General features: G+C 37.5%; 1 pseudogene; it reads left to right on the top strand.

The window, feature by feature from the left end:
- The first annotated feature begins 61,314 nt into the window (after positions 1 to 61,314).
- On the top strand, positions 61,315 to 137,495 carry LOC145632906 (epoxide hydrolase 3-like; annotated as a pseudogene).
- The last annotated feature ends 6,684 nt before the right edge of the window (positions 137,496 to 144,179 follow it).

The raw sequence follows: 144,179 nt of genomic DNA, 5'->3' as shown, positions 1-144,179 counted from the left end.
GGAAGAAAGGCATGAACGAGGTTTATGAGTGTTCCTAAAACTCATTGGCGACTCCTACTTGTTTCTTACAAAAAAGCGTGATGAGAGTATCATTTCTAATTCAAGGTCTCCCAAATAGTCAGGAATTCAAATCCTAATACACCTTAACAAGTGTAAAGTCCTAGGCTTTTAAGTGGCCATGGGCAGCTAAGGAAGGACCCCCTACGATAGGATCACCCTCCTCATAGATTTATATTTTTTTTATTGAAGTTACTAACAATTTATTCGTGACGTAGCAATTTAAAGGAACGTGTAGAGTGTGAGTAATTAATTAGTTTAATAACTCTTATTTTATTTTAATATTGCTAGTATCATTATTAGGTTAATTTATATTTGATTTGACTAACGCTATTATTGTTGAATTGCTTCTAATATTAATGGTTATTCTATTATTTATTATGATAACTATATTGCATGTTAAAGGGAATATGTAATTGAAAATCACGCCTAATAAGATAATTTGGACAACCGGTTTAGGTTCCTATTTAATCTTGTTGTTTAATTCAAGTGATCACAAATATTTAAGAATTATGTGTTGCATTAATATTCAACCAATTTAGCATAATAATAGTTTGGAGCAAATCGAATATTTTGTTTGTATGCCTTTGAGATCGCAGGAATACTTTTCACTGTAAGAATCAAGTAGAGGCCAATACGGGCGAATGTGACTCCATGACTCACTTCATACCTTCATTCCCGATCCTCCTTTCGTGGTTCCGAACCATACGAATTTAGTAATCTCATGGATTATGAATGGGGTGTAACCTTCATGGGTCAATCGTTGTTGCCTATCGTTGTCCCTTATTCGTGGTTGCCTTTTATGATCCGTGAATGGTTTACAAGTTTCTTTAAATTTTGTTGGCGGCTCCCTACTTTGCTTTGTCCCTAAATCGTTTTCCCTAATCGTATATGTCAATTCCCATTTCCTATGAGTGCCAAGCATATTCACACATGCTTTAATGTGGGCACACTTCAAATGACGCTTACAATTTGGCGACTCCACTGGGGAGGATTCTTAGTTATTTATCGATTTGAGTGATCGGTATTTTATTAAGATGAGTGATGAGACATGAAAGATTCTTAAAAATATTCCTGTGATTAAATTAGCATTTTTACATATGCATAAACGTTTTAACTTCGTATTTCAGATCTATCCCGTAGGAAAAATTGGATAACCTGGTCGTGAACGAAGAAAATAGGGGCACCAGTCAGATTTCCTGATTGTCATGCCACGACAGAGCTTGCCGTGTCACGGTGTAGGGCACCGTGACGTGGTGTCCAGCACAGTGACATAATGGATTCTTCCGTGTCGCGGCAGTCCTGAAATCTTTCCAATGGCTTTATTTCTCTTCTCACAGTTAGCTTCCTTCGATTTTTCTGAAAAAACATGTGTGTTCTATATACGTCTTAGCCCTGGGGGATTTAAGCTCTATCAACCTAAAAACTCTCATGGCAATAAGGGTTCATACGAGTTTTTAAATCCACCCAAACTATGGAGTCAAGTTCGATTTCATCAAGAACTCGCGGAGCCGCCCGTTGGCATACACCCTCAAGGGAGGCTGCCTTGCTAACGCGTCCAAACTCTTAACCATGGTACCCTTTTGACACAAAATAAAACCTGACCATAGTGGAACATAGAACTATACCTTAGGTTGCGAACTATTCTTTGCATCATTGTGCCTGTGTGTATATTTGGTCGTTTTGATCCTAACCTTAACGATCTTTCTTTGTCTATGGTGGATTTTTTTATGACTAACAATTGCCAATGGATCGTACTCACTTAGTAATTAGCACAAACTCTAAAATAAAAAATAAATTAAAAAAAAAAACTGGAACTGTTTATCGTGACAAGGCAAAAAACGCCGCATCACGGCAATCAGTACCTTGTCACGGCGGCCTGTACCGCGCCACGGTGCAGGTTTTCCATGACACGACAGTTGCACCGCGACACGGTGCCCAAGTTTAAGTCCAGTTAGCCCCTATTTTGGTCTTCCGTGCTAATTTAGTCCACGTGTCAGTCATTTTGGTTACTGTTCACATGTCTAGCCATACGATCATACCACGAGTCTTATAACATCACTTAATCACTCACGAGTCGAGTATAGTCCACACACTTTATTTATGTTCCAACTTGAGTCGTGCGCCATGTTGTTTATGATCGTGTACTAGGTTGATGCACCTTTTTTTTTTGTCATAATAAGAAAATGAGTGGAGTTTATTCTCACCTGTTTTCAAATGTCTATTTTTTCCTTCCTTTGCAATCTTGACCAATTACTACAAGAAAATAACCTTTTCATAGCGATTATTTTAACCTTTAGTATCGATTGTAATTGCAACAAAAAGCTTCCCCAACGAATGGTCATTCGATACAATATCCCCCGTTGCCTTAGCCTTTAGTAGTGGTTTTCAATATCGCTGGGGTTGGCCTCAATAATCGATACGAAAAACTACATCCAATCGTGTTGATTATTGTAGCGATTACAATCGCTATAAATGTTCAATTCATTTTCTTCAAAAAAAAAAACATGCGTATGATCTTTACAAGATTCGAACATGCAACCTCAAACTCTTATATTAAATGTTTCACAAATAAGCTATGAAATATTTTATGTATTCTTTGTCAAACAATATTTATATATCTAATGTTGAAAAGGATTTTCGTATCGATTTTTAGGATTTAGTGACGATTGTAAATAATACGATTTCTCAAAATTATATAAATGTGTAAAAATAGTGTGGATATGTATTATTATGCTTTCCGTATCGATTTTTTATGGGAAAACCATGACGATTGTAAAAATGGTACAACATCCTTAATTATTTCACAAACATATATACTTGCATATTGTAGCGAATGAACAATCGCTACGAAATAATCGCTTCGAAAAGTGATTTTTCTTGTAGTGAATGAGTTAAACAATTAAGTAAATTATTTTATTTCACAGTACTTGGTCAAGGATCAGGGGTAGATTAATACGGTTTGTCATTACCGCAACAATCTCTTAAATCCAAGAGGCGTAAAAAGAGAACTTTGCCATCTCCACATTAATTATCACCTTTCAATGGCCACTAAGGAAGATATTAAGAACATCAACAAATCCATCAAGATAGTGTCTGCCATGATGGAAACCCTTACCACTAGGGTCATTACCATGGAACAACACAAGGTCATTGTTTCTACCCTTGAAAAATTGAAGGAACAAATGAGTAAGATTTCTAAGGATTTTACTTATGTGGAACAGCCTCCCACTCCTTTGGATGTGAAAGACAGGCTCCCTAAAAAGTTCTCCACTGCTGATATTCCAAAGTTCAAGCATACTGACAATCCAATATTCCATTTAAAGGCGTTCTCTGCAACCATGGCTCTTAAGGGATTGGACGTAACAATCTTCCCTACGGTGTTCCCTCTCTCCTTAGAGCATGCTTGCCAACAATGGTTTTATTCCCTAGATGCCAAGCGTACTACGATTTGGCAAGATGTCACCGACAATTTCACAAATCATTACAAGTGTAACATTCAAACTAAAACTTTTGAACGTGAACTCTCAATTCTTAAACAGAAAGAGAGTGAAGGCTTCACCGCTTATCTGAACAGATGGAGGGAAACGACTTTACTCTTGGTAGATAGTCCCATATAAAGAGAGATGGTTCGCCTCTTCATTCAAAATATGACTCACAAATATAGGGAACATCTTAAATTTCTTCCACTGAACACTTTCGAAGCTGTATATGACATCGACATCAATATCGAGGATGAGCTAATAAAGGCTGCTGGTAGTAATAATAATAACACTTGGAAAAACAAGAAGAAATACCATCCTTCTTCTTTGTCTTCTAAGCACGAAAATACTACCAACAATATAAGCCAAGTTGATCTCAATGAAGTGTTAGCTCTTGATGCTCCATTGCCTAAGAAGAAAAGAACTTACACTCCTTTAGGAATGACTTATGATGCGGCCTTTGATTGCCTTTACGGTCAAGTCTTGATCACACCTATTGGGCCATTTCCAAAGCCAAAACCTGAAGAAAGGAGCGCCAAATGGAATCCTAATGCCCATTGCAACTACCATCAAGGAAGGGGCCACACTACGGAGCAATGTTAGAATTTGAAGGACGTCATTCAGAACTTGGTGGATGCAAACAAACTTCCTGTCCCTCCAGGCGGCAAGAAGTAAAGAACACAAGGCGCACAACAAATCTTTTGTGCAAGATTTCATGATTTCTTTTTTTCTTTATCATTCATCTCCATTCCCCCATTCATGTCTAGCATAGGTTTTCCATTTCGAATTTTTATATGTTTTATGTGTTTCGTTCACCTTTTCTGTTAATAAAATGAGCAAATTTCCTATATATCTCGATCATGACTTTCTTATGCCAAAAAAAAAGAAAAAAGAAAAATCAATTGCCGAACTAAAAACAAGGTACACCAATGATTTGAGGCACCTTTGCAACCATGTCATTCCCCTTAAACCATTTTCAATCACATATCCATTTCTTCATCAACCACTTTGAGCCTTGTCTAATGGTTGGCCTTATTTATTCAACTCACATTCACCTAACCTTGGGATGGAAAGGTGTGCAAATTGTGTAACATTCAGAAAGCAAGTTCAACTAAAAAAAAAACAAGAATGAATGAATAAAAAAAAGTCTAAAGGCAAGTGTTCCAATGTCTCTGATATGAACATGTCTCAAATTTTGTCTCTCATCGAGTACTTTGTACCATACCTGAGAAACATGAATGCTAAGGGAGTGATGGACCACATGATCCGAGATTGCCTACATTGATTCAAAAGAATGAAAGAAAAAAGAATGAAAAAAAGAAAATAAATTCAAAACAAAAAAATATATGAAAAATAAAACTTGCAAAGTCCAATACATAAATATATATCTTGGGGGCTTTTCTCGGGTCTTGAGCCTTTTACCCCTTTATTCCTTAAACCATCAGCTTAACCACATTATAACCCTTGAAATACCTCTTTGAATTGTACATACACTTATGCAAAATTCGATTAGAGCTACGTTCGGCCTGATTCCTAACGGATACGTAGGCAACCTCACATTGTGGTGCGGCCACATTCATAAGCATGATTAAATTGATGAATATCCAATGCTTACCCCTATGACCTTATCCATCTAGAGCTAGACTTGGAGGCTTGAACCCACATCATTTAGCCTTCCAAGCCTAAAAGGTCACCATTTCAACTCTTGTTACATCTCCTTCCATCACCATAGCCTTTGCAGCCTAACCTTAGTATACTTTCACACACTTCTTTAACACATACATATCCATATCATCTTTCCCTTAGGAACCCTTTATCGTGAAATCTTGTTTCAACACTGTGCATGTTTCATTGTCTTTCAGAAACATTGTGTACTTGCTTAGCTTCCTGACTTGAGCAATGTTCATTGTTTCACGCATCGCGGAGCAACATTTGTATATCAATGATATTTAATCATACAAAGCATATCGTGCTTAGCTCCTTTACCTAAGCAATGATCATTATGCAATAATCACTTCATCTATATACGTGCTTAGCTTCCAGACCTAAGTGACGTTCAAGATCGTTTCTTTACACCATATATGATGCTTAGCTCCATGACTTAAGTTCAATCGTCTATCGTGTCACATGATGTAATTGTCCTTAGCCTCATGGCCTAAGAACATGCATCATGCATACGATTCATTTTGTCTTGCCTAACGAGGAAATTCAAAACTCCTTCCCGTTTTCATATTTTTTTCTTTTGGGGAAATTCAAAAACTTTTTCAAAATTTGCTCATCGAGGGAAGTTTGAAAACAAAACTATTTTTTCACGTCTTTCTTTTTCGGGAGAAAATTTGTACCCCCCACTCGTCTCACAAAAAAATGATGGCCCTCCACTCATCACATGATAAAAATGACGGAAAATTTTTGCTTTTACATTTTCGGTTGCTTGTGTCTGCACACACACCATGTACACACACAACCATAAGTCATATACATGTCATGTTGTGTCAAGTCAAACTTGGTCAAGTCAGTTGGTCAAGTCAATCATTACGAGTCCCTTGGCAAATTTATTTAGCAGGTCTTATTTACAGCCCACATCCGGGGACAAGAAGACCATCTATAGCCCACTTCTTGGGACAAGCGGACCATCTACATCCCACGTCTGGGGACAAGCGGACCATCTACAGCCCACGTTCAGAGACAAGCGAACCATCTACAGCCCACGTCCAGGGACAAGCGGGCCATCTACAGCCCACGTTCCAGGACAAGCGAACCATTTATAGCCCATGTTCGGGGACAATCGAACCTGCCAAAATCAGACAAGTCTTTCCTCAAGCATGGAAATTGTCATCTGTTGGATTTCTTCAAGCATAGAAAGCCGCCAAATTCATATGTCGACTTTCCTCAAGCATTGAAGGTATTATATGGTGGACTTCTTCAAGCATAGAAAGCCGCTAAATTCATATGTCGACTTTCCTCAAGCATGGAAAGTATTTCAACAATCATCATTTGGTGGATTCCTTCAAGCATAGGAAGTTACCAAACTCATTTGTCACCGATACATTAGTGTCAGATACGTATTCTATCCCTTTAATCTTTTATCTGTGGAACTAACATTTTTCTACAAGTATCGGTGTATACAGAGTGATTTAGGATCGCAGAACGTCTTAAATCATTCTCCGTCCCTATCAACTAATTTGACTATCCTTTTCGAAACTGACATTTCTACAAACTCAGTCAAAGTGGGGGCTTCTGTAGACACTTAAAAATGTCTCCCCAAAACCAAACCCGATGATAAACAACCTTTCACCGCCATTACCGGTAGGGTTGAGTATTTAATCTTTGGATTGTTTAAATCCATGTTCTATCAAATACATTTCATAAACCAATCCATTTCCTAGCTCATTTCCCTAAACCATTACTTGTTTTCCACTTTTTGTGTCCACATCGCAAAACCGAGAGAAATTGATTTTTTGGTCTTATATTTTTGATCCAATTATTATTTGGTTGGATAGGCCTTGAAATAAGCTTTCCAAAAATATATCATAAGCCTAATTCAAAACACTAAAATCAGCCAAAAATCGCCACCCTTCTACTAAACGGTCATATCATAAAATCTATAAATTATTTTGACTTGATTTTAATTGTTTTGGAAAGTATACTTGATAATATTTCCAATGATATATTATATGCCTTCGAGTAACTGATCAAAAGTTATCACACTTTTTGAAATGCTTAAAAAAACTGGAATTACCGCAGAGTAGTTAAAACTGTCGCGACGTTGGGCTTGCTAATGTGGCACGCGGCCAGGTACCGTGACACGGGATTCTTCACCGTGTCACGGTGCTTTCCCGTGTTTTTTCCGCGTTTCTTTCCCCAGGCGCCTGAGAATCAGGATACAAAACTTCCCCGCGTCACGGGAAACTGTGTCGCAACACGGGGAGTACTGCCATGTCATGGTGGGTTGCTGACGTGTCACGATGCCCACAAAACTTCCTTGTGTCATGGGAAACTATGCCGCGACACGGGGAGAACTTCCGTGTCACGGTAGGAATTCTCGTGTCACGGTGCCCGTTCCTGTGACACGGGGCAGGTTCGTGTCTTTTCTGCGTGCACCCTTCACGCATTTTCACTCCCCGTAGGTCTAATATGCCCCGTGTTACACAACAATCCCCTGTGTCACACAATATTCCCCCGTGTCACGGTAGAATCTGTCGTGACGCGGAAGAATCTGCCATGTCGCGGTAGCCTTTTTTAGGGTTTATATCTTTTTACTGTTCCGTGTGTTCCCTCTACTCATTTTCCCTATAAATACCCTCCTCATTCCTGCAGTTTGGGGCATCAAATCCTTCTCTATTCCTCTCTTTTACACCAAAAATCATTCTTCTCTCTCTCTCATATTATAAGCCTTAAACCTATATTCCTAATTACATCATTCTTCCCCGGCCCTAAGCACTCCAAGGAGTCCATACTTAACCCGAGGTTCCGTCCCTAAACTAAGGCGTGAAAGGTACAAATAACTGAGGGTTTGGACCAAATCAACTCTACTTTTTTATTTAATTTAATTTAATTTTTATTTGATTAATATTTTTTATTGAAGTTACTTACAATTTATTCGTGACGTAGAAATTTAAAGGAACGCGCGGAATGTGAGTAATTAATTAATTTAATTACTCTTATTATTTTATTTTAATATTGCTAGTATCATGATTAGGTAATTTATATTTGATTTGACTAAAGGTATTATTGTTGAATTGCTTCCAATATTATTTTTGATTCTATTATTTATTATGATAACTATATTGCATGTTAAAGGGAATATGTAATTGAAAATCACGCCTAATAAGATAATTTGGACAACCGGTTTAGGTTCCTTTTTAATCTTGTTGATTAATTCAAGTGATCAAAAATATTTTAGAATTATGTGTTGCATTAATATTCAACCAATTTAGCATAATAATAGTTTGGAGCGAATCGGATATTTTGCTTGTATGCCTTTGAGATCACAGGAATACTTTTCACTGTAAGAATCAAGCAGAGGCCAATACGGGAGAATGTGACTCCATGAATCACTTCATACCATCATCCCCGATCCTCCTTTCGTGGTTCCGAACCATATGGAGTTAGTAATCTCATGGATTATTAATGGGGTGTAACCTTCACGAGTCAATCGTTGTTGCCTATCGTTGTCCCTTATTCGTGGTCGCCTTTTATGATCCGTGAACGGTTTACAAGTTACTTAAAAGCTTGTTGGGGGCTCCCTACTTTGCTTTGTCCGTAATCGTTGTCCCTAATCGTATATGTCAATTCCCACTTCCTATGAGTGCCAAGCATATTCACACATGCTTTAACGTGAAGCGCACTTCAAACAACGCCTACATATCCTAAGGTAAGCATTGCCTTGCTAATGGCTCCAATCCATTCTTTGTTAGATAATCGTTGCATCCAATGCATCTTGACGATATATCTCTTTTGCCACAGTATGTGAGGACTCCTCACTCATACCGATGAGTTCAACTAAAACCAACATGCACACCCGGTGTGCCTTACATTCCTTGGAGTAGTGATGGTACCTCGCTTTGGCGTAACCCACCATCACCCTCTTTCGGTTGGTAAGTGTTGTTTTGGAAAGGCAAGTTTTACTCAATATTATTAGGGACCTAGGGTTTCTATGTTGGTTGATTTAAGTGAACTTAACTAATCATCACAACATTTTGAAAACCTAAACATGCATCTAACATCTCATTCATATATAAGCACAAGCATAAATATATAAAGCTTAAGTATAAGATGCATATTGTCAACTAGCATGACCCCTTGAATTCTTCAAGTCTTCAAAAGGTCTTCTCTTGCATCTTCATGGCTTTGTCTTCAAAGAACCTCCGTCTTCAAGACTTAACCAAATTATGCAACTACTAGTATCTACAATTAGGATTAATCTAAATATTAAGGTACAAAAATACTCAACGGTACGTAGACCGTATTTGGATTTACAAAAACACATCACGGCACGTAGTCCGTATTTTCTATCCTAATCGGGTCCCACTAGTTGCCATTTCATAAAACCTGAGAGAGAATATACATTCCATTCATCCATTCACTATTTGTGAATGGCCCATGCATTTTACAACGATAAACAAGTAACAATACATAAATTTCACGCGCGTACTAGTAACTAATCTAGGTGGTTAATCCGATTAACAGCCTAATTAAAACTAGTCAAGGCTGTTTAACCGATTATGTAATTGACGTAATTAATAATTGAATCTCCCACTAAATTCCGCATCCATCTTAATTAATCCAATTAATTAAGTAGGTAGAACCGAAAATTTGCCAAAATAAAATTTTGCCAATGCCGCTCAAAACCGAGGCCTAGCCTCCAAAAATTCAATTAAAATAAACAAAATTAATTAAAGCTAATAAAACAACAAACAAGCAAACACATAGCCAACCGCACTCAAGTGGCTCACGCATTAGGCGCATGCCATATGAAAACCAAAGTCACCTAGTAACTCGGACAATGTGGCTTGGTGCATGTGCCTCGACCACCCTCCGTAGCACTAGCTAGGCATACACCTAGTTGTGTTTGCCACGTGTTGCCTGGTGCGAGGCACACGCACTAAGGCTGCTTGCCTCATCGCACCAAGCACCAAGCCACGCATCAAAATGCTCGTGCTTGCACCAGCCACGGCAAGCCAAGCATGGCAGCACACATAGGGCGCACAACACCATGTTGTTGCTTCGCCGTGATGCTGCTTGTTGCTTGCTGGCGCGCCATGCTGCTGGCAGCAAGCAGCAGCCACACACATGGCTTGCGCGCAAATAGGGGCAGCGTCCTTGGCAGCCACATGCGGGCTGCTATGCAGCCTGACTAGCCAAGTGAGGTTTTTGCCTTTTTTTTTTTGCGTGTCATAGCCTCGGGATTTCAATCCCAATTTTACGTGACAAAATATTAATTCTGAATTAATTTTAGATCTAATTCAATGAGCAAAAAAATTGAAAATTTTAAACAAGTCTAACTTAAATAAAATTTATCAAAGTGCATTCAACCAAAATAATTTTCAAGAACCATTTTTAAATTAAATTGGTTTAACTTGGTGTAACAACATAAATAAGGCAAGTTCTCAACATTAATTTAAGCAATTTAAATTAATCTTGAGATTTTTGACAAAGTAAGAGGGAGTTGGAAAAATATGAACTTTAATGTTCAAATGAAAAATCCAACTACTAACACTTGTGAATTCTTGAAAAATTATATAATCCAATATGAAGATAAACAAATTTCTATCACAAAGTTTGAAACTTTATGTTTCCAATCAACCAAAAATGATTAAAACAACAAAGTTCAACATAAATTTCATGGAATTTAGTAGCTTTTAAAATTTCAATCACTTAACATAATTAAATATTGAATCTTTAGCACTTTAGAAGCCTCAAAAACAAAAATTTCACACTTAATGCAATTAATTAGCGATTATGTGAAAAATAATACCAAGCTTTCAAACACAAATTACAACCAAGTAATCATGCTTAAAGAGGTTTAAAATTGCATAAAATATATATTGAACCAATTACATAACCACCATAATATTCAATTAATTTTCAAGGTTATAAAGACTTTAAATTTTTCGTAAAAACGAAAAACCCCTCGAAAAATGCATTTCTGGTCGTTTTTCGTTGACAAATAAAAACCCAAAACAACTTCAACACCAACTGAAACAGCGACATCAGTTCCTTTGTCAACAGCAGCAACTTCTACACCCAATGAAATAGCAACATCAATTCCTTGGTGAACAGTCAAGACTTTGCCTTCGTCTATATTTTTCTCTAGTATCTCTTCAGGCATACCAGTCCCAGGTATATCAGTTTCTTCTTCTATATTGAATCCTTTTTCTTTATTTGCATCCTCTAAATTATCACTTTCAGGTATATCTTGACTTAGGTCTTTCTCCAAATCAAGATCAGCAACAACATTATTCACCTATATAAAATCAACATTACTATTAAACACAAATCTTAAATTAATTTCATAAAAAAAAAATGATGATAAAGGTTGTTCCAGGTGTGGATGCAAGGGTTCTTCTGGGTGAACTAGGTCTCGTTGACAACCTACACAAGGAAACACACATAAACTGCCCTTGGGGGTGGTTCGAGGAACCCCCCTCCGATGCTTAAGTTAGAGAGTGTTTAGAGAGAGAAAGTGTACTTAGAGAGATGTAGAGAGTGTAATAACTTGTGTGTCTAACCTCTTTTCCGTTGTACTTTTCCCTATATTTATAGTTATACGATCTCCTTCGTGGAGAGTTCAGCATGGTCAGCTCTGCGAGCTGACTCCTTCGGGCTGGTGAGCCCTTCACAGTTGGTCTCTCGGCAATGAGTACACACCCCGAGGAGATGGGCGATAGTTCAGCGGGAGCTATCCTATACAAAGGTAATTAAACTTACAATTTCATCAAGCTTAAGCTTAAGATCAAAATTATCCAACACAGTGGCTAATTTTTTGCTCTACATAGCAGCTAATACTATTTCATCCATTTTTGATAAGAACTGAGGATTGGAATATACATCGTCTTCTCCTTGAGATTTAGATTCTTGTGAAGTTTTTATTGCTTCGTTCTTCAAATCAATGGCAAAGTGAATTTGGTTCTCTGATACGATCTTCAAGTCACAACCAAATTTCATCATTTTTTCTTTACAGCCTAATAAAAAATAGAATAAAGAGTGAATGAGTAAAATATAATAAAATATCCTACCTGCAAGAGAATTACAACATTCTTTTTCCTGATAAAAGTAATATTATTTTTTTACTAAAACAATGTTATTCCTAAATGAGATAACTTATTTCCTGACTAAAAAATTCAATCCTAACAAAAATTATCACATTTCTGACAGTCATTTTGTTTTTCCTAATTGTAATATTACTTATTTCTTGACTAAAATAATTTCATTCCTGACCAAAATTCTCATATTCCTGATAAAAGTAATCGAATTTCTAACTGACAATATTAATGTTGATTGACATAATTTATATCCTGATATTAAATTTCTTACTCATGATAAAAATAAATTAATTTTTGACTGCAATTAATTCTCATTCATATTATATTGATCACTGAATTCCCGACAAAAAAAAGTTAGTACATAACAGCAGGTTTGTTAGTTGAGACGATTAATACAAGAGGGGGGTGAATTGTATAGAGTTCCTAATGACTACTTTTTGCGGATAAATAAACAATGCGTATAGGAACTTAAGAAAACACACAGATTTTACGAGGAAACCTTCCAGGGCCCAACTGGAAGTAAAACCTCGACCCTACCTTAGGGATTTCAAACACAAAAAAACTTCACTATAATAGGGCAAACACCGAGTTACAACCTATTAGACACAGACCTTTATTTCACAAGTTCCTCACTGGACTTGCTACTTGATAGGACCAATCCTACCCAATCTAAGCACCACACTTAGATTCACTCGTACCACCAAAGTACTACACGTATTGCCAAAGTATAAAACACTCGTACCACCCCAGTACAAAACTCACAGCCTCACCAAGAAGCTCACACAAAACTGCATGTAACACAAACTATAAATATCACCCAAATAACCCAACCAATACAAATATAAGACGCCTATTATGATAGGTAAGCAATGCACGAAATCCGAAACTAATATGATAAGTTAAAATCTTGGTAAACTTACTCAGTTCAAGCATTGTGATTTCTCCATGCATAAACTCACAAAAAACCTAAATCATTTTGTTCTCTACTATTTATACAAGTAACACTTGTATAGAAAGTAGGTTTTCTAAAAATATAAATATGTTAACTTGTCTTATCTTTTAAACACGGTTTTAGCAAATCAAGTGAAATAAAATCTTTTCCGAAAATAAGTATAAAAAGATATTTATTAAGAAGACTTATCTTTCTTAATAAACCGACTTTAGAGAAAAATAATCTTTTTAGAAAATCTTTTCCTAAAATCTATCTTTTATTATTTTCCATATTTATTTTATTTACCAAGCAAACTTATCACGTTTCTAATAAATTTCGTGCACTAACCTACTTACCATATTAACAATAATTTCTAAGAATAAAACCTTAACTATTATTGTTGCGCCGCACTCTGATCAGATGAATTACTTGGGCTCCAAGCATATCAAGTTCCACCAAAGAACTTAACTACTAGTCTTCAAGTTCCTTTTAGGGAACGTTCCTGTTAGGGAACTTAGTTCTTGTTAGAGAACTCTTCCTCTAATTTGTTTAACTTCTTCAATAAAGATCTTCTTCATGTCCTCTTAGATTCAGATGGTTCTTCAATCACCAAGATTATTTTGCACCTTGACTAATCACACACTAGTAAATCTTTATTAGTTGAGTTTGCTTTTAGTTCAAGTTCCTCATCATCAAAACCATTATGCTTCAACAAGGTTATACAGTATGAATTCTTGAATCAAAAACTTTAAAAATTTAATAAAAAGATGATATTTTAAACTTACATCAATATCCATTTTATCAATCTCATCATCAATGGGGTACTCTTTAGGAATCTTGTACATTAGATATCTAGCTTGGTAATCTTCAGCTTTCAAATCATTGGTAGCAGATTGTACACCCTGAGCTTCCTTATTTTCACCAGAATCTTCATCATCAGTATCTTCAAGTTTAAACTCGATGCTATCTAACTGAACAGTTTTTAGAAGCTGTTGTTCAATTTTTCTAGCATACTGTAATGGTAATGTCTAAGGATACAATTTCACAGTACCGTAATCGATATTTTTAGTAACGGCTTTAATCCTCTCCTTCATACTTTCACAAGACCAATTCATTACAAATGGCTTCCTATCTAAAGTGGTCCCAAACTCAAACTTTTGCAAAAAAAGCAATTATAAGGCAAACAAAGAGCCATTTACTTGTTTTGATTTAGTTTTTAATTCCTCTCCTGCCTTCTTCTTTAAAACAAAAGCCTGAAATTCTGCTATTGAATCACATAACCAATTCATCACATAACCAGCCCAGTTGTAAGTCTTTATGAAATGTACATCTTCCAAAGACTTGATGATGTTAAAACTGGGGGACTTATCACCAATTGGAGCCAAAAAATTTGATACAGCAAACATAACAAAGAGTCTCTTGAATTCATAACCTCCCCCCCTGTATTTCTAAAACAGTGTTTGATAAGTAAGAAAATTGACATATGTCTTCTTCTTCTTACTTTGAACTGCTCTTTTAGATTCCTTCTTTATACTTTTAAAACCTTTTTCAGATTCATCACTAGTTTTCCTCTTCTTTTTCTTGTTTGTTTCAGAGTCATTTCCTTTTTTCCAATTCATCTTCTATATCAAAACATAAAAACTTCCTCCACTCGAACTTTAAACTGTCATTAGGATTAAATCCTTTCTTGTTTTTTGAAATCTCTTTCACAGGTACATCAGTATAAGGAATACCCAAAACATCAGCAATATTAGAACTATTAATATGAATGGCATGTTCCTTTTTACCAACAATCAGATTTCTTGCCTTGGGATTATAATGAGTTACTACATAACCGTACAACTGATGGCGAATATTATCCTTCAATTTCATATGAAGCAATCCACCAAAACCAATGTCTATTACATCCTTCTTTTGCTTATCACTTAAATCTTCTAGAATTTGACAAAGATGATTAGGACCAGATTTATTACCAAGCTCTAAGTCTGAAATATCATCTTCAGTAAGAGAACTGAACAATTGAAAAGTAAAAAGTCAAATTAAAATTGAGAGCTATTTAAAACATTCTTATTCATGATAATAATTATATTATCCCTAATAATAATGAACTTATTTCTGAGCATAAATATATTTTTCTTGACAAAACAAAACTCATTACTGACCAAAATAATCTTATTCCAGACGAAAAAATTATTATTCCTAACTAATGTAATGTGATCACATATATATCTTATTACTGATGAAAGTAAACTTATTTTGGATGGAAGCAATATTATTCCTTGTTAGGGTTTGGTGAGTTCTACTCACCGCGGAAAAAACCCGAGCCAAGGATCACGCTCGCAATAATTAATATCACTAATGCATAAAATAAACACAAAAGGGAAAAATAGGAAATATACCTTTGTCGCGTGCTTTGGTCGACCGATTGGGCTCTTACTTGAAAGCAAGCCCCAAAAACACAAAGGCCTCCAACAGAGGTCCACCCGCAAAACAACTACCGACTTTAAGGTTCGTTGCCTCGGGGTTAGCGAGGCCCGACCAAAGCCCGAGTATTATATGAGTTCAAGGGTTTTTGCAATGGCAATGCCCTATTAAACTCCTACTCAAGCATCATTACCAAAACCCCAACTTGGGTATTTATAGGGAATGATGAGAGTATGAAATTCTCTCCCATCAATGTGGGACTATGAGGATTCCACATTTTATTTTAAAGATAAAATAAAATAAATAAGCAAACTAGTAATAAATCAACAAGTGTCATCAATACATCATGTGAAGGGAAATGAGGACAATTTGGAGAGGGGGGGACCAAACTTGCTCCCCACTCTCTTCCTCTCCTTATGACACATGTCCCTCACACTTAAAGCCCCTTCACACAAGCTTCCCCTTAGCAAACGGCCCAGCTACCCACACCAAGGAGATGCGGGCTGCTGCTGCTCGCATCTAGCAAGCCTCGCACTCCTTGTGTGGGTTGCTGCTGCTTACGGCTAGCAAGCAACGCACTCCAAGTGCGGGTTGCTACTTGCTTGCGGTCGTGGCTGGCCTTGGCTGCTAGCGTTGGTGCGCTAGCACGCACCAGCCAGCCTAGGATCGACTTAGTGTGCATGCTAGCAACCATGCCACACGTTGTGCCCCTAGCACTCGGATTGCTCGGGGCACTCCGATGCTAGGGGTATTTTGGGAAACATGTTGATTTATTATTATTTGCACGCCTTGTCTTTTTATTATTTTTTATTCGACTTCTGACGCTCGGTTTCGACGCTCTAAGCTCGAATTTCCGACGTCCAAATATTTATTACTCGGGCGACTCATTAATTTCTTCCAAATTATTTCGCCGTGTCGGTTCGTTCATTGCTTGGGTGTGACCCAAAGGGTTCAGTCAAGATTAGGCTGTAATATTAATTATGCATTAATATTACAAGCGGAAGCGACCTCCACCCAGGCATTCCGATCACTTTACCTTACTAAATATATTAGCTTTCTAATAATTCTGAACCCACTATCAGAATAATACACTTGTTCGAAGGACACCATTCCTTTCATTTCTTACTGATGTAATTTAAATACTGACAAAAAGTAATTAATTTCTGACCAAAAAAACCTAAATCTTAACAAACATAAACTATTATCAAAATAAAATAATCAAATTCAAGACAATCTAATTTGCTTATATATGATTTATAACTAAATAATAAGGTAATAACTAATAGAAAAAATATAATTCCTGACAAAGTAAGTGTAAATCCTGACAATAGTAATTTATTATCAAATTAGAATATAATTACAACAATAAGAAAATTTTACACAAGAATATTCTACTTTAAAATCGGATACGGTATGTTTCCCAAAAAAAGATTCTACATAAAACAAGTACAGAATAATTTTTCTTTTTGCAAATTAAATAGAATATAATTTCACAACAAATAAGTCAACTTCATTTAGAACCAGGTTTAGGACCACGCTTCTTCAATGGAGGTTCTGAATCAACCCTACAGAACGAAATAATAACTTATAAAAAGGGAATTTTACAAAAAAAAATAGTATAACCTAAAAAAAAATAAAATATAATAAATCTTTCAGCCATTGCAACTGTCTTCTTCTATTTTCGTGCTTGTTTAGTTCGTTTAAGATAAACTTTTCAGGGAGAAGAATCTTTAATCGACGGAATGTCAGCCATAAGTGGAGTAAAAAATGACGAAAGTTAGGTTTATATAAAAGAAGTAAAAATTAAATACAACAAATAAAATTAAAGATGGAAAATGAAGTAGTGATGCGAATAATTCGGAAACGTGAAGTTAAGTCCATAGTAATGGAGTGTAATTGATGAAAATGGTGTGAGAATGTAGAAAACGTGGGAGAGAAGAAGAAGAAGGAGAAAGGCGGAACATTGGGTTTGATTTTATTTTATTTTATTTTTTCTGAAAAAAACACAAATCATGGTTATTTAAAGTTTGGACTGCGCGCGGGCTGAACTTTAAATAAACGGGCCAAGTGCGGGCCGATTAGTAAAACGGACTAACATACACAATATTTTTCGTTTATTTTTATAAAGTTGAAAATGACATTAGTACTTAATTAAGAGGGGGGTTGAACTGAGTAAGAGAACAACTAGCATTCTTGTAAAAAGTTTTTAGTAAGGGGAACAATATATCCTGGCTCCACACAATGCAAACAATAAAACTATGACAAGCAATAATAGAACATACAGATTTATATAGGTTTCACTCAACTCTAAGTCTATACGTTCTCCCTACCTTGCTTGACTCAAATTTTGAAGGAATCATATTATCAGGATAAAACTTAGTACTATATCCTTGTTCTAATAAGTGATAAACTTTGATTGACACAAATTTTAGAATTAATTAACTTCAATAAAATAAGAGGTAAGTGAGGTGGTTAGAGTATTAAAAAATTATAAAAGAAAAATAGTAAGGTTAATAGTGTAATAGTTTATTAAAAGTAATGAATGTGTGATAAAAAAATAATAATAAGGTAATAGTGGGTTTGGTGAGGATCATGAAAGAGAAAAGATATAATATTAAACTTTAGTAAAAATACGGTGAAAATATTAAATATAGATACACAAATACTAGCTCCAATGTTGTAAGTGTTATACATAGTTTAAGGTTTTCACAATTCATACAATGGTTTTGTCTTGGTCATTTAATACAAATTGTTATTATGTAGTACACCATCCGTTTAGAAATCCATCTGTTTCATAATGATGTTCCTGTTTACGTAAATCAATGCAAGTTTTTACCCATTTAACCGCAAATATCTTTAATCTTACACTAGCAAAAATTTTATATAAAATAAAGTTAATATTAATAACGCACTCATCAAAACGAATCAAAGTAGAACCAATATGACTATACTTCTTCTTATAAATCGAGAGAGATTTAGAAAATTTATTTTATTTTCAAAAATTCAAAGTTTCTAAATTATTGTGGAACGAAAAGAGTATACAGTTTACAGATTACGACTAGGGGTGGGCCTATCTTAGACATGGCCCGCCCTATAAGGCTATGATTGACATATACTTGTAAAAAAAAAATTCCTTTATTGTTGTATTAGATATCATAAAATTGCATTGGCTAAATGTGTTTCATTAGATTGTCGAAATACCCAACTAGGAATTGCCCTATGAACATATACTTATCAAAATAAAAATAAAATAAAATAAAATAAAAATTAGTGGGCATGGTCGTCTAATGAAATAATCTTAGATCCGTCTATAACACAAGGAATATATTATTTTAATATCAAACTCTTTATTAGTTTTACTAACATATAACTAGAGAAAATAATATTCAAAGTTAGAGTTGCCAAAAACCAACCCGAGCAGGTGAATTCGAACCATTTCGAACTATTTTAAAAAGGAACCGAACCGCTAAGAACCTATTATTTTAAAACTGTAAACCGACTTGACCTGATTTTTTAAAACCTGAAACTGAACTTATCTAAATGTTTGATATCCGTTATTGAATCGTACCTGTTATCAAGCCAAGTTGATATAACCCAAAACCGAGAAAAACTCGAAACGAGTACTTCTGAACCTGATAGCAACCCGACCCATTGTAAACCAAAACCATTTAAACCCAAAAAAAACCCGATAAACCCAAATCAGTTACAACCTGTAATTGGTTAGTACTGAACCCTTAACCCGTAATAAGTTATGACCGAACCGTTTACAACCTGTAACCGGTTATAACCAAATCGTTCCTAACCCGTAGTCCGTAACCCGTTATGACCGTAGAGTTTTTCTTGTTCTTTTTTTAAAAAAAAAATATTTTATCGATAGTAAAACAAAAGGGTTTAATTTTGATTACAAAGTATTTATATTAATTTGGTTTAGAATTCTGATGTCAATGAAACTCTTATGTTATAATATTATCGTCCTTTTACGAGTAATGGTTTGTGGAACACTATATTGTATTAAAAAAAAGGAATCAAAAGCTAACTCTAGATTTGTTATTATTATTTGATCCTGAAAATCTTTATACAAAAAAAGGACATAAAGCTAAACAATTAATACTCCGTATGAATGGAGATCAAATTTTAGAGAGATTAGATAGAGCTTTTATGTCAAATGATTTGTTTAATTTATTCCCAGACGGCAGGTTTATTAACCAACCTCTAATTGCGTCTGATCATGTTGTTATCATTTTCAAATCATGTGGTACTCTCTTGCCAAAATATAGACCGTACCAAATTGAGAATTGGTGTTTGGGGTTTAAAGAGGAGTTATTATTTAAAATGAATGGAGAAATCATGTTTGTGGATCAGCGATGTTTAGATTAACAAGAAAACTAGTTACTACTCGGCTTCTTCTACGCAAATGGTGTTTGCAAAACAAAAAGTTATGGGGGATCAATTGGAAGGCTCTTACCAACACACTTTCTACAGAGGGATCTTCTATTACTAACACTCAAGAGGCTAACAACTATGTCACAATTGTTAATCAAGAATTGAATTTGACGGCAATGCAAGTTGCATACTGGAACCAGAGATTGAAAAAAAGATGGATCTTTATAGGGGATCTCCCTACCTCTTTACTCTACTTAAGGGTGAAGGTTAGACAAAAGAGAAACCAGATTTTGACACTAAAGAATGCAGATGGAAACTGGGAGGAGGATTCGATAACAATAAAAAAACTTGGTGGTTGATATAATGAAAAAAGTGCTTTGCACTTCTCAACCGTTACACTAAGATATTGAAACGGCAATGGTGTTGAGGGAGTTAGATATCCCAAAGATGTTACCTTCACATCTCGCCCTTTTGGACAAAGATTTCACTGATGAGAAAATAAGGAGAGAGATGTTTAGCCTCAATGGTTCAAAATCTCCGGGGCCAGATGGTTTTACGGCGAAGTTTTATAAGAAACATTGGAATACGGTTGATCATATAGTTACTCTTGCGGCCAAGAGTTTCTTACAGACAGGTTTTCTTTTGACAGAATGGAATCATTCCATTTTGGTAATGATTCCTAAAGTTGAGTCGCCTGAGACCACTTCTCAACTTTGGCCTATTAGTCTTTGCAACACAATCTATAAGTGCGTGTCCAAGTGTTTAGTTAACAGGATGAAACATGCTATTCCAGACTTGATCTCGAAGACTCAACATGTGTTTCTTACTGGGAGAGAAATGACAGATAATATTATTTTGAGCCATGAGGTATTAGATACGATAAATAAGAGGAGGAGGGGTAAATTTTCTGGCGGCAGTCAAGATTGATATGAGTAAGGCTTATGACAGGATAAATTGGATGTCTTTACTCCAAGTTTTACAGGCCTATGGGTTACCTCCTCACTGGATTAACATGATCCATCACTGCATTTCTATAGTTTCATACAGAGTTCTACTAAATGGAGATATGTGTAATACCCCGTATTTTTTAAGGCACTCACTTATTATTAACTATGGATTTTTTTCGAAATATTTTATTATTATACAAAAATATTTTTTTTTACGAAGATAATTTTATAAATTATACTTTATAAAGGTTTTAATTATATGAGTCAAGTTAAAATTTGTCGTATCCAAATTAGATTTTTCAATCGCTTATACCTTGTACCTGACTCAAACGACAAAGTATCAAATTAATTTTTAATATACTCAAGTCTAATTCATATTTTTAGTGTACTAGTACTACACAAAAGTACTACACAAAAGCATATGTAAAACTAGCATCCTTCTTCAATGCTACCTTCTCATCTTTCTCCTTATGATACGTAAGTATCATTTCTTTCATTCACCATAGCACCTTCATGGAAGCTCCTCCTCCACAACTACACCATTTACACCTCCCCTCCATTATTACACACCTCTTACCACCTTCCTTCCTCCAAGTGTCAAAAATAAGGTGAAACACCATTACAATTACCTCAATCCTCCTCCTACCATATGTGGCCTCATCATAATCATTCACTAAGAATAAGTTTCAACCAGAATTTCTAATCCAAAATGCTTATAAATAGTAGAAGTTTTATGCTTAATTTCATCCCAAATCAGTAAAGAAACTCCAAATTGCTTATAAATAGTAGAATTTTTCCCCAAAGAAATTCCAGGGATGCCACCTGTGAGGGATGTTGAGTTTACTTTAGACTTAATGCCCAGGACAGGATCTATTTCAAAGGCTCCATATATGATGGCTCCGACTGAGATGAAAGAGTTGAAGACTCAGTTAGACGATTTGCTAGAGAAAGGATACATTCGACCGAGTTCATCACCATGGGGTGCACCGGTGTTGTTCGTAAAGAAGAAGGATGGAAGCTTGAGGCTATGTATAGATTACCGAGAGTTGAATAATGTGACAGTAAAAAAATAAGTACCCTCTACCTATGATTGATGATTTGTTCGACCAGTTAAAAGGGGCGGGAATATTTTCGAAGATTGATTTGATGTCGGGGTATCATCAGTTGAGGATAGCAGAGTCGGACATTGCAAAAAGTGCTTTTAGGACTCGTTATGGTCATTATGAATTCACTGTTATGCCATTTGGGTTAACCAATGCACCTGCTTTTTTTATAGATTTAATGCTTCGAATTTTTAAGCCATACTTAGTTAAGTTTGTTGTAGTGTTTATCAATGATATTTTGGTGTATTCGAAGAATCAAGATCAGCATGAGGATCATTTGAGGACGGTATTGTCAACCTTGAGGGAGCACCAATTATACGCTAAACTCTCAAAGTGCGAGTTTTGGTTGGAAGAGGTAGCTTTCCTAGGTCATGTGATTTCAGAGGAAGGAGTATCGGTGGACCCAGCAAAGGTAAAGGCTGTAAGTGATTGGCCGACCCCGAGGAGTGTGTCAGATGTTCGGAGTTTTCTTTGATTAGCAGGTTATTATAGGAGATTTGTTAAGGATTTCTCGAGAATTGCAAGGCCTATGACGAACTTAGTGAGGAAAGAATGTAAGTATGAGTGGACTCCAGAGTGCGAAAAGGCTTTCCAGACATTAAAAGAGAAGCTAACTACGGCACCTGTGTTAGCCCTGCCTGATGGAAGTGAACAATATAAGGTGTATAGGGATGCGTCAAAGTTCAGGTTAGGTTGTGTGTTGATGAAAAATTGAAAGGTGATTGCTTATGCCTCGAGACAGTTGAAGCCTTATGAGATGAATTACCCGACCCGTGACTTGGAGTTAGCCGCAATTGTATTTGCATTGAAGATTTGAAGACACTACTTGTACGGAGTGACATGTAGGATTTTCACCGATCACAAGAGTTTGAAATACATATTCACTTTAAAAGAGTTGAACATGAGACAACGACGATGGTTGGAGTTGATTAAGGATTACGATTTGGAGATTCAGTATCACGAAGGGAAGACAATTTTTGTAGCTGATGCATTAAGTAGGAAGTCAAGTCATGCAGTTAATGCGATGATTCTACCAGATCAATTGTGTGTGGAAATCCAAAAGATGAATTTGGAGGTGTTGGAACAAGGAGAGGTAAAGAAAATTTTGAGTGCCTTGTTGAGCAAACAGTCGATTTATGATGAGATTCGAGAAAGTCAACCTGGGGACGAGAAGTTGAACAAGATTAAAGAAAAGATCGAGGAAGGGAAAATATTGGACGTTGCAATAGCAGATGATGGAAGAATAAGATTTAAAGGGAGATGGTGTGTCCCACATAATCGAGGTGATTTGAAGTAAAAGTTGATGGACGAAGCTCATAGTTCTCCTTATTCAATGCATCCCGGAGGGGATAAGTTGTATAAGGACATGAAGAAGACATTCTAGTGACCAAATATGAAAAGGGAAGTGGCATAATTTGTGGCTAGGCGTTTGACTTTCTAAAAGGTTAAAATTTAGCATAAGAGGCCACAAGGAAAAGTTCAATCCTTGGAGGTGCCTAGTTGGAAGTGGGATTCGATATCCATGGATTTCGTGGGAGCATTACCGAAGACTCGAGCAGGAAATGATACAATTTGGGTCATAGTGGATCGATCAACTAAGTGTGCAACGTTCATACCCATGAGGAGTACATGGTCGATGGATCAATTGGGAAGGGCGTATGTGAAATTTGTTGTGAAATACCATGGTGTGCCGAAGGACATCATCTCGGATAGAGACTCAAGGTTCTTATCCAACTTCTGGAAAAGTTAACAAAAGGCTATGGGGACTAAGGTGTTGATGAACACTACATTCCACCCCACAACCGATGGTCAAATAGAGAAAACAATACAGACATTAGAGAATATGTTGAGATCATTGTTATGGAGTACTAGGGTTCGTGGGAAGATCATTTGGACTTGATAGAATTTTCCTACAACAACAGTTATCATGCAAGTATTGGGATTGCGCCATTTGAGGCTTTGTATGGGCGAAAGTGTAGAAGCCCGATATATTGGAACGACATAAGTAAGACTGTTACACTCGGGCCAGAGATGATCGAAGAGACAGTGAAACAAGTAAAGATGATTCAAGAGAAAATTAAAGCCGCACAAGATCGTCAAAAGAGTTATGCAGATTTGAAGAGAAGGAATGAGGAATACGAAGTAGGTGAGAAAGTTTTATTTAAAATATCTCCGATGAAGGGAGTGATGAGGTTCGGGAAAAGAGGAAAGCTAAGCCTGAAGTATATTGGACCGTACGAGATTATCCAAAAGGTGGGAAAAGTAGCATACAAGTTATATTTGCCTAACGAACTAGAAAGAGTTCACAATGTGTTCCATGTGAGCCAAATTCGAAAGTACATACCAGTTGCTTCCCATGTCTTATAGCCTGAGACCATCGAGATGGATGAAAAATTGACTTATGAGGAAAGACCTGTGAATATTATGGATAGTAAAGTGAGAAGCACTAGGAACAAGGATGTAAAGATAGTTAAGGTTTTATGGTCAAACCATAAAACCGAGGAAGCTACTTGGGAAGCCGAAGCAGATATGAGGAAAAGATATCCAGAGTTGTTTACTGAGGTGAATAGTCGAGTTACGGGGGCGTAACTCCTTTTAAGGGGGGTAAAATGCGATAGAATTTTGCGCTTTTGTGTTATTTTGAGTCATTTTGAGTTGTTATGTGTTGTGCTTGAGTGATAGTTTGAGTCATTCTTAGTTGTGCATGAGTCAATTTGTACTAACTTGGATTATTTAACCAACTTTTACTAGTTTCGAGGACGAAACTTCTTTTAAAGGGGGTAGACTGTAATACCCTATAATTTTTAAGCCACTCACTTATTATTAACTATAAATTTTTCCAAAATATTTTATTATTATACAAAAATATTTTTTTTTTACGAAGATAATTTTATAAATTATACTTTATAAAGGTTTTTATTATACGAGTCAAGTTAAAATTTGTCGTATCAAAATCAGATTTTTCAATCGCTTCTACCTTGTACCCGACTCAAACGACAAAGTATCGAATTAATTTTTAATATACTCAAGTCTAATTCATATTTTTAGTGTACTAGTACTACACAAAAGCATATGTCAACCTAGCATCCTTCTTCAATGCTACCTTCTCATCTTTCTCCTTATGATACGTAAGTATCATTTCTTTCATTCACCATAGCACCTTCATGGAAGCTCCTCCTCCACAACTTCACCATTTACACCTACCCTCCATTATTACACACCTCTTACAACCTTCCTTCCTCCAAGTGTCAAAAATAAGGTGAAACACCATTACAATTACCTCAATCCTCCTCCTACCATATGTGGCCTCATCATAATCATTAACTAAGAATAAGTTTCAACCAGAATTTTTAATCCAAATTTCTTATAAATAGTAGAAGTTTTATGCTTAATTTCATCCCAAATCAGTAAAGAAACTCCAAATTATTTCCCCACCTATTCGTCCACTCGAGTTGTGCCACACCGCCACCCCCACCTGTCTTGCGGGCTGCTGCACACACCACCTCCTCCTTCCTCCCTTGCTATTCCTTCCGTACTCCTACATCAATCAAGAAACCAAGTTGACCATTGTTTGTTCCTTGATAAATTAACAAAGAGTAAGACTTTCATTTGGATTTTGATCTATTAGTATTACAATACTATTGGTTACTACTACTACTACTACTACTACTACTACTACTGCTACTGCTACGACTACTACTACTACTACTACTACTACTACTACTACTACTACTACTATTATATTATTATTATTTTCGTTGTTATTATTATTATTACTATTATGACTACTACTACCTACGTATAATACTACTGCTACCACTATGTACTACTCATATTGTATACTCCAAACCACTACAATTATTATCATTATTACATACCTTGATAGAATATTAAAGATTGATTTATAAAAGTAACTATTAAATTATAAACGAGTTAAATTAATCAATTGATCATGCACAACTAGTAAAGTCGGTATTTTAGTCCTCGTGTCTACGGGTTGAAAATTATTTGATTAGAACTATTGGTTTGTTATAGGAGGAATTTCGGGTTCGAAATTAGGAGTTCCTTACTTGTGTGCAAGGATCAAGGTACGTACACGTGGCTAGATCTTTTAAAAAGTGACTTTTACATGCAACATGATTTACATGTTAAGTGATTTCGAACTATGTTTAAATGATTGGGAAATATATTTCGGTGAAACATGTTTTAAGTGTTTGATCTCAAATGTTTAAATATTTCATATGGTTGATTATAAACTTGTACTGAGATTTAAGATGTTTTAAAAAGGAAGTTTTATTGTTTAAATTATCCCGAGTATGCATGGGATATTGGAAAGTTTATTTAACAGGATTTACTCCTGGGATCTTTGGATTTTTAACTCCCACTATGTGGAGTAAGTTGAAGACTTTGGACTTTGTATGACCTAGTATTTTCCCTTTATAGCACTATGTAAAGGAGTTACTAGCTTGGGGGGTGTGCACACTTAGATTAGAAAATGATTTATGAAAATATGGATTGATCTACCCTATCCGGAATTATCTTTGGAAAGTTGGTTATTTCGAAAATTTTGTTCTTTTGACTAGCTTTTATACATGAATTCCTATTCATGAACGGTTTAGATAAATTATGATTTATTAAAGTTAAATCTTTTGGAAAGCATGTTTAATTGATTAAATTGATTTTACATGTCTAGCATTTGTATATACTTAGCATTTTGGCTAATGCGTATTTGTTTTGTTTTGGCTTTGCCCTACTCATCATTTTGATGAGTAGATAGGTGATGGCGATCGAACAACGTGAACTGTATGCTGCATTGTGGACGATGGGCGGTGATCACCTAGTTTAATTTAGTAAATATAGTATCAATGTTGTAGTTACTTTGGAAGTGTTTTAAAACTATTATTATTATTATTAATAATAAAAGATAAGTACTATTTTCCGCTGCAAAACTTTGTTAAGCCTTGCGTAATCACATGGCGGTAATACTTCCATGTTACTCCCTAAAGATGGATTATTATTGTTAATATAAGAGAGTAATTTGGGGGTGTTACAATATGTCTCAACATTTCAAGCCCACATGAGGATTACATCAGGGAGATCCTTTATCTCCTTATGTATTTCTTTTCTGTATGGATATACTTTCAAGAATGTTGGATATCGGTTGTGCTTTTAAGATGTTTGAGGGCATTAAACTAGAAAGAAGAGGACCCACTATTTCCCACTTATTTTTTTGCATATGACGCCCTTCTCTTTTGCAGGGCAACTGAAAGTTGCTGTCAAATTGTTACTAATATCTTACACGGGTTCTGCAAAGTTTCTGAACAACACATAAACTTGGGAAAATCGCACTTCAAAGTTAGCCCCAATACTCCTCTCATTGATCAAAGAATGATTAAAAACATATTGTTTATGGGACAGGTAAGTCAGCTGGATCCGCATTTAGGGGTGCCTATTGACATGGTAGGAACAAAGGCAACAACCTTTCATTTCATTGTGGATAAGATTAGTAAGAAGATTTTTGGGTGGAATGCAGTTCCCCTCTCCCAATCCAAAAAGTTAATTTTGATTAATTCGGTGTTGATAGCATTAACAGCCAATGTCCTTACTTGTTTTGAGATGCCACTTTCTATTGCTAACAAAGTGGATTCTCTTCTGGCAAGATTCTTCTGGGCGTCTATGGGGTCATGGGGTATGCATTGGGTTAATAGAGACACAATTCAACTGCCTAAGGGTATGTGAGGATTAGGAGTGCGCAATTTGGCTTGCTTGAATAGTGCTCTTCTTATGAAACAGGTATGGAGAGTAAGTAACAATCCACAACTATTTTTGTCTAAGGTGTGTAGGGCACGTTTTGTAAGTCATGTTCTAACAGGGAAACCAGCGGACCATACTCTTGGGGAATGAGAGGCTTAGTTAAAGCTGGGAACATTTTGGTTCAGGGGTGTGGATGGAAGTTTGGGAATGGGAAAACAATTATGTCTATGAAAGATAGGTGGATGGAAGGGAAGATACCGACAACGCGCTCTTTGGATACGACGAGGGCTAGGGATTTGTTAGACCAAGATGGTAGGGATTTGTTAGTGTAGGGAATAATTTCAAGCCTTTAAATCCCACTAGCTTGAACCCCACTGTGATCATACACTAAAGTACGGTGGCGACCAAAAGGGAAGAAGATAGAGCAAAAGAGTCGCCAACAAGTTTTTAAGGAACATGTAAACCGTTCATAGGATAAAGGTTACACCCCTTAACGATCCAAGAGATCGTCAACTCCATAAGGCCATGAACCAAATAAGGGTTCGGGGATGATGGTACAAATCCAACCTAAAAGAGATTGAACCTTCCCTAATAATAGGCCTCTACTTTATTCTGCTCGTATTCATGTGCGCTTTTTAATTAACATGCAATCAATAGAATTAACCCTAAACCTGTTTATCTATGTTGGTTGAATTTAACGCACAAATAAACTATTATTGGCGATCACTTGAATTATAATCACAATAACCCTAACAAGATTATTAATTATCTTATTAAGCGTGATTACAAGTACCAATTCCCTTTAAACATGCATAAAAGGTGATCAAGCAATAAATATAAATAAATATCAAGCAACATAATAAATAATCATAATAATAATAATAATCACGATAACGAATATCATAATCATAGCAATCATAATTAATAATAATAATCATAATTATAATAATATTCATGTTAAAGCATAATAAAAGTAAGATCCTAGGCATAATACTAACAAGATTCATAACAAACCCTAGCATGTCACTAAGAGATAAAAATCAAATCTTTAACCCTAACATGATACTAACAATCATAAATATTAGGAAGAACATAGGAAGCATTGCAGGAATCATATTTAATATTAAAAATACCCTAGACATGATACTAGGAATATCATAATAACAATGTAAACATGATTTCTAAATCATAAAATCAATAAACCAATTAAAGTACTTACTTTGATGCCTCGTACCTCTTTCTAATAACAAAATACACACGTTAGTAACTTCAAGGAAAAAATAAACAAACAATTAAATTAAATAATTAAAATAGAGATTTGGGACCAAACCCTCAGAAATTAAAACCTTTCACGTCTAAGGTGAAGGCAACTTCGAATATGGCTAGGTGTTTCTAGATCTTGCGAATGCGGAATTATTTATTTGAGAAAAGGCTAGTTTAGAAAAGAGAGAGAGAATAATCAAGAAAATCTTGATGAGAGTTGGTGAATTGAAATAAGAATTGATGAAATCTGGTTATCGAAAACGGAGTTTTTAATACGTTATTTATAAAGAAAATCAGCCAAAAAAATAAAATTAACAAAACAGAGTCTGGCGCACGCAAAACGAGGTTGGCGCCAGGCATAGGCCATTGGCGCTAGGCGCCAATCGCTAGCACCAGGCGCCAGGCCTGGTTCCAGGCGCCAATGCCTGGAGTCAGGCGCCAAGCCTGTTTTTAACACGTTTTTGTTTTTATCATATCTTTTGATCCGGAAGTCCAAATAAGGCATATAATATGTCGTTGGAAAGCTCTTAAAGTCTACTTTCCAACTCAATTAGAATAAGATTAAAATATTTTCTAGATAAAAAGATATGGCGAAAATAGTGTAAGGGTGTCAGTTTTGGATAAAGTTTCATGTCTCATTCATATCTTTTTCGTTATAATTCGGATTTAATATTATAATATATCATTGGAAAGATAATTGAAAGATCTATCCAACCATATAATATTTGGATAAATATTATGAGGCACGAAAATAAAATCTGAATATATTCCACTTCGTACAAAACAAGGATTCTTAAAAGGAGTAGTTTTATTCAATTTCAAACTCTTTAAAACATAATTATCAATCCTAACTCCATTAGGATTTAAAAGAACCTTCTAGAGTATTCTAGAATACTATAATCAATACTATATTGGGCTTATAATATATCGTTGGAAAGGTCTTTGCAAGCCCCATCCAACTACACTACTATTGGACCCATATCATGGACCAACCAAACTAGATTGACTGTTTTCTTAAAATAAGTTTTCAAAAACAGAGAGAAAAGAAAAGAAATTAAAATTATCCGCTACGCTAGACTTTCCACACTTTCACTTCATTCGATTATGATTCGACGCGAAAGGTACTCATCACTGGGTTTGGTTTTGGGGAGACCAAGATGGTACAGGATGGAATCACAAAATACTCAGTTCTTGTTTTAATCTAAAGGATGCGACTGTTATAGCATCAATGGAAGTGCCAATGACGGAGGCAGAGGAATACATTTACCGGTTAGATCATAAGTTTGGCCGTTATACGGTTTAAACGGGTGTAGACACCTAAAAATGTCTCCCCAAAACCAAATCCGATGATGAACAACCTTTCACCGCCATTATTGGTCGGGTTGAGTATTTAATCTTGAAGTGCTTAAATCCATATTTCAATTTCATAAACCAACCCAATTACTAGCCCATTTCCCCAAACCATAACTTATTTTCCTCTTTTTGTGCCTTTAAACCAAAAATAATTCATTTCGTGTCCTTTAAAATCATTCATTTCGTGTCTTTTTTATAAAAACGTTTAGTCCAGATTATTTTGGTCCATTATCTGGGTTCAATGATTAAATAGTTAATTGGGGCTTTAAAAGAGATTTCCAAAGATATATTATAATCCCAAATCCGAGTTATAACGAATAAATTATGGTCAAAATATTAAACTGAGCCCAAACCGAACCTAAGCCCACCTTACCTACAACTCAATGATCATGTTGAGGGTCCAACTTATTTAATCTCATTCCTAAACCAATTAGGATTAATTGGAAGCTTCTATAAGTTTCCAAAATATCTTAATTATCCTTTTTGAAAAGATAAGATTAAAGAGTTTGACATTGAATGAAACTATTCTTTTTGAAAGTCTTATTTCTATTCGAATTGAAAGATGTTACAAGATAGTCAGATATTATTTTCGTACCTCATATTTTTTATCCAAATTTTATATGGTTGGATAGCCCTTGAAATTATCTTTTCAATGATATGTTATAATATCAATTCCGAGCTATAACCGAAAAAGATATGAATAAAATGTCAAACTCTATCCAAAACTGACAATGTCTCACTATTTCGTTCATATCTTTTATTCTACAAAATATTTTAATCTGATTCTAATTGGGTTAGAAAGTAGAACGACATATTATTTATCTTATTTCGATTTATGGATCAAAATATTTGATAAAAACAAAAACTGCATAAACTGCTGTTTATCGCAAAAGTTTTATCCGATTCGAATTCTTATCTTTTCTTGATTCTTCGACCCCTCTTTTTTCCTTATAAATAGAGGTCATATCTCCCCTTTTTCAAGGATCAACAAGCTTGATCATCAAATCATTTTCTCTTCCTCTCTTCTACACCAAAAATCATTCTCTTCTCTCTCTCTCTCTCTCTCACGCACACACATTGTAAGCCTTAAACCTTTATTCCTAATACTTCCTTTAAGCACTCCAAGGAGTTCATACTTAACCCGAGGTTCCGTCCTTAAACCAAGGCGTGAAAGGTATAATTAACTGAGGGTTTGGACCGAATCAACTCTACTTTTTATTTAATTTAATTGTTTCAATTTGATTTATATTTTAATTGAAGTTACTAACAGTTTATTCATGATGTAGCAATTTAAAGGAACGTGAGAAACGTGAGTAATTAATTAATTTAATTACTCTTATTTTATTATTGCTAGTATCATGATTAGGTTGTTTTATATTTGATTTGAATAACGCTATTATAGTTAAATTGCGTCCAATAGTAATGTTTATTCTATTATTATTTATGATCACCATATTGCATGTTAAAGGGAATATGTAATTGAAAATCACACTTAATAAGATAATTTGGACAACCGGCTTAGGTTCCTTTTTAATCTTGTTGTTAAATCCAGTGATCACAATATTGTAGAATTGTATATTGCATTAATATTCAACCAATTTAGCCTAATAATAGTTTGGAGAAAATTGAATCTTTGTTTGCATGCCTTTAAGATAGCAGGAATCACAGTACATTTCACTATAAGAATCGAGTAGAGGCCAATACGGGCGAATGTGACTCCATGACTCACTTCGTACCATCATCCCGATTCTCCTTTCGTGGTTCCGAACCATATGGAGTTAGAAATCTCATGGATTATGAATGGGGTGTAACCTTCACGGGTCAATCATTGTTGCCTATCGTTGTCCCTTTATCGTGGTTGCCTTTTATGATCCGTGAACGGCTTACAAGTTCCTTGAAAACTTGTTGGCGGCTCCCTACTTTCCTTGTTCCTAATCGTATTATGTCAATTCCCACTTCCTATGAGTGCCAAGCATGTTCACAACATGCTTTAACGTAGGCGCACTTCGAACGACGCCTACAACGGGTTATGATTTTGTTAAAGGTTTGGAGTCTCGGATAGGAAATGGGGCGGTTTTGGAGTTTTATAAAGTTCACTAGGCTCTCCGTATACTTCCTAAATGGAAACATTTTGTGTGGAAATTACTCCATAATGGTTTGGCCACAAGAGGTAACCTAGGTAGAAGAGGGTTGGATATTCAAGTTTACTGTGATCTTTGTGAGGATTTAGAGGAAGATATGCAACATATCTTCAGGTTTTGTACGACGGCGAAAGATATTTGGAGGGGTGGAATACTAGGCCTCCACTCAAAAGATAATGCAAACTGGTCCTTTGTAGATTGGTTTCTGTACTATATCCAGCTTTACCTTAGCTTGGATGGGAAACATGACCATAGGATTACCTTCTTCTTAGCTACTTTGTGGGGTTTGTGGAACGCTAGGAATAACAGGGTTTTTAGGAGGTCAGGGTCGAGTGTGTTGTCAACTCTGGAAATTATCTCTGAGGGATTGCGTCAACAGATCTTTTTACCGATAATGGAGAGACGACCATACGCTGCCTGCACCCTCCAGAGAGTTTCCATGATCACCCGCCAGGTTTCATGCAGGCAATTCTATTAAATGATGGAACTCAAGAGGGGTCAACTGTGATACAAGTTGATGGGTCTTGGAATAAGCAGACAATGAGATCAGGAATGGGGTGGTGTCTAGATGGGGTGGACAAAGAGGAGTTTGATGGTATCGGAGGTGCGACACATGGCCTAGCTCAGTCGGCCGTGAAAACTGAGATGAATGCTTGTATCAAGGGTCTTAAGTGGGGAGTTCTTCGACATCTAACATCGATAACAATTTACACGGATTCGTAGAATATGGTTAGAATGCTGAGGAATAAAAGCAACATCGACGTTGATCTAAGATGGACAGTGGATCATATTCTTTATTTGGAATCAGCCTTCTCCTGGTGTAGCATTCAAAAGGTAGACAGGATCAAGGTGCAAAAGGCACATTTGCGGGCAACGACAGCTAATACTAGTTTACTGTCTTTTATTAATGTTTAGTAGAGTTTAGTAGTGTAGATTGTTTTAGCATATGTCAAAAAAAAAAAAAATACTCCGTATAATCTACTAGAATTACTTATTAAAGAATGTTGAGGATATAATAATAGAAGATATAAATTAACGAAACCCGTTTAAAACTCGCAAAATCAGTTGTATGTCAAACCGACTGAGTTCAACTCGAACAGATTATGACCTGAATTGATTACAACCCGACCCGACTCGATTAGGACCCGATATGTTTTGACCCAAAACCCGCTTTAAACTGACAAACCCGTTTTTTTAGCCGACCGAATTTAACACGAACCGATTATGACCCGAACCAATTAAAACCCGACCTAATTATAATCCTACCCGAAATTATTTTAAACCGACCCGAACTGACCTGATAATAATTCCAACCCGTTTAAAACCGACCTGTTACAAACCAAAAACTGATAAACTGAACCGCAAACCCGATTGACACCCCTAGTCAAAATTGTATCTTAACATGTATGCCTGTTTGGTTTAAGCGTAACTATAAATAAAAAATAGGAGTAAAATATTAAATTAATTGTTAAACATACATGTTTTTCAAAAAATTGTCAAAAATAATAAAAAATTTGTGCGGTCTGCTAAAAACAAATCAAACTTTTGATTATTTCTGAAAAATGCAAGCTTTGAGGAGTATCCGCTTTAAACAAATTATGACCTATTAGTAACCTAATTAGCAGGTATATGGGACACGTGGCATCATCTTATTGGTAGGGCCATATAATTTTTTTATTAATTTTTACAAGATTATTATTATTTTTTTTTTTGAAAGAAAAAAAAAACTCCACCCATCTCCTCCACCAACCACCAGTTACCAACACCACCGCACCAACCTCCCTTCCAGCCCCCAAGTGCCGGCATCGCCAAATCACCCTCCCTCGGCGCCGGCACCGACCCCCTACCCTCGCGCGTCATCCCCTTCCTCTTTCTCGACGACCAGTGAACCCCCTTCCAGCCACTCGGCGTCGGCCGCGCCTAGATCACCCTCCCCATCTTCCGGCACTGAACCCTCTCCCCTTTTGCGTTGTTCCTTTCCCTCTTCCCGACGAACCAAAAACCTAAATGATTTATGTCTTCGTCAAGTGCAATAACTAGATATATAATTGATCGAATTATGGAGATAATTAAGTTCGTTCTTTTGGGTCGTCATTATCTGTTGCTAGACGTGATCAATGATCTTTGTGCTAGTCAAATAGTCCAAAGCCTAATAGAATGGATCCTATAAGGTCACACAAAAGGGTGCTGGATTGAACAAAAGAAGAAAGCCCATTATTGGGCCTCATGGAGTGGACAACCATATGGGATTAAAGAGGGAATATTGTGGGCTTGCTTTAGGCTCTAATTATATATATGATGTATAAATAGAGGCCTTTCCAAGGGTTTGACATAACACAATTAGCTGTCAATTGAGAATTGACAAGCTAGCAACCAAACCCTAATGCCTCACGCAATCTCTCTCTCTCACTACCTCTTCCTCACGTCCGTACAGTCGTATGGCCACCGGTGCTGACGAGGGGTGAAATTAGGTTGTTGACTAATTGATAGGATAAAGTCGTATCACTTAATCAAAAGTTATTCCTAAAATTATTAGGATTGATTCTAATTTTCTAGAATAGTCTAGAAGGTTATTTTGAGTTCTAATGGCATAAGGATTGATAATTAATATTTTAGAAAAATAATGAATTTGGTTTGATATAAAACAAGTGTTTTATTATGATAAATCTGATTTAAAATTGATTAAATAGAGTTTAAATTGTCTAATTATATTAAGAAAAGGATTTCGTACAAAAGCGCATTTATCTTTTAAACTGTCGCATAACGACAAGCCTATCGCCAAACGACAAGGCTTGTCACCATGCGTGATTCCTGTCGCATGGCGACAGGCTCTGTCATTTGTGACAAGGAGCAATTTTATTCCGATTCAAATTCTAATTTATCCTATTGATTCTAGATTATTTTCTTATAAATAGGGGTCGTATCTCCGTGTTTTAATCATCAACAATTAACAATTTCATCTCTCTCTTCTCTCTAAAGCTAGAAGCTTTCTCTCTCTATTCTTTTTCTAAACCTTCCCTCTTACAACATTCCACATTCACGAGTTCTAAACACACCTAGCCAAGTTTGAAGTTGTCTTTGCCCTAGACGTGAAAGGTTGCTAATTTCTAAGGGTTTCCTCCCAAATCCCTATTTTAATTGTTTGGTTTATTATTTTCCTTGAAGTTACTAATGCGTTTATTTTGGTAAGAGAAAGAGATACGAGGCATCCAAGTAAGTAGTTTAATTGTCATTATTTAGAAATCATGCTTTGATTATTGTGATTCCTAGTATCATGTTATGATGTCTTTATTATTCCTAGTATCATGTTTAGGATAATAACTAAGATTTCTAATATCATGTATGTTTCTATGATGATTCCTATTTCTTTCTTATGTCATGTTAGTATCATGTTAGGGATAAAGCTTTGATCTTTAATGCTTAGTGACATTCTAGGGTTTGTTATTAATCATGTTAGTATCATGCTTAGGATCTTGCTATTATTATTATGCTTTATTGAGATTGAGATTATTATGATGATGATGATTGTTGTTATGTTGCTTGATATATATTATTTTTATTGCTTTTATTTTTTTGGTAGAATATTTTTTTTTATTGTTTGATCACGCCTTTTATGCATGTTTAAAAAGAATTTGTACTTGTAATCACGCTTAATAAAATAATTAATAATCATGTTTAGGATAATATGATTATAATTCAAGTGATCGCCAATAAAAGATTTGTGTGTGCATTAATATTCAAGCAACATAGATTAAACAGGTTTAGAGTTAACCTATTGATTGTATGTTTGTCAGAAAGTGTACATTAATATGAGAAGAATAAAGTAGAGGCATATTTTTAGGGCAGGTTCAATCTCTTTTAGGTTTAATTTGTCCCTTCATCCCCGAATATCCAGTCATGGTTCCAGACCACTATGGAGTTAGCGATCTCATGGATCGTGACCCTGTGAACGGTTTACAAGTTCCTAAAAATTGTGGGCGACTCTTTTGCTCTAGCTTCCTTCCCTTTGGACGCCACCATGTTTAAGTATTTGATCACAGTGGGGCTTAAGTGTGGGATGCTTGAAATATTCCCTACAATTATTAACTAATTATTAACTAATATTTCAACTATCATATATGTTTCTAGTATCATGCTTAGGTTGTTTCCTATTTCTTCTATCATGTTTGTATCATGTTAGGGCTAAAGCTTTAATCTTTATTGTTTAATGACATGCTAGGATTTGTTATTAATCTTGTTAGTATCATGCTTAGGATCTTGCTAATATTATTATGATTTGATGAGATTGTTATGATGGTTATTTGTTGTTATCAATTTTATTATGTTGCTTGTTATTGTTATTGTTTGATCACGCCTTTTCTTGCAGGTTTAAAGGGAATTTGTACTTGAAATCACGCTTAATAAAATAATTAGTAATTTTATTTAGGATAATGTGATTTTAATTTAAGTGATCACCAATAATAGATTTTTTTGTGTATTAATAATCAACCAACATAGATTAAACAGGTTTAGCATTAATATATTGATTGTATGTTGATCGGAAAGCGCACATGAAAATGAGAAGAATGAAGTAGATGCCTATTTAGGGCAAGTTTAATCTCTTTTAGGTTGGATTTGTACCTTCATCCTTGAATATCCATTCATGGTTCAGGAGCACTATGAAGTTAGCGATCTCATGGATCGTGAAGGGGTGTAACCTTCATCTTGTGAACGGTTTACAAGTTCTTAAAACTTGTTGGCGACTCTTTTGCTCTAACTTCCTTCCCATTGGATGCCACCATGCTTAAGTGTATGGTCACAGTGGGGCTCAAGTGTGGGATGCTTGAAATTATTCCCTGCACTCTTGTTTTTTAAAAGTCAAAGATTCTAAATTTTTGTGAAACAAAGGGAGTATATTGCAACGTCACAATGTAGAGACGACGTTAGGGGTTGGTCTATCCAAGACATGGCCCGCCCTATGAATCAAACATATACTTATCAAAATAAAATCGTTTTATTATATTGTTGTATTGGATATTAGAAAATTGCATTAACAAAATTTGTTTTAGAGCTGAGCATATGCAGCCCGGCCCGATTTTAGGCTGGTATTGGGCAGCCTTTTCTGGCCCGAAATTGGGTTGGGCCCGGCTCGATTATTTAAAAAAATGATCGAGCTTGGGAAAGCATATTTACGCAAATTTAGTTAATATGGCCCTAAAAGCCCGCTCAGTCCAAGCATTTTGGGCGAGTTTAGGCATGAACTTTTTGGCCCGCGGCCCGGCCTACCCCGGCCCGCTATATGGGATGAAATTTTAAGCCTTAGCCCTGTAATACCCGAATCTTTGAATAAATGAATTTCAAATATTCAATTTTTTTTTCAAATTTATACCATTATTATTTTTTATTTCTATTTTCGTTAAAAAAATTAAAAATAAAAAAACCGATTTTAACATGGGATTCGATCCTATTTCATTTTAAGAACTAATTTTAGCTAAAAATTTGAATTTTAATCTATCTTAGTTAGTTACATGAATCTATCTTAAACATCAACTTCACCCAAATTGCACCCTATAAATTGCCTTGACCGTGAGAAAGGGAAGGCACAAAAATAACTACACTGCTTCTTCTTCCACCTTCAACTCCATTTGGTAAGCCAAATTGATAGGTAGGAGAACTCATAAATTTTTTTTTTTTGGAAAAATGGAGACTAATAATCCCACCTTTAACAAATCTGCAGAAAACAATCCCGCTTCATGTAATTTGGTAACAATCCTACCTTTTACCCTTATATTCTCAAAACAGTCCTTATTACCTACAACCTGTTTAACAGGTTAATTTATTTTTTTTTCTTTTGATAATTTTTTTCTTAAATCTCTCTCCTCCCATCTTACCCTATTCCATGGCAACCTACCTTGATCACCACCTAAACCCCTCCATAACCACCACCACATCACCACGTAATCCCCATGGCCCATCTCCAAGGCACCCATGACCCGGCGCTTGAACCACATAACCACCTAATTCTCCTCTCTTGCTGCCAGCAACTCTATTATCAACACCATTCTCCATACCCCTCAACAACCACAACTAATCATCTCCCTCTTGCCTCATACACAACAATACCTTCACTAACACACAAACTCCAGTAAAAACAGCAACACACACGCAAAGAAAAAACCATCTCCACTCCACCAAACACGAATTGACAGTTCGACATCACATTCCCACCACCATTCACCTAATTAATGTTATCAATATTACACGAAACTAGTATTAAAAATCAAATAATATATATCAAATATATAAAACAAATTAAACATTACACATACCTTTATACTTGATTCAAATGTAAAATATTATGACCCGAGCCCAACAAATCACGTTGTGTCCTTAAATAATTTTTCTCCCTCTACAATACCCAAGGTTATTAAGCAATTGTCTTCCAGGATAGAACGGGTTTCGTTTCTTATAAAATGGTATTGTAATTATAAGAAACCAGCGAACGAACTAGATTAGAGTAACCGCAACTATATGCATGTATATCTTGAGAGAGTAAATAAAACTAATGTTCTATTATTTTAAATCAAAACAACCAACCACTATTTATAGACATAGAAACGTGAATGAAAAGATGCAAGTAATGAAAAGATGCAATTATCCATTATAACTAATGAATAGTTAATAATGAAATAATACAATTATCCACATCAACAATGACCAATGAAGAGTTACAATTATCCAAATATACAATCCAATAGTCATACAAATTGTCATACGACACTGCTCTACATAATTCTTCATTAATACAAAATATTTAAAACATAAATATCCAACAATCCCCCACATTAATGAAAAATTTTTCATTCACAAACAGTTGAAATCTAACAATCATCCCCCACATTAATGAGAAAGACTCATAATGAAACATCATGTTCTGTGATGCAATTTGCGGTTACTCAACGAAAAATATGTGCATTGGGATTAGTAGTTAAAGACTTTGAACCACCCCTAGTGAAGTCCATCGAGCTTACTCAGTCGATCAGTAGTATTTTTCAACTTTGAACAGCCAACTTTGAAATGTAAGCTTAGACAATAGAAATCACACAAATATTTCTCTAAAACAGTTTCTTCTCATGTTCGTGTCCGTTTTGGCCATGGACACTCCTGTTTCTGCAAGTGTGTTAGAGAATTCGACCTCTAAATTCTCATAGAGGCGGCCCGTTCTCACACTCACATAGGTGACTTCTATACCTTCCAATAGATATCATTAAAAATATAAGCTTAATATGAAGCTTAAACTTAACCTTTCATGTATAAGCACCATAGTCACATATAGGAATGGGTTAGAGTTTTGTACTCTATTGTGCTTTTACAGTTATCATAACTTGGTTGTCCCTTTGAACCTAGATCTTGGGATCTCCATTCAACTAGGTTGGGTAGCGGCTATAATAACTAATTGATAGGTCTTAACCCCATTCCCTTTGATGAATTATCCACTAGCTCTCTAGTTAAGCCTTTTGTTAACGGATCCGCAATATTATCCTTTGACCTTACAAAGTCCAACCTGATAATTCCACTAGAGAGTAGTTGTCTAATGGTATCATGTCTACAACGTATATGTCTAGACTTTCCATTATACAAGGCATTCCTTGCCCTTCCGATAGCAGTTTGACTATCACAATGTATGCAAATAGCAGGCATAGGTTTTGGCCAATTAGGAATATCTTCTAGAAAATTTTGAAGCCACTCGGCTTCTTCACCAGCACTATCTAAAGCAATAAATTCAGATTCCATAGTAGATCGAGCAATACAAGTTTGCTTAGATGAGTTCCAAGACACTGCCCCTCCACCAAGTGTAAATAAATATCCACTGGTAGATTTCGTATCCTTGTAGCCAGTTATCCAATTTTCATCACTATAACCTTCAAGTACAACAGGATATTTAGAGGAATGCAAACCAAAATTTTGAGTTTGCTTTAGATAAACCAATACACGTTTTAGCGCTTTCCAGTGATCTCCATTTGGATTACTCGTAAAACGGCTTAATTTGTAAACAGCAAAAGCTATATCAGGCCTAGTACAATTCATGATGTACATTAAACTGCCTAAAATACGAGCAAATTCTTTCTGAGATACACTTTGGCCGTTGTTCTTGGCAAGGTGTAAATTAACATCTATGGATGTTCTCATGGGATTTATGCCAAAATCCTTAAACTTGCTCAAAACTTTTTCAATGTAATGAGATTGAGAAAGAGCTAAACCATCATATGTCCTATGAATTTTAATCCCTAAAATTACATCTGCAACACCCATATCTTTCATTTCAAATCTATTAGTCAACATGCACTTAGTGACATTAATATGATTAATATCACTACCTATTATAAGCATGTCATCAACATACAAGCACACAATAACATATCCATTATGAGTGGTCATAATATAAACACATTTATCACACTCATTGATTTTAAACCCATTTGACAACATTACATCATCAAACTTTTTATGCCATTGTTTCGGTGCTTGTTTTAAACCATAAAGAGATTTAACAAGTCAACAAACTTTATTTCTTGTCCGGCAAAAACAAACCCTTCCGGTTTTTGTATATAAATCTCTTCTTCTAGATCGCCGTTTAAAAATGTTATTTTTACATCCATTTGATGTATTTCAAGGTCATTTAATGCTGCAAAAGCAATTAACATTCTAATGGATGTTATTCGGGTAACCGGAGAATATGTATCGAAATAATCAAGTCCCTCTCGTTGGTTATTACCCCTTACGACCAATCTTGCCTTGTATTTGTCAATAGATCCATCAACTTTTCTCTTTTTCGTAAAAATCCATTTACAACTCAAGGGCTTAACATCAGATGGAAAATTTGTTAATTCCCAAGTATTATTATGCATTATGGATTCAATTTCACTATTGACAGCTTTTTTCCAATGAAAGGATTTTGGAGACGATATAGCCTCTTTAAAAGTTTTAAGCTCATCTTCTAACATAAAAGTTAGAAAATCTGGACCAAATGACGTAGAAGTCCTTTGTCGTTTACTACATCTAGGCTCCTCTATTTCGAGACTCTTTTTATCTTGAGTGCCATAAATAAGAAGACTCAAGCAAATAAACAGAAGTACCAGTCTTATTAACATTGTCATCCTTGGTTACAATAGTCATAACATTTAATTTAAATAAGCCATCACTAAGATATCCTTTGCCTACATACATATCATTCTTAGAAAGTACAAACTTATCAGATAGAAAGACCAATTTAAAACCATTCCTACTAAGTAATGATCCAGACACTTAATTCTTCCGAAGGTCAGGCACATGGAGCACATTATTTAGCGTAACCGTCTTGCCAGAAGTCATCTTTAGTGCTATTTTTCTAACTCCTTCAACTATAGAAGTTCAAGAGTTTCCCATGTACAATTTTTCTCCTTCCGATGCAGGGGTATAAGATGAGAACATTGACTTGTTTGCACAAACATGACGGGTTGCACCTGTATCAATTCACCATTCTTTTGGATTCCCTACCATGTTGCACTCCAATATCATTGCTGAAAGATTTACATCATCAAGTTCTTCAGAGATCTTATCAACCTCCACAAAACTAGCTTGGCCATTTTTCTTTTTCTTATTGGGATTTCTGCAATCTTTGGCCTTGTGACCAAGTTTACCACACCCATAACATTTACCCTTAAACTTCTTTTTGTGGCTTTGGTTGGAGTCATCATTCGTACGCTTCCTTTTCATGGTTTTTGAAGAACCTTCAACCACATTGGCCTTGGTAGACATGATAGTGCTGCCACTGGCTTTTCGGTTATCCTCTTCGATTCTTAACCGAACAATAAGATCTTCAAGTGACATATCCTTTCCCTTATGTTTAAGATAATTCTTAAAATCTTTCCAAGATGGTGGCAATTTTTCAATACAAGCAACCACTTGGAAAGACTCACTCAAAGTCATATTTTCAGCATGTATTTCATGGATAATTAATTGGAGTTCTTGGACATGACTCATCACAGTCTTACTATCCACCATTTTGAACTCCAAAAATTTCCCAACAATGAATTTATTTTAACCAGCATCTTCTATCTTGTACTTATGGTCTAGACTTTCCCACAATTCTTTTGCCATTTTAATCGGACAATACACATTATAAAGTGAGTTGTCAAGACCATTAAGTATATAATTCCGACACAAAAAGTCGGAATGCTTCCAAGCATCTATGGCGGCAACCATATCTTTGTCAGCCTCTCCATCCTTCAACTTAGGGGCATCCTCTGTAAGGAACCTTGCCAAGTTCAATGTAGTCAGATATAACAACATTTTTTGTTGCCATCTCTTAAAATCAGTCCCATTGAACTTTTCTGGCTTCTCCCCATGATTGACAGTAGGCATAGGAGTTACCAAATTGGAGTTTGTGGCCATTTCTTTACAAAAATAGAAAATATGATTAATAAATAATCACATGCACCACACTAGAAGAAAGTTAATTAATAAAAATAAAACATAAAAAATAAAAAATAACAAAACTAAACTTCACCTAACCAAGAATTCAGATTGTAGTATATTACGCAACATCAATGGAACAATAATAAAACAACAAAAAAATTAAATAAACATAAAAACTTTAATTCTTAATATTTTATTACATGCAAATCCCAAACAAGTTGCATGAATAATAATCGGAACAAAGTTTAGCGTAAAAACTAATAACTATCTAGTCATCTCGTAAACCAAGGAATCTCGCTGCGAATATAATTAAAGTTGTAACAGATCAAAAGAGACAATGTCTTTCTAAACTCTCATTGCACTAGTAATACGAAATGCAAAAGAATAAAATTATCTTAAGATTGTTATCTATACTACACGAAACTAGTATTAAAAATCAAATAATATATATCAAATATATAAAACAAATTAAACATTACACATACCTTTATACTTGATTTAAATGTAAAATATTATGACCCGAGCCTAACAAATATTATGGAGGCCATGAAGGCCGAAATGATGCCACCACCTCGTGACCGATCACCTCCGCAAACCAGGCATCAGCAGAGGAGAATCAGGCAAGAGGGGGAGAAGCCCCAATCCTTCAGAGAATTGGAGGACAATTGGGAGGAGGATAGTTAGAGAACCGAGTGAGAAAAACAAAGAAACTCGCATTTCTTTAAAGAACCTTCTACTCAACTCACTCTAAGCAAGACTCACAAAAACAGCAGTTCCAACTCTCGGCCAGAATCTGCTCCCTCGACCGTCTCGATCACAGGGAGCCGAGTGTGCACAGTCGCCTTTCCTTCCAAGGAACCGAGGCTCGACCTTCTTACCAAGGAAAGAAAACCACTTCTACCTCTCTAAGAGGGCGGAGAGCAGTTCCTTCGGCCAGAAGCAAGGGCAAGGCCATGATGCTTCCTACCAGTTCTCCATTCGAGAAATGGATTCTGGAAGAGCATGTGCCGACGGTTAAAATCTCGTCGCACAATACTTATGACGGTACTTTGGATCCGAAGGACCACATTGCCTCTTACGAGGGGCACATGCACCTGTGCCCCAGGTCCGAAGCGGCCTGGTGCAAATATTTTCCTACTACTCTCAAGGGGGTTGCGTAAGCGTGGATTTCCAAGGGGGGGAAGGAAGGTTCCATAACTGGGTGGGACAATCTGTCCGCCAAGTTTAAAAGCAAGTTTTCTAGGGCAAATCGTCGGGAGAAGACAACTGTAGAGCTCATGGGCCTACAGCAAGGGGAGGCCGAAAGCCTCCTGGACTACCGGACCGTTTTAGCAACGAGTCATCTACCATTTCCCGGCTGGATCAAGGGCTGACCGTTTTTGCTATGAAAAATGGTCTCATGCCTGGAAAGTTCCTTGAATTCATGGTCATGCATCCCCCGTAAACCTTGGAGGAAGCTCCGAACGCTTTAGATAAGTTCATCTGAGCTGAAGAGTGGAACAAAGCAAAATCCCATCCTCATACGAGGGGTGGGAAACAAAAACAACAAAACCCGTCTAAAGGCCAAGGCCAGAAGGCGAAGGGTAAGGTGAAAGCCTCATAACAAGCCTCGGCCAACGAGCCGAAGAAAGAAAAATCTGCACCTTACTTGGGCAGATACGAGTCCTACACTCAGCTTTCCCTCCCACGCGCCAAGATCTACAACGTGACGAAGGGAGAGCAGAGTTATCGGAAGCTGAGACCACTTCCCAGTGGTACCAGTAGAAAAATAAAAATCTTTGGTGCAAGTTCCACAAGTCGCCGGGACACAACACTAAAGAATGTTTTCAGCTGAAGGACCAGATCGAGGATATAGTCTGGAAAGGATACTTGAAAAATATATCGCGGATCACCGCAAGAAAAAAGAGGTTGAAAAGTCTGAGAAGGACTCTCGGCAAGAATTAGACTTCCCCAAGAAGAGCAACAACAAAGCTTCGGAGGAAAAATTTGCTCCGATACATGTTATTTCTGGAGGAACATGTTCTCGGAGGGAGCACAAGCGTCACCTCAGGCCTCTGACCCATTAGGTGAACAATGCTGACGTTCAACCTCCTCAGTCACCGGCGCCAAACATGATGTTCTTAGCCGCTGACTACCGGGGGGTGACGTTCCCTCATGAGGATCCCCTGGTGATTGTTGCTATAATTGCCAACCACGATGTCTCTAGGACTCTCGTGAATGGAGGCAGCGGAGCAAACATTTTGTTTTGAAAGGCCTGTAACCAAATTAAGCTGAAGCCCAAGCACCTCACGTCGGTACCCTACCCGGTATCTGGATTCAATGGGGCTTCAACTTTTCCAGACGGGAAGGACCTTCTTCCTGTCACCATCGGCCACGCTGAAGCGGTCAAGAATGTCTTGGCCGAATTCTTGGTCATTGACGCTCCCTTAGTTTACAACGTGATCAAGGGGAGACCTATGATTCACGAAATTCAAGGGGTAGTCTCGACATATCATCAGATGATTATATACGTTTCAGACGCCGGCTATCCCAAAAGAATTGAGGGCAGCCAAAAGGAGGACCGAAGGTGCAATTACCTCAAGCCATCCACTAGTCGTTCGGAGGACGGCAAAGATGAGGATGAGGAGAAAAAAGACAAAGAAAGGGAACCAAGTGTGAAGAAGCCGAAAGGCCTAAGTGCTTCGGCCCAAGGTTTTCTGGCCAAAGAAAAACGGTCAGAGAAAGAAAAGGATGGTTCTTCATCTGAGCCGAACGACTCAGAAAGCCGACCAAAGAAAAAGTCTAGGACGCCTGCTGATATTGACAGAAGACCAGATAGTGAAGAATCCAGCCCCAAAGCCATGGAGCTGGATCAACAGACTGAAACGGTCAAGTTGACCGAAGGAGACGCTGAAAAATGTCTCAAAATCGGGCTGGACCTTGATCCGAATGTCCGGGTTGATTTTATCCAACTCCTTCGGGACAACCGAGATGTGTTCGCTTTCTCGGCAGCTGACATGCCTAGGATTGATCCGAAACTCATCTCTCATAAGCTTAATGTCGATCCCACGTGTCGGCTAGTTAAGCAAAAGAAGCGGAACTATTCCGCAAATAAGAACCAAGACATCGCAGCCGAGGTCAAAAAATTGTTGGATGCAGGCTTCATCGAACCCTGCCAGTATCCAGAATGAATGGCAAATGTGGTGATAGTTTAGAAGGTAAATGGCACCTGGACAAATGTGCGTTGATTTCACATACCTAAATAAGGCTTGTCCGAAGGACTTCTATCCCTTGCCGATGATCAATCAGCTAGTCAACTCGACAAGTGGGCATGCTCTGCTTAGTTTCATGGATGCATTCTCGGGGTATCATCAGATCTTCATGCATCCTGATGATCGAGCCAAGACGGCCTTCGTCACGAACGCCGGGGTGTATAATTAAAAATAATGCTCTTCGAATTGAAAAATGCAGGGGCAACATATCAAAGGCTGGTGACAAGGAAATAAACGCGTCGTCAATTGTCTATCCCTAGATCAAATACAATTTATACAACCTAAACAAACCTAATACGAGTATAAGGCAAGCATAGGGGTCGAACCACATAGAACGGTAAACACCACCAAATGTTATCGACAATTAAGCTAGTCCGGAATAGGGGATAAATAAACTAAAGTCTAAAAATTCTAAAACAAGAAATAAAACATTAAGGGAAATGGTTTAGGTATAGCATTCACTTGAACATAAACAAAGGCATAGAAATTGAATTAATTATGAACTAAACATGCTCGAATATCGAAATTAAGAATCCAATCTAGCCGCCTTCCGGGGTCAATTGGCTTCTCCTGACTTAGCCTCTATGTTTCCACATTAGAACCATATACTAGGAGGTACTATTAAATAACAATCGATAGTAATGAACCTTAACTAAGTCAACTTCCGTTTCTTGTTAGCAAAGATTCACCTTTAATCAACCAACAATGTGCACTTGCAAGAAGATTAAAGAATATCAAGCATATAAAGACTTTAATCACAAATAAATCAATTCTAAACCCTAGAACATGCTCAAGGTCCAACTACACCACAACCATCCCCTTAATGGGGAAATTACTCACTAATCATGATAATAACAAGATTAATCAACAAATAATCAAGAATCAACATGATCAACAAGCAATACCAACAACTAAAATAATCAAAATAAACAAATAAAAATAGAGGAGAGAGTGTAAGAAATTGCTCATTAATTGAAGATGAAGGTCTACAAAGGATTGAACAAGCTCCTTCTTCAAAATCCAAGTTCATTAATGAAGAAAACCTCACTTTCTCTCTCTACCAAAGAAGACTAATCCTAATCTAACCTAAAACTAATTAGAGAGAAGAATAGATAGATATTCCTTCCCCCCCCCCCCAAAACGTTCTAAAAAAAGGGACTTATATAGTCCGTACAGAGTCAGCTGAGAAAAGGAGAGGTCCGACCGAACAAATGGGAAGGTTCGGCCGGACTACAGGGTAGGTTCGGCCGAACCATGGGTAGGTTCGGCCGAACCATGGGTAGGTTTGGTCAAACCTCCCTGATCCTGGTCTGGTCGAACTCCTGTGGTTCGGCCACTCCTGCAAAACTGCCAATTTTCATCTTGCCCCTGCCTCGAAGTTCGGCCAAACCACTAAGCAGATTCGGCCACACCTTGGTTCGGCCACACCATCAGGAGAATCGGCCGAACCTCTTCTGAATCATGCTTCCTCTAGCTTCCTTTGAGCTTAGCTTCCTCCTCTTGAAAATCTCGATGGTTCCTACAAAGCATAAGCATGAAAAGCACAATAAGAACAAAGCGGGAAGACTAAGAAAAGGGAGGATAAAGGAGAAAGAAAAGAGAAAGCAAAGCTAAGTAAAAATGCTTAGAAAGAGGGCCAAACAAGTGCAAACGAGGGGAGAATCCTTAGAGAAAAAGGATAAAAGAGTGGCATAAATGCCACTCATCAAAATAAAGAACGAAATATAACAAATCAAAAGCAAATAAAATACGAAAATAGACTAATTCTAATAAAAACTACGAAAAGAACTAAAACACGACAAAATTACCAAAATAAACAAGAAGCTTTATTAAAGAGAAAACAAGAGAAAGAAATGAAAATAAGATAAAATAAACACGAAAATGACTCTAAAACTACTCCCTAAGAGTGACATAAATGTCACTCATCAAATTCCCCCAAGCTAAACCTTTGCTCGTCCTCGAGCAAAGCTAAGGCAAAAGAGAACAAGATGGAATTATTTAAAGCAAAATAAACAAAATAGAAACAAAGAGAAAGAATGTACACTAACTCATTGTCGTAGGAATCACGGATGCATTTAGCGTATGCATCAAGCCCTTTAAACCCCTATGTCGCCAAAGAGGACGAGTAAGCTCTCGTGAGGGTTTCCTAAGAGGTTTAACCCACAACTCTTGGCAACACATAACATTCAAGGCAAAGGTGAAATCAAGAAAACTCGAGTTTTGAAATTTCAAACCAAACACAAACAATGGGCTAAATGCACAAGAATACAAACCTTTCTAGACATTAAAGGTAGCCAAGCAAAGGAATAGCTAAGGTTGATGCACACATAAAGCATGCAAAGCGTAGAGAACTTAGAGGGACTTACACTCCTCCTTATCTCCAACCAAACTCCCGCATCCTCACTAGTTTTGCATCCACTTTTAAGGTGATATCTCGAGATTTCTCGAAGGAATCGGAAGAAATAATCAATGAAAAACATTTAGGCTACCCGACATCTTGGCATTGATAGCTCGCTCAATAGGCTTGGCTTGATTACCCTCCATCGGTAGTAACTAAACCTCACTAAGGTCAAAAGGTCTTAAAAGGGTTGAAACGTTTAGGCTAGGGTAAGGGTGTGGAAATAAATTTGGAAAATTGGTGGTAAACTTAGAAGTGAAGCAAGGTTGATCATTCCTCAATTCAAACTCAATAAACTACCAACTTTCAAATCAAAAATTCTAGCAACTCTTCCCCCAAGCTTATTCTTTTTCAACCAAACAACAAATATTTTTGTATTTTCTCAATATTTCTTCTTTTTTTTCATTTCTTTTTATTCTTTGCTCTCGCCTCTTTTAACTTTGAGCGGCTTTTTCTTTCATTTCCTTTATTTTCTTTTCATTTAATCAAACCATTCAACATAACAAAAATAATCTCAAGTACCAAAATTGGAGTTTTTTTTTTTCACTTCTTTTTCATTCTTTTTCTCACTTTCATTAACCAAAAATACAAATCAAGTCCCAAGAATGCTTCACAAAAACTAATAAAGGTGAAAATAAAGCCAAGGTCCATTGGTTTGTAATGTGGTTATGCCAAAGAAGTGAAATGGCTCAAATTGGGTTACTAAATGAGCAAATGCAAAAGAAAAATAAAAGAAAAGAAAATAATAAAACAAAACAAAAATCCTAATTGCCTTCGTCTTCCCCTAGGTTGGTTCGGTCTCGATCTTGGGTAGGTTAAGCCAAATTCTCGATATAAGCTAGCAATGCCAAGGATCCAAACGCCACACATGCAAGAAATGTAGAAGGCTAGAACAAAATAGACACATTCTCACAAAAATGACGGTAGTAGAGTAGCAAAAATCACCTTTAAAGCTTCAACTAGCTAGAGAGCGACAACCATCTTACCACAAACCAAGTGAGCTAAGGTCTCATAGCCCTTAAGTTCTACTACCTTGGCAATGTTATATGTGTGAACCAACCTCGACATTCAAGTGCACGGAAACCTCTAACAACTAGCAAAGAGGGTATTCTAGGTGCTAAAGCCCAATTATGTCCAAGTTTAAAACAAAACATTTTGAAACTTGCCTTGAATGCCATGGAAAGACACTATACACACAAATATTCACAAAACCAACAATACTCAAGAATGCATATACAATAGTGCAATATGAAAGCATGATCAATCAAAACTACATATACCAAAAGTCAACTCAATAAGGCGCTCATGGCCATCCAAACATAGAAAACCAATCTCAATAATAGACTTTCGCAAGTATGAGAGAAATAAATCAAGCAATCATGAGACTATGGATTAAGAAACCACCAAGAGATATAGATAACCCCCCAAAGCTAGTATGGAGCATTGTCCTCAATGCTCAAAATAAAGGCACAAAGGGTGGGTGGGAGGGGAAGGAAGAAAACTAATTCACACAACAATTCATAATCATACAATCCAAATGCAATTAAGAAAGCAAATCCAAGATGAGGGAAGAAGGAAAGAGTAAACCAAATGTGAGGTGGGTGTTGAAACCCGCAATTGAGCACATTGTCCACAATTTCATCTAATTCCTCGTCTTTGTTGCTTTTCCAAATGCAAGCAATCATTGGTGTGCTTCTTCTCAAGGATCTCAATCCAAAATCTTTGCACATGAGTATATGCATCGAGTACCTATACACATAGACAAGAGAGTAAACAAAAATGAGAAATACAAAAGAAAGAAAAAGAAAGCAATAAAACACGGGTTACTTCCCGCAAAGGCTTGCTTAACGTCCAAGCATGACCAATCTAGTAAATAACCCGACAAAGAACGCAATAACTTGTCATATGCACCGGCAAACATATCAAGAAATAGAGCATACGCGATGCTCATATGACAAGCAAACATAAAGTACAAGGAGACTTTATGCTTGAGAGAAGGGAGAAAAGAAAAAGTAAAAGAATCAAAAGAAAAATCAAGAAAATAAGAAGAAAAAGGAGAAGAAGAAAAAGAAAAATCCTCACAAAAATCTTTTTGGTTGGCATTATAACTCTTTTCCTCATCAACAATGAAAGGGTTAGGGGCTTTGGAAGCTTGAAAAGGAAGAGGATCCCTAAGAGGTTCTTTGAGAAAAGAAGGGAGGAACATAGGATAGTAGGAGATATGGTTAAACCTTTGGGAAAAAGGTGTATGAGAAAGGCAAAAAGGGGTAGCTAATCCCTCATCACAAGATCTCACATCACTAATGAGGGAATGAAAATCAATCATGGAATCCTCAAATGAAGAACCCTCATGTTCTACATCTCCCTCAAGCTCAAAAACTCCAAGGTAATCAACCTTATCCTCCTTTTCACCACGATAAACAACCTTTCCTTCTACTATCTCAACATCAAGAGTGAATGGGGTCAAATTTCTCTCAAACTCATCTCTTTCTAATGAAGCCTTATCAATGAACTCACTCATAAGGTTATGGGCTACCGTTTGAAACTCAAGAAATATTTGGGCCATAATCTCAAATGAGTCCAAATCATCATGGATAGACGAGTCACAAGCTTGCTCATTGGAATCATCTAGGGGACTATGGGGCACACCTTTAGAATTCATGCAAAAATCGGATGCAAAATGAGAAAGAACATGCACTTCATCATCATTAGAATGTACCTCATTACATTGAGCTATAGAGGGAGGGGAGTTGAAATCATGCATTACATGGTCACTATGGGGAGCATCAAGCACATCATGGGAATTCATATTAGACAAATCATGACAATTAGCATCAACATTAAAAGCATGAGAATCCCGAACATAAGTCTCATGATTGGCCCTCTCCCAATCATAATTATCCCTAGCTAACCATGAATAGAAATCCCAAGCTTCATCCGAAGACATGTCTTGAAATTTACCATTTAACATATTATCAACTACTCCTCTAAAATTCTCATTTAATCCCAAATTGATGATTTCACAATAATCACCCTTGGTTAAACCTTTAACACCATCTAGGAAATCCTCAAGTCTATTGAAATACACCAAAAACGGTTCATTATCAAATTGAGGAATAGAAATATAAGCCATTTTTTTCTCAAACAAAACAAAGAGAACAAAAACAAATCAAAAGAAAATATAAACAACGGACTAGTCTCAATAAGATAACATGACGGTAATGGAAGCCGTTCCCCGGCAACGGCGCCAATTTGACAAGGGAATAAACGCGTCGTCAATTGTCTATCCCTAGATCAAATACAATTTATACAACCTAAACAAACCTAATACGAGTATAAGGCAAGCATAGGGGTCGAACCACAGAGAACGGTAAACACCACCAAATGTTATCGACAATTAAGCTAGTCCGGAATAGGGGATAAATAAACTAAAGTCTAAAAATGCTAAAACAAGAAATAAAACATTAAGGGAAATGGTTTAGGTATAGCATTCACTTGAACATAAACAAAGGCATAGAAATTGAATTAATTATGAACTAAACATGCTCGAATATCGAAATTAAGAATCCAATCTAGCCGCCTTCCGGGGTCAATTGGCTTCTCCTAACTTAGCCTCTATGTTTCCACATTAGAACCATATACTAGGAGGTACTATTAAATAACAATCGATAGTAATGAACCTTAACTAAGTCAACTTCCGTTTCTTGTTAGCAAAGATTCACCTTTAATCAACCAACAATGTGCACTTGCAAGAAGATTAAAGAATATCAAGCATATAAAGACTTTAATCACAAATAAATCAATTCTAAACCCTAGAACATGCTCAAGGTCCAACTACACCACAACCATCCCCTTAATGGGGAAATTACTCACTAATCATGATAATAACAAGATTAATCAACAAATAATCAAGAATCAACATGATCAACAAGCAATACCAACAACTAAAATAATCAAAATAAACAAATAAAAATAGAGGAGAGAGAGTAAGAAATTGCTCATTAATTGAAGATGAAGGTCTACAAAGGATTGAACAAGCTCCTTCTTCAAAATCCAAGTTCATTAATGAAGAAAACCTCACTTTCTCTCTCTACCAAAGAAGACTAATCCTAACCTAACCTAAAACTAATTAGAGAGAAGAATAGATAGATATTCCTTCCCCCCCCCCAAAATGTTCTAAAAAAAGGGACTTATATAGTCCGTACAGAGTCAGCTGAGAAAAGGAGAGGTCCGACCGAACAAATGGGAAGGTTCGGCCGGACTACAGGGTAGGTTCGGCCGAACCATGGGTAGGTTCGGTCGAACCTCCCTGATCCTGGTCTGGTAGAACTCCTGTGGTTCGGCCACTCCTGCAAAACTGCCAATTTTCATCTTGCCCCTGCCTCGAAGTTCGGCCAAACCACTGAGCAGGTTTGGCCACACCTTGGTTCGGCCACACCATCAGGAGGTTCGGCCGAACCTCTTCTGAATCATGCTTCCTCTAGCTTCCTTTGAGCTTAGCTTCCTCCTCTTGAAAATCTCGATGGTTCCTACAAAGCATAAGCATGAAAAGCACAATAAGAACAAAGCGGGAAGACTAAGAAAAGGGAGGATAAAGGAGAAAGAAAAGAGAAAGCAAAGCTAAGTAAAAATGCTTAGAAAGAGGGCCAAACAAGGGAAAACGAGGGGAGAATCCTTAGAGAAAAAGGATAAAAGAGTGGCATAAATGCCACTCATCAAAATAAAGAACGAAATATAACAAATCAAAAGCAAATAAAATACGAAAATAGACTAATTCTAATAAAAACTACGAAAAGAACTAAAACACGACAAAATTACCAAAATAAACAAGAAGCTTTATTAAAGAGAAAACAAGAGAAAGAAATGAAAATAAGATAAAATAAACACGAAAATGACTCTAAAACTACTCCCTAAGAGTGACATAAATGTCACTCATCAGCTGGTGGATCAAGTTTTTGCCGAGCAAAAAGGCCAAAACATGGAAGTCTATATTGACGATTCTATAGTCAAAAGTAAAGAAGATAAAGACCATGTTAAGGACCTAGCCGAAACCTTCGCCACCTTAAGGAAGCACCAAATGAAGTTGAATCCAAAGAAGTGTGTCTTCGGCATGAAGTCCGGGAAATTCCAAGGTTTCATGGCCAGCAAAAAAGGGATCGACACCCATCCCGCTAAGGTGCAAGCAGCGCTCGATCTTCTCGGGCCGAAAATAAAGAGGGACGTTCACCGGCTCACCGGAAGAATGGTAGCCCTGTCAAGGTTCATATCTAGAGCCTCGGACAAGGGGTTACCCTTCTTCAAAGCCCTGAAACGCCCAAAAACCAAAGAGCTCATATGGGGAGACGAGCAAAAAGAAGCCTTCAAGCTGCTTCAAGAGCATCTTACTCAACTTCCTACGCTGGCTCGTCCAGCTGAAGGGGAAACCCTTTATTTATACGTGGTTGTCAGCTCAGCCACCATTAGTGCAGTGCTGCTGAGGGAAGAAGAAAAGGTTCAGCAGCCTATCTATTTTGTCAGTCACACTCTGACAGAAGCCGAGACTCGCTACCCCCTACTCGAAAAAGTTGCATATGTAGTAGTGGTAGCCGCTCGGAAGTTAAGGCCCTATTTTGATTGCCATCAGATAGTGGTCTTAACTGATCAGCCGCTGGAAAAATTCCTTGGAAAAGTTAAAAAATTTGATAGGTTGGCAAAGTGGGCTTTCTAGCTCACTAAGTTCAGCATCAGCTACCAGCCGAGAGCACCCATCAAGGCTCAAGCTTTAGCGGACTTCTTGGCCGAATGCTCGTACCAGGAGACGTTAGATGAGGAAAAGAAAGTCTAGACCGTTTTTACGGATGGATCCTCCACCATAAATGGTTCAGGGGCAGGGGTAGTGATAACCTCTCCCGAAGGCAAATCCTTTGAGTATGCACTCAAATTTTCTTTTAAATCTTCGAACAACGAAGCCGAATATGAGGCAGCAGTCGCTGGCTTCGAGTTGTGCATCTCATTGGAAGCCGAACATGTATGTTTGTCTGAAGACAGGCTCTCAGCTAGTTGCGCATCAGATCAGGGGTGACTACAAGGCCAAAGAGCCCTCAATGATAGCCTACCTCGCAAAGATCAAATCAGTTATCGCAAAGCTGAGAACTTTTGAAGTTCAACTAATCCCAAGGGGTCAGAATGCTCAAGCCGACGCGCTCTCCAAACTTGCTAGTTCAACTCTCACTAAGCTGAACCGATATGTATACGTGGAAGTGCGCCGGGAAAGAAGTGTAGACTAAACACCTGAAGTGTGCAACATTGATCACGAACCAAGCTGGATGGACCCCATCCTAGCTTTCAAGCTTTGAAGAGAAAATTCCGAAGATAAAATCTTAGCCTCCAAGCTGAAGCGAACTGGTTCAAGGTTCATTTTCTTCAAAGGAGAGCTTCTGAAAAAATCCTTCTCAGCCCCATTATTGAAATGCGTGGGACCAACAGATGCTGATTATATCCTTCGAGAAAATTATCTCGTCATTTGCGGGAAATATATATTTGGAGAAGGACAATGGCCCACAAGGCATTGAGGGCAGGGTACTATTGGCCCACCATGATCTCAAATACTAAGGAGCTGGTGACAAAATGCGAAAAATGTCAAAAATTCGCACAAGTCATCCATCATCCAGCCCGGGAACTTCAGCCGGTCTTAAATCCGGTTTCATTTGCCTAGTGGGGGCTGGATATCCTGGGTCCCTTTCCGGATGCTCCATACCAGAAAAAATTGTTGATAGTCAATATAGACTATTTCAGCAAATGGATCGAGGCCGAAGCAGCCTCGAATATTACAGAGCAAACTGTCAGGAAATTCATCTAGCAGAACATTATTACTCGTTTTGGCATCCAGAAAGTGTTTGTCTTTGATTATGGAAGGCAATTTGATAGCCTACCTGTAGGGAATATTTCAAGAATTACCACAAACTTGAACCCCACTGTGATCATACGCTTAAGCATGGTTGCGTCCAAAGGGAAGGAAGCTAGAGCAAAAGAGTCGCCAGTAAGTTTTAGGAACTTGTAAACCGTTAACGAGGTGAAGGTTATACCCCTTAACGATCCAGGAGATCGTCTACTCCAATAGGTCTGGAACCATGTCTTGTAGTCCGGGGATGAAGGTACAAATTCAACCTAAAAGAGATTGAACTTGCCCTAATAATAGGCCTCTACTTTATTCTAATCGTATTCATGTGCGATTTCTGACTAACATGCAATCAATAGGTTTACCCTAAACCTGTTTATCTATGTTGGTGGAATATCAATGCACAAATAAAGCTATTATTCGCGATCACTTGAATTATAATCATATTAACCCTAAACAAGATTATTAATTATCTTATTAGGCGTGATTACAAGTACAAATTCCCTTTAAACATGCATAAAAGGCGTGATCAAGCAATAACAATATATATCAAGCAACATAATAATAATCATCATCATCATCATCATCATCATAATAATAATAATAATAATAATAATAATAATAATAATAATAATAATAATAATAATAATAATAATAATAATAATAATAATAATAATAATAATAATAATAATAATAATAATAATAATAATAATAATAATAATAATAATAATAATAATAATAATAATAATAATAATAATAATAATAATAATAATAAGAAGAAAAATCACAATCATGTTAGAGCATAATAATAGCAAGATCCTAGGCATAATACTAACAAGATTAATAACAAACCCTAGCATGTCACTAAGAAATAAAAATTAAAGCTTTAGCCCTAACATGATACTGACATGAATATTAGGAAAGAATATAGGAAACATCGCAGGAATCATAATAAGCATATTTGATATTATAAATTATAGTTATTATCCTAAACATGATACTAGTAAGATCAAAATGCCTTAACATGAGATAAGGAATCATAATAACAATCTAGACATGATTTCTAAGAACCATAAAATCAATAAATCGATTTAAACACTTACTTGGATGCCTCGTACCTCTTTATAATAACAAAATACACACGTTAGTAACTTCAAGGAAAATAATAAACAAACAATTAAATTAAATAATTGAAATAAAGATTAAGAAAGTTTAGACTAGATTTGGAACCAAACCCTCAGAAATTAAAACCTTTCACGTCTAGGGCGAAGACAACTTCGAACTTGGCTAGGTGTGTCTAGATCTTGTGAATGCGGAATTTTGTTTGAGAAAAGGCTTGTTTATAAAAGAGAGAGAGAGAGAGAATTAGAAAACTAGAGAGTTGTTGATTATTGATGAGAATTTATGAGAGGAATTGATGATTAAAAAGGGTGGTTTTAGGAGGCTATTTATAGAGAAAATCAGCCGGATGGATACAAAAACGAATAAGAGTTTCGAAAAGAATAAAACAACTTGGGGCCAGATGCCAAAAATTAGCGCCAGGTGCCAAGGCTAGCGCCAGACGCCAAGTCTTGGCGCCAGACGCTAGGCTTGGCGTCCGGCGCTGCAAAACAGTTTTTGCGGATTTTGTTTTTATCATATCTTTTGATCCAGAAGTCCAAACAAGTCATATAATATGTCGTTGGAAAGATCTTGAAGTCTACTTTCCAACCCAATTAGAATCAGATTGAAATATTTTGTATATAAAAAGATATGGCCATAATAGTGAAAGGGTGTCAGTTTTGGATAGAGTTTCATATCTCATTCATATCTTTTTCGTTATAACTCGGATTTAATATTATATTATAATATATCAATGGAAAGATAATTTCAAGATCTATCCAACCACATAAAATTTTGATAAATATTATGAGTCACGAAAATAAAATCTGAATACTTTTCACTTCGTACAAAACAAGGATTCTAAAAATGAGTAATTTTATTCAATTTCAAACTCTTTAAAACATAATCATCAATCCTAATTCCATTAGGATTTAAAAGAACCTTCTAGAGTATTCTAGAAGACTATAATCAATCCTAATAGCTTTAAAAATGATAATTAATAATCGGTCCTCCTCTAGATCATTGGGTCGCATATAAAAACCTAATCGGGCCCAATTTAGTATTTTGGCCATAACTTTCTCATTATTCATCGGAATTGGGCTTATAATATATCGTTGGAAAGGTCTTTTCAAACCCTATCCAACTACACTATTATTAGACCCTTATCATGGACCAAACTAAACTAGAATGTACTTTTTCATAAATAAGGTAAGAAAAGAAATATTTTCAATTACAGAAAGGAGATATTTTAATAAAAACATCCTCATCACTAGCCTTTTCACACTTTCACTTTGTTCGATAATCAAATGACATGAAAGGTATTCGTAACTGGGTTTGGTTTTGGGGAGACACATTTGTGTGTCTACACTACCGTTGAAACGGTATACTGATCAGTTCGGCATCAGCTTGGCATATTCAGCAGTGTGCCATCCGCAAAGTAACAGACAAGCGGAAGTTGCAAACAAACAGATTCTTAACGCTCTCAAGAAGAGGGTTTAGGATCAAAAGTCCAAATTGATGGAGGAACTCCCCAGAACTCTCTGGTCACTTCGGACAACTGAAAAAGAGGCAACGAGCCACTCACATTTTGAGTTAGTGTATGGCGTCAAAGCCATTCTTCCAGTGGAAATCGGTTCTGAAAGTCTGCGAGTGCACCACTTCTCAACTGAGAATGAGCAAATTATGAAGGAATCTCTTGATTTCCTTAACGAAGTAAGAGACTAAACCCGAGATAGAATGACTGCATACTAGCAACGAATCAGCAAGTTCTATAATCGAAGGGTTCATGCAAGGCTTCTCAGATTTGGGGACCTTGTCCTTTAGAATGCTGCAGCAGTGTAGAAAAGCCGAATTCATGGGAAACTCTCAGCCACTTGGGAGGGGCCCTATGAGATTTATGACAAACTTCAGCCAGGGACATGCCGACTTCGGCAGTTGGATGGAACTGGACTGAAAAATCATTGGAATGCTAATGTACTTAAGAAATTCCATGTGTAAACCCTTCGGGGCATAACAATCTTTGTAAGTGCATTTCCAATTATTAATGAAAGGCCTTTAGAGCCACCATTTCTATATATATTTGCAATTTTTATTCTTTCATTTTTCTTTATTATATCTACTCTTTTAGGGTTTTTCTTCAGCACTGTCTGAAACCTTCGCCTTTAAGATATTAGGTTTCGGATTGCTGATAAACTCGCTTATAATAGAACACTGGTCTTTCAGCTGAATAAAATGTTTCAGTGAGACTTGTTCTCTGAGGCAGTATGTCCTTGGACGAATCTAGGATATTGCCTTAATTGAGCCCTGTATCCCAGAGGGTTGCTGTTTGAGGCATTGCCTTAAGTTGGCCCTGTGTCTTAAATATCCATTCTTTCAGATAGACAGAAAACCAAGAATAATAGCATAACTGTTAATAATTTTTCGAAATATTAAAAGCTTCGTCTAAAATCAAAAGAGACAAGTAATCATCTAAGAAATCCGAAGATAAATCTTCAGATTTCTAGGGGGCAGTAAGCGTGAGCGCAAATCATTCTCAGCTAGTCTTCTAGTCTGAAAGTCTTTTTACTTAGCAAATTTTTGCAAATGTTCAAAAAGCTTAGAAAAAGCAAATACGCAAGTTTAAAGCACAACAACACTGGAAGAAAAACATCAGATTAATGAGAAACAAGTTTGGATGATGAATTACAAAGTTAAAGTGTTTCAGAACATAATAAAATTGGCAGCCGCCCACAAGCGGAAAATTACAGCTGCCGAATACGTACAAAGGCAAAAATAAAGTGTTCAAGGCAAGATGAAGCAAAACAAAAGGCAAAAAATTCAGAAGCGGCAAGTCATAAGTTAAGCACAAGTTGATCAGCAAGATTCTGAAGTTGACTGCCCGAGTTCCTATGTTTCAGCGGAAAGGTGTAGCTGATCAGCAGCGCTGGCATCGGGGGCAGTTTCAGCTCCGGTAGTAGAAGAAGAAGGATGGGCTTGAGCTTGAGCTTCTTTTTCTTTGTTTTCATCCTCCTGACCTTCAGCGTCTTCCTCCATCTCCTCGCCCTTGAGGCGGATCTCAAGATCTATCTCAGCTTGACTGGCAAACTGCATGTGAGGATCCTGAGGATTTTCGGCCCAGATCTCGCACTGATACCAGTCCAGGTCCGGCGCAGCATGGAGAGCCAGTCTTTGGGACACTTTGTACCCATTGGTGTACGCTTTCGTGTACTCTTCCTTAGTGTAGACCTTGATAGCTAGCTGAGCCTCAGCATCGTCCATCTTCTTCTGGACCTCCTCCAAATTCTTCTGGGAGGACTCCTGCTATTCTTTCAGCTTCTCCTTGGCCTCGTCCAGCTGCAACTAAATCATGTTGGCTTATGCGCTTTGTTCGTTCAGCTGATTCTGGACCTGGCCAATAGCGATCTCAGCCTGAGATAGATCATTTTCCTTGCCTTTCAACTAGTCATTAAGCTCTTGCAGCCTCTCACTCTAGGCCTCAGCAGCAGTCTTGGCCTCGGAGATTTGGGCATCCTTGGCCTCCATAGCCTCATCAGCAGTCTTTGCTTGAGCCTCTAGCCCTTCTATCCTTTGTTGCATCTCTTGAGTCTGGCTGGATACCCTCGTGTTGACCTCCTCAGCTATTCGGCGTTCAATGCCAGCTCTGAAGCTAGGGATGTCAACGGCCCCATACTCACCAATGTGTTTATCGCCTGCAATTAGGGTGGGTAAGATCTTATTTTGCATAACATTGTAGAAGGTCTGGAGAGCCTCGGCAGCCTGCTTCTCATACTTTTCGGCCTCGGCCTGCTTCTCCTCAGCTGCCTTGGCCTTAGTTTTGGCCAGCTTTGCATCAGCTCTAGCAATCTCCAGCTTCGTCTGGAGCATATCTATTACCTCTACAGGGAGAGTCTAATTGTGCATGACCTGACAACCAAGGCACAAGTTAAAAAAAAAACTGACTAAAGAGCTGAAAGGGTATAAAAAGCAAAGGAATACATGCATCAGTAGCCGTTGATTGTCTACTACAGGGTCAGGGACCCTTCGGTTGGACTCTCCTATTCCAGCAGTGGCCTTAAGTGACCACTCTCTTGCCTGATCCACCTCGGACATGCCGGAGAAATCACCAAAGAAGGCCACAGCTCCCTCCCGGTGGTTTCCCCAGATTATCTATCAGACGATTTCGGGGACATTGATGAAGGGGGCATGGAACCCCATATCTTCAGACCTGAAAGTCTAAAAGGAAGGAATTGAAGACGAAGGGACTCGTCATTTCAATCCTCTGCCTTTCAGTAGTATCATCCAGGTTGATGTGCTCAACCTCTTCTTCCTCTTGCTGCTCCAGCAGAGCATCAACTTTGCGCTATACCTCAGCGACAAATCCTTTATCTGTTGCAGCTCTGACTGTTGGGTACTTCCTCCTGAACCCCCTCCTTCGGATCGGGAGTTCGCTGATCCACCTCCATCTCTTGAGTTTCAAGAGGTGGTGAAGGGGTCTTTAGGGGTGGCTGAATTGGTGGGCCAGGAACCTGGGGAACTCTGGGAACCCTGCCTCTGCCTTCAGTAGGCTCCCTTATGGTGAGGCCAGGCATCGGCCTCAGCTCAAACTCATTCGAGCCCACTACTGCTTGACCCGTCCTCCTCCTCTTTCTGATGAGAGGTTGCTCATCCATGTCTTTAAAGTCCGAAGTTTCAGACTCCGAAAGGTCTTCGGGGCGGGCAGGAGCTTTACCCTCTCTTCTCTTTCTGCTCTCTTCTTCAGACTGTAGAAAGTGGGGGCAAGAAAGGTGTGAGTAAAAAAAACATGCTAAGTTCTGAAGAACTTACCAAGGTCCTCAGCTGAGCCTCGTCTGTTGCTTCCTCTTCGGCAGCTCGGGAGGTCCCTTCACCTCCTCGAAGGAGCTCAGCAACCTTGGCTACCTTTTCAGCAGTTCGGGTAGCCTGCTCTTCTTCTGGGAATAAGCGCTTCAGAGGGTCCTGCTTAGCCCACCAGGGTTTTAGCTTCAAATAGTCTGCACCAGGCTGAATCTGAAACTGAGTTGAATGCAGATGCAACGGGCGCTTCTTTGGGTCAGTTATTGCAGGGGCATGATCCAAGATAAACCTTTCAGCGTTCACCCCCATGCGATTGTAGTCAATCCTAGAATTGCTCTTGTTTAACTCTGAAAAACAAAGACAAATGAATCAACTCAATGAAACAAACGCTAAAAAGTTGTGAAGTAATTGCGAAATAAAAAAAGAGGCAAGTTCTCGGCCCCAGCCGAAGGCGCTTACCGTCTCGGAACTTTCAGCTAAGGTCGACAACGGCTAGAATGTTCTCCTGGAACGCATAGTAGGAGTCCGGAAGCCAGTTCTCCGGAATATTCTTCAGCCGACCAGTCCCTCCAGGATTATCCTGCTTCCCGAAGAGAAGCACTTGTTGGTAGCTGGGATGGCTGGCAGCATCAGGATCTTCGGGGTCCGGTTTAGAGAGATAGTGGGGAGCGCCGAAGAAGTAAGGGTGGTAAGGATCTGAAGGTTCCCTAACCCAGATCCATTGGCCTCCCCAGTCTTTTTCTGAAGAATCGTTCGACCACATTCTCAAGTATTGCGAATGACTCTCAATCCGCCACCAGCCAGAGCCATGGTGACCATACTTGCTCTGGATGTTTGGCACAAGCTTGTGCAGCTTTTTGAAGAAATATAGATTCGGTCCAAGGCTATAGAACCGACACACCTAGAGATACGTCATCACCCTTCGGATGCTGACAGATGTCAAATGGCACAGGGAAATCCTGTACTTTATCAGCAACTCCCTGACGAAGGTATTTAGGGGAAAGCGGAGCCCGTACTGCAGCTGCCCAATCCTGGGGGTGGACGATGAATCCTATCTATTGCAGTGGGTATTCAGCACCAATACCCATCCTCTTCAAGAATGTCGTAGTACAACTAAATCTGTTCGGCGAAGTGGTAGGCTTCAGCGTTCCTGACCCACCAAGAGTAGGGAGCATTTCGAACCATGGCCAAGATGGCCCCGGCGTTCTCCCATTCAGTAGCCCATTGGGGCAGGTCCTAGAGTAAGGCAACCTCTCCTTCCTCCTCTTGCCCGAAGGTGCTCGTGGGCTCCTCCCCACGGGACGGCGCCGTTGAAAGTGGCACCGCAGGGATTCCCCTCACCCTGAGTATTCCTAACTCGATCCCTCGGATGGGGTTGCCTGGGCAATCAGCCTCCGCGTGCTCTACCTCTTACCATGGTTGCGGGTCGGCGGAAAATGGAAGAAAAGTCGCAAAAACGAAAGGAACTTTAAAAATTAAAGAAAACCGAACTAAACTCGAAGAAAATTACCTTTATCAGAAGCAGAATTTGCCGATCTAGGAGATCAGGGCAACGAATTTCAGTTTCATAGCCTTTATCTCAGGGATTCAGTGAAGTTTCTAGTCGGAATCAAGGGTTTTTGCTCGAGTGAGAAATGCGAATTGGTGAAGAAATGAGGAGAGAGAGTGCACAGTTCCGGTTATATTTCCAGAAATAGGAATTCTGGGAGTTCGCGCTCTTAATCTCTCTTTAATTACTCATTAAGTAACCGTTAAACGCACGTCCCTCATGTTAACTGTCCATTATCCGTTCAACTTCCTCAATTATTATCCAAATTACAGTTATTTCATTAATGACTGTTTAAAAATTTAAATCTTTTGATTTAATTAAATCATTTACTTCCCTCAATTTTTTATTAAATCCAAACCCGACCCGTCATCCTTCCAAATCGGGTCTGGGGGCAAGTTGTTTGGTCCAATTAAGCCTAATTGGGCCTGGTCCATAAATGATTCAATCAAAGCCCAAGGTCAAGGTCCAAGTCTCCAATCCATGCCAAGTCAAGTCAGTGGGCTGGTCAACGTGGTCAGCCCACTTGGCCTCAAGCCCATTTCTCCTCATTATGCTAAGGTATAAAAGCCTTCAATTACACCATTTTACATTCATTCACATATAGCCTCAAGCATTAAATACTCTTGCATAGCTTTCTCTCTCCTGTTTTACTTCGGCATCGGAGGGGCCTTCCCCGGCACAACGCCCAAGGCCAGTTTACGTGTATGTGCTGTGCAGGAAACCCTTGGCCCAACATTACTTGGACCGAGCCTAGTCTTCTGCCACTTCAGAAGAGCCTTCGGCAAGGTCCCATTGTTTTACCCGAAACAGGTGGGATTGTTTTGAGCTGAATTGACAAAGGTGGGATTATTGTTTTCTATTTTTCCTTTTTATTTTGATGACTTTAACTAGTCAATTAAGTTTCAATCTTACAACAAGTAATCTTTAACACATTTCATCGTTAAAACCGTAACTCCGTTGACAAACCCAAGTTACCCAACCCTTTGGCTTGTCTCCATTGTTATATCTCAATATTGTACTAGCATAGTTTCAACTGATACCGTGAATTATCATCACCACTATTGTTGCGCACATATCCTCTTCTGAAATTTGCCAAATCCACCAAAATGCTCTTAGTATATACGGAGTACATCCTATTTTCTTTAAATATAAAAATAAAAAAAGGGGGGACTGAAACAAGCTACCGTATATGAGTTGGAGTACCATATATACATGGTGGTGGATTGTCATACTTTGTATTATTTAAAAAGCATTCGATGATTTCATAATTGTGGTTATTAGTGTTCTTTTGGTTTCGTTTCTTTTTTTACAAAAAAAAAAAAAAAAAAAAAAAAAAAAAAAAAAAAAAAAAAGCCTGAAAACCGAAATACGAAGTTTCGAGTTCAGCACTCAATATTGCAACTCGTCACTTTTGCTTCTTGTTTTGGTTTAACTTCTAATTTATCATTAGTTGTTTTACTTAAGGAAAAATAATTTTACTTTCTTCCTTTTACATAATGAGGCATTATTAATGATGAATTTTTTTTTCGGTGGAGGCATATGCACCATGTTCCGTGCATCCGGTTTTCTGTAAAAAAAAATTATAAAAAAAAAAGGAGGAATGAACATATAGTTGTTCAGTAAAAAACATATAGTTATTTTTTTGAAACTAGAACATATAGTTATTTTATAACGAACATATATGTATTTTATAAAGAACATTACATATGGTTGTGTTGTAATGAAAATACAGTTGTTTTATAAAGAACATATAGCCATTTTGTATAAAAAAAATCCAACTTTATGTTCTTTATATATATGATAATTAGTGTAATGAATATTATTTTTATTCAACCAAAAAAAAAAAGAATATATTATAGTATTTTTGTAAAGAACATCTATCTTTTCAATCTTTCAATGAATTATATATTTGTTCCATAATTGAAGAGTTTTGGTAATTATTTTCCAATCTCAATTAAGAAATTTGTATATTTCTTCATTTTTTAATTTCACTTGTTTGAATTCTATAGAGAGAGGAATATAAATCTTAGAGAGAGAAATAAAAAATTGATAGAGAAAAAAATATTCTACTGATAGAAGATGATGGCAGAGCATAAAGATTGAGTTTCGTGGTGCTTTTGAACATTGTTTTGTTAATGGAGTGATTGTTAATGAAGGTGAATATGTGAATTTGTTAATCAAAGGTTGAAGGTAATTTTGTATTTAATTTTCATTATTTGTGTTATTTTAGATTTGAATTAGAATATTTTGTAATAATAAAATTTACTGTTTATTTTCCTTTTTGAAATTTGATGAACCTAGATGTTAGATTTGAGAATAATGTAACAAATGGTTGAAGATCAGATGATGTTCTTTATAAGATAGTCTTATGGTCATTGTTATCAATAGCTCTATATTCTTTTGTTATATATCTTATTTTCTTTAATTTTATTATATTTTTCATGTTCTTTTAATATATACGCTCAGAAATTACTACGTTCATTAAATTTTAACAATATGTATTGTTCTTTTCACTTTAGATATATGTTCTTTAATCATTACAATTCTATAACATGTTCTTTTCATTTTAGCTAAATGTTCTTTACATCTCTATACAATGTTCTTTACGGTTTTTTTTTTTTTTTTTTTTTTTTTTGGAACGGATGTACCATGCGCATGGTCGTACATCCGCCTCCACGAACCACTAATTGTATTAATGAGCATCAAATATTAATAATGTTGCCTAACTATTTCAATTAGTATACTAAGACTAACCTGGACCCTTTTATTTGTAGACAGAGGCTACTAGGTGAACATTTTGGGGGTTAATTACCTTGGTTTTTTACGTGTGGTCAAGGGAATTTTCAATGTCCATCATCTTTAGAATCCCGTTAGAAAATTATTTGTGTGCCAACTATGTGCTTATGTCGCATGATATTATGGTATATTTTTTATACTGTTATATTTTATGTACTAGTATAAGTACTTTCGAAAATTTAATTAAGTGGTAACGTATGAGTTTGTAGAATATATAAAATTATTGAAACTGAGAGATTAATTTTATGTATTTGATGGCCTCCAAGGTCCATTGGACAATGAATAAAAAAAATTAATATGTCATGCAAATGATTATGCTATAATAATACTAAAATTTAAATATTGCTACCAGGGATTATATTGATTTGTTCAATACTTGTGTGCAATGTGATCGGTCAATTTAATCTATTAAAACGTACATTGACATTAAGAAGAGAAACGAAACTCGAAAGGGTGAAGAACAAGTTGGACACTAGTAGTATGGTTTCTACTAGTTGGTTTAAATTAATGTATATTGTTGTTTAGTCTTCCTCCTAATCAATGAGTATTAGTGAGGGGGTGTGCACATTAGGAACATTTTGTTTTATTTTATGGCCATTTGGGTTACGCGCAACCCTCTGTAAAGTAGGTGGTGACAGGATTAGTCCCGGCTTACTGGCGTTCTCTTTCCCTTTCTTAAATAAAGTAATAAAGTGTTGTGTGAAAATTTGATTTTGGCTTAATATTATTATGTCTATGAAACTATATTATGTATAAAATATATTTTCAACTAAAATTATTTTTTACGAGATGGAGTTTGAATTACTAAGTTTATCTGATTTTGGAAGTTTCCTCTCTTTTCTTGTTTCTGATTTATTTTGTAGGTTGGTAAGAGGGTACTCGGTTACGTGTGAGGAGACGTTAGAATAATTACGTAGCTAAGACAATTTAGTCTATTTTCAAATTTATTTATTTCCTTTTAACTATTATTTTTAAAATAATTTTTAGCTTTTATGTAATGATTATTTTATATTGCCACCACTTAGACAAGTTAGTTTATTTAATATTATTTCGTTTTGCTTTGCATTTATTTTCTACGGAAAATAAGTGCAGCAGTAACACTCCTAGGGTTCGATGGTTAGGTTTTGAAAGTTTTGAAGGTTGCACTTATTGTTTGAAAAAGACTCAAATTTTGAAGGTATTACAGGCCCGGCCCGACCCTCCCTATAATCACCTCTAATTTGTTTTCATTAGATTGTCGAAATACTCAACTAGGAGTTGCACTATGAACATATACTTATCAAAATAAAATAAAATAAAAATAAAAATAAAAATGGTCATTCCAATGAAATAATCTTAGATCCGTCGATATCACATTGTATATATTGTTTTAATATCAAACTCTTTATTCGTTTTACTAACATATAATAAGAGAAAATAATAGTCAAAGTTCTAATCAACATGTATGCCTGTTCAAAGTGTAACAATAAAAAATATAGGAGTAAAATATTAAATTAATTGTTAAAGCAATTTTTTTTTTTTGGAAGAATGCACAAATTCAAATTATGCAAACAATCATTCAGAGATAGATCATGTCATCCAACTTAATTCGTCCTTTTTAAAATAAAATGTAATAAAAAATAGATTGACTGCCACATAATTCCATGTGGTTAGTTTGAATTTGTTACTATCATTTTGTTATTTGTAATTTTAGAATTTTTTGTGATAACAATTAACAAAGATAATACAATTTTGTAAAAATAAGAGATGTGAAAATATGTGTATATTACAAAAGTGTGTGTACGGTATGAAAGATGAAAAGGGGGCAATTAATGGGAGTCGAGAGATATAATAAATAAATAAATATACTTTCTCGTTTTCTTTTAAATAAAGGCACACTTTTTACTACACGCTTGATAATAAGTTATTACCTCCGTTTTTTTCATCACTTTCCTTTTATGGGTGGTTTTTTTAAATGCATCATTTCTATTTTTGGTAACTTTATACTATATTTTATCAATTTTCTCTCTTACTTAAAACCCCACTCTAATTATTTTATTAATTTTCTCTCTTCCTTGATCCCCACTTAAATAATAAAAATATATATCCTCTCTCATATATAAACTTTGTCTTTCATTGTCCTCATATTACTTTTACTATTGTACCTAAAAGTTCACGTGAATGGCATAAATATGCATGTAGCTGAGAAAGGAGTTAAGGGGGCACCTATTGTACTCTTCCTTCATGGTTTCCCTAAATTATGGCACTGTTGGAGGTACCAAATCATGGCCCTCTCATCTCTTGGTTACCATGATGTAGCTCCTGATATGAGGTGCTATGGCGATACAGATGCCCCCACAGATTTCCATAGCTACACTTACGGGCATATCGTTGGTGACTTGGTGGCTTTGATTGATGAGTTGGGGTGAAGGAGGTTTTTGTGGTAGGCCATGATTGGGGTGCAATGATTGGTTGGTGGGTGTGCCTCTTTCGGCCTGATCGCGTGAAGGCGGTGGTGAATCTTAGCGTTGTTTTCCCTCCGCGGGATCCTAAAGGCAATCCAGTTGATGCTCTTCACGATGCTTATGGCGATGACTATTATATTTGTCGCTTTCAGGTAACATTTTGGTGATCATTTAGGAATTTTTCTTCTCGTGGAGCATATTTCATTTACAGGATGTTTGGTTTAATGACAAAAAAACCTGCGTCGACCATATTATTGTGGACCAGGGTTTATACGTCCAGGCGATACTCAGATTGTTGATAAATTTTATTGGCTTGAATGTTTTATATTAAATAAGGTCATATAATCCTTTTTTATAATGCAAAATATTTAGACAACATTTAATATTTATATAATATCACTTATTTATATAATAATTAAAGCGTGTCTTATATGCTGCTGGCCACACCAGGCCATGTTGACGCTTGTAAAATAAGAAACTAACCCTTATAACACAGGCCGAGTAACACTTGTAATATCAACCGAGTAACCTTATTACAATGACCGAGTAAACCTTATAACACTAACGATGATGATAATTGGTCACACTGTGTGCCCAACCGTATATATAAGAATTTGTGTTCATTATTTGTACTTTTGTCATTTTGTTGATAAATACTCAATTTGTTTCTTATTATTTGCAATAAAGAGGTATTATTTGTGAGACATAAAATATTCTTTTGATGCAAATAATATAAAATAGAGATAGTAAATATCTTATGCTATTATAAACTTGAAATTATTTTAGGATATTTATTAAAAGTTATGATTAATTTTGTATATGTGAAATATTAGAAGCATATCAATAATAAAAACTCTATACAATATTTTTATCTTAAAAATCTATCCAAAATTCTCTTCCTTACCATTCTGTGTATCATAATAATACTTCTTTTTAATTGACGTGGCTCGAAACTTGGCGAAAAACTAGAATGCCAAGTGTTGTTGTCTTATGGCTTGGCTGCAAAATCGACTTTATTTATTAGTGAAATGATTGGCAACGCGCCTCATACAAGAGGGAAGGGGTCCGAACAGCCTTGTACGTACGCTGCCCGCGCGAAGAAGTTATTCTCTAATTCCAAAAAGTCGCATCTCGATTAGTTTATACCATTTGTAATTGGTAACGAAAAGGATTGTTGATGCTCTGCTTGTACACAAGAAGTCGAATCCGGCTTTTTCTTTTTATTATTAGGAGTATGCCAGGTACTGCTTTTGGATGATCATAGGCCCTCAGATAATGATTGTGTCAGTGCATGATGACCCGAAGTCTTAGTTTGGCTGACAAAGGGTAGTTCTAAATTTAATTTGGTGACCCTAATTTTTAAATAGTAACCTTTATTTAAACTTGAATAACCTTTAATATTATTGTAAACAATTTGAATTACGACGTTATATTAAACATATATCTTAATTTTAAAGTGATAAATTTTATTATTGTTGTTGTTATTGTTATTGTTATTATTGTTATTATTATTATTTTTATTGTTATTACTGTTGTTATTATTTTTATTATTATTGTTTTTATTAATGTTGTTATTATTATTATTTTTATTATTATTATTATTATTATTATTATAGTTATTATTAGTATTAGTATTATTATTATTATCAGTATTATTATTATTATTATTATTATTATTATTATTATTATTATTATTATTATTATTATTATTATTATTATTATTATTATTATTATTATTATTATTGTAAGTATTATTAGTACTATTATTATTATTAGTATTAGTATTAATATTAGTATTATTATTAGTATTATTTGTATTATGAGTATTAGTATTAGTAGTATTAGTATTTGAATTATTAGTAGTATTATTATTAGTATTATCAGTATTATTATTATTATTATTATTATTATTATTATTATTATTATTATTATTATTATTATTATTATTATTATTAGTATTATTAGTATTATTATTATTATTATTATTATTATTATTATTATTATTATTATTATTATTATTATTATTATTATTATTATTATTATTATTATTATTATTATTAGTACTATTAGTACTATTATTATTATTAGTATTAGTATTAATATTAGTATTATTATTAGTATTATTTGTATTATGAGTATTAGTATTAGTAGTATTAGTATTTGAATTATTAGTATTAGTATTAGTATTATTAGTATTATCAGTATTATTATTATTATTATTATTATTTTTATTATTATTATTATTATTATTATTATTATTATTATTATTATTATTAGTATTATTATTATTATTATTATTATTATTATTATTATTATTATTATTATTATTATTATTATTATTATTATTATTATTATTATTATTATTATTATTATTATTATTATAAGTATTATTAGTACTATTATTATTATTAGTATTAGTATTAATATTAGTATTATTATTAGTATTATTTGTATTATGAGTATTAGTATTAGTAGTATTAGTAGTATTAGTATTTGAATTATTAGTATTAGTATTATTATTATTAGTATTAGTATTGGTACTATTATTATTATTATTATTAGTAGTAGTAGTAGTAGTTGTTTTGGGTGTTTTTGTCCCTCGGGAGAGTTACAACACGAAGACTGATCCGGGGTGAGCTGTACCTGCAAAACAAACAGAGACACCAGTTTGGTGGTGCTCCGCCTCCGACGCACAAGTTAGTAACTTGAAGGGAGAAAAAGGTGCGGAAATTTAGGTAGGGATCTGCTCGGATTCCAAGCTCAGGATGTCTCTATCAAAGAGTAAATGTGTAATAAATGATCAAAACGTGCCCTCAAAAAGAGGGACATCTCCCTATTTATAGGGTCTTTGGGATTTGTGCCCCTGATTAGGTCACTGTACCCTAATCAGTGGTGGGCTGCGCCGCTTTGCGACTTTCTCGGGATTTGGGCCTGAAGGCCGCCTTTTCCTTATTTTCTGGAGTGACACGTGTCAAGCAGAGATTGGTCCACTTTGGGCCATCATGAGGCTGACACGTGTCATCCTCTGATTGGACCACGTGGCGGGGTAAAATTACCCTAAAAATTTGCCCCTCACAGATGTGACGTGGCACGCCACGTGGCATCTGTGACATGTGTCACACTCCGATTGGCGGTAATTTTTACCAATAAAGAGTAACCGTTCACCTTCCGGGTAAATTACGGAAATTCCCCCGTATTTACCCTCTATATATAGCTGTTTACCCTCATAATTTTTGGTACGTTTACAAAAAAATTTCTAGAGAGAACTTTGAGAGAGCAGAAGTCATCCGTTTGAGTCAGGCGCAAGCAAGAAAGCTCGTCCTCCAGAGACCCAGCCGGACCCGCCTAGTTTCAGATATCTCTTCAAAAGGTACCGTCTCTGCCTCTCTCAGCTCTTTTTCTTTTTTCACCGCTTGTACATATTTCTTGCAATAAATGGATGCATCACCAACACACACGGCACAGCCTAGGTTAGAGTCCATCCGGTCGCCAGGGACGGCTGAGTCTAGCACTGGGAGTGCCGTCTCGGGGTGTTGGGACCACCCTTTGCCTCGGATTCCGACCAGTTACGTGTCTGTGCAGGACACAATGGCTCGGACAATGCAGACAGCGACTGATCCAAATTACAAGAGCGAAGGCTCAGGCGGCCAAACGCCTGAGGGAGAAACGTCCGGTCAGGGTGACCAGACGGCTCTGGAGAGATCCCCTCCGCGTGCCCCTTCAACCCCTGCTGACTCTTTTTTGGAAGAGTGCGACCAAGGCGGCGACGAGGCCGTCTCTGCCCCCTTGGGTCAAAGTGAGGAGGAGACGGAGAGCGACAGCTCCGCCTCTACCTCTGAGAGTAGTGAGGATTTACCCCCGCTTCCGGATAGCGAGGAGGAAGAAAGGAAAAATTGGAACGAGAAGGATGATCCCTTCAACATCCACGTCTCCTCCAAGGACCGGATCCAAATGGAGGAGAACTTGAAGAATTTCACTAAAATGCACCCGCTTGGAGACGGGTATAGGATCCGGGTGCCGCCTGAGAATGGCACCGTCGCCTAGGAGGACGATCAGGAGAACGCCAACAGCTATTTCGGCTATTATGAGGCGGCGTTCAAGGCTGGTCTCCGCTTTCCCCTTCACCAGGCGGTGAAGGCAATTTTGAGAGGCTACGGCCTCGGAGTCTGGCAACTTACCCCCAACTCTTGGACAAACATTCTGGGGTATGTTGCCGCCTGCGAGTTTCAAGGGCTTAACCCCGGCTGGGAGGCTTTTGCTAGCATGCATTATCTTAGCAGAAGCCCAGGCGGCTAGAGGGCGTGGTACACTCTAACCACGCAGCCCCAATATATGATGGCCTTGGACAAGGTCTCGAAATTCGACGGCTGGAAGCACAGGTTCTTCCTGATGTCAGCTCCAACCAGACGGGAGAATTATGAATTCCTTCTGTACAATAAGAAGCCCGACTTGTTGGGCCGGAAGTGTGCTCTTCCCCGAGTTCCAGAGGAAGACTTTGACAAGATCATTGAGGCAGACTTTTTTGGCCTCACAGACGCGACCTTGTCAACCGGGGAGACAATAAAGGTCCCCAAGAACTGGATCCCCAAGAGCGCCTGGTTTAGGGACGAGTGCTTCCTAACCGCCTGCGGGCTAGGGCACATGTTTTCCAAACGTATGCGCCTGAGTTTATATCCGTATGTAGTAGATTTTTACTAGAATTGATTTAGGATATTGACCAATTTCCTTCTTTTTGCAGAAGAAGCATTAACCATGTTGCAGACGGAGAAAACCCCGAAGCGATCCTCTGCTGTCATCCGCAAGGGGCTTGCGGAGAAGGCTGCGGCTGAGGTCAAGGCCAAGGTAACAAACGCCTAACCCTTTCATAAGTTGATCTTTTAAAATCATTTTTCCCGGATGCTAACCTTAACTTTGGTTATTTTTGCAGGGAGGAGAGGTTGGAAAGTCGTTTGAGAAACAACTCAAACGGGCTAGGGAGGAGACCCCTGTCGTTCTCAACAAAATAAAAAAATCCACCTCTGCGTCAACTCCTGGCGCCTCAACCGGGCATCAGCAGATGCGGATAGCAGGGCGTAACGAGAAGGTAGGCGGCAGCCTGGGCCTCAGCCTCGTTAACCCCGTAACAGCGACCGAGGGGTTCTCCACGCCTGCAAGCGGTTCCTGCTTGGCTGGCTCTGAAGGTAAGAACCCTTTTGAATCCCCGCTTGAGCTGGGGTGGCCTTTGCGGGTGAAATCCCACTCTCAACGGACGTCATCTTCAGAAGGTTGGCAACAAATACGTGCTGCCTTAGTTTCGCACTCATCACGTATTGATTGTGGTGCAGATCAATCTCCCCGCTGGCCAGACGTCCAGAAGCACGCCAAGGCCATGCTGGAAGCCGTTTGAAAGAGGGATAAAGACAGTATCCCTGGGATAGAGACGTTCAATCTTGAACGCATTCTATCCCTTCTGGCTGAGGTAAGAAACTTGTCAATTCAATTTTTTTTCCAAGTGTTTTATCCCGCCTGCGATACTCACACCGCTTGCTTTTCTGCAGGCTATGCTGCGAGTGGACGGGCTCAAACGTCCTTATTCCCGCAAACGGGAAGAGGTAAAAAGGGCCAAGAAGTCCGCCATAGACGCTGACAATATTTCTTTACACTCAACTATCGTAAATGAACTTGAAACTAAAGCAATCATTATGACACAGGCGTCTAGAATCCACCAGCTGGAGTCAGATCTGGAGGCGGCCAAGCAGTGGGCGACTGATGCTGAGACGGCCCGGAAGGAGGCGGAGGAGGCCCAGAAGAAGGCTGCTGAGAGTGCCAAAAAGGCTGATGAGGCGCTCAAGAAGGCCCAGACGGACCTTGGCAATCTTCAGGGTGTTTCTGAAGAGAACACCAATCTGAAGACCAAGGTTCAAAAACTGGAGAAGGAGGCTGCTCGGGATTAGATAAACTTTGCAGCAACCCTGGAGGCGGAGCAAAACCGTCTAGATGCTGAGAGTGACGCTGATAATGACGCCCGGATGAAGATCGCCTAGGCTGCCCTGTACCCGGACGCGGATTATGGCGTCTGGGCATTGGCTCAAAGGTACGCCGAGGACGTGGTGTACCTGAGAGAGAAGGGTGATCCAGAGCCTGAGTCCTTCGACGCCTGGGTTAATGCCAACAATGAGCCCCTCGTACCTCAGCTACCTGGTCCGGGTGAAGCGCAAGAGATACCCTCAAATGATGAGGAGGAGGACCAGGAGGAGCCGCCTGCAGGCCAGAAGTGACTTTTCAGCGGCAGTATGCCAATCTCTGTTTTTTGTCTTTTTCTTTTATTCAGCGGCAGTATGCCAAAACTTGTTTTTCCGGCCTGCGTGCCGAGTAAATATTTATTTACCGGTTGAGGAGCCGGGTAAATTAACAATTTGTTTTTCTCCCGGACGGGGTCCGGTTAACATTTTAATCCACTACAACCGTTTGGTTGGGTGGTTTTTATGAAATGCACCGACTGAGACGGTTTTGATCATTTTTAATTTTTCATTTTTGCCTAACTTATCAAAAGCATGCGGCGATTTTTCATTTTTGCCTAACTAATCAATAGTCCGGCTGTCCTTGCCCCTGGACGGTTGTGTGGTTGGTTTCAAGTGGAGTTGGTTGATTGACTTGAAAACGTCTGATGCTGTAAAGAGCATGATATGTTTGCAAGTCAATCAATCACAATAGTGATTTCCCCAAACCAAGTGCACAGCCGTACACCAACAGGCGTTCCAGTCACTACCCAGACGGTGCTTATCCGTCTTGGTAGAGATTTCATAGCCATTGCACGACTCCTTTTCCCCAATTGAGGTAGGAATTGCAATTTTGGAATAAATAACCAAGTGAGATCTTCAGCCGATGACCGACTGATGCCCCAGGGCATTCGGTATTCGGCAACTTGATCATTCTTCCTGGTCATTTTGGTCAGACGGCTATGAGTTGACCAATTTGGTCGTTCAATTTTTTCCGTCTGCATGGGTACGTAGAACCGACAAATACTGTTCTCTGCGACGATTGCACCCGGAGGGGTGTCGCCGGACGCCTTTGTCCATGTTGGGACAGACGATTTTATAAAATGAGCAACCATCCGGCCATTTTAGCCTCTGGTCTTATTTGAGACCGGTTGTATAGCCACTAAACGTTTTTGTGCTTAGTTTTTAGTCAAAGTATTGAATTTACACTAAGTATCGAACTTAGTCTTTTAAACAAACGAGTCTGTCTGGGTATTACCCAGACGGACAGGCAAATATTTGATCATACTAAGTATCAAACTTAGTTAGATAAATGGAGAATCCGTCTGAGTATTACCCAGGTGGATAATCAGGCAGTTGAATAAACAAAGTATCAAACTTAAATAAACAAGGGATCTGAGTATTACCCAGGCAGTCCATCAAATGTAACCTTTGCTAAGTATCAAAATTAGTGAGGTAAATGAAGAGTTCGTCTGGGTATTACCCGGATGGATAATCAGACAATAACTCAATTTTGCAAACAGAGTCTGAATCTTCATTAATTGATTTACTGTTTACAAAAAGTTTACAATTACAATCTCAGAAGTAGTACTTTTTTAGATTGTCTACATTCCAAGTTCTAGGCAGACGCCTGCCGTCTGGAGTTTCCAGGCGGTAGGTGCCATCCCTTACTTCTTCATAGATCCGGATGTGCCAGAAAGTAGGGCTTCAATTTTTTGAAAGCCATATACAGAGCAAGGCCAAATTTTTCAACCATGGGATACCGGAGTTCAGCATTTTTAAGAACATGGCTAATGAAGTAAACCGGGAGCTGCACGCCGTCTCGCTCAGCAAGGAGAACGACACTGAGGGCATGATCTGAGACGGCTAAGTACATGTACAACGTCTCCCTAGGTAAAAGACTGACCAACCTAGGTAGAGAATGTAAATGCTCTTTCAACCTCTGGAATGCCGTCTCAGCATCATCCCCCCATTCAAATCTGGTCTTCTTCCTGATTGCTTGGAAGAAGTAGAGGCACTTGTCGCCTGACCGGCTGAGGAACCTCCCCAGGGCGGCCAGACAGCCGGTGAGTCTCTGCACTTCCTTGACAGAACGAGGTGACTTCATGTCTATCACCGCCTGTATCTTTTAAGGGTTAGCCTCTATCCCCCTTTGATCAATCAGGAATCCGAGAAACTTCCCTGATTCAACACCAAAGACACATTTCTTAGGATTTAACATAACCTTATGCCGCCTGAGGGTGGTGAATGTTTCTCGGAGATCAGCAAGGTGATCCGTCTGGAGCTTGGATTTGACTATCATATCGTCAATGTATGCCTCCACATTCCTCCCAATCTGATTAATGAAGACCGTATTAATCATCCGTTGGAAAGTGGCAGGCGCATTTTTCAAGCCAAACGGCATCACAGTATAACAGAATAACCCCTGATCAGTGACGAAGGCCGTCTTCTCTTGATCTTTCTTCCACAGGGGTATCTGATGGAAGCCGGAGTAGGCATCCATGAAGCTCATCAAGGCGTGACCGGCTGTAGAATCGACCAGACTGTCGATCTTTGGAAGCGGGTAACTGTCCTTTGGAAACGCCTTGTTGAGGTCTGTGTAATCAACACACATGCGCCAGGTCCCATTCGGTTTCTTAACAAGGACCACATTGGCCACCCAGTCGGGAAAATTACAAGGCCGGATGAACCTGGCGTCTAACAGCTTTTTGACTTCGGCAGCTGCCGCCTGACTTCTTTCCTCATCGTGGTTTCTTTTCTTTTGCCGGATGGGCTTCTTTTTAGGATCCATGGCGAGCTTGTGAACAGCAAGATCCGGGCTGACGCCTGACATCTCTTCCATTTCAAAGGCAAAAATGTCTTTGAATTCCTTCAGCAGAAGGTGCAAGTCTGCACCCAAAGTAGCATGAGCAACCGTCCTAACCATTATAGTGCGTTCTGGACGGCTGTCATCCAGAACGAGATCAATGTTTTCACCAGTCGGTTGGGGACGGAGCTCAACTGACCGTTTACCGGTCAGTGATTGCTATTTTTTCTCCTTCTTCACCTCCACCATCAGAGGTGCGTTTCTTTTCTTTCCGGCTGCTGGTGGGGCAGGTGCTGGATCGGCATCCTTGACATTGTCAAGGTCAATTGGTTCCTGACCCCCTAGGGCCACAGTGTCCCTGACGGCTGAGAGATAGCACTCCCGGGCCGTCTTCTGATCCCCATTCAAGGAACCAACAAAGCCGTCATCCCTCTCATATTTGATGAGCATCAGAGACGGGATGATTACTGCCTTGGCTACGTTGAGGGTTGGCTGTCCAAGGATAATGTTGTAGGCGGTCAACTCCTCAACGACCAAGAATCTGACGACAATATGTCGTACCTGGCCTTTCTCTCCCAGCCGGATGGGCAAGTCAATTCTTCCGGCTGGGTAGACCATCCCACCCCCAAAACCAACCAAGGGGTGGGTGACCGGATGCATGCTGCTGACATTGTATTTCAGCTTTTGCAGGCACCGGAGGCTGATGATGTCTGATGAGCTGCCGGTGTCAATAAGATCCGTCCAACCAGTTGGTTGACAACCTTACATTCAATGACAACCGGTCATCATGCGGACGGCTGACGCTGCCCCTATCCTTCTTAGTAATCAAGACATCTGGGAAGGAGGTTCTTGCAGACGCCTGCTTATCCTCATCCTTGTCCATCTTTCGAAGATGGCTCTTGGTGCCCCGGATGGTAGGGCCACCACAGGAGAACCCGCCTGCTATTGTGTAGATCGGCTCCTTGTCGGTATCCGAGCTACTAGCAGGCTGGGGGGTAGTCTTGGAGGACTGACCCTTGCTTTTCTTTTTTGCCCCGACTGGGGACTTAGAAATATAGGACTTCAGCATTCCTTTATCAGCTAGATAGTCCAACGCCCTTTGAAGGCTGAAACAGTCGTTGGTGTCATGGCCAACTTCCTCATGGTATTGGCAAAATTTATATTTGTTCCTTGATTGAATGGAACTTTTCATTGGATTCGGCTTCTCTAGGGACAACCGGTCCTTAATTTCCATGAGGATGGAATTGCAGTCCTTGTTAAACTCGTACTTGGGGACGTACGGTTTAAACTCTTTCTTCTTCTTCTGGGACGGATGGTCAGAATCACTAACCGCCCAGATTTCTTTTCTCTTTTTGCTCTTTTCTTTCTTTTCAGCCGGCTGAGCAGGCCGGTTGTCTTTCTGCTTGTCAGACTTTTTAGAGTCCGACTAGCTACCAGGCGAGCAGAGGTCGGTAGCTTGAATGTAGCTTTCCGCCTCCCTCAGGGCCACCTGTAGGGTGAAAGCCCCTTTTCTAACTAAGTCGAACTTAAAGGTCGACCCGTCTCTCAGACCTTTGAAAAAGTCTGTAAAAGCTACCTCATCAGACAGTCCCTGAATCTGAATTCTGATCAGATTGAACCGCCTGAAATATGAGCGCAGCCCTTCTCTCTCTCCCTACTTAACAGTGCTCAAATCAGGGCTTGTTTTCTTAGCAGGGATGTTCATTGAGAAGTTAGAAGCAAACAGGAAGGCTAGCTTCCTGAAGCTATCGATGGACCCGGCTGGCAGATTACCAAACCATTGTTGGGCAATGCCCTTCAATGTAGCCGGGAAACATCGACACCAAGTGACATCATCCAACCCCTGTAGATACATGAGGTTGGTGTAAGCCATGAGGTGGTCTTCCGGATTGGTGGTACCATCATAGGTACCAACCAATACATTCTTAACCTTGGCCGGCTGGGCCGCCTCGGTTATCTCCCGGGTGAACGCAGAAGGCTGTTCACCCAGGCGAAGCAGACGAAGCCGCCAGTCCAATGGCTGGACATTTGGATATGCCGCCTGACCTCCAAAAAAGGCCGGCTGCATGAAGTGAGGAGGATACTGTCCGTAAGCCTGAGTAGGCACATACGGTACAACTCCAATCATGTGAGGGCAAGAATGGACGGTATTACCGCCTGTCTGGCTCTCATGCAAGCAGGGTGCACTCCCTGCAGAAATATTGTTGAAGCTGTCTGGAAAGTTCGACGTTGAAGCCGACTCAGACAGCGATTGGTTTCTCTTCTGGTTAATGATCTCCCGGGCATCAAGAGTTGTTTTTTTACTTCTCACCGGCTGCTGAGTCCGGCGAGTGTTATTGGTGTTCTTCCCAGGAAGGAGAATTTTTTACCAATCAATGGTCCCGGCTGCCTTCTCCTTTGGATGAGGAGTGGGCTGCCGGTCTCTGACTGACTTCCCCTTCTCTGGAGGAGTCTTCTTCGCCGACTGACCTTTACTTGGGCCAGCCCGACTTTTGGTAATCAGCTCTTTAATTTCACCCTTGAAACTTGTCATGAATCTCATGAGTTCGTCTCGGGTGACAGGGGCTGATCCAGCGGCCGTTTGGGTTTCCCCTTCCGGCTGCCCAGTGGGTCGGCTCGGACCCGCCTGGGAGGCATCCCGCTCCAGAATATCTCTGGGCCGGATGCTCTTGATTCTGAGCGAGCCATCCTCGGCTGTAAAGGTTTCGAGCTGAGGATCCTCATCCTCCTGGTCTGTAAAAAACTTCTGGGTCATCGCCCAGACGGTTAGGGGGTGGTACAGACTCTTGAACCATCTTCGAGGTACTCTCCCCACAGACGGCGCCAAATGTTTTGGTTGTTTTTGTCCCTTAGGAGAGTTACAACACGAAGACTGATCCGGGGTGAGCTGTACCTGCAAAATAAACGGAGACACCAGTTGGGTGGTGCTCCGCCTCCGACACACAAGTTAGTAACTTGAAGGGAGAAAAAGGTGCGGAAATTTAGGTAGGGATCTGCTCGAATTCCAAGCTCAGGATGTCTCTATCAAAGAGTAAATGTGTAATAAATGATCAAAACGTGCCCTTAAAAAGAGGGACATCTCCCTATTTATAGGGTCTTTGGGATTTGTGCCCCTGATTAGGTCACTGTACCCTAATTAGTGGTGGGCTGCGCCGCTTTGCGGCTTTCTCGGCATTTGGGCCTGAAGGCCGCCTTTTCCTTATTTTCTGGAGTGACACGTGTCAAGCAGAGATTGGTCCACTTTGGGCCATCCTGAGGCTGACACGTGTCATCCTCTGATTGGACCACGTGGCGGGGTAAAATTACCCTAAACAGTAGTAGTAGTAGTACTACTATTATTATTATTATTATTATTATTATTATTATTATTATTATTATTATTATTATTATTATTATTATTATTAGTACTAGCATTATTAGTATTATTTCACTAGTAGAAAATACGTAATGGCAAGCGGTTCAAACCCCCTAATGGGAAGCGGTTCTGAACCGCATGTCTTTAGGGGGCTTGCCAATTGGTCTTTTAAATGGCAAGCGGTTCAGAACTGCTTGCCAATTGTAGTGAACGGGCAGCGGTTTTGGCGCCAAACCGCTACCCATTAGGGCTATTAAAAATAATTTTTTTTTATTTTTTTTTTGGGTTTTTTTCAATTAAATTGATACATAATCAAACCATATATAAAAACATTAATATTTTTATTAATTAATTGTTATAATATTACAATTTCTTATTTTCAATCACAAAAAAAAAAAAATTAACAAAAAAAATACGACCCCCACCCGTAAAAAAAACCCTTCACCGAAACCCACAACCCCCAGCCACCCACCCACCACGACCCCCCCAAAACCCGATCCCTACCCACCAAAAAACCCCTCACCGAAACCACGCATGACCCCACCCACCAAACCAGATCCCCACCCAAACCACGACCTCCACCCACGACCCTAACCCAAACCACGACCCCCACCCACTAAAACCAGCCACCCACCCACCACGACCCCCACCAAAAATCAAATTAAAATAAAAAATAAAACTAAAATCGTAATAAAAAAAAACATCAATCTAACCCACCACAACCATCTAACCCACCGAATTTGGCTTCAAATTATGGTTTTAAAGGTCAAATTCGACCATAAAAACTTTAGATCTAGAGTTTTCATGGTCTAATTTGACCTAAAAAACTTACACCTACACGCATGCACGAATTTGCTCGGAATTGTTCGAAATTTGGTTGAAATTATCCTCAAAATTTGCTCGAAATAATTACCCGGTTATGGTTCGAATTTGATGAGATGAGAAAGAACAAAGAAAAAGAGAAATTGAAAGAAGAAAGGGGCGAATTAGAGGGAAGAGAAGAGGAGAGAGAGGGAAAACAGAAGAGGAGAGAGAGAGAGAGAGCAGCCAAAATGAAAGAGGAGAGAGCTGATCAGTAAAGAAAGAGGAGAGAGAGATATAAAATAAGAGGGTGTGCGGATTTAGAGTTTTTTTTTTAAATGGCAAGCGGTTTGGGGTTGAATCGCTTGCCAATATATTAAATGGCAAGCGGTTCAACCCCAAACCGCTTGTCATTATATATATTGGCAAGCGGTTCGCGCCAAAACCGCTTGCCATTTAATATTACAGGTTTTAAAAAAAAAATAGGTGAATGGCAAGCGGATTTTTAAAACCGCTTGCCATTTGGGGCTTCCCATCACTTATTTTCTACTAGTGTTTGTATTATTATTATTATTATTATTATTATTATTATTATTATTATTATTATTATTATTATTATTATTATTATTACTATTATTATTATTATTATTATTATTATTATTATTATTATATCTCAAATACAAAAGTCATACAACCTAGAATAAATTAGTGGGAAGCCGAGATACAATCTAGGCCCCCACTCCTCTAGCAATAGAAAAGCCTACCCTAGTGAATATGTGAGATGCAGTACAAGCCCCTATGTCTTGTGTCGTCGAGAAACTCTGAATCCGCTTCATCAACGCAACGGCCTCCTTCTCCAATTCCCCAAGCGAAGAAAATGAAAAGGGAATGAAACCATATCCAATCGCCAGACAACGAGCTTCATACTTAACCCGCTTCCGATGAGCCGCATCAGCCACAACCCGTCCTGGAACAAAGTCAGAAAGCCCTGTTTGTGTCAATGGAGAAGACCTTGTCAAGTCAACAAAGACATCGCGACCACGATCCCATGAATAATGTAACACATCATTAGGCCTGAGGGCCCCCGTCATTCCCTCTAGACAACCCTATGTCAACTCCTTTCTTGCTGAAATCCCTGATTGATAGCAAACATCAACAAGTGTATCCCGAACAACATTATGCCGATGTTTAATACCCAAAATACCAGCATAAGACACCGCATGATCACCGAAAATATCCCCAGCAAAAACCCTCGAACAAGCAGAGCACGGTGTCGAGACAGAGAACAATGGAACACCCATAATCCGATTATTATTATTATTATTATTATTATTATTATTATTATTATTATTATTATTATTATTATTATTATTATTATTATTACTACTACTATTATTATTACTATTATTATTAATATTACTATTATTATTACTATTATTATTATTATTATTATTATTATTATTATTATTATTATTATTATTATTATTATTATTATTATTATTATTATTGTTGTTGTTATTCTTGTTATTATTATTATTGTTATTATTGTTATTGTTATTGTTATTCTTATTTTTGTTATTATTTTTATTGTTAGTAATTTAGTATTATTGTTAGTATTATTGTTATTATTGTTATTATTATTGTTATTATTATTATTATTATTATTATTATTATTATTATTATTATTATTATTATTATTATTATTATTTTTATTTTTATTTTTATTGTTAGTATCATTGTTAGTATTATTGTTATTATTATTATTGTTGTTGTTATTATTATTATTATTATTATTGTTATTATTATTATTATTATTATTATTATTATTATTATTATTATTATTATTATTATTATTATTATTATTATTATTATTATTATTATTATTATTATTATTATTATTATTATTATTATTATTATTATTATTATTATTATTATTATTATTATTATTATTATTATTATTATTAGTAGTAGTAGTAGTAGTAGTAGTAGTAGTAGTAGTAGTAGTAGTATTATTAATATTATTATTATTAGTATTATTGTTATTATTACTATTTTTATTATTATTACTGCTATTACTATTATTATTATTACTATTATTATTAATATTATTATTATAACTATCATTATAACTTTTATTATTATTATTATTGATCATTATGTAAAAAAAAAAAACTTAACCTAATCTGGCCTTTTTATACCAAAATGACTTTTATTATAACACAATATCCTTTATTTTAATATAGTGACTTTTGTTCTATTAATAAAACAACCATATATAGTGGCTCTAATGTTAGTGGTACACAATAAATTAGTGTGAATTAGGTTCATTTAAAAGTTTGTAATTCAAAGTATACAAATAAATCAGATAAGAAGAATGAAAATTATGAGTAAATGATATACAGATAAAATAGTGTTGATCTTTGTTTGGTATAAGAGTAGGATAAGTAACTATGTTACGAATATACCGTTTTTAGTAAACTTTATTCTTTAGTTTTTGTTTCCTTTTTTTTTTTGTGTTTGATTGGTGTTTAGATAGCCACTCACTCACTTTTTCGCCCAATTAATAACCACCAACAACCACGTGCTTTTGCACAGCCAATTCGCAACAACAACAACATCCTCACTCCTAACATCGACCATTAAATGCCCCTGTCACAACCTCCCATTCACACGGCCCAACTTGCAACAACTTCAACCAACGTGGTTTCGTTTCCGGTAGTTTCGTGAGTGGGGTCGTTTCGGGGGATAGGGAATGGGAGGGTGGTTGTGTAGGGGCAGAGCCGTCTTAATCATTTTGGGGATCTTGTTCTAATCTTACATATTGGATCCTTGTTAAAAAAATGCAATTAGGATATTTATTAGTAGAAAGTATATGCAAACATTCATATTAATGAAGTTAAAAAAAATAAAAATAAAAAATTCAGCAATCAATTCTAAAAAAAAAAAAAATTATCTCATAATCAATCCAATTAAATGCTTGCCTATTGGGTATTCAAGCAACAAAGCAAATACCTCACAACTCATAATTACAATTATACTTGAGTGCTTGGGTTAAAAAAATCAGGATTTTTTATAACTTTTTTTTTTTTTTTTTTAATTACTTCGTATTATTTTTCGATGAAACTGACAGGCTAAAGTCGTATCACCTAATCAAAAGTAATTCCTAAAACAACTAACTAAAATAGATAGGGAGAAAGGATCGAATCCACAGGGAAACTGTGAAATGGTGAAGCTAAAATTAGAAGAAGAATAGAGTGAAGAAGAAGAAATCTAGATAGAATCTTTGAGAGGGAAAATCAGAAAATTGTATTCATTATGTCATCAATGATCTCAGCTACTTTACAACCTATATATATAACTCCTCTAATAATACAAGAAGTTTCTAGAAGCTTTAAATAGCAAATACAATGCCAAAAGCATGCTAACAGAATTCTGTTATGAGAGTGCCAGCATGGCAGAGCCAACATGGCAACTACCTCAACACCCCCCTCTCAAGATGGACTTGGGGATAAACAAGTCCAATCTTGAATAGGAGGTTGACTAACAATGCCAATTTTCTGCAGAAGAAACCTATGCTGATTAGTGCCCAAAGGCTTGGTCATCAAATCAGCTAGTTGTAAAGTAGAGCTAACATGAGATGTTGTAATGAAACCAATTTGAACATTTTCCCTGACATAATGAACATCCAATTTGTGATGATTTCTTCTTAAGTGCTTTGTCCTCTCATGAAAGCAAGGATTATCTGCAATATGTTGTGCAACAACATTATCACAAAATAAGGTAATAGGCTTAAGAACCTCAATCAACAAATCACTGAGCAAGCCATCAACCCATACAATCTCATCTATAGGGTGACTCATACTCCTATATTCAGCTTCAGTGGAGCTTTTAGATACCACCTTCTATTTCTTTGTCTTCCATGAAACCAAAGAATTGCCTAGGAAAACACAGTATCCAGTCAAGGATCTCCCGCTGTTTGAGCAATTGCCCCAATCAGCATCACAGTATGTAGATAGTTTTAATTCTGCATTAGCAGCAAAGAATAAACCATGATTCAAAGTAGCCTTTAGATATCGAAGCACATAAGCTGCAGCCAAAAAATGAGGAACCCTTGGCTCACTGAGAAATTGACTCAACTGCCGAACAATGTAGGAAATATCAGGTCTAGTGAGAATAAGGTAAAGCAATTTTCCTATGAGCCTTTTGTATACTTCAGAATCTTGCAAGAGATCACCTTCTTCTTTGCTCAAACATAACCCTTTAGGAGAAGGAAAAGCAGCAGGCTTACAGTTCTCCATTTTTGTGTCCCTGAGCATATCCAAAACATACTTCCTCTGCTTCAACATAATTCCAGCATTACTTCTAAAAATTTCTATACCAAGGAAGTATTTGATCTGACCCAGATCTTTGATTGTAAAAGCAGAATGTAAAGCTTGCTTAACTTTGGAAATGAAAGAAGTATCACTTCCAGCAATCAAAAGATCATCTACATAGGCAACAATGACAGTAAACTGACCACTATAATCATGAGTAAACATGGAATAATCTTGATGAGACTGAACAAAACCAAAATCAACAAGAAATTTACTCAACTCCTTATTCCATTTCCTAAAAGCCTGCTTGAGCCCATAAAGAGACCTCTTCAACCTCAATACCTCCCTTGGTTTCACATTTTCATAGCCCAAGGGTGGTTTCATATAAATCTCCTCTTCTATATATCCATGCAAGAAGGCATTATTGATGTCTAATTGCTGAACATCCCAATTCTTGGCTACAGCAAGAGTAAGAACAACTCTCACTGTAGTCAGTTTAGCAACAGGGCTAAAAGTGTGTTTATAGTCCTTCCCTTTAATCTGTTTATCACCTCTAACCACCAATCTAGCCTTGCACCTTTCAATATCCCCATTTGGCTTGAATTTGGTCTTGTAAACCCACTTACATCCCAAAGCTTTCTTGTGAGAAGGCAAACTTGTAACCTTCCAAGTATCATTTCTCTCAAAGGCATCAATTTCAGCCTGCATAGCCTGAACCCATTCTTCTCTATCCTTAGCCTCATAATAATAACTAGGTTCCTTAGTAGCAAGAACCTTGGACAGACTAGACACATCAGGTGCACCAAGAAAGGATAAAGTAGGTTCTAAAAAACATTAAAACTCTGTGAAACAGAATCAACTGGTTGAGGTTGAACAGATTTAGGTAAGGAAACAAGATAATCACCAAATTAATTAGGCATATGCCTAGGTCGTTTTTTAGGTTGAATTTAAATTGTAGGAACAGAACTAGACATAGAACCAGTATCTGCAGAATCTAAAGAAATATTTGTATCAAAAACAGGTATAGAAATATTATTGGAAGAATCTGAATGAGGATGTTGAGGAACAAAATGAGGTGAAGATTGAGATGAAGTTTGGGGTTGATGTTGAGAAGAATGAAAAGTAAGAGAAGGTAATTCTACACGAAAGGAGTCACAACTTGGTCAGAAGAAATTGACTTATAAGGGAACACATCTTCAAGAAAATGGACATTCCTGCTCAGTATCACCTTCTTAGAAACCAAATCATACAGCTTGTACCCTTTCTGAGCATAAGGGTACCCCAAAAAAATACACCTTTTAGATTTAGGTGCAAACTTGTCAGGCAATTTTTGTGCAGGGTAACACAAACAACCAATCACCCTTAAGGAAGAATAATCAGGTTTCACTCCCATAAGCTTCTCAAAGGGACTTTTCCAGTTCAGAACAGAAGATGGTATTTTGTTCAACAAATAAGTGGCAGCTAGAATACATTCACCCCAAAACTTTATAGGAAGCCCAGCATGAAATCTAAGAGCTCTAGTAATCTCTAGCAAGCTTCTATGTTTCCTTTCCACTCTCCCATTCTGTTGTGGCTCACTAGGAAGACTTCTCTGATGCACTAGCCCTTCACTAAAAAATAAAGAAGTACAGAACTCCTTTAACACCTTTGTACCATTATCTGACCTGATGTACTTGATATTCTTTCCAAAATGATTTGCAACATAAGCAATAAAACCATTAACAATATTCTGAACCTGAGACTTATTATGACCAAGGTGTGTCCATGTTGTTCTAGTATTATAATCCAGAATTGTTAAAAAGTAGGTTGCACCAGACAGAGAACAATGAGCATAAGGCCGCACAGGTCAATATGAATAAGATTAAAGGATTTATAGCCATTGAGTGAGACAAAGAGTAAGGCATCCTATGATGCTTAGCTAATACACAGACTTCACAACTAAAATCACAAGTATTATTGCCTGAAAACAATTCAGAAACATGCTTCATTTTGCTGACAGAAAGATGACCTAACCTAGCATGTAAGACAACAATACTAGGCTTATTCGAATGAGATGTAATAGTATTATTTACAATAGGCAATGACTCAGATACTAAAGTTGTAGCAGGTCTTGAAAACTTTGAAAACTTGTATAAACCAGAAGTTTTGTGTCCATATCCTTTCACTTGCTTAGTTGCTAGGTCCTGAAACATGCAAGAATCTTTCTCAAACACAGCTAATAAACCAGATTGGTCAAGTAAGTGTCCAACAGATAAAAGGTTGTGTTTAAACTCAGGGATAAAAAGAAAATTTGAGATGGTAATTTCTGGTGATAACTTGACAGTGCCAGCAAATTTAACATGCTTAATTGTTCCATTAGGCAATCCTACTGTAATACGTGATTTTAAATGCTGTAAAGTAGTGAATAAAGCTAAATTTGAGGCCATATGATCAGATGCACCTGTGTCTATTATCCATGTATTCCTATCAAATTCTTTACTCATCAACTGAGCATTAGATATAGAAATTGTACCTGCAAAATTGATGGATAGAGGATCAGAAGCCATTTCTTTATCTGAGTGTATAATCTTCATTACTTGTTGATATACTGCACAAACCACAGTAGGATCAGGTCCAGCACAACTAGAATCCCCAATTTCCATAGGAGCATGAACAAGAATACCAGAACTAGCAGTTAAAACCACATTAGAAGCAGTCTTTGATGAACCAGAATGAGCTTGACTTTTTCCTTTAAGAGCAGACCACCACTAAGGGTAACCTATTAGCTTGAAACATTCTTGAATAGTATGACCTTTGGCCTTGCAATGATCACAAGTTTTGTCATACTTCTGCCATCGGATATCTCTTCTTTGTTGAAAAGATTGAACACCACCAACTCCATTGTTACTAGCACTAATGGAACCACCAGAATTAGCAGAGAACCTAGTAAAAGCACCTTGATTCACTGCTAAAGCAATAGCCTCAGGAACATCAGAAACAACAGCACTCAAGCTGTTTTGCCTCTCAACTTGTTGAACCATATAATATGCCTTAGTCATAGAAGGAAGATCATCACTACTCAACATATTTGATTTAGCCTGATCATAAGATTTGTTGAAGCCTGCCAGCAACTGCATCAACTTGTTTCGTTGATCAGCCTTAAGAATCTTCTTCAGCACTCCACAACTACATGCCTTGAGAGCACCACAAGTGCAATCAGGAAAACCTTGCAGAAATTGCAACTAATCCCAAACTTGCTTCAATTGACCATAATATTCAGCAATTGAAGCATCATTCTGCTGAATTCGAGTTAAACTCCTCTTTAACTCAAAAATATGAGGTGCATTACTCTGACCAAAACGCTCATTCAACTCCTTCCATAATTCTTGTGAAGAATTAACAAACATGAAACTACCAACTAAGTTTATATCAATCGAATTCAGAATCCATAACATTATCATATAATTGTTTCTAAGCCACTTTTGATAATCATCAGAATCAGAATCAGGCATACGAAGAATTCTAGTAATAAAACCAATTTTATTTCTAGTGATTAAAGCCATTTTTACAGCCCTATACCAATTTAGAAAATTCGAACGAGTAAGGAGAAGATTAACAATCTACATACCTGGATGATCACTATTCGAAATGTAATAAAGATCATTGAAATTCATGTTGTATGAATTTTGCGAACCTTCAGCTCCAACCATTTCCAGAAAAATTCAAGAAAATCGAAGAAAAAATCGATCGAAAAACATATCAAATCAAAACGAGAAGATCAAACAGAAGATGAAAGATCAAATGTAATAAAAATTGCAACTGTAGGGAATATTTCAAGCGTTAATCCCTAGCTTGAACCCCAATGTGATCATACACTAAAGTACGGTGGCGTCCAAAGGGAAAGAAGATAGAGCAAAAGAGTCGCCAACAAGTTTTAGGAACTTGTAAACCATTCACGAGGTGAAGGTTACACCCCTTAACGATCCAAGAGATCGTCAACTCCATAAGGTCTTGAACCAAATAGGGTTCGGGGATGAAGGTACAAATCCAGCCTAAAAGAGATTGAACCTGCCCTAATAATAGGCCTCTACTTTATTCTGATCGTATTCATGTGCACTTTCTGACTAACATACAATCAATAGGTTTAACCCTAAACCTGCTTATCTATGTTGGTTGAATATTAATGCACAAATAAATATATTATTGGCGATCACTTGAATTATAATCAAATAAACTTTAACAAGATTTTTAATTATCTTATTAAGCTTGATTACAAGTACCAATTCCCTTTAAACATGCATAAAAGGTTTGATAAAGCAATAACAATAAATATCAAGCAACATAATAACAACAATAATAATAATTATAATCTTAACAATCATGTTAAAGCATAATAATAGCAAGATCCTAGGCATGATACTAACAAGATTAATAACAAAACCTAGCATGTCACTAAGCAATAAAAATCAAATATTTAACCCTAACATGCTACTAACAATCATAAATATTAGGAAGAACATAAAATGCATCATACTTTTAATCATACTTCATATTAAAATTACCCTAGACATGATACTAGGAATCAAAATAACAATCTAAGCATGATTTCTACATAATAACATCAATAAAACCATTAAAGTACTTACTTGGATGCCTCGTACCTCTGTCTAATAACAAAATACACACATTAGTAACTTCAAGGATAATATTAAACAACAATTAAATTAAATTATTGAAATAAAGATTTGGGACCAAACCCTAAGAAATTAAAACCTTTGACGTCTAGGGTGAATACAACTTTGAATATGGCTAGGTGTTTCTAAGTCTTGCAAATGCGGAATTTTGTATTTGAGAGAAGGCTAGTTTAGAATAGAGAGAGAGTAATCAAGAGAATATTGATGAGAGTTCGTCAATGAAAACGGGGTTTTAGAAGGCTATTTATAAAGAAAATCAGCCAAAAAGATAAAAAATCAAAACAGAGTTCTGACGCGTAAAACAGGATTAGCACCGGACGCTGACATTAGCGCCAGGCGCTAACGCTAGCGCAAGGCGCCAAGCTTAGCGTCAAGCGCTAATGCTGGCGTTTGGCGCTGACTAAGAAATTGACGCATTTTATAAAAATCAGATAGAAATTGCCGTACAGGAGGATAAAATCGTATTTTCCTCAAAAATGTTATTTTATTCTGATTAAAACTCTAAAAAGTCAACAAAAGTCAATTTATCAATGTTAATTGAATTAGGAATGAAAAGAACCTTCTAGAAGAATCTAGAAGACTAAAACCATTCCTTATTGCATTAGGAATGATAAATCTATATTAGGCCCTCCTCTAGATCATTGGGCCGCATATGAGGCTCAAACCGGGCCCAGTTTAGTAAATTGGCCATAACTTCCTTAATATTTATCGGAATTGGGCTTATAATATATCATCAGAAAGGTCTTTTTAAGCCCTATCCAACTACACAACTATTGGACACATATCATGGAGCAACCAAACTGGATTGGCTGTTTTCTTAAAATAGGTTTTCAAAAATAGAGAGAAGAGAAAAGAAATTAAAACTATCCGCAACACTAAACTTTACACACTTTCACTTCATTCGATTATGATTCGACGCGAAAGGTACCCATCACTGGGTTTGGTTTTGGGGAGACACAAATGGGTGTCTACAGAAGCCCCCACTTTGACTGAGTTTGGAGAAACGCAAGTTTCGAAAACAAAAGTCAAAGTATCGATAGGGACGGGGAATGATTCAGAACATTATGTGATCCTAAATCACTCTTGCAATGTCGATACCTGCAAACTAGCGTTAGTTAAACATATAAAAGAGTTAAGAAATGCATATCTTGCATCGTCGAGCACACGTCTCTAGAGGTAACCGATTTGTTGCTGCTTTACTGTTGTTTTGATGACCTCCTGCAAGCTAGAGAATGCCATCCCGCTTGAAAAATACTACGCTTGTAACTGTTTCCAGTTCCGCCATGATAATCTTCCGCAGGCCAGGGAACACTATCGAAGATTGCTTCGCTTGAGACGATCCTCTTCCGCTTTATGACCATCTTCCACATCTTAGGGAACACGATCGAAGACAACTTCGCTTGAAATTACCTTTAGTTGTTTGTGACAACTCTCCACAATCTAAGGAACGCCATCTTGCTGTTTTGATTTTCACTCGTCTCTGAACAAAGAGCTTCTTTTTTTTGGATATGTTCTTCTGAATGATGTGTCCACGCGTCTCTAAACAAAGAGCTTGATAATAGGATGCCCACGCGTCTCTAAGCAAAAGAGCTTGAAATAAATGTCCACGCGTCTCAGAACAAAATAGCTTTGATGATATGTCCACGTGTCTCTAAACAAAAGAGCTTTGATGATATGTCCACGCGTCTTTGAACAAAAGAGCTTTGATGATATGTCCACGCGTCTCTGAACAAAAGAGCTTTAATGTTTATTGCGACAATATTCCAAAGAAAATTTTCTGAAGACTAACGCTTGTCGATCTCTAAAGCTCGCTTGAACTTTGCTTCCGCTATGCCAGTACGTCGGTGGTTTTGATGCTTGTGAACCATTATGTCGGTGCCTCTGCTGTTTATGAACCAGTATGCGATGAGCCAATGCTTAGGTGCTTTAAGCTAAGTGAGACGATCTTTCGTCAAGTCGATCACTTATTGCAATTGTAATCAAGCTGACTACTTGATCATGTCAAATTGCTTATAGGGGCTAACTAGCGTACCAAGGAACCCGAAATTTGCTGAAAGAGGTTTAAATAACCGCTCCGAGTGGTTGAGCGTTCTGTCGCCGCTGAAATATCTCTAGCGCCAAAAATTGGCTTTGTCGTCAGACGCTGGGATCTAGCGCCAGGTGCTAAAAACTGTTGCCAGACGCTAGATGTTTTCATCTGGCGCTGGATTAGGGTCTTCCCTATTCTGTTGCACCTGTATTTATTTTTGACTATAGGACTTTGCTAATTTCTTTAATTATCTTAGGGTTGACCTAAGGCTTAGCGTTTACTCAACTCATTGACTTGACACGACTCAAGGTATAAACTTGACTCGCTGTGATTGACTCGAGGTTGACTCGACTTGAAATGAAATGACACGTGTGACTCATGACCCGTGTGTGCATAGTGTTGATTCAATGAGACTCAAAAATGCAAAAAAGAAAAAAAATTTCGTCATTTTTGTGGAGGGTACCGACTTTCTCCCGAAAAAGAAAGACGCGAAAAAGAATCGAAGTTTTTTTGAAGGTGCATGTTGAATGAGCTTAGTCAAACGTTGTTTCTCACAGTACAAGGATTGTAACATCTTAGACTATCCTAGTTGACTTGATAATGAAAGTATTTAGGTAACTTAGGTGCGGAAGCTAAGTACTTCATACTTCGATGCAATGATGATTATGATTGATGAGTGATGTTGATATGACAAGGCATGCTTCAACGTTGTGTTAAGATTTCATGACAAAGGGTTCCTAAAGGAAAGTATATTTGGTCATGTATCTGTGCGGTGTGTGATAGTGACACTAAAGTTAGGCCACAAGGGCTAAGTGTGTGGAAAGATATTATTTTTTAGAAGAGTCAAATGATGGTGACTCTTAGGCTAGGCAAGCTAATGATGTAAGGATCAAGCCCCCAGGTCTAGCTCTAAATGAATAGGGATGAGCATAGGGGATCCCTTTATATGATCATGGTGTGAGTGTGTGAATGTGAATATGAATGCATTTTTATTACGGCCGCACCTCGATGTGAGGTTGCCTACGTATCCGTTAGGAATCAGGCCGAACGTAGCTCTAGCCGAACCTCGCACAAGTGTGTGTATACCTCAAAAAGGTCTTTTGAAGGGTTGTAACGTGGTTAGGCTAAAGGTTTGAAAAAGAAGGGGATAAAGGCTCAAGACCCTAGATAAGCCCCCAAGGTGTGCAACCTTGCTTTTGAATCTTTATATTTTCATGCTTGAGGTTTCTCACTTTTGAGCTCTTTTCTGTTTTTCTTTTCTCTCTTTTTTGCTTTAGCATTTATTTTTATTTTTATAAGTGTGGGCAATCCCGATCATGCGGTCTATCACTCACTTGGCATTCATGTTTCTCAGGCACAGTACCGAGCACTCGATAAGAGACGCAATCTGAGACGTGTTCATATCGAAGACATGTTTTATGTCAAAGACATTGGAACACTTGCCCTTTTGTACACTTTTATTATTTTCTATTTCTTTTTTATTTATTTTGATCTTTTTTGAAATTACTCAAGTTTTTTATGATATTGAAAACTGCATAAGTTGCACAGTATCCCATTCCAAGGTTAGGTAGATATAGGTTGAAAAATGACAGGTCTATCGTTAGACGAGGCTCAAAGTGGTTTATGAAGAAAGGATTTTAAATCAGAGAGGTGAAAGACAATATGATGTAGCTACAAGGGGTGCCTCAGATCAATGGTATACCTTGTGCTTAGTTTGACATGGAATTTTTTTTTTAATGCGATGTAATGCGATGATCATATGTAAGAAAATAAAATGCTCATTTTATTTAAGAAAAAAAAAAGAAATAATCTACAAAATTAATCTAAGGGAAAAGAAAGGTGCCTATGCTAGACTTATTGGGGAAAGGAAAAAATGAAAAAGAAATAGAAAAAAAGAGGTCATGAAATCTTGTCGTTGAAGCTCGCCTCTTGTCCCTTGGCTTACCATCACTTGGCGTTCTTGCCGACTGAAGGTATTGGAAGCCCGTTATTGTCGATCAAATATTGGATTGCTTCCTTTAGCTTCCAACAGCTCTCAGTAGTATGACCGCTACCTTGATGGTACTTGCAGCGTACATTTGGATTCCAACTAGGCAATCTCTTCTCAAGTGGGGGATCTTGAATAGGTCCAATAGGAGTAATGAGTCCCTTTGCATGGAGTCGATCGAAAGCATCATCGTAGCTAATTCCAATAGGGGTGAAATCCTTTCTTAGTTGCTTTCTAAATCCTCGATTATCCATGGCTAAGATTTCATTAAGGTCGGAAGTACCAACACTGTTACTAGAGTAGGTGTTTTCGGAAGAAGAAGGATAGTCGTTCTTCTTTCTTTTACAGCCACTGTTTTTTTTGTTACTAATCTTGATCTTCTTGTCGCACGGAGGAACATGAAGGAGATTTGAATAAATGAGGTCTTGAACACGATTCTTGAGGGCGAGACACATTTTGGTAGTGTGACTGCGACCTCTATGGTATCGACAATAAGAATTTGGATCCCAATTGGGAAACCGTTTTTCAGGCGGAGGGTCTTGACTGGGACCAATGGGGTGAATAAGACCTTGATCGTGAAGACATTCAAAAGCTTCATTGTAAGTCATTCCTATTGGTGTGTATTCTTCAATGGTCCGTTTTTCCCGTGGCTTAAGAGCATTGAGTTCTTCATTAAATCCTTAGCGAGAATTTTGTTCGATAACCACAATCCGATTTGCTAGTCCATCTACCACGTTCAAGAGCATGGCAATGACATCTTGCAGTTTTGGGACATCCTCCTTTAGACTTGACGAGTCTTCCCTGGTATTATCTAAGAAAAGACTTTCATCCTCCTCAATTATGGCCACTTCATCGAGAGAGGTTATATAAGATATCTCGATCATGGGCTCACCTACAGGTGTGATAATAAGTGATGGATCGAAGGATTTTTTATCTTCTTTGATGGCTAGAATCTCGGAAGTTTCATTGTTATCGATCAGATCTTGAATAGCTTCTTTGAGTTTCCAACACTCCTCAGTGTCGTGACCCTTTCCTTGGTGATATTTGCACTGCTTATTAGGGTCCCACTTGGGTGGCCTGACCTCTGGAACTGGATCTTTGATGGGCCCTATGGGCATGACTACTCCTTTGTGGTGTAGCTTCTCGAAAGCTGTTTCACAACTCATACCAAGTGGAGTGAACACTCTTTTTGACCTTTGGATTCGCGATTTAGAGGCGTTCGTAGCATGTACCTCATTAATGGGAGAGGAAGAAGAAGGATGGTCATTCTTCTTTCCTCTCGCACTATTATCTTTCAGAAGGTCATCTTCAATGTTAATGCCTATGTTATACACATCCTTGAAAGTATTCGAGTTGTGTTGGTATTTTAAGTGCTTTGAATACTTTCCTTGGAGATTCTTGATAAACATCCTCACAGACTCCTTTTTAGTGGGAGTTTTGACCATGTTAGCGAAGGTTTCCCTCCATTTATTAAAGAAAGACGTGAAACCTTCATTTTCTTTTTGTTTTAACATCTCAAGTTGTCTGTGGTCTGTTTCGTCTTGAATATTGAACTTATATCTATCTATGAAAGCGTTTGTTATCGATTCCCAGGTAGAAGTTTTCTCTTTGTCAAGGTAAAAGAACCATTGTTGGCAAAGGGTCTCAAGAGATAAAGAAAACAAGGAATTAAAGACTTTCCTATCGATCCCCTTAATGTTCATTATAGTTTCAAAAGCTCTTATATGAAAGTAAGGGTTATCTGTTGCCTTGAATTTTGGGATGTTGTTGGCATTGAAGTTATGCGGAAGAAGTTCCTTGTCCAGCGAGACCCCTTGTGAACTAATGCCCTGAAATTTATAGTCACTAGTTAACTTGCTCAAGCTTTCTTGCATGAGGTTCATTTGTTGTTGCTTCACAGGGTCATCAATTTTGAGGGTTAAAGCCTTTAACACCTCGATCACGTCAGTCAATTGACTCCTAAGTTTATTAACTTCCTCTTGAGTTGCCATTATGTTTTTTAGCCTTCCTCTTTTGACGAATTGGTTTATCAAAAAGTGAGACTTGAATAAAGAGGTTGTCCTTGATTAATCGCCCTTCTCTCCTCGTCCAAGTACCGTGGAAAAGGAATTTGGGGATATTCATTGTTAATTATTTGACTCAAACTTTATTCAACATGAAATGGATAGAAGAAGGTAGAAAAATGAGGGTGGTGATATGGAGAACGCATGTAGATGGAGGGATATGACGAAATTAGGAATAGAATGTACCCCCAACTCAAATGACGGAAAAGCGAGTCATGCATGAACCTAAGACATGGCCATGGTGATATATACTCAAAGTGTGTGCTAAGACTAGTGAGTGTACGTGACATGTTAAGACTCGTGTCATGACCATGTGACTAGACTCAATTAATGACCTAACAAGGTATTATATACAGAATTAATTAGGAAACTGTTTAATTAGACAGTACAAGGTGATGACTCGATCAATACGAACTGTCGTCAAAACGACAGGACTGGCGCCGCACTTTGTAGTGTAGTGCCAGACGACAGAGTTGTCACCAGGCGCTACACTCCACAGAGTGGCACTGCAGTCCAAATCTCGACGCCAGTGCTGGAACGTTGATCTGGAACTGCTTTCGGTATTATTACTCTACAGGGTATGCCTAAAGTCGTACTAAGTCAGCTCTGATTAAATTATTAGACTCTAATTACCAAAATTAATTAATTAATTAAGCAATGTCTTTTGAGCCATTAAGCAGTTTATTTTGTCTTAAAACAAGTCAAACAAACGGCTAGGAAAAAACATATAGAGAATGCACAACAAAAAATGCACAATTAGTCCAGTAGGCACAACATGATGCAATGAGTTTGCAACCTAACCATGGCTCTAGTTCTCTAAAGTTCGGGATATAGGTTAGTCAAAGAGGGTCCATGGTTAATTGTCCGGATGCACCGCACGGAAGCCTAACCGTGAAGGGTTGGCGCGAGTGGATGGGACACCGCGAGTTTTAGAAAAAACTCGCTCCCATGTTTTGGTGAATTTAACATTCTCGGATGTACCCTTTGTTGCTCAAAGCATTCAATCAGGTAGATGGAGCATGAATTCCCAGAGGGTTATGTCCATATGTAGAACACATATGGGTTTCAGAAAAGTGAGAAAAACTCAATCAGGAAGTAGGATCGAGCAAACAATGCTAAATACTGGTCAAAATTAGAACGCATATTTCTGGCTCGGTATTGGAAGAATTTGGCGCCAGCAAACAGGGGTTGGCGCCGGATTTTGGCTGTAACGCCTGGCGACAGAGCTGTCATCTGGCGCTACAGTCAAATTTCTGGCGCTAACTTCTGTTCGCTGACGCAAATTCCTACATGCCTCAACAGCTTTCTGTGCTCGATAAAATTTTCCAGTTTCGCGCAGTGTTATTTCGGTCTTAGTTGTGAAAGATATTCCTCAAATTTCCTACGTGTAAAAATCCTATGTTTTAACTCATTAGGGACGGTCTTTCCAATGAGACCTTTTTTATGCATATGACAATAATGTTAATCAAAATTACGCACATGAAATACTTAGAACGTTTCGTGTCTCATCCACTCATTCTAAATCATTGCCGAAATAAATTTCAGGAATTAAAATAGAAATCTCCCCATTGGAGTCGCCAAAAACTGTAGGGAATATTTCAAGCGTTAATCCCTAGCTTGAACCCCACTGTGATCATACACTAAAGTACGGTGGCGTCCAAAGGGAAAGAAGATAGAGCAAAAGAGTCGCCAACAAGTTTTAGGAACTTGTAAACCATTCACGAGGTGAAGTTACACCCCTTAACGATCCAAGAGATCGTCAACTCCACAAGGTCTTGAACCAAATAGGGTTCGGGGATGAAGGTACAAATCCAGCCTAAAAGAGATTGAACTTTCCCTAATAATAGGCCTCTACTTTATTCTGATCGTATTCATGTGCGCTTTCTGACTAACATACAATCAATAGGTTTAACCCTAAACCTGCTTATCTATGTTGGTTGAATATTAATGCACAAATAAATCTATTATTGGCGATCACTTGAATTATAATCAAATAAAATCTAACAAGATTTTTAATTATCTTATTAAGCTTGATTACAAGTACCAATTCCCTTTAAACATGCATAAAAAGTGTGATCAAGCAATAACAATAAATATCAAGCAACATAATAATAACAATAATAATAATTATAATCATAACAATCATGTTAAAGCATAATAATAGCATGCAAGATCCTAGGCATGATACTAACAAGTTTAATAACAAAACTTAGCATGTCACTAAGCAATAAAAATCAAATATTTAACCCTAACATGCTACTAACAATCATAAATATTAGGAAGAACATAAAAGGCATCATACTTTTAATCATACTTAATATTAAAATTACCCTAGACATGATACTAGGAATCAAAATAACAATCTAAGCATGATTTCTACATAATAACATCAATAAAACCATTAAAGTACTTACTTGGATGCCTCGTACCTCTTTCTAATAACAAAATACACACATTAGTAAATTCAAGGAAATAATAAACAACAATTAAATTAAATTATTGAAATAAAGATTTGGTACCAAACCCTCAGAAATTAAAACCTTTCACGTCTAGGGCGAAGGCAACTTCGAATATGGCTAGGTGTTTCTAAGTCTTGCGAATGCGGAATTTTTTATTTGAGAGAAAGCTAGTTTAGATTAGAGAGAGAGTAATAAAGAGAATCTTGATGAAAGTTCGTCAATGAAAATGGGGTTTTTAGAAGGCTATTTATAAAGAAAATCAGCCAAAAAGATAAAAAATCAAAATAGAGTTCTGACGCGTAAAACAGGGTTAGCGCCAGACGCTGACATTAACGCCAGGCGTTAACGCTAGCGCCAGGCGCCAAGCTTAGCGTCAGGCGCTAATGTTGGTGTTTGGCGCTGACTAAGAAATTGACGCGTTTTCTAAAAATCAGATAGAAATTGCCGTACAGGAGGATAAAATCGTATTTTCCTCAAAAACGTTCTTTTATTCTGATTAAAACTCTAAAAAGTCAACAAAAGTCAATTTATCAATGCTAATTGAATTAGGAATGAAAAGAACCTTCTAGAAGAATCTAGAAAACTAAAACCATTCCTAATTTCATTAGGAATGATAAATCTATATTAGGCCCTCCTCTAGATCATTGGGCCGCATATGAGGCTCAAAGAGGGCCCAGTTCAGTAAATTGGCCATAACTTCCTCAATATTCATCGGAATTGGGCTTATAATATATCATCAGAAAGGTCTTTTCAAGCCCTATCCAACGACACTACTATTGGACCCATATCATGGACCAACCAAACTGGATTGACTGTTTTCTTAAAATAGGTTTTTTAAAACAAAGAGAAAATATAAAAGAAATTAAAACTATCCGCAACACTAAACTTTCCACACTTTCACTTCATTCGATTATGATTCGACGCGAAAGGCAACTTCGAATATGGCTAGGTGTATCTAGATCTAATGAATGCGGAATTTTTATATTTTTGAGAAGCTAGTTCAGAAAAGAGAGAGAGTAATCAAGAGAATCTTGATGAGAGTTGGAGAATTAAAACGAAGTTTTTACGACGTTATTTATAAAGAAAATCAGCCAAAAAGATAAAATATCAAAACAGAGTTCTGGCGCAAACAAAACTTGATCAGCGCCAACGCTTGCCATTGGCGCCAGGCGCCAACACTAGCGCCAATGCTGGAGTCAGGCGCCAAGCGTAGCGCCAGGCGCCAAGTGTAGCGTCGGGCGCTACAGATGACGTTTGGCGCTGATTCAGAAATCACTCGTTTTCTTAAAATCAGATAAAAATTGCCGTACAGGAGGATAAAATCGTATTTCCCTCAAAAATGCTCTTTGATTTTAATTAAAACTCTAAAAAGTCAACAAAAGTCAATTTATCAATGTTAATTGAATTAGGAATGAAAAGAACCTTCTAGAAGAATCTAGAAGACTAAAACCATTCCTAATTGCATTAGGAATGATAAATCTATATCAGGCCCTCCCCTAGATCATTGGGCCGCATATAAGGCTCAAACCGGGCCCAGTTTGGCAAATTGACCATAACTTCCTCAATATTCATCGGAATTGGGCTTATCATATATCGTTGGAAAGCTCTTGTCAAGCCCCATCCAACTACACTACTATTGGACCCATATCATGGACCAACCAAACTGGATTGGCTATTTTCTTAAAATAAGTTTTCAAAAACAGAGAGAAGAGAAAAGAATTAAAACAATCCGCAACACTAAACTTTCCACACTTTCACTTTATTCGATTATGGTTCGATGTGAAAGGTACTCATCACTGAGTTTGGTTTTGGGGAGACACAAATGGGTGTCTACAGATGCCCCCACTTTGACTGAGTTTGGAGAAACGCATGTTTCGAAAACTAAAGTCAAAGTATCGATAGGGATGGAGAATGATTCAGAACGTTCTGCGATCCTAAATCACTCTTGTATCGCCGATACTTGCAAACTAGTGTTAGTTAAACAGATAAAAGAGTTAAGAAACGCGTATCTTGCACCGTCGAGCACACATTTCTGAAAGTAACCGATTTACTGCCGCATTGCTGTTGTTTTGATGACCTCCTGCCAAGAGAATGCCATCCCGCTTGAAAACTTCTACGCTTGTAATTGTTCCCAATATAGAAGACTCCTTGGCCTGAAACGATCCTCTCCCGCTATGATAATATTCCACGTCCAAGGGAACACTATCGAAGATCGTTTCGCTTGAAACAATCCCCATCTGCATTGATAATATTCCACGTCCAAGGGAATACTATCGAAGGTTGCTTCGCTTGAAACCACCTTTAGTTGGTTGTGACAACTCTCCACAATCTAGGGAATGTCGTCGAAGATATCCTCGCCTGAAGCTATCCTCATTTGTTACGATAATTTTCCAAAGGAAATTACCGAAGATCTCCGCTTGTCGATCTTTAAAAGCTCGCTTGAACTTTGCTTCCGCTATGCCTGTACGTCGGCGCTTTTGTTGCTTTGAACCTGTACGTCGGTGCCTTTTGCGAATGAACCACTATGTCGGTGTCTTTTGATAATGAGCCAATGCTTAGGCGCTTTAAGCTAAGTGAGACGATCTTTCATCAGGTCGATCATTTTGTGAAATAAAGCCGATTACTAAAAATCGTGTCAAATTGCTTAGAGGGGCTAACTGGCATACCAAGGAGCCCAAAATATATTCCAAAAAGGTAGAACAACCTCACTGAGTGGCTGAGTGTCCTAGCGCCACTGAAAAAGCATCAGCGCCACACAACTGGCCTTAGCGCCAGGCGCTGGGATCGGCGCCAGGCGCCAAGCCTGGTTGTTGACGCCAAAGCCTAACGCTTGGCGCCAGAACGGAGTTTTCCTTAAATACCCCTTTCTTCTTCATTTTCGCTATTTTGCTTGTCGTGTTTGCTCGAAAATTCGCAGAATTTCATTTACTTCGTTCTTGCTCGTTTCTCAACCAAATTCACTTAAATTTGTTGCAAATCAAAGCTCTTCTCATCCATTTTCCCGATCTATGTAAGTTTTCTTCAAACTCACACCGGTTTTTATTAATTTTGCACATGTTTATATTCGAATTTCATGAAATTTCGAAATTTAGAATGCTTAATTCTCTTTATTTATCAAATTTTATGCCATGAAATTGCTTGATTATGTTTATTTATTTCCTTGAGAGTAATTTGAGACTTGTTTGACTCAATTTGGTGAAGAAATGAGCAAATTGCAATTGTTGGACCTCTTGAGGTCGGGAATGCAATGTGACTTGTTCTTGATGTTTTTGTTAGAAATTCTTGTCCAATTTGTCACAATAATTACTATAGTATTGCAAGAAATTGTTTGATTGCTTGAAAAATGTCGTTTATGCTCAATTTGAATTTGTGCTCTGTTTTAGTACTACGTACTCTGTTTTTTTGCGAACATAGTATCATGCGGCTAGGCGAACCTTAGATACTATAGAACCTTAATTTATGATAATTGTGCACAATGTAGCATGGCTAAACAGCGAGGCTCTTGTTCACGGTCCCGCGACACTCGACGGGAGCATGAGCCCGTGGAGGATGACGCCGCGCTGTCCACTTCGCTTGGTCGACTCCCCGAGTGGGACGAGCGGACCTTGTTCTTTGCCCCCGTTCACCATATTTCTAAGAGGGTGAGACGGGGCATCATTGTTGGGAGGACGCGCTGTCACGGTTCCGGCTGTGATGGCTTGGGCGATTTGTACAAGATGTACATCGCCAGGGATGTCGAGACGAGACTCCTATGGGAATCCTGCGGTCTCGCTGCGTTGTTTGAGATCTCCGAGGCGATGGTTGCCTCCAGAGGGGGTCACCATGTAGTGCGTGCTCTAGTGGAATTCTTCTGGGACACCACCAACACTTTGCACTTTCCCTGGGGTGAGATGATGGTCACTCATACCGACTTCAGTCTCATCACAGGGCTGAAGTTCAGTTCCGTGCCACTGCCGTTCGACAGTGGGATCGACGTCTTTTCTCCCGAGGTCGAGGAGCAGTTGGGGCCGATTACCATTCGGGCCCGAGCTGAGGTCGAGTCGTCTCAGTTCAGTGCTAGGGGGATTCGCCGCTCGACTCTTGCAGCGGCTTTCGATGATGGTGCGACCACCCGAGAGCAACGGTTGCGCATCTTTGCGCTTATTTTGTTGTCAGGGACGTTTTTCCCTGACATGGGTAGTAGGGCACTGCTTTACTACCTTCCTGCTGTACGCGATCTACACCGGAACGGGACTTATGACTGGGCCAGCTTGGCCTATGCTGACTTCATTTGTGCACTGAGGGACTCGTGTCGACACCGGTCCTTTGGGACGAATGTTGCTTTGTCCGGCTTTTGGAGGGTCGTAGAGGTAAACATTATTCCCAATAAAGTTTAGCTCTATATTTTAGCTAACACTTGCTAATAATTTTAACTCCTTGTAGATCTGGTTCTACGAGTACTTCCCTTTTGCTGCGCCGGCGAGACTGTCGCCGCGCAGGTTTCCAGTGAGTGCTTCTTGGGGCAGCCGCTGTGTGGGGATGTCCACTGCATATGTCCGAGACTGAATCATCGCGTTACAATTTTTTCTTATTTGCCATTTTGTGATGCTTTAGGTAGACTCTCGCCTGATTGATGCTCTTTGCAGGAGCCTGAGGTAGTGTACCGGCCGTGGGTCGGCGTGGCAGTCCCTGGGTTAGCTGCACAGTATTCTGCTGAGCGTCGCTATTTCTTGGGGACTTATGTAGCGAACGCATACTTAGGAGCACTAGTAGAATAAACATAATGGCAAGCGGTTCAAACCCCCTAATGGGAAGCGGTTTTGAACCGCATGCCATTGGGGGGCTTGCCATTAGCCTTTTAAATGGCAAGCGGTTCAGAACCGCTTGCCATTTGTAGTGAAATGGCAGCGGCTTTGGCGCTAAACCGCTGCCCATTATGGGTATTAAAATTTTTTTTTTTTTTTTTTTAGTTTTTTCAATTAAATTGAAACACAAACATAATATATGCAAAAACATTAATATTTTTATTAATTAATTGTTGTAATATTACATTTTCATAAAAAAAAAAAAGCAAAATAAAACTGATGCTGCTCTTGTTCACCAGCCGTGCACACCACCAGCCGTGCACACCACCAGCTGTGCACACCACCAGCCGCGCGAACCACCAGCCGCCGCCACCAACCACCTTAACCCGTATTACCACCACCACCCTCTCCCGATTCACCGTATCTGCCAAACAATAAATTGAAAAAATAAACAACAATAATTATTAACTTAATTTCAGATCTTTTATGTAAAAAAAAAAAAAATTCAGATCTTAAATTTTGAACAACAAAATTTTAAAGCTAAAAACTCGAAAATTATACACAAACATACCGATTTTAAAGCTAAAAATCGAAAATTATACACAAACATACCGAGTTTAGATCTTAAATTATACACAAACATAATATATGCAAAAACACGAAAATTAGCTAAAAATTTAATGAAATACCGGAAAACCAAGTGAGATATGACTTGAGAAGCAACGATCTGAACCCTAACGCCGAGCCGGAAAACTGAACCCAAACGTTTTCTTCATTCTCGTCGTTGGGTACTGAGGCGTTCGTCGTTCGTCGTTCTTCGTTGTGGTGAGGCGTGAGATATGTGTCCGTCGTTCTTCGTTGTGATGAGGCGTAAGAAAGGAAAGAAGGGAGGCTGAGAAAGGAGATAAGAGAAGAAGATAAAGGATGGAGGGGAGATAGAGGAGAAAGAACTGAGGCGTAATAGAGGGGAGAAAGAGGAGAGAGAACGTGAAAATGAGAGGAGAGAGAAAAAAGGGGATATATCATAGGAGAGAGAGCGTGAAAATGAGGGGAAAGAGGACGGAGGAGAGAGAAGAAAAGGTCGTGAGCTGGGTTTAACTTTTCTAGGGTTTTTTTGACCAAATGGCAAGCGGTTAAATGCTCAAACCGCTTGCCATTTACAGTTTGGTAAGCGGTTCATTTAAAACCGCTTGCCATTGGCATTTTGACAAGCGATTCATCTTAAACCGTTGGCCATTTACATTTTGGCAAGCGGAATTCAATAACCGCTTGCCATTTGTGGCTGCCCATCAAGTTTATTCTACTAGTGGAGAGAGGTTTGATAGACATCATTCCTCCGATATCTTTGTCGTTCCTGCTCCTCCACCACGTCACATGTTTGACGCCGCGAGGTTGTTGAGCATGTGAGAGGGAGTTGGTACCCCTTGGCGATCTTGCACGATCCCTGGGCGATGCTATGCGGAGGAGCTACTGCCATTGTTAGCTCCAGTTCCTGTACTGGCTGAGGATGTGGCAGTAAGATTTTTCAGTTTTTACTTTTCGTTAAGTAGCCCCCAATAATGCTTTACTGACTTGGTTTTTGCTTTATCAGGACGATGCTGCTGAGTTTGTGCCACCCCGTATGTCTATCCATTACCAGGGGACATACGGGCCGATTGAGGAGATAATTCCTCCGGCTCCCGAGGACGAGCGCTTCGTAGAGCGGTCGATTCCTCGCCACCAGACTCGGGTAAGCTTATTTATTTGCAACTTTTGTCCATATATATTATGCATGTTTACTGATTTATTTCTTTGACAGTTCTCGCGCGAGGTGGTTTCGGCGATGGCACGATGTATAGATTCCTTTCGGAGCCAGCTTGTCCGGATGAGGAATGTGGCTACCTGCCGTCGGGACGACGCCATTCAGGAGGTAGTCTCCCTTTCATTGTTTTTGCATTACCGCTTCGATTTTGCCTTGTTTCTGATTTTGATTCTTTTTTGCAGGGTCAGCCTATCGCTTCTCATACCCGCACGAGACCTGAGGTGCGGAGGGATTCGGCGAGGTCTAGTTTGAGACGTCGCCGCACTACGTCAGGGGGTTGAGGCGGTCGCTCTGAGGCTGCCCGTGCTGATTTGGCAGAGGGCTCGGGTTCTTCCTCTGAGGGTGCTCATGCTGCACCGGTAGGCCAAGGAGAGGCTACCTCAGCTCTTAGACTGGTCTTGATAACCTGGGAGGTTTCTTCGTCCATAATTCATATGGAGTCTTTTCTACAGCTTTTGATGGAGCACGGTTCAGTGTTAGTGCCGCAGTTAGAAGTGCGTGTCCCCAGAAAGAGATAGGAAGATCACTAAGACCCATTGTTGATCGTACCATGTCTAACAAGGTCCGATTTCTCCTTTCGGATACTCCGTTCCATTGAGGAGTTCCTGGAGGTGTCAATTCTGAAAGTATACCCTTTTCTTTCAGATGGTCATCGAATTCTTGGCTCAAGTATTCACCACCTCGATCTGATCGAAGGGCTTTGATTTTCTTGCCAAGTTGATTTTCAACTTCACTATGAAATTCTTTGAACTTTTCAAATGATTCAGATTTATGCGACATGAGGTAGACATAGCCATATCTACTGTAGTCGTCTGTGAAAGTGATGAAATATCGATGTCCATTTCTTGTGGTTGAGCTCATTGGTCCACATACATCGGTATGTATAAGACCCAATAAGTCACTTGCCCTTTATCCCAACTTGGAGAATGGCTGTTTAATCATCTTGCCTAATAGACATCCCTCGCAATTCTCAAACGATTCTAAATCGAAAGAGTCAAGAACACCTTCTTGTAGAAGTTTCTTGATGCGTTTGATGTTGATGTGGCCAAGACGACAATGCCACAAGTAAGTCTGATTTGACTCTATGGTCTTAGCTCTTTTGGTATCATTATAAACAATTTGTCCAAAGACACAAACGTGTCATTCCATAAATATAAACAAGATAATATGTCTTGTGATCAAGTTCAAAATGACGTCCAACGCCACAAGATCAAAATATGGTAGATAAAACTAAACAAGTTTTAAATCTAGACAAAATATGAGATTACAAGCTTTCTTTGAAAGATTATCTTCTTCTTCCACTTGTGTACTCATATCCACTTGAAAAGCACCGCTCACTTTGTTCCTGAAACAGGAGCATATAGTGAGCCAATTTTCCGGTATCTAATACCTTATAAATGGCTTATGTTCAAGTGTAAAGATGATACCTGAGATTGAGGTTACTTTTCTTTTCGCCTCATCTTTTAGATACATGCTACATTCTCTTTTGTAGTGTCCGGGTCTACTACAATAGAAGCAGCGCATCTTAGCTTTGTTCTTGAACTCCTTCTTCTTTGGTCTCAGAGCAACCTTAGCCTTCTTGCAAGAATAGGTTTTCTGGAGCTCTTGAACAACTTCCATCAAGGATAGTTTGTTCCGTTTGGCCGTAAGTCGCATCTTTAATGCAACATACCCCGAATGGAGTGAGCTTAGTAGCATGAGAGCCGCTTGCTCATTGTCCACTGGTTTGCCAATTAGCTCCAGATGGGTGAATAGCCTTGTCATGTTGAGCACATGAGCTTGAAGTGGCATCCCGGGTCTAAGTCTTGCATTATAGACCTTAGCCCATACTTCTTGTCTCTCTTTCGTGAGACACCCATCTTGCGGTGGCTTGATCCTCATGTTCAAGAGTGACCTAGTCACATCTTCCACAAGTCCATCATAGTTGCCTCTGGTACTTTTGGTGACTCTCAAATTGACTACATCTTCTAGAGCTTTGAGCATCATGTCCGGAAAATAGTTGGAGAACTTCCCCTTCCATTGTATCGGGATGGATTTTGCCATGAGTCTGGAAAATCTTTTACAATCCACACTCCATACCTCATGTGCCTCATCACTCATAATCCCCTTTGAGTAGAAACTCGGGATTTGAGTGTCCAGAATATGCTCTAGATAGCAATTTCGGAGGGTCTTTCGGAGTTCCTCTTCCCATTCCTTAAAGTTTACCAAGTTCAGAGAAATTGGCAACTTTTCAGGCAATTCCGGGAGCATAAGGTCGTTGACATTAGTTGAAGACATGATTCTACAATTAAAAGAATTTGAAATAAAAAACCATTCATTATACTTAAATAAGATTGAATTCATGCATTTTAATCAAACTTATTTAAAACGTCTTATTCACACATTAAAGATTGTCCCCATTTTAGGTGAGAATAAGTCGATTCCAAGATCCAAAGAAACAAAGAGTGGTTAAGCATGCTTTGGCTTGTCTTAACACTCAATCTCCTAAGGTAAGCAACGCTTTGCTAACGGCTCCAAGCCACTCTTGGTTGAATAAATCGTCGCATCCAATGCTCTCTAAACAATTTATTCACTTTGCCACAACATGTTAGGACTCCATCACTCATATCGTTGAGTATAACCAAAACCACCTTGCATACCCGGTATGCCTTACGTTCCTTGGAGAAGTAGTGATGCCTCGCTTTGGCGTAGCCCACCACTACCCTCGTTCGGTTGGTAAGTGTGTTTTAGAATGTCAAGTTTTACTCAATATTTTAGGGACCTAGGGTTTCTATGTTGGTTGATTTAAGTGAACTTAATTAATCATCTCAACATTCGAAATCCTAAACATGCATCTAACATATAATTCATGTATATATAAACATAAATATATGTCGAAAACATAAATATAGATGCATTTGGCAACTAGCATGACCCCTTGAGATCTTCAAGTCTTCAAAAGGTCTTCATTTGCAACTTCATGGATTTGTCTTCTAAGAACCCCGTCTTCAAGACTTGACCAAAATATTACAATTGCTAGTATCTAAGATTAGGACTAATCTAAATATTAAGGTACAAAAATACTCAACGGTTCGCAGACCGTATTTAGATTTACAAAAATACATCACGGATCACAATCCGTATTTTCTATCATAATCGGGCCCCACTAGTTGCCATTTCATAAAACTTGTGAGAGAATTTTACATTCCATTCATCCATTCACTATATGTGAATGGCCCATGCATTTTACAACGATAAAAAGTAACAATGCATAAAACGCGTGAGAACTAGTAACTAATCTAGGTGGTTAATCCAATTAACACGCCTAATTAAACAAGTCAAAGTTGTTTTAACCGGTTATGGAAATAACTAAGAGACGCTCCCACTAAATTCCGCATCCAACTTAACTAATCCAATTAATTAAGTCAGTGAACCCAAATATTTGCCAAAATTAATTTTTGCAAATGTCGCTCAAAAACCGAGGCATAGCCTCTAAAAATTTTAATTAAATAAACAAAATAATTAAAATAATTAAAACGACAATTTAAGCAAAATTACGAATTCCGAAATGTCTAAGTGCCTAGCACTAAGACTTGGAGTCCAAAAAAAAATACCCTTATTAACATATTAAGCAACGCTAAAATTAACTTTAAAATAGCATCGCCTTAATAACCCGGGGTTATTGTGCCAATTATGGGATTGTACGTACCGTACAAAAAGCACGTAGTATGCCCATGCGCACCCCCGCAACACCAAGAATGCATGTGGGATGCTTGTGCTCGCATGCGCTACGCCCAGCCCAGCCAAGCGTAGCAGCACGCACAGCGCGCACAGCATTATGCTGCTGCTGCGCCATGCTGCTGCTTGCTGCTGGCAGCGAGCAGCAGCCCACGCCCTTCCTAGCACACACACACACGCACAGCACCAAGTACCTAAGAACGAAGTGCCCAGCAGCCTCGGTAGCCACATATGGGTTGCGTGAGCAGCCCAGCTGGTCGAGAGCTAGCTCGGGGCTCTTAGGCCTCGTGTTGCGTGCTAATGTTTCGAAAATTATCGATTTTGTGTGTGACATTACAAATCAATTCTAAATTAATTTAAGAATCAATTTTGAGGAAAAATGAAAAATTACAAGTCCAACTTAAATAATTCATCCAAAAGCAATTAACCAAATTTATTTCCAAGAACCATTCTTTAATGAAATTGGTTTAACTTGGTGTAATGAAATAAATTAGGGCAATTCTCACTATTAATTTAATCACTTTAAATTAATCTTGAGATTTTGACAAAATAAAAGGGAGTTGGAAAAAATGAACATAAGTTCAATAAAGACTCCAACTTTAATACTTGTGACTCCATGAAAAAATTATATCTTCCAATATGAAGATAAACCAATTTCAATCACAAGTTTTAAACTTTATGATTCCAATCAACTAAAAAATTATTAAATCAACAAAGTTTAACCAAAATTCATGGAATTTAGTAACTCAAAGTTTCAATCACTTATCATAAATAATGATTGAATCTTTAGTACTTGGAAGCAACAAAGAAAAACTATTTCACACTTAATACAATTAATTTGCAATTATGTGAAAAAATAAAACCAAACGTTCAAGCACCAATTACTACCAAGTAATCATGCTTAAAGTGGTCTAAAATTGCATATAAATTAAGGAAAGAACCAAATACATAACCACCATAAATATGCAATCAATTTTCAAGGTTAGAAAGACTTAAAATTTTTTCGTCAAAACGAAAAATCCCTCAAAAAATGCATTTCTGGTCGTTTTTTGGCTAAAAACCGAGACCTGAAAGGGAAAAACCATTTCCAGAACGCCTTTTCCACCCAAAATTCACTATTATGATTTTAAAAATTGGAAAAACTGGAAAAATTGGAAAAACGAGTTACTAATCTAATTAGCAACTTAAAACCAGAAAAATTAAGCCATAAAAAACACCTTGAAAATATTATGATTTTAAAAATATACGAGCGAGGCTCCGATACCGCTGTTGGGGTTTGGTGAGTCCGACTCACCGCGGAAACAAACCCAAAAACAAGACCGCACTCGTAATAAATAAAACCATAAACATAATTAAATTAATCACAAGATTAAGATAAGCTAATTACCTTTGACGCGTGCTTCGCTCCAAAATGAGCTCTTACTTGAAAGCTTCAAGTCCCGCTCACACGGAGACCTCCAATGAAGTCCACCCGCACCAACAAAACCGACTAGGTCCAATGTCTTGGGGTTAGCAAGACCCGACCAATAAAACCCGAGTAATTATATTGAGTTCTAAGATTTTAACTAATTGTGATGCCTTTTTCAACTCTTACTCAAGCATCATTTCCAATGCCCATACTTGGGTATTTATAGGAAATGATGGCAGTATCATTTACTCTCCCATCAATGTGGGATGGTATGATTTTTCCATTTTATTTTAAAGCTAAAATAAAATAAATAATCAAGCTAGTAATAAATCAACAAGTGGCAAGCTCATGTGAGTGGTTAGGTGAGGACCACTTGGAGAAGGGGGTGACCAAACTTGCTCCTCACTCCCTCTCCTATAACTGGCCACCTCACTCCACACACACTCAAGGACCACAAGACACATGGCACCCACCCTTGGGCACCAAGGCAGCCAAGGTGGGCTGCCATGTGCTGCTGTCCGTGGCAGCCACGCCCAGCAGGCCCAGCACTCGCATGCGGGTTGCCAGGGGCTGCTGGCCAGCAAGCCAGCATGCTTGTGCGGGCTGCTGCTGGCCTTGTGCCTTGGCCAGCGCTGCTAGGCAGCAAGCAATGGCCTAGCCATGCTGCTGCTAGCTGTGGCGAGCTGGCGCGCCTAGCGTGCTAGCTGCTGCGGCTTGTTACGGCATGGCTTGCTAGCCATTGCGCGCACAAGGTTGTGCCTAGCATGCTAGCACGCACTAGGCAGCGCCTAGCCTTGCGATGCTAGCATGGGTGCGCTAGCACGCAACAGCCAGCCTAGGCTCGGCTTGGTGCGCATGCTAGCCACCATGCTAGGCCATACCCCCTTAGCACTCGGTTTGCTTGGGCATTCCGATGCTAGGGGTATTTTGGTCTTTTGTTGATTTATTACTATTTCTTGTCTCGTCTTTCACTATTTTTCGACTCGACTTCCGACGCTCGGTTTCGACGCTCTAAGCTCGAATTTCCGACGTCTAAATAAATATTACTCGGTCGACTCATTAATTCCTTCCGAATTAATTCGTCGATTCGGTTTGTTGAATGCTTGGGTGTGACCCGAAGGGTTCAGTCAAGATTAAGCTGTAATATTAATTATTCATTAATATTACTGATCGGAAGCGGCCTCCACCTAGGCATTCCGATCACTTGACCTCACTGAATATATTAGCTTTCTAATAATTCTGAACCCACTAACGGAATAGTACACTTGTTCGAAGGACACCATTCCTTTCAGATCTTCGGTGGAGTGGACCCGTGCTAAGTTTTCCTCCTCCCGAGGAGACTGGAGCTGGAGCTGGTGCTCGTGGAGGGTTTACTCCTCGTACGGCGCAGTTTTACGTGATGATGGATGTACGTCCCCCGACGCCGTAGTTTGTTCTTGTGATTTTTTTTTTATTTTGACTTTGTATAGAACTTTGCCTTTTAGTTAGACTAATTTTTTAGACATATTTTGTATATACATACTATTATTAGTTTATTTTATTATCATGTTTTTTTTTATTTATATTATTATGTGCATCTTTGTGTGTGCAAGAAAGTGTGACAAGTAATTTTACGCAAAAATTCCGTCATCATTTTTATTATTGATGGAGGGTATCCGACTTTCTCCCCTAAAAAGAAAATTGAAAAAAGGAAAAGTCAAATAAGAACTTGGGTTTACAAAAAAAAAAACTTGGAAATTAACCTAAATAAAATCCAAAGAAGAATAATATAATAGCTATATTAATTAAAAAAAGAATAAAAAGATGTTTAGAAAAGATAAGGGAGCCATAAAGTCATTAGTAGACTCGAATTAAGGTAAAACGCGATTTTAGAAAGCGCGTATGACGAGGTAAATAGGCGCCAGCTAGAGCCACGCGATTGCGTGTAGCGCCAAGCCTTGGGGTGTGGCGCCAATCGCGGCGTCTAGTGCCAAGTAGTGCTAAAACTGCTCCTAATTCGTGCATAAATAATTTCAGCCGATTCTTTTCATAATTTCAGCCGATTCTTTTCATAATTTCAGCAAATAAAATAATTCTTGGCCTTAGAAAAATAATATCATGTCTCTAGTCAACAAAACTTTTACCCAATACACCCATGAATGGTGTCGGTCTCTTAATGCCAAAGAAAGAAAAGAATTAGATTTGTTCCACTTGGGGGGAATTTTTGGTATCAAAGGGGTAGATCTTGACTTAGATTTTATTCATACCGCTCTAGAATATTGGGATGTTGAGACTCATTGCTTTAGAATAGGGTATGATGAAATTAGCCCTTTACCGGAAGAGTTTGGTGCTATTTTAGGTTTCCCTGCAATAGACCTCGTAATAATCCCTAGAGTAGATGCATATTATTACAAGGGTTTTGAACGCTTCTTTAATTTAAAAGAAAGGGATCTATCAAAAATAGTAGATGGCAACATAGTTAATTTGAAAGAATTTGCTCGCCTCTCTCTGAATCTTTTCATATTTATAGAAGAAGGGCTTTCTTATTTTGCATGCTTAATCAATTTTTCCTTAGTAGTGGTAAAAATAATGAGGGCCAATCAATTATAACCACCGTACTAGAACAAATTGAATCAGGGAGAAATCCAATGCCATTGATAGTTGGAGAGACTATGATTAGTCTTGATGAATTGAAAAGGAACTCAAAAGCACCTTTTTGGGGTTCTCCAATTTATTACAGGTAGAAAAATAATATTTTTCGGGGTTCTCCAATTTATTTTCATTGCAATTTTATACAGATGTGGCTAATGGAAAAGCTGGAATTAATTAGCCCTCCGGACAACATTGAGAAGTACACTCCAAATTGCTTCGTGAGGAGGAAGAAACGCTTCTCTAAAATGGGGCGCCATGAGTGGAGAAGGGTCTTCGAATCTCGCAATTTTGCTATCAAGTGGGTCATCCCATGGTGGAAAATAGAAAGGATGGTTGGTGTCAACAAGCAACCTTTCTGCCATCTTCCAAGTTTGTCTCGTATGACTTATTACTATCCCTGCAGGGTAAAAAGACAATACGACTTACTTAAGAATATTCCTTCCGGAGATCTTCGTCCTCCCTACGAGTTCCTTGTCTCCCAGGAAGTAGACAGATTTGATGCTTATTGGAGTGCTAGACCTTTGTGGGAAGTAATTACCCAAAAGTTTCCTCCTTCCTTGCCCAATGATGTGAAGAAGTGGTTGCTGAAAAAAACCTTCAAAGGACTTGAAGAAAGATCAGGGTAAAACTGATGTGAAGAGTCGTCTAGGTGACAGGGTGATTCCTGCCAAGGAACGCTTAGGTGAAAGAGTAGAATTCAAAACATCTGCAATGCCTAGGAAGAAAAGTACTACAAAAAATAAGGGAAAAAGGAAAGCTGACACCACAGAGAAAAAAGCTTGGGTAGAAAAGAAGCATGGAGTCCTAGCTGAAGGGGAAACTATCTACTCTAAGATTGAATGTAGATCCTCTAAAGGATGCCTACTAACTAAGGTTATGGATGAGGAGGAGGAAGCAGACGAAAATTAGAAAAGGGCTTGGAAAGAAAAGAAAGATTAGGAGCATTGCTTAATTTCAAATTATTAGACTTAGTTTATATTTTTTATTTAAAGTTAATTTATTTCAACTTTATTAAAATTCCATCAATAATGTAATTTTATTTTATTAATGAAATTTCAGCTTTTAATTAATTATTTACTTTAAATTTATTTATTAAGGCAATGAAAACCAAAAAAAATAATTTTCCATAAATTCTTCGAGTACGGAAGTCGAAAATTTTCCGAAAACACCGAAATATGCCCAGAATTTAGCTGTGAATTGGCGCCGCTTGTCTGCGACTGGCGCCGGACACAACAGTCTGGCATCAGGCGACAGTGTCGTTGGCTAGCGCTGATGGTCGTTGGGTAGCGCCAGAGTTTTCTCTGCGACGTCGATATTTCGCCGATCTTCTGTTGAGTTTTTAGTTAATTTTGGGACGCGAGAATTTCGAAAAATAAAGTGGCCACACCCGTAAAGGGTTGCCTACGTATCCTTTCTTAAGGAATCAGGCCAGACGTAGCTCTCTTGAGTATCCTACTCAAGTAATTATGGGTAGTATTTCTTATGTTGGTCAAGATTTGTCACGTTCGAGAACTCATTGCCATCCATATCAGTTAGTTTTGTTGCACCTCCTGACAGGATTGTTTTGACAATGTAGGGTCCAGACCAATTAGGTCTAAAATTTCCCCTTGGATCTAAAACATTTTTCCTTAATGCTTTTAACACCAAGTCTCCTACTTTGATGTTTCTTGTCTTGACCTTCTTATTAAAATGCCTAGCCATACGCGTTTGATAACACTGAGTGTGATGTGGAGCTTCTAGTCGTTTTTCATCGAGTAAAATTAGCTTTTCATATTTTGCCCTAGTCCATTCAACTTCATCGAGTTTGCTCTCTAACGCGATGCATAGAGATGGAATTTCTAGTTCGACAGGTTGTACGGCATCCATTCCATATACTAAGGAAAATGGCGTATTTCCTGTTGATGTATGGATTGACGTGCGGTAACCCCACAAGGCGAAATGAAGTTTTTCAGGCCAATTCTTATAATTTTCCTTCATTTTCTCGATGATGGTCTTTGAATTATTATTCGCTGCCTCGACTGCTCCATTTGCTTGAGGTATGTAAGGGGAAGAATGATGATGTTGAATGCTATATTTTTGTAACAATTCTTCACATTCGGCTTGAAAGTGAGTTCCATTGTCACTTATCATTTCATGTGGGACTCCATATCGACAAATAATATTTCTCTCGATAAAGATTGCTACATGTTTTGCAGTGAGTTTAGCGTATGATTGCGCTTCAACCCACTTTGTGAAGTAATCAATTTCTACTAGTATATATTCGTGGCCTCCTGTTCCTGGGGGAGTTATCTTGCCGATGATGTCAATTCCCCTCGTAGAGAATGGCCATGGCGATGTGTAGGTGTAGAGCAAGGATGGAGGAACATGTTGTAAGTTGGCGTAGATTTGGCACTTAGGGCATCTTTTTACATATTGATGGCAATCCCTATTCATTGTAGTCCAATAATATCCTTCTCGCATTATTTTTTGGACTAACATTTTGCCCTTTATATGAGTGCCACAGATTCCTTCGTGGATTATTCTCATTGCTCTTTGCGCATCCTTTTTCCCTACACATAAGAGAGCTCGACCCTTACGTACCCTTTTATGTAGCTCGTTGTCTATGAGTACACATTGGGAAGCCAAGAGTCTTAATGCTCGTCTTGCTCTTTTGTCAGCGTGGGGAGGGTATTCTCCTTTGGTGACATAATTGAGTATTTCCGTGTACCATGGTTCTTCTTCTTCTTCCTCTTCTTCTTTGTCTTGGACTACTTCGTCGTCTTCTATAGCCTGGATGTATGCTGGTTTGTGCCTTTTCTCTATAGTTAAAGGCATTTGCTCGATTTTCGTGGGAATCCTAACCATTGAGGCTAGTCTTGCCAAGGCATCAGCAAATTGATTTTCTTCCCTAGGTAGATATGTGTACTCTACCTTCTCTAACTGGTCGGTAAGAGTTTCCAGATAGGTTTGGTAAGGGGCTAGACTTTCGCTCCTTACTTTCCACCTTTTAGATATTTGATTGATAATTAAAGAAGAGTCTCCGAATATCCTTAACTTTTTTACTCCCAATGCCAAAGTTGTTTCAAGGCCTACCACGCATGCTTCATATTCAGCAGCATTGTTGGTAACGTCAAAATCAAGCTTTATGGAGATTGGAACATGCTCTTCTTTAGGTGATACTAGTAATACTCCAACGCCACATCCCTTTTGGTTTGAGGCTCCGTCGAAGTACAAGGTCCAGGAGCGAAAGTCTAGGTGATACTAGCAGCATTGTTGGTAATCTTCAGTGACCATTAAGTCTTTATCTGGAAATTTATTGTCTTGTATTGGCGTCGAGTCTTCGATTGGAAAGTCTGCTATAAAGTCTGACACTACGGATCCTTTGATAGCTTTTTGTGGCATAAACCTTACATCAAACTGGGCTAGATTGACTATCCATCTCGATATGCGTCCATTGAGTGTAGATTTCTCAAATAGATACTTGAGTGGATCTAATCGGGAGACTACGAAGACGGTATGCACTAGCATGTAATGTCTTAACTTGGTTGTAGCCCACACCAAGGCGAGGCACAACTTCTCGAGTGGCGTATAGCGTGCTTCGTATTCGAGCATCTTCTTGCTTAGATAGTAGATTGCATTTTCTTTGCCTTCTACTTCTTGTGCTAGCATAGCTCCCATTGTCTCTTTGGTAACCGTCAAATATAACCTAAGAGGTATTCCGGGAAGTGCTGGTGCTAATGCGGGAGGATTTGCAAGATAGGCTTTGATCTTTTCAAAGGCTTTTTTACACTCATCATCCCATATCACTGGTACATTCTTCTTAAACTTTTTGAAGATTGGTGCACATATTATCGTCAATTTTGATATGAACCTACTTATGTATTGCAACCGGCCAATAAATCCTCGAATCTGTTTCTCAGTCTTGGGCGGTGGCATTGACATGATTGCTTTGATCTTGGTTGGGTCTATCTCTATTCCTCGAGAGCTTATGACATAACCCAAAATCTTGCCTGAGGTAACTCCAAAAGCACACTTAGATGGATTCAACCTCATATTATATTTTCTTAGCCTTTCGAAAAATTTCCTTAAGGCTACTTGATGACCTGGACGGTCTTTTGATTTCATAATCATGTCGTCAACATATACCTCGACTTCTTTATGCATCATGTCATGGAGTAAGGAATTTGTTGCGCGTTGGTAAGTAGCACCCGCGTTTTTCAACCCGAATGAGATTACCGTGTAGCAGTAAGTGCCCCATGGTGTTTTAAAAGTTGTTTTCTCCATGTCTTCTTCTTCCATGAGAATCTGGTTGTAACCTGCGTACCCATCCATGAACGAGAGGAGCGCGTGATTTGCCGTGTAATCTACAAGAATATCGATGTGTGGCAAAGGGAAGTCGTCCTTTGGACTTGCCTTATTTAGATCTCGATAGTCGACACACATTCTTACCCTTCCGTATTTCTTCGGAACTGGGACGACGTTGGCGACCCATTCGGGGTATTTAGATACCTTGATGAAACCTGCAGTTATTTGTTTTTGGACTTCTTCTTTTATTTTAAGAGCTACGCCGGGTTTCATTCGACGTAACTTTTGTTTTACGGGTTTCATTCCTGGAATTAGTGGTATAGTCTGTTGAGCTATTTTCTATTAGTGCCTGGCATATCCTCGTATGACCAAGCAAATACATCGATAAATTCTTTAAGTAAGTTAATTAAATCGGTTCTTTCTTGTTCATTAAGTGTTAATCCGATTTTAACTTCTCTTTTATTGGTTGAATCATTTGAGATATCAACCGTTTCGGTTTCTTCAATTGCCGATGTTTTCTTTTCGAGTGTTTCCATTGCTTTAATAATTTCTTTTTCTTTTTCGTTGTTAGTTAAGCAATACTCGTCATCTTTGGTTAGAGAAGAACACAAGAAATAAGGAGAAGGAAAAATATTATTATTCTCTGAGATCATTACATCAAAGAGTGATATGTCCTCAGGGACTTGATCACTAACTATTCTAGGAGAAGAAATAGGAAGGGAAGGTGCTACTACTAAAGACCTAGAAGACTCTATAAGGAGGGATTCCGACTCAGAATCTGACTCAGACGACTCTTCAAACATTGGTCCTTGCCCTGTTGTGATGGATATTTTTCTTCCGCTTGGAGTACTCACCTTGATAGTCTTGCGCCACCCTTGTAGTGATCCTTCAGCTGGAGTGATTAGCTTCGAGGGATCGAAGCTTTCGCTTTGTAAGACTGTTTGAATGAGCGAGGAGTTATCCTCTTTATAAGTTTTCTCATTCTTTTCTCGCCCAAATAGTAATCCCATGACGTTAAAGTCAAAGCATGGGGGTGCTTTCTCCTTATGGACAGGAGTTGGGATTTCATCTGTGAAATAACAATCTAAGAAAATCTCAAATCCCGGTTGCCTTATGTCGTTTACAACAAATGGCTCGGAAAATTCATGGCATGGATAGTCCTCTCCTTCTTTTATAAATTGACCATTAAGTGTAAGAGGGTACTGATCCATTAGGATTGCTTTCTTTTGAATGCGAGCGTCTCTACGTGCCTTTGATTTTTCCTGGGCTCGCTTGAGATCTTTCCGAGTCGGTTCGAAACCAAGTCCGAAAGTGTCTAACTTAGGGAGTCCAGGTGACTCTAGCGATTTTGCTATTCCTTTCTTCTTTCCTAGGGTCATCCCAAGAAAATGTCCTTGCTTTTTCACGATAGCATTTACAATCATGTTGGAATGGGGGTCATGGCAAAGAGGGGTCCTTTCATCCTCCTGGATTAAGGAGACTTCTACGTTAAAGCCCCATAACTCTTCATCATCTTCGTCGTGCTCCACATTAATGATTGGATTTTCTATAAACTTGATCCTCATAGGTGAAGCATCGATGGTGATAAGAATTCCCCCAACTACAGCTTTTACTTGTTGGTGGAGAGATTAGGAGACGACCTTTAGGTCATGAAGCCAAGGGCGCCCCAACAATAAATTGAACGAAGCTTTAATGTCTACTACTTGGAAAGTGGTAGCATGTTCTATTACTCCCGCCGTCACGTTCATGGTAATTTTACCAAGAGCTTGACGACGAGTGTTGTCGTGGGCCCTTATTCCTTATGTAGACGGAGTTAAATCTTCATCCCTTATGCCTAGCATCCTCACAGTTCTAAGTGGACAGACGTTGATGGCCGATCCATTGTCTACAAGAGTCATAGGAACATTCATTCTCTTGCACACTACTAAGAGGTTTAATGCCTTGTAATGTTTGTCACCTTCTGGAGGTAAATCCTTATCAGAAAAGGTGATCAAATTAATTGGACTAGGAAGATCACTTGTGAGGAAGTTGGCTAACCCCTCAAGAGTAGTGTCTGAATCTATCCCTATTTTGTCCAAGGCATTCATTACAGCTAACCTATGTTCTCGAGACGTTGCCAAAAGTTTCCATATGTTCGTCTCAACTTTCGTCTTCTTAAACTGCTTAACGATATCATTGTCTTCAATGATAGGTATGGGAACTTGTTGTGTGGTCGACATAGGTTGTGTTGAAATGGGAGGTTGCATTCTCCCGGATCTTGTGAGGACGTCTATCGATGAGTCTTCTTCAGCCCAAAAGTCATCCATGGCGTATGACACAGAAGGTGGAGATCCTACTATGTCTTTTAGATAGACATATTCTTCATCACTATCCCAAACTCCATTAATGGTTGCATCGTCTTCTTGTGGAACTTGGACTAGTTTCTTTTCATCAATCATTTTCTGAACTAAATCCTTGAATTTGAAAAAGTTTTTGATAGTGTGACCCCCTGATTGATGATACTGACAGTAATATCTATCTATCCTTTTCAATGATTTGAATGATCTTGGTTCGAGAGATTTGATCTCGCCATTCTTGGAGAGCATTTTGAACATTTGTGCATATGGGATCCCAATTGGAGTGTAAATTCTATTACTCTTCTTGGGTTTTTCAGTGACTTGTAAAGGAAAACGCTTTGCCTCATAAATCGTTCTCATGGGCGTGAATTCTCTCTTGGGTTCATCTTTCAGGAGTGGAACCTCGTCATATTTCTTTTGAAGTTCTTTTATAGCTTTGAGAGTTTCACGTAGCAAACGCGACCCTTCCATCATAGACAGTGTGAGCGATTGTATGTCTTCTTTACTTGCCGGTTCTGGAAGGCTATCCATGGCATCGAAGAATATCTTCTCGTCTTCTTCAATGGCGTGGATTTCTTTGACAGGTTTAATGAGAGACGAAGGGTCAACCTTGTTTTCCTCATCAGAGATAGCCAAGGCATGAGCGAGAGGTGCATTATCAATGCTTGGCTTCTTACTGGCAGGGGGCAATGGTAGCTTATTGTTATCGATTAAGTCTTGGATAGCTTCCTTAAGCTTCTAACAGTTTTCGGTGAGATGGCCCCTACCTTGGTGATACTTACAGTGTGCATTGGGGTTCCAATTAGCCGACCTCTTTTCGACTGGTGGGTCCCCAAATGGTCCAATAGGAGTTATAAGACCTTTTGCATTTAATCGATCAAATGCGGTGTCATAACTCATGCCAATAGGAGTAAAGTTTCTCCTAAATGGTTTCTTTTGTCCCTGATTGTTCATAGCAAGGACTTCACCTAAATTTAAAGTGTTAACGTTGTTTGAGTGGGTGGTTTTGGAAGAAGAAGGATTGTCGTTCTTCTTTCCTTTCCAGCCACTGTTGGAGTTATTGTTGGCAGCTTTTAACTTAGCCAGGTCGTCTTCAATATTGATCCCAATGTCGTAGACAGCCTTGAAGGTATGGAGATTATTATGATACTTGAGATGATTGGAATATTTTTCTTGAAGGTTTTTGATGAACAACCTTACAGACTCTTTTTCACTTAGCACCTCAATCATCTTAGCTGAGGTTTCTCTCCATTTTTTAAAGAAAGAGGTGAAGCCTTCGTTCTCTTTCTGCTTGAGGATTTCAAGTTTCCTATGGTCAGTCTCAACTTGAATGTTGCACTTGTATCTATCAACAAAAGCGTTTGCTATGGACTCCCAGGTAGAGGTCTTTTCTTTCTCGGGAGAAAAGAACCATTGTTGGCAAACGGTTTCGAGAGATAGTGAGAACAGAGAGGGGAAAACCTTCTTATCGATACCCTTAATACTCATTATCGTTTCAAATGCTCTTAAATGAAAATAAGGATTATCAATTGCTCTGAATTTCGGGATGTTGTTGGCATTGAACTTCTGCAGAAGAAGATCTTTGTCCACCGAGACCCCTTGTCAAGTAAGCCCTTGAAACTTGTAGTCGCTAGATATCTTGCTTAGACTCTCTTGCATGAGGTCCGTCTGTTGTTGTTTCACGGGATCATCGATCTTAAGTGTGAGGAGCTTCAGTGTTTCAGTCATGGTAACCAGTTGGTTCCTAAGCTCATTGACTTCTTCTTGTGTTGCCATTATGGTCTTAGCTTTCCTCTTACGAGCTATGGGTTTATCGAAAAGTTAGACTTGTACGAAAAGTTTGTCTTTGATTAACCGTCCTTCCTTTCTTGACCACGCGCTGTAATTTAAAACATTTTGCGTTTTAATTACTTGACTCAAATCGACTTGACTTTACGGTTTTTTAAAGAGGAAAAAAAAAAGATAAAAGAATAGGTGCATATTTTTGCCAAAAATAATGTACATATTTTTAGGGAACTAAGTATAGTTTTTAAATTGGAGGATTAATATCCAACTTACCCCCCTAAAAAAATGACGGAAAAACGCGCATGCAAGACTCCCTTAGACATGGTCAAAGTGTGTGTATTGATGTGTGCGTTGAGTGTAAGTGACATGTTTGGACTCTTGTTTAAGACCATGGGACTTAGTGCCTAAACTTGATTAATGACTCAACCAAGTACTATTGACAGCGAAAATTAACCGAATTAATTAACAAACTGGTTAATTAGACACTAGGTAATGACTCGACCAATAATCCGAACTGTCGGCAAAACAACAAGACTGGCGTCTCACTGTGTAGTGTAGCGCTAAACGACAGAGCTGTCGCCAGGCGCCACACTCCACAGAGTGGCGCTACATTCCAGACTTTGGCGCCAATGCTGGAGCTTCAATTTGGGAATGTATTCGGTGTTATTAATCAACAGGGGTATGCCTAAAGTCGTACTAAGTCAATTCTGATTAAATATTAGACCTTATTTACTAAAATTAATTAATCAATTAATTAAGTAGGCAAAGTTCTTTAAGTCATTAATTTATTTAATCTCAACTCAAATCAAACAAACGTTTAAGAAAACGTATATATGCACAACAAATAATGCACAATTAGTCAAGTAGGCACAATATGATGCAAGAAGTTTGCAACCTAACCATGGCTCTAGTTCTCTAAAGTTCGGGATATGGTTTAGTCAATAGAGGATCCATGATTAATTTTCCGGATGCACCGCGCGGAAGCCTAACTGTGAGGTTGGCGCTAGTGGATGGGACACCGCAGCTTCCATGGTTTGGTGAATTCAACATTCTCGGATGTACCCTTTGTTGCTCAGAGCGTTCAATAGATGGATCATGAATTCCCAAAGGGTTATGTCCATATGTAAAACACATATGGGTTTCAAAAAAGTGAGAAAAACTCAATCAGGAAGTAGGATAGAGCAAACAATACGAAAAACTGGTCGAAATTAGAACGCATATTTCTGGCTCGGTATTCGAAGAATTTGGCGCCAGAAAATAGAGCTTGGCGCCAAGTTTTAGCTGTAGCGCCTGGCGCCAATGCTGGCGTGTGGCGCTACAGTTAAAAATATGGCGCCAATCCTCTGGTCACTGACGCTAATTCCTACATGCCTCAGCAGCTTTCTGTGCTCGATAAAATTTTCCAGTTTCGTGCAGTGTTATTTCGGTCCTAGTTGTGAAAGATATTTCTCAAATTTCCTACGTGTAAAATCCTATGTTTTAACTCATTACGGATGGTCTTTCCAATGAGATCTTTTTTATTCATATGACAATAATGTTAATCGAAATTATGCACATGAAATACTTAGAATGTTTCGAGTCTCTTCCACTCATTCTAAATCATTGCCGAAACAAATTCAGGAATTAAAATAGAAATCCTCCCCAGTGGAGTCACCAAAAAACTGTAAGGAATATTTCAAGCATTAATCCCCTAGCTTGAACCCCACTGTGATCATACACTAAAGTACGGTGGCGTCCAAAGGGAAAGAAGATAGAGCAAAAGAGTCGCCAACAAGTTATTTTAGGAACTTGTAAACCGTTCATGAGGTGAAGGTTACACCCCTTAACGATACAAGAGATCGTCAACTCTATAAGGTCTTGAACCAAATAAGGGTTCGGGGATGAAGGTACAAATCCAACCTAAAAGAGATTGAATCTGCCCTAATAATAGGTCTCTACTTTATTCTGATCGTATTCATGTGCACTTTCTGACTAACTTATAATCAATAGGATTAACCCTAAACCTGTTTATCTATGTTGGTTGAATTTAATGCACAAATAAATCTATTATTGGCGATCACTTGAATTATAACCATATTAACCCTAACAAGATTATTAATTATCTTATTGAGCGTGATTACAAGTACCAATTCCCTTTAAACATGCATAAAAAGGTGTGATCAAGCAATAACAATAAAATAATATCAAGCAACATAATAATAATCAATAAAAATAATCATAATAATAATAATTAAAACAATCATTATAAAATCATAATTAAAATAATTATAAAAATAATCATGAATCATGTTAAAGCATAATAATAGCAAGATCCTAGGCATGATACTAACAAGGTTAATAACAAACCTTAGCATGTCACTAAACAATAAAAATCAAAGCTTTAACCCTAACATGATACTAAAGGTCATAAATATTAGGAAGAACCTATTAAGCATCATACTTTTAATCATACTTGATATTAAAGTTACCCTAGACATGATACTAGGAATCAAACTAACAATCTAAGCATGAACTCTATATCATAACATCAGTAAAAACCATTAAAGTACTTACTTGGATGCCTCGTACCTCTTTCTAATAACAAAATACACACGTTAGTAACTTCAAGGAAAATAATAAACAAACAATTAAATTAAATAATGGAAATAAAGATTTGGGACCAAACCCTCAGAAATAAACCTTTCACGTCTAGGGCGAAGGCAACTTCGAATATGGCTAGGTGTATCTATATCTAATGAATGCGGAATTTTTATATTTGAGAGAAGCTAGTTCAGAAACGAGAGAGAGTAATCAAGAGAGCCTTGATGAGAGTTGGTGAATTAAAACGGAGTTTTTACGACATTATTTATAAAGAAAACCAGCCAAAAAGATAAAATATCAAAACAGAGTTCTGGCGCAAACAAAACTTGATCAGCGCCAACGCTGGCTATTGGCGCCAGACGCCAACACTAGCGCCAGGCGCCAATACTGGCGCCAAGCGCCAAGCGTAGCGCCAAGCGCTATAGCTGGCGTTTGGCGCTGATTCAGAAAATCACGTGTTTTCTTAAAATCAGATAAAAATTGCCGTACAGGAGGAAAAAATCGTATTTCCCTCAAAAAATGCTCTTTGATTTTAATTAAAACTCTGAAAAGTCAACAAAAGTTAATTTATCAATGCTAATTGAATTAGGAATGAAAAGAACCTTCTAGAAGAATCTAGAAGACTAAAACCATTCCTAATTGCATTAGGAATGGTAAATCTATATTAGGCCCTCCCCTAGATTATTGGGCCTCATATAAGGCTCAAACCGGACCTAGTTTAGTAATTTAGCCATAACTTCCTCAATATTCATCGAAATTGAGCTTATCATATATCGTTGGAAAGCTCTTGTCAAGCCCTATCCAACTAGACTACTATTGAACCCATATCATGGACCAACCAAACTGGATTGGCTATTTTCTTAAAATAAGTTTTCAAAAATAGAGAGAAGAGAAAAGAATTAAAACTATCCGCAACACTAAACTTTCCACACTTTCACTTCATTCGATTATGGTTCGACATGAAAGGTACTCATCTCAGGTTTGGTTTTGGGGAGACATAATGGGTGTCTACAATTCCCTTTGTGGAAGTGACTTTTTAAAGTTGTGCCCACGCACTGTTTTTCCATATACTCCCTCTGTTTTTAAAATACTTGCTCCATTTCTCTATGTGCGGGTTTTTAGGAGAAATTGGAGAAAGTAATAAATTATGGAAGTAGTGGGTAAGGGAAGAATAAAAAATTGTAAAAAAAAAAACAAAAGTAGTGGAGAAGAATTTGATGAGAAATAATATGAAACAGATAAAATATGATTTATGTTGGGTTCACTGGGTGAGAAAAATAAATTAAATATTGCAAAGGATTTCCAAATAAGGAAATGAAGCAAGTATTTAAAAACGGCCGGGAAAAAGAAAGTGGAACAAGTATTTAAAAACAAATGGACTATATTACACATGGTATCCATTAGTTTAAATTTTTTAACATACCATGCCCTTGCTATTAACCTGACATTAAGTAGTACCGTAATTGGTTAGCTAATTAATTTTTTTTCGTTTCACGTGCCAAAAAAGGTTATGTTAAGATTTTAGCTTTAAAGGACCCAAATCAAGCTCGAAATTGGCAAAAAAAACATTTGAGTTTAAAGGAAAACTACTTTGGCCAAACACACCACTAAATGTCTACACCAGATAGAAAGGAAACATTCGTAAACGGGGAAAGATTTGTAGCCAAACCATCTTTTAATAACATAATATTCATTGAAAAAGCAATCTAGTTGTTCCAAAAAAAAAAAAAAAAAAAAACTAGTTATCTAAATATAGATACTTTACAAAACTAGCTTTTGGGCCTTGCCATTCACTTGCTTTATATAGGAAAATTTGTTATAATAAACTCAATTAATTTTTTGGTGGAAAATAATCATATCTAGAATAGAAGTCTTTAAAAAAATAAAAATTATTAATGTATACTAGCATAAACATTATATTTGGGCTTTAATCATTTAACATGAGGAAACAAAAAAAAGATATTCACTTTACATACAATTTAATAAAGAGCTATCAATTCACTATTCAAGTCAAATTTAAGTTGATTCACCTTAGGTATTAAAACAAATTCAGATTAGGTCATGTCAGAAACATTTAGCACCCAAATTAGGTTTAGGGTTGGGTCAATTTCAATATGGGTTATGTTTAGTCCTTGACCCTTTCGATTGCAAGTCGGCTTCGTTTCAAGTAAAATTCAAGTTGGGTTCATTTTTAGGTTAGGGTTGCACAAGGTCAACCTTGAGGAAAATAAATGGATGATAATTTCATGTTCATGTAAGGTTTGGGTCAAAAATTTATCGAGCTAGATAATCTTTAAGTTAGGTCAATCTTTGATGATTTGGGACAAGTGGAAGTTGAATCAACTTCACATTTTTATATTTCGACCAAACAATATAAATTTGTTATTGTACTTATATGATAGCTTACAAGGAGTGCTCCCTCTTTTTATTTAAAAGCCTCATGTTGACTTTTTGCATTATTCACATAATCTACTTAGACCAAAAACTAAACCCTTTATTATTAGTTTTTTTTTATTAGCATAGTCATGATATGAACAAAATGTAACAATATATTATTAACCTAAAATTAAAATCTATATTAATAAAAGAGCTCTATTGTCTTACATTGAAATCAAATAAGCTCAGGTAAAATCATTTGTTAAACTTGTTAAGGCCAGGGTTAGTAATAAAACAGGCCAAGTTGAGTTTTAGTTTTATGTCTTTAATGGGTCTAGTCAATGACTAGTCGAGTTAACAATCATGAGTCAAATAAGATTGAATTACAAGCAAGTCACCATAGGTCAGATCAATAATAAGTTGTGTCGGGTAACTAACAATTTCAAGTTGTAATTTATTTAGGTGTCAATTCAATTTAGATCATTGTTAGGTTAAATATTTGTATGTTAATATCAAATCGAATGTAGGTTTGAGTTCATCGGGTCAAGTAGGTTGCCGGTTAACATCGAGTTGGTTTGGATTTGGTAATAGTTCATAAGTTTCACTCCATTATTCCAATTCATCGGGTACAAGTTGAGTTTATATGTTATAGACCGGTTTCTCAGATTGACTAAGTTTTTGACATCTTTACATTAAATAATTACAAAAAAAAAAAAAAAAAAAAAAAAAAAAAAAAAAATAGATTGTGCGTTTACTTTAGATGGGATAGGATGAAAAAAAAAGGAGTGTGAATTACATTAGATATAACAAAAATAATGTTGATCAAACGAGATTTAAATAAAGGATATAACCTTTCACTTATATCCCTCGATTCAAGTCCCTAACCCAATTGTCACTATTTTAAAATTGCATTATCACATATATATATATATAGGGAAAGACTCTAGTGAGAAATTTTCTTGTATGAGAATTTTTCTTACGGAAATATCACCATATACCACTGAGTTTAAGCTTAATTCACCGTATACACCAAAAACTTTCAAATACACCAAATACCACTCAATTACTGTACATTAACACAAAATGCCTTTTTGGCTAACTGCCGTTAGTGAGCCGTTTGGGGTAATTTACCATTTCACCGTGTACCATTTTATGCAAAAGTTTTTTCACCATATACCATGTTTTAAAAGATATTTCATCATTTACCCATTTTTTGAAAACGGTAAATTTTTTCAAAAAACTAGTCGTTGAACACTTCCTTAATGATTGTGCAATAAGTATCATGATTGTATCATTGCAAAAAGTAATATGCATTATAATTCATAGTTTTTGTGCTCAAAAAAAGTATGTCTACATGATTGTGCAATAGTTGTAGTACATTTCCATGAAATGTAACAAAACAAGTTTGTGCCAATTAAACCAAGTACTTACACCAAGTACTTTACAATTTGTCCAAAAAACATGACACTTAACACATTAGTTATAAAAGTTTTTCCCAAAAATTTTTACATCATTTCTGGCAGCTTCAAGGTTTCTAATTTGCAGCCTTTCTCTTCTTCCCCCTTCCTTTGCCTTGCTGTAAACTGGATGCTGCATTTTCTGCTTGTCTTCCTGCTTCCTTTCTTGCTTTACAAGTTAAGGCATTGTGTCCCAACTAGGGATGGCAATGGATCTGGACCCGACCCGGATCCGTGGATCCAGATCCGTTTTTCACGGATCTGGGACTTTAAATTTTGGACCTGACGGATCCGAGTCAGATCCGGGTCCTGCTGACAAAAACAGATCTGGATCTGGGTCTGGGCCCTAGACCCGGATCCAGATCCGTGGACCTGTTTTTTATTTTTCCTATTAGAAAAAACTAAAATTGTTTGTTTCTTTATTAAAAATGTTGATAATGTTAGTAATGATAAAGATTAACCCTTTGAAGAGATGAATTTTGGATGCTCATAATATATACATCATCGTTGTTTTTTCACTGGCTCATATGAAACATCGTATTTTTTTTGTTGTTTATAATTTTAATTCAAAATATGAGTGTAGAAATTGGTTAATTTTGGGTTGAACTTAATAACCAACAACGTAAGTTTGAAATAATTTTTTTTGACCCGAACATTACATTTATTGCAAAAAATTAGACAAAATATATTGGACCCGTTTTGGACCCGGATCCGGACCCGACGGATCCGGATCCGGGTCTTCATTTTCTAGACCCGACGGATCCGGATCCGTTGCCATCCCTAGTCCCAACTCCTTGCACATACTGCATTTGTTGCTCTTGTGCCTCTTTCCTTTTCTGGCTTCATGAGATGCTCTCCTTCTCTGCTTAGCTGGTCTACCTGCAGCTCTTTTGAGAGTTGGTGGTGCTATCTCAGGCACATCAAGTGCTGGCCAGTGACTTGGATCAGCCATGGGATGGATGTGGTCTGCATAAGTGAGCTTGTAAGCAGCCCCCTTGAACTATGGTGACACAAAATCTCTAGCTTGGAGTCTTTGGCTGTAGATGACCCTTAGACCATGCTTGCATGGTATCCCTGACCCTTGCCACTTCCCACACCCACAGGTCATAGTCTGCAGTATGATAGGGAACTTCACATGCCCATCCCTCGCCTCAAACTCCCCACCACCAGCTGCTGTCACATGACAGAACCTAGACTCCTCACTTCTTTTTTCCAAAACCCCTTTATCATACTCTGTTAGCTCTTTAGGGTCCATATCTATTGTTGTGTCAAACCTGGAACCTATCCTTTTCATGCACCAATTCCTTACAGCTGGTTTAAGTTTTAAAAAAAAAATAATAAAAAAAAAACAAAAAAAACACCAAACATCATAATATGTTCCTTATCAATTGTATCCATATCAAACAAAGGGTTAGATGTTACCTTCCAGTAAAGTCAAGACAGGCAAATCTCTCTTGTCCTTTGTGCATGAGTTGAATGACTCAACAAAGTTTGTTGTGTTATGATCACATCAAACTGTTGTGTCAAACTTGTGCCTACTCCACTGCTCTTCAATGTCTGTCAGGTACTGAAATGCTTTTGCATCATAAATCTTTATCTTTGACATTGCTTTGTCATACACATATGCATTGGAAGCAATCCAGAAAAGTTTATGGAACTATGTTCCACTCCATCTAGCAGTCTTGCTGTTAGAGTACACATGCTGACAGCATACCCTCCTAGTTTCCCTTGGGAACACCTCAAAGATGGATGATTCAACGCCCTTGAATGAACAACACAAAATTAGTAAATGGAAATTAACATATGAAACAAAAGCATAGAAAATTATAAAATAGTGAGTCACTAACCTTCATCCTGTCACTTATAAAAGTCCAGTCATCCCTCTCATATCCATACTGGGAAAATAGGATCCTTAGGTTTCTAATGAAGTAAGTCCAGCTCTCTATACTCTCTGTATCAACCAGACCATAAACTATTACAAAAATCTCATTATTATCATCAATTGCAACTGCAATGAGCATGATTCCCTTGTAATAGCCACTGAGGTGTGCACCATCAATGCCTCTAATGGGTCTGCAACCCCCTAAGAAGCCTTTCACCTAAGCTGCAAAGAAGATGAAACATGCCTTGAACTTCTCACCATTAACCCCACTGTCAGTCCAGGTGATGGGAGCATATAAGCCAGGATTTGTGGCCTTAATCATCTCAGCATATTTTGGTAAGAGAGCATAAGACTGGACAAAACCACCATGTATTTGCTCCCTGGCTAAACACTTCACTTTGTAAAACAGACTGAGCTTCACTTGGATCCTATACCTTTCCAGGCACATTCTTTGCAATGAATCAACATGGATCTCTGGATTTGCCTCTAGGTCTTGCATCAAATGTCTGCAAGGCCATGCTGAAGAAACCATAGGGTTCTCTTCCAACCTCCCACAAGTTGTATGCTCCCCTTCTAGCTTCTTTATTGCCCAGCTGACTTTATCAACAAGGACTGTTGCATGAATCCTCCAATTGCAGTCATTAATCAGACACTTTGCAATATATCTATAGTTGTCATCATAGTCAACTGTCACCCCAAAGCCTTCTTGTATGCAAAAATCTCTAAACACCTCATGAAATTATTGCTTGTTTTCAAATATTAACCAAGGTTCATGTTGAATTGAACCAAATGGTAAGTTAGACCAAACCTTGCCATTTTTGTACATCATGTCTAACACATGAGGCCTATCCAAGTAATCTTCAAATGTCTTCTCTAGAATATTATCAGCTAGATCTTCGTCTTCCACAATATACTGATCATCAAGGTTCAACTCCATATCCAAATCATCTTCAGCTTCAGAAACTTCATAGTCATCATCTTCTGAGTCATTAGAAGGCCATGCATCAGACTCACCATCACTCTCCTTAACAGTCACAGGTCTTTTGCTCCTGGTACTCCCTTCCCTTCCTCCTCTTTTATTTTTGTCAACCTCAAGACCATACTTGTTTGTTGTGCTTCTTGGCACCCTCCACTCTTTTGGTTTAAGTCTAGTCTTCTCTTTTGGTTTACCAGCAGAACTAGATGCTGCTGAGTTTGGTTGAGGTGGTGGTGGGGGTGGAGGTGTTGGCTACCATGGTTGAGGTGCTGGTGATGGTGGTGGTGGTGGTGGTGGTGTTGGTTGCCTGGGTTAGGGTGGTGATTTATGCATAAGTGGGTTGCTTGGTGAAGCATGGTGTGTTGGTGTTGGTGGTGGAGAAGGGTGTTCTTGGGAAACATTTGGTGTTGGAGATGTAGGCTCATTTGGTTGAGTGGACTGTGATTGTTAGGTTTTTTTCTTCCTTGGAGTTACTTTTTTCCTTCTTGAAGATTTTTTGGGTGCTGATGGTTCATTTTGTGAAGGTTGAGGTTGATTTGGTTCATTTTAAGAGGGTTCAGGTTGAGAATCTCCTAGAAATGACTCATCAGCTGCTGCACTGTTGAATACCCTGACATATTTAAGATTATCCTCATCTGCATTCACAACAGGGACCTCTACAACCACTGTAAATGGTCCTTGGGCCTTAAGGTACTCCTAAGCTTCAACTGCCTCTGCATTTCTCCTATTCTCTTCCTCCCCCTGCTTAATTTTGTCAGCCCTCAACTTCAAAGTTCTTGCCCAACTAGATTCTGCAGTCTGAAACACTACATATGGTTTTTCAGTCTCTTCAATGAACACTTCTATTTCATCCTTCCCTTTATTCCACTCCCACATTTTCAACATTGCCATCATCAACTAACTCTAACTTACTATTAGTTCTGGGTTTACTCACTAACAAAGTGAAGTATTTAGGGAGGAAAACATTCTGCTTCACTGAATCCTCGAACATATACTCAACCAACTCCATCAAATTAGTCTTATAATTAGTGTCATCCACCCTAACATCAAAAGTACCATTTGGGGAACGAACTAATAACCACACTGCACTCATCCTAAAAATGAATAATAAACAACAACAATTAACATCACACTCCAAACAATTCACATGCAACAAATCATACTTAATACAACCTAAATTAATCAACAATTCAGACATTTTAGCAACGCATTCAAACTAACATAATCATTGTAGAATAAACCCTGACCCTAACTAAATTTCGCAAAAAAACAACAAAATCAGAGCTCGAAAAACAAATCGATGAGAACAACAATACCTTAAGAAAGCTTATTCGAGCTCAGGTAAGAATGAGGAGCGAAATTCACTCACGATCAACTTCCTCTCTCTCAAAACGCACCAACTAGCGTATGTGTTCAAACGAAAAACCCGTAATTACTGTCTTACTAGCAACATCTACCTTTGATCGTAGAAAGTGTAAAGCTTTTTTATTGATTTTTTGAGGTTCAACTATAATGGAGAAGAACAGAGAGACGCTTCAATAGAAAGACGGAATGGGGGGGTCAAATTTTTTCGAATCACAATTGTGATGTTTGGGGGAGTAAACCCTATTGATGGCGGCACTTTGATTTATAAGGGCATAATGGTAAATTACCCCAAACAACTCACTAACGGTAGTTAGCCAAAAAGGCATTTTGTGTTAATGTACAGTAATTGAGTGGTATTTGGTGTATTTGAAACTTTTTGGTGGTATACGGTGAATTAAGCTTAAACTCAGTGGTATATGGTGAAATTTCCGTTTTTCTTATGTGAGAACACTCTTTATGTTCTAAATTTTTACTCTTTATGTTCTCAATTTTAAATCCGATGTTCTAAACTTTTCCTTAGGTGTTCTAAATTAAATCAAATGTTCTAATTTAGTACTCACATGTTCTAAACCATAAATTAGTTAAGTTTGATGTCATAAATTTTAAATAACTTGTTCCAAAATTTTAACTTATATATGTTCTAAATTTTAAAACGTGTGTTATAAGATTTTTAATTATATGTTCCAGATTTTAAATTCTATGTTTTATTTTTTTACTCGTATGTTCTAAATTCTTTACTCACACTTTGTAGGCGTCGTTCGAAGTGCGCCTACGTTAAAAGCATGTGGTGAATATGCTTGGCACTCATAGGAAATGGGAATTGACATTACGATTAGGGACAACGATTAGGGACAAAGAAAAGTAGGGAGCCGCCAACAAGTTTTTAAGGAACTTGTAAACCGTTCACGGATCATTTAAGGCAACCACGATAAGGGACAACGATAGGCAACAACGATTGACCCGTGAAGGTTACACCCCATTCATAATCCATGAGATTACTAACTCCATATGGTTCGGAACCACGAAAGGAGGATCGGGGATGATGGTACGAAGTGAGTCATGGAGTCACATTCGCCGTATTGGCCTCTACTCGATTCTTATATTGAAAAGCATCCCTGTGATCTCAAAGGCATACAAACAAAATATTTAATTCGCTCCAAACTATTATTTAACTAAATTGGTTGAATATTAATGCAACACATAATTCTAAAATATTCGTGATCATTTCAATTATCAACAAGATTAAAAGGAACCTAAACCAGTTGTCCAAATTATCTTATTAGGCTTGATTTTTAATTACATATTCCCTTTAATATGCAATATGGTGATCATAATAACAATAGAATAAACATTAATATTGGAAGAAATTCAACAATAATAGTGTTAGTCAAATCAAATATAAAATAACCCTAATCATGATACTAGCAATATTAAAATAAAATAAGAATAATTAAATTAATCAATTACTCACATTCTACGCGTTCCTTTAAATTGCTACATCATGAATAAACTGTTAGTAACTTCAATAAAAATATAAAGTAAATGAAAATTAAATAAAATAAAAAGTAGAGTTGATTTGGTCCAAACCCTCAATTATTTGTACCTTTCACGCCTTGGTTTAAGGACGGAACCTCGGGTTAAGTATAGACTCCTTGGAGTGCTTAGGGGAATTTTTATGGAAGAATAAGGAGGCTAGAAATTAGGTTAAAGAGGGAGAAGAGAATGATCTTTGGTGTAAGGTGAGATACAATTATTATTGGTGCCCCCGTACATCAGAAATGAGGGAATATTTATAGAGAAAATGTGCTGAGGGAGCACACGGAACCCTAAAATGATAAAAACCCTAAAAAAGTATCCCGTGACACAACAATGTGTACCGTGACACGGGAAATCCCACCGTCAGACGGGAAACTTTCCCGTGACACGGTACAAATTTGCGTGACACGGGAAATATTTAGGTTACGGGAAGTGAAAACGCGTTTAGGGATTACGTGGAGAAAACACGGAGCAATCCCGTGGCACGGGATGTGCACCATGACACGGGAAGAAATGCCGTGACACGACATTGTCCACCGTGGTACAGTGCAGTATGTCGTATCACGGTGTAAAAAGTACCCGGAAATTACACGGAATATTCCCGTGTCACGGAATGGGCACCGTGACACGGGAAATTGCACCGTGACACGGTGCAAAATCCCGTGACACGGGGGAAAATTGTGCAGAATTACAAAGATGGGCACCGTGTCATGGGAATAAGCCCCGTGACACGTCAGCTTTTGTCGCGTCGCGGCCTTTTTGCTGCTGCGCGGTAATTTCAGTTTTTTACCCGTTTTTAAAATAATCATAACTTTTTATCCGTAACTCAAAATAAGGCATATAATATATCATTGGAAAGAATATCAAGTATACTTTCCAACCCAATTGAAATAAAGTCAAAATGATATGTAAATTTTAAGATATGACCGTTTTAGTGGAAGGATGTCGGTTTTAGGCCGAGTTTAGTGTTTTGCTCATATCTTTTTCGTTATAGCTCGGAATTGGGCTTATGATATATGTTTGGAAAGCTTATTTAAAGGCCTATACAACAAAATAATAATTGGATTAAAATTTTATAGCCATAAAATCAGTTTCTCTCAGTTTTGCGATGCGGACACGAAAAGTGGAAAATAGGTTATGGTTTAGGGAAATGAGCTAGAAATTGGATTGGTTCATGAAATATATGGGATAGAACATGAATTTAAGCACTCCAAATATTAAATACTCAACTCGACCAATAAGGGCGGTGAAAGGTGTTCATCAACGGGTTTGGTTTTGGGGAGACATTTTTAGGTGTCTACACACTTTCTATATTCTATATCAGTTTGTTCTAAATTTTTATTCACATGTTCATAATCTTAAATTAGATGTCTAAATTTTACTCATATGATTAAAATTTCATAAAGAAAATTTTATAAATTTTTAATCACTTGTTCTAATTCTTAAATCAGATGTTCTAAACATATTACTCACACAAATATTCTAAATTATTACTCATATGTTCAAAATTTTAATTTGAGTCACATGTTCTAAATTTTAACTCGTATGTTCTAAATTTTAACTCACATTTTCTAAATTTTACTCACATGTTCTAAATTTTAAATCAGTTCTCATGTAAGTATGAATTCTCACATATGGACTTATTCTCATATATATATATATATATATATATATATATATATATATATATATATATATATATATATATATATATCCGTTCTAAAAAATTGAATACATTTTAAAATTAAAGGTACTTGAAGGAATTGAAAGTGAGATTGCTGAAGCTGGTGGTGCTGAAAAACTGCTTAGGAGATTTTTTTCGAATCGCAATCCAGGCCCCTTGTTTTTGCCCAAAGGGCAGGCTTTCAAAGATGTGCCTCCTTTTCTTTCTTTTTTGTCTAAAGAAGAAGCTACCTATGACGTTAACAAATTTACACAAACTGCCTTCACCGGAGGATTGAATTATTATCGTGCTTATAATTTGTATGTTTCGCTTTCTATCCTCTTAATTCAATTACCTTTGTTAGCTAAGTTTAGAAAACTTTGATTACTAACATTAACACATCTTAGTTTGCTCAAAACTAGTATATTAGACTTTGATTTGAAAATATTGAACTAACTTCATATGAATTTTTTAAATCTAGATTAAAAAGTTACATAGGTAAAAGCTAATGAGCATCTATAAGTGTTAGATAAGATAACAAAAAGTGAAAGTATAATTAACATTAATTACCAATCGATGCGTGAGTTTTTCATGCAACTTGAACTTAATTTTATTTTGAGTAATTATTAATCAGCTATCTAATTAATGTCTTGGGGTGCTCATTAGCAAGATTTAAACAAATATATATAATTAAATTAGTTTTTGATTTCATCGTAATTTTTTGGATCTTTTACCAAAATATCTAATTTGACAAAAGTATTTACCAAAATGGCTAATGATAAATTTTAATTCCAAAACTAGCTAGATTATTAAGTTGGAAGGAAATTGTCTATTTCTTATTTTCCTTTGAACGAATCGATTTGGTTCACTTTATTAAATTTTTTTTAATTTTTATTTTTGGGTTTATTTTAATTTTCTTAGGATTTTTTTTAAAGTTGGAAAATTTAAGCCATTTACAAATAAACTCTTAGGGAAAGCTTTGATGTTTATTGTTTCCGGAGCAAATAAAATGTTTTTATGGTCAATAGTTGTATAGTTCTTGTTATTCGTAATCAAGACTTTTTGTTCCTACTTGCTTTCTAAGTTTTAGGGTTTTATCTTATGCTAATGCTTCTTTTGTCACAGTAAAAAGTAAATTAGAAATTTTTGGCCATTAGGCCTTAATATATTTCTATCTTTATGTGTTAAAAAAAGAGTTTTTTTTTTTTTTTTTTTAGAGAGAGTTGGGAGTTTGAAATAATCTTTTGTGTGATTTTTTATTTTTTGTAACTTTTTATAAAATTTATAATTGTGCACAAATATAATGTTGAATGTTATTTTTCAAATTAATGGGATTTTAATGTCATAGTTTAAAATACCCAACTTATTTTTATCAAAAAAAATCCCATTAATGTGAAAAATAACATTCAACATTATAATTAGCTGTTTAAAATACCCCAAAAATAACATTCAGCATTAAAATTATCAAAAAAAATGTGATTTTTCTCGAGGGATTTTAATGTCATAGTTTAAAATACCCAAAAAAAAAACTAAATAAAATAATAATAAAAAAAAACCTTTTTTATTTTTTAAATAAAAAAACCCATAAAGTGAACCAAATCGGTTCAAAGGAAGATAAGAAATAAATTATTTCCTTTCAAGTCAATAATGTAGCTAGTTTTGGAATTAAAATTTATAATTAGTTGTTTTGGTAAATACTTTTGTAATATTCATTTTTGTAAAAGATCCAATTTTGCTTTTGCCATAGATTATTTCGCTAACTAAAAAATTTATCAATTGCCTTTAGTACTATTACTTTGTAAACAGATTTCTTTAATTTGTCTGTACATACTTTTTTACTTTATTCACATTTTATATACATATATCCCTCTTTTTTACAATCTTTCTTTATTTTATAACAACTAGTTTATCTTTTTCTCGTCCATCATACCATCTTTCATTTTTGTTATAGAAATTGGGAACTCACATCAGATCAGCATGGATAGGAGCAAAGGTGAAAGTACCAATGAAATTTATCATAGGAGACTTGGACCTAACATACTATATGCCTAGTGTTAAGGAGTACGTTAATCAAGGTGGGATGAAAGAGGATGTACCACTCTTAGAAGATGTGGTCATACTTGAACAAGTAGGTCATTTCATACAGCAAGAGAATCCTAATGTTATCTCCAATCACATTAATAATTTTATCAAAAGATTCTAAGGCCCATGTAACCTGCCATAACAATAAGGCCTTTTGCCAATATTATCATCCCTAGACAATGCAATGAGTTAAATTTAAGGTTGTGTAAATTCGGGTTACACTTATTTTGATCCTAAAATATGTAAATCATTTTGGATATCTCAAGAATAAATAATAAGATAAAGCTTATGTAATATATTGAGGTAAATATTAAGGATTTGGGCTTATAATATATCATTGGAAAGCTCTTTTCAAGCCACATCCATCTACACAATTATTGGATCCATATTATGGACCAAAATAAACTGGTTTGGAAGTTTTTTATAACTATAACATGAAATGAATGATTTTAAGGACACAAAATGAATTATTTTAGTTTAAAACATTTAGGGAAAAGGCTAAAAATGGTTAAGGCTAAAGGGAAATTCACGAGACTCTACAACTTTTCACCTAACTCGATAATCAAAGACATGTAAGGTACTCATCACTAAGTTTGATTTTTGGGGAGACACAATCTTAAGTCTACAATTATCAATTGCTTTTAGTAGAGAACCTCGCTCCTTGGTTCTTGTTTGTGGACCGAGCTATCTCTTTCTCTTTGTTTGGGTTAACCATGCCTTTTTTTTCTTTCAATATATGATCTCAAAATTTTGAAGGAATCATATTATTTTTATAAACTTTAGCATATGGTCTATTCAAATTAACATTATGTTAGTTTAATTAGAGATGATTAACAATGGTTCGATCAATATAAACAAAGTGTAAAATTTTTGAAGGAATCATATTATCTTTATAAACTTTAGCATATGGTCTATTCAAATTAACATTATGCTAGTTTAATTAGAGATGATTGACAATGGTTCGATCAATATAAACAAAGTGTAAGTTTTGACAATTTAAAAAACTAACTAAGTTTTGACAATTTAAAAAACTAACTATGGTACTAAAACCCAATCTTGGCCTAGAAAAAATCTAAAAAGTCAACTTTGGCCCAAAAAATTCTTGGATGCACCCTTGTGCATCTAAAATGGCTTCACGTACTAGTCGTAATTAACCCCCCATGCATCTAAAATGGTACACTAGTCGTTAAAAACCCCATGCATCTAAAATGCACATACATCATACTATTTACTACTTCTCCTTCCTTACCTTATTTCTTTCCTTATTTATTAATTCTTACTTATATGTTTCTCTCTTTCCTAATTCTTTCTTTAATTCTTAATAATTTTATTTTTATTTTTTTGTCTCCTTAGTTTTTGAAATAATTTTTTTTATCATTTTCTCTCTCCTCTATTTTTTGTATTTATTCGTAATAGATTTAATTGGTATTCATGAAAAAATTGTTGGGGTCAGTTTATATTGATTTTTTTATGGTACATGCATATGTACTATCAAAGCATGGTACAAACAAAAACCAGGGAAATAACACATATATAGCTGTTTTGTAAAAGACATTTAATTGTTTTGTAAAGAACAACTAGCTTTTGTGTGTGTGTGTGTGTGTGTGTGTGTGTGTCTAAAGAGCATACATATGTAATATTTATAATGAACATGATAATGTTATGTAATGAACATTATTTACATACACTGACCATAATTTAAAGACAAAATTCAAAGAACATTTCACAATAAGCAATGAACATTGTCGCAAAAAAAAAAGTACATTACACTAAAAATCAAAGAACATGACCTAGACATATGATCTTTTAACTCTAGGTATATGTTCATTACATTTTATTAGTACTTTTTTCACTATAGTTACGTTCATTAATTATTACAATCAAAGTAGTGTATAATTTATGCAAGAAAAAATAAACTAGTACTTAAAAAAATGAACATTTAGTACATTAAAAATGAACATTGTGTTTATAAACTGATATGAATATATTTTAACGACTTATTTTATCTTTATTTTTCATTAACAATTATATATAATGAATTTGAACCTATATATGTGAATATATGAAAACAATGTTCATTTTTAATATACTAAATGTTCACAATTTTTACGATATGTTCATTTTTTTACTGTGTTCATTTTACTTATGAAATGTTCATTTTATTAGGTATGGTCCAACTATTCTATGATTGTATGATGAATGTTCATTTTTAATATTATGTCCTTTTTTTTGTGACATGTTCACTTATTAATACTAAATGTTCATTTTTTACGTGTTCATTTTTTTATCATAAAATGTTCATTTTTAATTTGTTTATAGTTTTGTTTTTACTAAATGTTCATTTTAAGGTTGGGTCCAGCAATTTTACAATTATATGATAATCATATTCATTTTTAAATACAAAATGATCATTTTTACATATTCAACTTTTAGTATATAATGCTTATTTTTTATGTGTTCATTTACATATTACTAAAAATTCATTTTTTACGTGTTTATTTTCATAATATTAAATACTAGATTAGCACTCGTGCGATGCACGAAGTAGAATAAAAAATTCAATACAATATAAAATAATTAATTCACAAAATGCGAGTTTTTGGAAAGAGAAATATCACTAATACGCTTTTGGTTAATTAATGTTCACACTTTAATTTATTTATTAAAAATTATTTTTCTAATATTGAATTTGGAAGGAAAAAAAATATGATAAAAAGGATATCATAAGCAATTTTGGAGGGAAAAATTTTCATAAAAATTGTCATATGTACAGTGGTGATGTAAGCGATTTTTATTTTAGTTATAGTTATAAAAGATTCATATTTTTTACATGTTCATTTTTTTTTACTAAATGTTTATTTTATAAGGCGTTGTGCAACTATATCGTTTGGGCATGAGATTTTATACTAAGGTCCAACTCGAATTTTGATCTCCTCTAGGTTTAATTCCCAAAGCAAGTTTTCTGTGCATCCCCTAAGAATTCTTCGATTCTCGACCCAATCCTATTTGAACAACCATGTCAAACATTAGGTGACATGAACATTTTTGTACTCCTTGAACAATATTTCTTATCGCTTTCTAATTTGTACCTTATTAGAATGTTTTTTATTATATGTTTGGCTCTTTCTTTAAAATGTAAGGAAAATTTGTAAATAATAATCCCAACTTTGCTCCATTTTCTTCTAATAATGCCAACTTTCGATTAATCTAGCGGATTGCTAAACACCGACAACAAAAACGATCATCACCGCCAACATTTGGTGTGAATAATGGACAATCGTACCCTTACTAATTCACCACCCCTTATCCTCCTGGTAACCTACAACCCCTTCCGATCGACGATGAACACCACCACCCTGTCAGACGACCCATCGCACCCTCCTTTATGAAGATCCACCACCTCCCCTCGACGCCAAGAAGGTGGCGGTTTAATATATTTTTAATTTTAGGCAATCACAGTAACCAAAGCCCAAAACCGGTAACCGAGCGCGGTAAGTCGGTAACTGTAGACATCTAAAAATGTCTCCCCAAAACCAAACCCGATGATGAACAACCTTTCACCGCCACTATTGGTCAGGTTCAGTATTTAATCCCGAGAGTGCTTAAAAAATCGTATTTAATTAAATTCAATTTTTAAATAGTCCATGGATCAGTCTTGATGTTTGGTCAAAGCATAGTTTTAATTTCAGCCCAAACTTATTTTTTTAATTTTAGCCCAAACCTTTTTTTTTATTGCTTTATTATTTATTTTTGGCCCAAACTTTTTATTTATTTTCTTATTTTGGCCCAAATAATAATAAAATCAGAAAATAGCCCGATATTATCAATCGGCACTTAAAATGCTGAACGAAATTAGGGTTAAAAATGAATTTAAACGGAAAAGCGGACTAAAAATTCCCGCGTCACGGCAATAGTCCACCGTGTCACGGGAAAATTTCCCGTCTGACGGTGGGGTTCCCCGTGACATGGGACACCTGCTGTGACACGGGGGTTTCCGTGTCCTTTCCGTGTAAACCCTTAACGCATTTTTCTCCCGTTTAAAAAATATTTCCCGCGTCACACAAAATGTGCACCGTGTCACGGGAATTTTTCTCGTCTGACGGTGGGATTTCCCGTGTCACGGTACACAATGCCGTGTCGCGGGATAATTTTTTAGGGTTTTTATCATTTTAGGGTTCCGTGTATTCCGTCAGCACATTTTTTCTATAAATACCCCCTCATTTCTGATGTACGGGGCATGAATTAATTCTCTAGTTTTTTCTCTCTTCTATGCTCTAGCCTAAACACTAGCCTACCCTTCTTCTTTCAAAATTTCTTCTTCAAGTACTCCAAGGAGTCCATACTTTACTCATGGTTTTTTCCTTAAGCCAAGGCGTGAAAGGTAGAACTGTTTGAGGGTTTGGCCCTAAATCAACTCTACTTAATTTAATTTAATTTAATTATTGTTCTATTATTATTTCCTTAAAGTTACTAACTCGTTTATTATTTTGTAGTTGCAAACAAACAGAATCAAAGTAAGAATTATGTTCCTTTTATTTCTATTATTTTTCTAACGATTTTGTATTGTTAAAATTATTGTTAAATTGCTTCCAATATTGATGGTATTATATTATTATTATGATCACCATATTGCATGTTTAAAGGGAATATGTAATTGAAAATCACGACTAATAAGATAATTTGGACAACCGGTTTAGGTTCCTTTTTAATCTTGTTGTTAAATCAAGTGATCACAAATATATTAGAATTATATGTTGCATTGATATTAAACCAATTTAGCATAATAATAGTTTGGAGCAAATTGAATATTTTGTTTGTATGCCTTTGAGATCGCAGGAATCACTTTTCACTATAAGAATCGAGTAGAGGCCAATACGGGCGAATGTGACTCCATGACTCACTTCGTACCATCATCCCCGATCCTCCTTTTGTGGTTCCGAACCATATGGAGTTAGTAATCTCATGGATTATGAATGGGGTGTAACCTTCACGGGTCAATTGTTGTTGCCTATCGTTGTCCCTTATCGTGGTTGCCTTTTTATGATCCGTGAACGGTTTACAAGTTCCTTAAAAACTTGTTGGCGGCTCCCTATTTTCCTTGTCCCTAATCGTATATGTCAATTCCCACTTCCTATGAGTGTCAAGCATATTCACAACATGCTTTAACGTAGGCGCACTTCGAACGACGCCTACAGTAACCGGAGCCCAAAATCGGTTACCGCGCATGGTAAACAGTTTTGGGCTCCGGTTCGCGCAGGTAACTGGTTTTGGGCTCCGATTATCGCACACGGTAACCGATTTTGGGCTCCGGTTACCATGCACGATAACCGGTTTTGGGCTCCGGTTACCATGCACCTTAACCAGTTTCCACGGTAACCGGAGCCCAAAACCGAATATCGTGACCGGTAACTGGTTTTGGGCTCCGGTTGGTACAGTTGCCAGAAAAAAAAAACCCACCACCTTTCCGCTTAAGAGGGAAGGAGGTGGGTTGTCTTTGAGAGGGATGTGGTGGCACTAGTAGAAAAAAAGCATTAGGCACCCCCCATATGGCACCGGTTCAGCCTAAACCGGTGCCCAAAACCGGTCTAGAATTGGGCGGGTTTTTACCAAAAGAGAAAAGGCACCGGTTCAGCCTGAACCGGTGCCATTCAAACCGGTGCCAAATTTTAAAAAAAAAAAAAAAAACCGCGTCTTTTCCTCTTTTCTTCCTCTCTTTCTCTTTCCTTCCCTTCATTCGTTCATCCCTTCTTTCGTTCTCACTCAGAGTATTTGAATTCGTGCCTCCACCTTTTCCCTCCACCACAGCTGCCACCTTCACCTGCGCTTTCAGGTGTCGAAAACCACCGGCGTGAATTCTCCCTGCCCTGCCCTTCTCTGTCTTTCACGGGCGGCCTCCACAAATAACACCAACAGCAGCGCGCACCGCCTCCACCTCCACCAGCGCGCACCGCCTCCACCTCATGTCGACCTCCACCAGCGCGCACCGCCTCCACCTCCTGTCGACCTCCACCAGCGAGGGTCTTTTCATTCTCTCATCCCCTTAGCTTCTTCCACCTCCAACTAATTTAGGGTAAGTTCATCTTTTCAAGTTAATGGGTTCATCTTATTTTAGATTAAAATTGTGCTTAGATTGTATATGAAATGCGAAGAAAATTAATGGGTTCATCTTATTTTAGATTAAAATTGTGCTACATTGTTGGGATTAAAATTGTATGTTTGTGCTACATTGCTGGCTGTGAAATTTGTTTATGATGCCTTGTTTTGGGGAGTTTGGTTTTTGATAATTGAATTAGTTTAAGGATTTATTACTGAATTTTGTTGCTTGGATTCGATTTCAGCTGAATTCTGGCAAAGTTCTTGCTGTTGGACCTGGCCTTCGTGACAAGACGGGGAATCATATTCCTGTTGCTGTCAAAGAAGGGGATACCGTGAATACGGAGGAACTACAGTGAAGCTTGGTGAAAAAGAGTGAGTTTATTTTTCTCCATGCACTTTTCTTTTTGTTCCAGATGGTGATTTCTTAGTCAAATTATTGTGATTGAATGCTTTGACTCTTGATCCTCGATTGAATATATTAGTAATTTTGCATTACCTTGTTCCTTAGTTGAGTTTTTGTATGTTTTAATGTGTATATTAGTGACCTTGCTTCTAATTAGTTGTGAATAAATTAAAAAATTGTGAATAAATTAGAGAATTGTGATTACATTATAGATTTGTGAATAATTTAGAGAATTGTGATTAAATTAGAGAATTGTGCATAAATTAGAGAAATAGTGATATTGCCACTTAATTAGTTGTGAATAAA

This window comes from Chenopodium album, chromosome 5 (genome assembly GCF_948465745.1).
Source record: "Chenopodium album chromosome 5, dcCheAlbu1.1, whole genome shotgun sequence".
NCBI lineage: Eukaryota > Viridiplantae > Streptophyta > Magnoliopsida > Caryophyllales > Amaranthaceae > Chenopodium > Chenopodium album.
This window is presented reverse-complemented; position numbering and strand designations above follow the sequence as displayed.